This window comes from Scophthalmus maximus, chromosome 2, assembly GCF_022379125.1.
Source record: "Scophthalmus maximus strain ysfricsl-2021 chromosome 2, ASM2237912v1, whole genome shotgun sequence".
NCBI lineage: Eukaryota > Metazoa > Chordata > Actinopteri > Pleuronectiformes > Scophthalmidae > Scophthalmus > Scophthalmus maximus.
In genome coordinates, this window is record NC_061516.1 from 16,238,090 (window position 1) to 16,382,268 (window position 144,179).

General features: G+C 42.3%; 5 protein-coding genes and 1 long non-coding RNA gene across 11 annotated transcripts in view; 3 read left to right on the top strand and 3 right to left on the bottom strand.

Annotated features, from left to right (window-relative positions):
* Nucleotides 1-1,626: 1,626 nt before the first annotated feature.
* On the bottom strand, nt 1,627-10,782 carry puraa (purine-rich element binding protein Aa). Its single transcript, XM_035624867.2, has 2 exons — nt 10,399-10,782; nt 1,627-6,085 (listed from the first exon to the last, which is right to left on the bottom strand). Exon 2 carries the CDS (start codon nt 6,003-6,005, stop codon nt 5,148-5,150), a length of 858 nt encoding a protein of 285 aa, XP_035480760.2. The 5' UTR covers nt 6,006-6,085; nt 10,399-10,782; the 3' UTR covers nt 1,627-5,147.
* On the top strand, nt 5,881-10,407 carry LOC118300459. The gene is made up of 4 exons (XR_004790087.2): nt 5,881-6,445; nt 7,429-7,602; nt 9,747-9,769; nt 10,127-10,407. It is a non-coding gene; the product is annotated as an uncharacterized LOC118300459 (long non-coding RNA).
* A 1,968-nt stretch (nt 10,783-12,750) lies between the features above and the next one.
* LOC118300455 (pro-neuregulin-2, membrane-bound isoform) lies at nt 12,751-78,386 on the top strand. Of its 4 annotated transcripts, none has more exons than XM_035624862.2 (11): nt 12,751-13,360; nt 44,456-44,621; nt 45,701-45,819; nt 65,536-65,656; nt 69,408-69,466; nt 72,714-72,737; nt 74,151-74,253; nt 74,451-74,574; nt 74,701-74,828; nt 75,084-75,305; nt 77,463-78,386. In XM_035624862.2, the coding sequence occupies exons 1-11, from the start codon at nt 12,952-12,954 to the stop codon at nt 78,115-78,117; spliced, it is 2,130 nt and encodes a 709-aa protein (XP_035480755.1). In that variant the 5' UTR covers nt 12,751-12,951; the 3' UTR covers nt 78,118-78,386. The 4 variants fall into 4 exon arrangements, with proteins under 4 accessions (XP_035480755.1, XP_035480756.1, XP_035480751.1 ...); XM_035624860.2 differs by lacking the exon at nt 12,751-13,360 and adding an exon at nt 35,096-35,588; XM_035624863.2 differs by lacking the exon at nt 72,714-72,737.
* Nucleotides 78,387-83,158: 4,772 nt separating this feature from the next.
* Nucleotides 83,159-88,424, bottom strand: slc22a6l (solute carrier family 22 member 6, like). 2 transcript variants are annotated; one of them, XM_035624866.2, is made up of 11 exons: nt 88,115-88,424; nt 87,461-87,962; nt 87,265-87,368; nt 86,954-87,108; nt 86,576-86,744; nt 86,366-86,489; nt 86,150-86,265; nt 85,839-86,053; nt 84,936-85,044; nt 83,782-83,985; nt 83,159-83,651 (listed from the first exon to the last, which is right to left on the bottom strand). In XM_035624866.2, the coding sequence occupies exons 2-11, from the start codon at nt 87,863-87,865 to the stop codon at nt 83,564-83,566; spliced, it is 1,689 nt and encodes a 562-aa protein (XP_035480759.1). In that variant the 5' UTR covers nt 87,866-87,962; nt 88,115-88,424; the 3' UTR covers nt 83,159-83,563. The 2 variants fall into 2 exon arrangements, with proteins under 2 accessions (XP_035480759.1, XP_035480758.1); XM_035624865.2 differs by having other exon boundaries at nt 87,461-88,424.
* A 4,935-nt stretch (nt 88,425-93,359) lies between these two features.
* On the bottom strand, nt 93,360-103,763 carry pygma (phosphorylase, glycogen, muscle A). The gene is made up of 20 exons (XM_035625840.2): nt 103,421-103,763; nt 101,297-101,398; nt 100,757-100,835; nt 100,509-100,612; nt 100,172-100,303; nt 99,968-100,079; nt 99,752-99,834; nt 98,546-98,689; nt 98,225-98,317; nt 97,835-97,981; nt 97,048-97,211; nt 96,725-96,839; nt 96,513-96,614; nt 95,908-96,055; nt 95,708-95,766; nt 95,466-95,607; nt 95,088-95,295; nt 94,646-94,780; nt 94,312-94,378; nt 93,360-94,169 (listed from the first exon to the last, which is right to left on the bottom strand). The coding sequence occupies exons 1-20, from the start codon at nt 103,661-103,663 to the stop codon at nt 94,020-94,022; spliced, it is 2,529 nt and encodes an 842-aa protein (XP_035481733.1). The 5' UTR covers nt 103,664-103,763; the 3' UTR covers nt 93,360-94,019.
* The window catches only part of nrxn2a (neurexin 2a), a 120,344-nt gene continuing 73,352 nt past the window's right edge, over nt 97,188-144,179 (top strand). The window contains exons 1-6 of one of the 2 annotated variants that reach the window (XM_035625836.2): nt 97,188-98,290; nt 99,691-99,738; nt 133,734-134,883; nt 135,911-135,934; nt 141,460-141,489; nt 141,730-141,741. In XM_035625836.2, coding sequence (XP_035481729.1) covers nt 134,181-134,883; nt 135,911-135,934; nt 141,460-141,489; nt 141,730-141,741 — 769 coding nt within the window. In that variant the 5' untranslated portion in view covers nt 97,188-98,290; nt 99,691-99,738; nt 133,734-134,180. Of the gene's footprint in view, nt 98,291-99,690; nt 99,739-112,486; nt 113,117-133,733; nt 134,884-135,910; nt 135,935-141,459; nt 141,490-141,729; nt 141,742-144,179 lie in introns of those variants that run through there. The other variant, XM_035625837.2, reaches the window with a different exon arrangement.

Genomic DNA, 144,179 nt, shown 5'->3' on the forward strand with positions numbered 1-144,179 from the left:
GTAAAGAGACATGCAAAGGTTTTCCAGGCACTGTAAAGCGGGTCACTGTGTTGTTGCCATGCGGCCGAGTGAATCTGAGACCAGTCAGACACCACCCTGTTGGTGCTGCGTGATATCAATGAAAACATCTCAAGTACATACAACTCTTACACCTACTTAACCAGTGCTGAAATATCAAGAGTATGAAAAACTAGTGAGAATATATATATATATCTCCCTAACACATGCTGTGTTTTAATGATGAGTTTTTACTTGAGAAAACCGGCTGGTATCTTGATCAGGACCTTTCCAGCTACTAAGCTAATAATTCTGATTCCAAATCTCAGGTAGATAGATACATATAGATAGATAGATAGTTACCTTATTCATCACAAGCTGGGAAATTCCCGCGCAACAGCAGCATGTTTCACACCGCACACTTTAAAAAAAATATACACAATATATACACAAATTATTGTTAAATTTACGAATTGCCAAAAAAATGTAGAGAATAAGAATAATAAATATAAAGATTCTAGGCTCTGTTCAACCCGCCCGTGTGTCTTTTGGCATTTTTTTTCCTATGTAGCCGTGTCGACATTGTCTGTTGTCAATTCTACCACATTAAGGACAAAGCACATGCTCCTCCTCTGGGGCGCCTCTGTGCCTCGCTCTCTGCGCCTTGTCATCATTTCTAGACAAAGAGCTCCCTCTGGTGGCCGGAAACCAGAGCGGCCTGCGATCAATGACGTCACCGCCTCAACCTCCGCTCAGCTGCTTCAGGGTATAGCGCTAAATTACAAAGTTGAATAAAAAATGGAGGCAAGGTTAAAGCAAAGGCAGCATTTCTCAACATATTCTGCCACCTCCTGGATCTGTGCGGCGCAGCGACACCACAACACTAAAAAACATGCACCGAGACGCTTGTGAGCAAAAAAAAAAAAAAAGTGGCTGCATTTTGTACAAAGCAACAAGCTGTCAATCATATTCATTTCTGTCAGGTATGTGCTCGGGTGATGATCATTCCAGTGAGCAATAGATGCTTATTGTGCCTGTTACAAACTGCAATGATCAAAACTAAAAGCATTTTCATATCTTTACATTGATGGAATAACACGGTTATTATGCGAGGATCTTAACCAATCCTCGTTTCGAGTTTCTCAGGATGAGGAGTCAAGTTGGAGCCACAGTTGGCGTCTACTAGGATTTAATTCACAATAAAGTCCAAACATTTCCTTCACAAATGCCTTTGAGCGTGTCCAGACGCTGAACTCTGACTTCCCCTTGAGAGTCACCGTTATAACTCATACTGACATTTCTCAAATGTGGATTCTTGTGGTCGAGGAGAAGGTACGGGACAGTTTGAAATCAAACTACAAAATACAAACACTCTGAATGTAGGTGACAACAGAAGCAAGTCCAAGGCTGCTGGTGATCTGGTGAATGACAGCGTACCTGGCCTATTTTGAATATATACAATTATTTTGATCATACTGTCGGTTTAATGTCATGCTAACATCCACAGAACTTGTAGGACATTGAGGTTCTGTTAGGTCGTGATTGATTAACTCTCATTCCCTCAGCAGTAAAGCTCACAGAGGAGCAGTGGTGTCATACAGATGATCACAAATGGCATAGTCGGGATGATTAGAGATCAAAGTAATGCTTTATTTTACAGCCTGGTATTACACATACAGTACTAATGTAAAAATCATTAAGACATGAATCATCAGGTACTTGTCATTGCAGCTTTTGCATTTTAAAGGCTGTAAAATTAAGCTTTTGTAATTAGTTTCATTGCAAATGTAGAGTCAGACATTTTAGACACTACGAAAAAAAAAAAATGAACATACTCATCCATGAATTGTTGACATTTTGGGAAGTGTTGTTTTTTTCGTCTTCTTTCCAACAAGAAATGAAGCATGAAAAACACATACATTTTGAATGTAGATTTTTCCCTTATGGGTCAAATTAAATTTATTTTAAAATTTGTCAAATCTACATAAATTATATTTGATGCATCAAAAACCAAATGAGAAAATCAAATATACGCTCTTTTACAAAGAGGCAACATAAGAGAGAGAGAGAGAGAGAGAGAGAGAGAGAGAGAGACATTCTTTGTTGAGATCATTTTAAACAAGTATTGGTCAGGCGTTTCATCAACCTGGGAAAGCAAAGTGCTACACACAACAACCACTGAAGACAGTTCACCAGACACCTTAATGAGGAATTGGACTGAAGCACCTTTTCTTAGCTTTGAGCTAAAATGTCTTAAGTTTTCCTTTTTCACATAAACTTCATTGTGTTTAAAGTCTTCCTCCAACAATAGGCCAAGTCGACCCTTTTCCTAGGGAGAGGCATACTTGCAAGTGACATTGTTCTATTTCAAGTTAAAGTACTTATGTGAACTGCTCGACCCCACAGGCTGCTAAGACCTTGGTTTACTGTCTTTTCCTCCAGGATGGAGCTCTGAGTGCAAATAAAGGCATACAACTCCTTCATGTGAAATAAACATGGAATTCAGCCACATGCTTTCAAATAGTAATCATATATTTAATTGATATACATATATTGCCACCATTGGCACATACGATATTGCACACAGTGATGAAATGTTGCACAGAAAAAAAAATAGATTTTTTTTTTTTGTGGGCAAAAACATTCCAAATTTACAAATAATGTGGAATAATGCTGAAAAGGTAAAACTACATTTAAAAAAAACAAAACAAAAACAAAACAAGACATGCTTGCTACTCCCCATTAATTGAGCAACGTACAACTTACACATAACTACCCACGCGGGATAGCGAGCACTTCGTGGGAGGGGAGGGGCTCGCCAAGAACGACCGCTCCAAGCCCCGTTCGCATCAGCCCCTGCTCTCCCTGCGAATGCGCTCGGCTATTCAAGAGCCAACTCTTCTGCATCATCTTGCATCTTGGTGACCAACCCCTTCCATGTTTACATGTCGGCCGATACCTGGATGGCTGGGAAATGGGGATGGCGATGACATTGGGGAAGAAGGAAGGCAGCAGAAAAAAGTTAAGAATTCTGCTCCTGTTTTTTCTTAAAGGGTTCGTGACAGACCCTTATAGCACCACGAGTCGTGCGCTAGCACACAAGGGGGCTGAGAGGAGAGAAGAAGAAAAATGGAAGAAAGAGGAAACGATGACAAAAAGAAGCCAAACTGCGATCCAAAGCACCAGGCCAGCGTGTAAGCATGCGGAGTGTGTAAGGCACCAGGTTGTTTGTATGCTGAAGAGGATGCTCCCAATCGGGTTTCTTTTCGGCTATAACCAGAGGCTCCAAAAATAGGTGGTCAAGGACAGTCTAGTTTGCTGGTTTCCAGTCAATCTAAACACGGGAGCAGTCATTTAATTCAATGCTGAGGTAAATCTGACATTATCTGATTGTTGCCAGTTTCTCTGGAGTTTACTGACAGAGTTTATAAAACTGCTATCACACATCTATGAGATGCGACTGAACTGGTTCACAACCAGTTGTTTTCCGTGTGGCAGCCCAAATATTTACAATTAGACCAAAACAGAATCTCATCACCCCCAGGTAGATACTTGGGGCTTACAAATCCAAAAGGAGAGCTATGAGCATGTACCCAAAGGAGCCCCACTGAGCTTCACACCCCCCGGATTATAAACTCGCCGGGGTCGGGCACATCCGTCGACACGCGACCGGAGGTTTACCAACAGGCGAGTTGGACCCTCTTCACGATGGCTCATCCAGACGTGCCCTTCAACGTCCCTCAAAATGTGATGGTGGTATTGTAAATTACAGTCGGCGAGATCGCTCCTGCTACAATCGCGCCTTGAGACGACTACCACTTACGACCACAACGAGCCTTTGGATGGAATCACTCCGCACTCAAACTTGAGATTCGTACAATATAGGCAGATAAAGATACATTTAGGAGGGTCCTTGAGCCAATATTTTGGGAGACCAACGAAATCTATCTCAGTGCAGATTAACATGCAGCGACAGCACTCCGTGGCACGATTTAGACTTTTATGACTGGACTGGTTTCGGCAAACCGAAGAAACGTCACGCTGCGGAATTTCCGCCTCTGGTTTTTCCTCAGACCAAGAAAACCAATCAACGAGTGGTATTTTCGTCTTGTTATCTGCGACTCGGGCCGTTTGCTACATGTCGTCACTGCACTTCCCTCTGTCAAATACACATTTAGTACCTTTAAAATGAACACATTGCATTAACAACGAGACACAAAGGTATTCTATAATATATCCATCTGCATGGCAACAATTTCAACTGAAACAAAAGTTACAATATTAATATTTCTTTGAATGCCTCTGGCAAATGTCATCATGTCGAGATCCATTGGCCAGCTCAATATATATATATATATATATATATATATAATTTTTGATGCAATCCATATTGCACGACAAATAGAGCACTTGTTTCATTTCATGAAAATGCCTACGTATTCCTTTTTATAACTGCATGACATCTAACCAGTTTCCGAAGCAGGCCTAGCCCTCATGGGATTCGTGTGTAAACACATCTCTACTCACAGGTAAAAGGTAAATAGGATGGCAAAGTACGTGTGACAACCTTTTACAAAGATTTCTCGGTTATTTTTCTTCTTCGAATTTTGGTTTGTAAAAATTAAAATCTCTGATTTTGTGCTGAAGTCATTAGCTCACACGAGAAAGGAAACTCTTTTGTCTTCCATCGGAACTCGGCAATAATTCCATTTGAACATTGCAAACGCCTCTTCTTCTCTTCTTTTTTTTCCTTTTTTTTTACAATAGCTTTAACTGGTACAAAAGTTTTTTTTTCTGTTAATAAGGGAAATAAACACTCAGTTCAATGTGGTCTGTCGAGTAGGAAACAATGTTCAAATATAATGTTATTACTTTGTTTAGCAGCCTGTTAACTGTATTAATGGTGGATAAGTGGGGTAACATCCAGCGATGAGTGACAACATGTCATAACTGTCAGGTTGTGGAGGTTTCTAATATTGTGGGTGATGCTCCCGTGGAGTTAAACCATTAACAGTTAAATCTTTAGATTTCTTTCTTTATACAGTAGAGTTCTTAATTATATTTCTCTTGTTATTTTCATTACTCTTGCATCCTTCTTTCTTTCCTCTTCTTCTTCTCCTTCTCCTTCTTCTTCGTTGGCTCCCTCTACATCAATCCTCGTCCCCGTCGTCCGCCTGCATCTCCTCCTGCTGCTGCAGCTCGCATGCCCTCTTCTCCCGCTGCTTCTCCTGGATCTTCTTCATCTCCTCCGCATATTTACTGAACGTGTTCCCGAATCTGGACCAGACTTTGTAGGGCACCGTGATCGAGTTGCGGTACGTCGGCTTCACCTCGCTTACCCGCATGAACACCCCGTACTTGTTGGAGCCGACGTCGAAGAAGAAGCGCTTGTTGTCCACAGTCAATGACGACCCCTCGGGCAACTCCGCCGGCTCGTCCTCCACCCCGTAATCGTCAATAAGTTTAGCCAAAGCGTCGCGAAACTCGATAAGTCCCTGGGCGGGCAGGGCGATCGTCTGGCCCTGCGTGGACCCCAACCCGGGCCCCCGGTTGACCGTCTGCCGGATCCTCAGGAACCGTCCCCGCTGGTTCTCCTTCAGATCCATGTAGTATTTCCGATTCTCCCGGACCAAGAACTCGCTCTTGAGCGCGCGCCGGGGCTCGTCCTGCACCAGCCCCGGGTTGCTGGGGCCCAGCTGGGCGTAGTGTTCGATGAAGTCCCCCAAGTAGTCGCGGAACTCGACCGCCACGGACATGGACAGAGTGAGGCGGCTCTTGTTTCCACCGGCCCCGACTTCTGCTATCTTCAAGAAGCGGCCCTTCGCGTTCTGCTTGACGTCCAAATAGAAGCGCTTGTTCTGGATGTCAACCCGCTTCGACGCCAGCTCCTGCGTCTCGTGCTGGAGGCCGGAAGCCGAGCCCGCCCCTCCCGTCGCCAGGTGCATGGGACCGAAGCCTGGGCCCGGGGCTGCTCCTCCCTGCTCACTTCCACTGTCTCTGTCCGCCATGATGCTGCCTGCCTGCCTTCTCCCTCTGTCTGCTGCAAAGCCACGGCCAGCCACCGCGAGCGCCGGAACTCTCGCGAGATCTGCACAGAGTACATGTCAAAGGAGGAGGAGAAGAAGAAGAAGAAGAAGAAAAAAGGCGAGGGAAGCGTTAATGCAGGGCGACGGCGACGGTCAGTGTGCGTTGTTTCACACGGGGTCGCGTCGGGAGCCGACGAGACAATCGTGAAGTGAAGGGAAGTCGCTCGGAAGAATCGCACCCAGGTCGAGTTTCGACTCGTGGAAATAGCGTCTGGAGAATTGTGGCGGGTTTTGTTTGTTTTGTTTCACTTCCGGGAAAGACCCCCCGGCGAGCTCACCTGTACAAAGTGGCGGGGATCAACACTGCATGAGACCTGTTCACTTAACCTGCCATCGAGTTCACAAACCACGGCTCACTTGTGGTAACTTGACCTCTACGTGCTTGTTTTGACTTGTTTTAACATAATTGTGCCAAAGTCATTGATTTTTTTTTTTTTGCGGGTCATATGAAGAAAATCCCGTCATGGCAACCAAGCCCCTCGGGGACATAACAGCTCTTACACAAGCATTCATCCTCATCGCCATTTACAAAAATATGTTTATTTAACGGCACTGCTTTAGTAAGAGCAGGCCTGTTGTCCTCACGGGCCAATAAGACCGACACGAGAGACGGAGGTCTTCACCCCCTAACAGAGCCGATCCCTGAACTATGTAAAGTCCACCTTCACCTTGTGCTTAGTTTTAAACTGCAGCATACACTGAAATGACCCGCACCATTATTATTTATTTAGAAATGTGACATGTCTCCACTGAATTCTAGGCAACATCCCCCATCAAACATTTCACGCGTTGTTCTTTCACAGCTTCAATTCACGTGTGCGTTCCTCGCGCATGTTGATCGATTTAAGCACATCGTTTATTAGGGGTGCACAGATTATAGGGGCCACTTTCCAACGTTGTGAAACCAACTTCAGCGTCGTTTTATTGTGTCAACCGATGTCGCTTATACCTCTAGCTGGATCTAATGTTGTTTTTTTGTTTAATAAAAATAAAAAAAATCATTGTTACAGACACGGAAGTTTTGAAAGAGGACTGGTGGCTCTAAAAGTAAGTGGGCGGTGGTCTCCTCCTTTGGATTGTGGCTGCTGTGGTGCAAATATATGTAAATCAATATCTAAACTTTCAGAAGAAACTCGACGTCTTGCAGCTCAGTATAAACGGTCCAAAACACTCGCCTCCGCCGCATGATGCAACGCGTCCTCGGCCTAATGTTGTTCGTGCTGTGCCTGTATAGAATAGCTTTATCTTTTATTAGACTTTTGTCGAGTCAAGCTATGCATTTTTAGACTGTATTTAAAGTCACATATAGCCTGCTTAGTGACTCGAGTCCCCACGTGTGTTGTAGGAGCAGACCTCTGCAGGTGTCAGGCTGCTCACAGGCCTACACTGTCGAGGACCACCGACCTCTGCTCGGCCGTCCGGCGGGTCGCATGCAACGACGAGGGATCTCAGAGCTGCTTCCCCCTGAAAATAGGCCTGCGTGCAGAGGATAGGATACTCAGACCAAGCTTACAAGCAGGTGACGAGCTCCTCCCCTCTAAACATTTTAAGAAATGTAATTTTTTTTATTACAGTATTTTAGTTGTATTGCAGCTCAAAAAGGTTAAATGGTTAAAGAGGATGTACAGAGCATTAACCTGTTATTGGACAAAGTATGTCCCCATGCTGGCGATACTTTCTCAACAGTATTATATATATATATATATATATACACACATATTTTTTTCCCACGCCAGTATACAGTAAATCACCTGTAATATATATATATTTTTTTTCTTTTATTATTCCGTGTGTGCAAAATCTGCTGCTCCTCTCACAATGTTATTGCTATTCGAATTGGGAAAAAGTGGTTACCGTATGAAATGGTGTCTGGGAAGGATCTGGTCATGGATTCAATAATGTTAGGCTTGAATTTATATATATTAGACTGTATTCGTTTGTGCCAATTGGCTGAATGCCTTTCCATCAGTTCCGAGCGTTTGACATTTTCTTTCAAACGACGTTGACATTTATCTTTAGCCTCAATCATATGGTAAAAGAAAATGATAAATATAAGCCATTATTCTATTCTGGGTTTTTTTTCCAAACAGCACTAACCCAAAGTTTTATAAGAGTCAATAGGCAGCAGTGATGTTCTATCTGTATAATTAGATATAATCCAGCCAGGCGTTTACACGCTGAGGGCGGTAATAACTTTTCATAACTGTTCATGAGCGAATGCGATAAAGAAATTAATGTTTTTTAACGCCGCCTTCTGAAACAGCTCTGTGTTAGAGTGTAGGTCATTACACACACGCCATCTAACTTTTGTGGTCGGGACGTCTTGACGACGATCTCAATGTGTGTATGTGGTCAACGTTTCCATCTCTTTGCCGACATTCGTTAAATGCACTTCACAAATATTCATGAGGGCGAGCTGCCATCTTTAGAATTTCTAAACAGCTTAGAACAAGTCGATTGTTCTACTAATGGTAGATGGGCCATTCGATCTGTGATATTTAATTTCATTTTGTATTGTTTCAACGTGAACCTTATTTATTTAATTTATTTAAAATATTTTATTTCTTGACATCTTGACATTAGACTTATTATAAGTTATTTTTCAACATTTCCAAAATGTGGGCGTCTAAAAGGCTGTTTGGAGGCCTACAAATAGTCCCAGAAACTATATAAATGTTTTTTTTTATTTACAGATGGGCTGCTCATTTAAATATATTTACTTACATTATTAATGTTCAAAAATTAAATATCAAGACACGTATTGTTTAAAACATTAAATATTGCTGTGCATTCATAACACTGAATAACACTTTGTAGGTCAAGCTTTCCACAATGACTGGAACAAACTGGAATAATCCTAAAAGTAATGAGCATATAACATAATGAAATTATACCCACCCGACGAGTTTAGGCTGTGATATCAGAAATGCTGATGAAAGGCAGAGATTAACAGTTTTTCCCCCATCGTCTGCTTGAAATTATTAACCAAAGATAATAAAATAAATGTAAATTAATATCGTGTCAGAGGTCAAATGAAAAATAAAGTGATAACAAGAGGACTATTAAACCTTAAAATGTTTCAATAAGCAACATTCGAAATAGTTGAGGTCCATTTATTGAAAAAGTGCCGTTCAAAAAGGAAAAGTCTCTGCACCTGAGCTGCTCGGAGGCCTGAAGGCGCAGCAGAGCGGATTTCTCTATCTTTTGTATTTTTCTTTCTTAATTAAACTTCGAGCTGTGTACAGATGTGGAAGTCTATATAAAATATCCAAAAACAAAACAAATTAATTATTGGAAAAAAAAAATCTGATCTTATTCCCTGAAATGTCGCCGGGCCTCTGATCAGCTCCACAACCGTCCTGTCTTGCAATGATGCTTCTGTTGGTTTAGTAAACTGTCAGTGATGTCAATAAGACAAACCAACATTCACATCAGCCCAAAAATAATCCAAACAAAAATATATGTTAAAAAAAAAACCCAATTTATTTTCTTGTTCATGGATTGTATTTAGTATAGGCGTATGGCGGGTTCGTCTTCAACATGATAAACCCTCCTTGCTTTTTACATTGTCCGCCTTCTATAAGTCCAAACTTTTATCTTGTCTATTGAACTATTTGTCACTCTTTAGTGAAGCGCTCTTTCTCTTCTGTTCTCCCTCCCCAGGTGTAGGCGAGTCTGGACAATAAGTAGGTAAATCTCATAGAAAGTATTATTTTGAAAGTCTCTTGTTTTTTGCCCTGTAACTTGCGTGTAATAATGCATTTTGTATCTGGGCCGCAATTGCCTATACGATAAATACATAAATAAATAAATAATAATAAAAATATTAAAAAATATATATATTTCAATCCCACTTTCTTATTGAAAATCTCACCAACGGGCTCTGTTCCTATTTCTGTGATATAATGACTTATGGTTCAGTCAGCTGCTCCGACACAACACCACCTCATGTCTAATCATGTCCGAGAAAAAGAAGTTCTGTCCACATCAACCTCTAAAAGGGGTTTTGTCGCATTTTTTTTTTTTTTTTTTTTTTTTTTAAGGCCTCCGCTGTGATCGACTCTCAAAGTTTTGCGCCGCATCCATCCCGACACCGGAGCCCTGCCTCGGCTCCGCACCAGATGCAGCAGCACCTCCGGATCGGATCGGCCGCGTGATGCACGATCGCATGCTTCTGCAGACTCGATGCCAAGCGACGGCTCATTGAGGTTTGTGGGGGATTTAAATGCCGCGGCAGGACCAGCAGCACTAGTCCCGATTGCTGCCATGTAAATAAAGCGTCGTTCCCCTTGCCGAGCGAGCTCCCGCAACCTACCTCAGCCTGCTCGGTGTGCAGGCAGGCGCAGCGCCTCGCAGCCTCGCCGGAGTGGAGACGAGACGAGGCGAGGCGAGACTGAACGTGATTGGAGGCCTTTCTGTTTTTAAGGAGAGAGAGAGAGAGAGAGACACGATAGCGCAGAGGACCGCTTCTGCCTGCTGCACAAGATGGACAAGGGACGGCGAGTCGTGGCACGGACAGCAACACGCACGCAACAGTTCAACGGGCGCACGTTTCACCTCTGATGTCAACGCGCACTCACTCCCCCGGTGGAGGCGCGCCCCCTCTCGGTGACGTCGAGGAATTACAGCGTTGCCTCCTGGTGGTGTGAGGTAGGGCAACAGTTCGGGCCACTACACCATGGAGGGTAGTGTATAAACCGACACGTCACTTAGTCTCACTCACGGCGTGGCTGTATCTTTGACTGTTTAACATCTGCGCGTCTTCTCCGTGTTGGTGTCAAGAGTGATGTTGTTCGAAAACAACTTGCATTAGCAGCTATTGTCACAGGAAAGATGGTTTCGTTGCACACAGTAGTTTAGTACGTGATGTTGCGTCTGTGTCGGACATCAGCTCCCCAAAGGCCTTTAAAGGCCATGTAGAAGAAAAAAAGGGAGATTCAGCACCACGGAGAGCAGCCAGGACGGTGTCCGCGCTGCAGGACACCAGGCACACAAATGAAAACACGCGTCGCCTCATTATCTGGGTTCAGGCTCCTCTTTATAAATCTACAATACAAACGTGTTTGTTTTGTTGATGTTTTTTTCTCTCCCTGTTGCATCATCATTCATTGCATTCATTTATTAGCCTATAACCGATAGCAAAAAATAATTTCTGGCCACCACAACGACCATGTTCTGCTGTGTATAATTCACACGTCCTGAGTTGGTGTATGGCCACTGTACTTCTGTTGTTCGATTTACAGCAAGTGTGTGTGTGTGTGTGTGTGTGTGTGTGTGTGTGTGTGTGTGTGTGTGTGTGTGTGTGTGTGTGTGTGTGTGTGTGTGACACATTTCCCATGAGCACACTGTGGTCGGCAGATGTCGCTCTTTGTGAATACTGTCAGTACAACATCCTGTATCCGCATTCTATTTGCCAAACCAAACCCAATCACAACTGCCCCCTAAACATTGCCATCGATGATGATCAGACGTGCACCCCCCGTGTAAAACCATGTTCCTTCACCAAACAGCAACTCTCAAATGTACTTTATCATGTGAACATATACTGGAAACTAACTGGAACAACACCGAGAATCCCACTCTCACTGAATGTTCTCCTTCTTCTGCACTGAGTTAAATATGGGGGGGGGGGGTGTTCTCTGAGTTGGATAGACACTGTAGTTGTAGCAGTATGGATTGGATGCGGTGCTTCAACATCAGTTTTTTTCTTCCTAGAGGCAGAGCAGCGAATGTGACCTGAATACAGGGCACGACTTAATGGGACGAGACGCAAAACTCATTCAAAACAGTCTGCAGGAGAATCTGACAGGCTTTTCGCAGCCTTAGTCATCGCAGCCACACGAGTTCTCCGGGCCCTAGTGGAGCACACATGCGGCTGCATCTTCCCACGTGAACCTTATTGCCTTCCTCTTCTTTTCTTTCTTCTTCTTCTTTTCTTTTTTTTTTTCTTTTTTTAATTAGGAGCGATGTCTCGGCTGCAGTAAGATGCGACTCTGAGGAGGGGGACAGTCGTGGATTTCGATTTTCGCCTGTTTCATCGTAACGCCACGGAGTGACTGGCCCACGGCGGCTGGCTCCAGGGAGTGAGGAGGTCGACCTGCTGCTCCGCCGGTTGCCTTGTGTCTCTGCTCCCATCCCATCCTGCGTTGTCGTCGACGGAGCCCCCTCGGCGATCGGCATCGTTCCCTCTCCGTCCGTGGCCAGTGGGGGGGGAGCCGCGGCGGAGGGCGGCGCGTTCGCGTCACATAGCCGCCGATCAGGGCGAACGGAAGTGCTTCATTTTTTGGAATGAAAGCTGCTCTTTTATTGGTTTTTTGCGAGCGGGCTACCGAACCTGTAGTCCACTGCAGCATTTCTGCGCCTTTCCCCTCCGCTGCAGATGAGACGGCGGAGCCTCGGCGCGGTTCCCCACCACTGCGATTTTTGGGCAAAGATACGAGTGGCGTCGTCTTGCAGCTGAGGCGACCATGGCAGCATAGGGGGGGCATCTTCTTCTGGAGGGGAGCATCCGCCGATTCCTTTGGCCGCATGGCGTTTCTGCGACGCCTCATTGTTAGCGGGCGGCACTGACTGGATTTGAAACCCGGCACCATCCCGCGGGCCCCCCCCCCCCCCCCCCCCCCAACGCCCCCCCCCCCCCCCCCCCCCCCCCCCCCAGGTGCCAGAGCTGCTCTTCACCCATTGCAAGCCACCCAGAAACAGCAGCGGATCCCGATGGCATGGACACTTATGCAAGGTCTGCCGCGCTGCCGTGCCACTGGAGCCTCCCCGCCGTCTCTGCGTTCAACCCAGCTCCGTCGCCATCGCCCCGCAGCCGAGAGAGCCCTGCCGCAACGCGACCTGCGACCACCGAGCCAAAGCAGGCGGCATGAGGCTTGATCCAGTGCATTTATCCATGCTGGTCATCGGGGTCTCGTTCGCCTGCTACTCCCCGAGTTTGAATTCCCTGCAGGACCAGGCTTACAAATCCGCCGTGGTGATCGAGGGCAAGGTGCAGTCTGCGCCGGCGAACGTGTCCGCGGAGCCGCACCGGGTGCACGTCAGAGTGCTGGACGTGTGGCCCCTGAACAGCGGGGGTCTGCGGCGAGAGCAGCTCGTCACCGTGGGGGAATTCGGATCCGAGGCTCCGTGCACCAGAGTGAAGAGGAACCACAAGTACATCTTTTTCATGGACCCCACTGACGAGCCCTTGGTTTTCAAGGCATCGTTCGCGCCGCTGGACACGAGTGGGAAGAACCTCAAAAAGGATGTTGGGAAGATCTTGTGCGAGGACTGCGGTAAGTTCATGTGCGGCCGGGTCACCGGTGAAGTCCGAACCCGGAAGAATGAGCGGTCAGTTAACGCCCCCCCCCCCCCCCCCCCCCCCCCGGCGCGGGGCTCCTGGTAACAGGTGCCCGGGTGAATTGTGCGGACTGAGGCCGCGGCGCGGTCCGGGGGCCGCGGGCTCCAGGTCGGTGCCCGAGGGGCGTCGATGCAGCAATTTTCGACAACTCTCGCAGGCTCCCATAGCCCACATGATCAATCAAACTCTATTTCTCTCTTTCTCTCCCCCGAACTGCATCAGACATGCGCCTCGCACTGTTGCTTGTGAGGAATTGCACTTTGTGCGTATCGAACTATCTGCATCCTGCAAAGCCGCATCATACTTTGGCACAGGCACCAACAGTTCCCTGACTTAATACACAGATTCATGTTTTACAACATAGATCGCAGGCCTCTTCGTAGGGAACATGGAGCACACGCAGACCACGGAGCCGGTGCAGTTTCAGGACCAGGGACAGCGGCCTGGATCACCCATATCACGTGCGCCCTGAGCAAACTGGCGCCTAGGCTATATTTAGGTTCACGACCTGCTTTAATGCTTTAATACCCGACACCATAGCATAGCTTACTGTCCTGTCCTGTCCTGTCCTGTCCTGTCCTGTCTACACCCATGTGTTCTCCGGGGAGACAGTGGGCCAGCAGTCCGTTGTGCTCAAGTCCTATAACCTGCAGTCCACGTTGGGTGTTGTGGAGAATATCAAATAATCAACCTCACCTACCCAACATTTTATGGCTTGTCTTTTTTTTTTCTTTTCTTTTTTTTAAAACATTCATGCACAGCAAGTTCTTGGAATGGACTTTGGTCAGTTGATGTCGCCCTCAGGGAGTCATTTTAAAATCACACTAGGCACATTCTATTTGTAGTAACGTGCTATTTCATTGCCACTCATAATTTTCAGGCGTATTTATATTGTTTCAGTGGACAACTCTCTCTCTCTCTCTCTCTCTCTCTCTCTCTCTCTCCACATGGCTTGTTGTAAGATCTCACGATTGGAAACATGATGGGTGGTGATCATACAGGCTGTGGAACCTATTGACGAGGTACAATGCAGCACACTGTTGCTGCAGTACGCTGCACACCAATAGGTTACGTTCATTCAAACACAGAACAACTTATTGTTGAGTGAGCAGATCCGTGGGGCGTTGGCGTCTATACATTCATTCGAGGCCAAACAGGTCAAATGCCACAGAGTTTCATCTCGCTCTTCACAAGGGTAAAAATGTGTGTGTTCTACTATTTGAATTGTAAAGTAGTGTCAGCGTTTTGTAACTGGATCGCAAACACCTCTCAGTCCTCGTCACTGCTTTAGGCTGCTTGTGTCTAAAACGAATGTCCCAGGCTGGTCAGCCGACTTCAAAATAAGAGGCAGCTCGTCTTCCATACTTTGAATTTATTGAGGCAATTAAAGAATATGTAACTGTAAAAATACTGCTGCCTTCCTAAGTTCACTTGGCCTGTACTCATGAGACACAAATCCTCCCCTCTCCTCTTGTTTTTGCCACTCTCACTCTGGCTTTTAAACCCATCGTCTCATTAGATAGGGACCATAAAATGTACCTTGTTACCTCTTGAGTTTTCTTGAACAGTCCAAACTTCCCCCCGTGCCATGAATTGTTCTGCCACTTAGCAGAGCGCTTGTCGTGGATGTGATCGAACTGGCGGGGCCACCTCGCTGTGTTACCTGAGGGAGTTGCCACGCCCTCCTCCTGGGTCTCTGTAGATCTCTTTTGTCTCGTTCAAAGTAGCCAACGACAGAGCTAATGTCGATCTGGTGCGCCGTTGTAGTTGAGGGGGATTCTTACTCGGTGTCATCAATTTTCTTCTAAACTCCCGACCCCCCCTTCTCCCAATCATGCCACTTTCAAGATAGTCTTTCAAACGGACAGATGAACAGTCAGTGCCTTGACATCCTTCTCTTGTCCCTTTGAGCTCCCTCCTTCATTCAGCAACAACATCAAGGTTGCAATGTTGTGATGGCTGCTTCTTTCCCTCATATCCATTTCTCTAACATAAGTGCATCTATATCATAGTCCAGTGTGTCCTTGTCCTGAGCCTCAAACTGCTGCACGTGCAGACAGCCCCGGCCCACTTAGCACACATCCCAAACTTGCCTTAAATCCCTGTCGTGCAGAGGTACACGAGCTCCCCGGCGTGTGCATCAAGGGACTGAACGTACATACTGTACAGCTCTCAATGTGATAAAGTTGTTGTCCTCTGGCTCCTCAGCGCTGCCTGACAAACAGTGCTAACCACCTGCACCCTTTCATCAGGGCTCAGTCAGCTGGGACCTCTGACAAACTGTTTTTCTGACATTGATTACAACAAACATGCGGCATCCGAAACACACAGCAAACACTCACAGGCTCACTTCATCAAGTCCGTCCCTTTGTGATAATTGCACTTTTTTTACGAGCAGATTGCATCATATACCTGAGTCTGTGTAACAGACGGTAAACATCTCAGTCAGCGACTGTATCTCAGTGATATCTCACGAGAGCAAGTGTTTCCGCGAAGTCCAGTGCAGCGTTGTGCGTGTGTGTCACTGGTGGAGAACAAACACTGTCACAGTCAAGAGGAAGTCTGCCTGAACACGTGCAAATTTTGACATATATATGCTGCACAGTGGGCTTTATGTTGTCCATAAATGCAGCCACCTGAAATGACATTTAAAAACCCTGCGACCTGCTCCTCAGTGCACACAGTTTGTCACCAGCCACGGCTTTTTCACCTTATGGGTCTTTGTGTGTTTGTGCGCATCATCATGACAAAGTGTGGTCCTGGAGACACCTGTTGGAGCAGGAGTTGCCACCAAAGAGGATTTGACTACGTTGGCAGTTGTTTACATGTCTTTCTGTCTTCGGACAGATTTTGTCATAGGGTTAGGGTTAGTCGAAGTTCAAAAATGGTCTGGTCCCACTCAAGACTACTAAGTAATAATGTTGCACTGACTACCTAGTAGTCATTGGTTGGAACATCAACGTGTCGACGGGTGTCACGGATGGTGCCATCCCGTGGGCAAGATGGTTCCCTGGTTTCAGCTTGTTGAATGTGCACTCAACTTTCACTCTACGTTAGGAAAACCACACTAACACAGGGTACGGCCTCTCTTTGCTCTCACAAATGCCTCAGTTCTTCGAGACATGGATTCTGCAAGGTGTCGGAAAACACTCCTTTGAGATTCTGCTCCGTGCTGACACGATTGCGTCACATCGTGTCTGCATAATAATGAGCTTCACATTCATGCCGCAGATTTCCCGTTCATAGAACCAGTTTAAGGCCATTAAGTGATACACACGGCCACTAACAATACTCAGATAGACTGTGGCATTCAGGCAATGACTGATTGGTGGTAACGGGCCCAAAGTGTGCCAAAAAAGTTATCCCCATGCCGTCACACCACCAGCAGCAGCCTGTGTTGTTGCAGGGTAGGTCCATGTATTAGATCAGTTGATGACACGGTGAAAGCAGTCTTCTGCTGTTGTATCCCCCATCCACCTCAATGTTGGATGTGTTGCACTTTCTGAGACACGCTCACCACAGCTGTAAAGAGTGGTTACCTGAGTTACCATTACCGTTCTGTCAACTTTGTGGTCATTCTCCTCACAGCTGCAGAACTGTTGCTGAATGGATGTTTTTTTTTGTTTTTGGCACTAACAAGATGAATGTGTGAAAATGCCAGGACATCCAGGATATGAAAAACAATCATGTCACCAAGATCACATTTGTTCTCCCAACTGATGTTTGATGTGAACGTTCTTTGAAGCTCTTGACCTACAAGATTGTATGCATTGCACTGCTTCAACATACTTGGCTGAGTGGATAATTGCATGAGTCAGCAGGTGTAGAGCGGTTCCTTCGTGTGTGTGGTGCGTGTTTGTCGGTCGACTGAGTATGGATGTTTTGAACCACACGGCAGATTCTCTAACATGCACGCTTTCGTTCATTGGTCATAAGTGAAATACAATCCATTCAGACATATAATGATTTTTTTTAGTGACAGAAGAAGAGAGGGCTGCCGAAATTAACATATTCTGATTTTATCTTCTATTGCCGAACTTTGTTGATTGTGTGCTGGGTTTTATTACGCTTATTCCTTCTTCTTTTTTTTGATAAACTGAGGGTATGATATTTACTGACGTGATTGTAGTTCGAGCTGTTATGTCAAGTATGTCACATCTGCGTTCTATCTGAGCAATAGTGCTTTTGTCCCTCACGGCTAAATCCAAAGTATGCACAGTGAAAGGCATGTGGTAGAGGCCTCTGGCTTTTTTTGTTTTAGACTCGATGCAGTAGACCCACATAATTGCATTTTGTGTGTGCATGTGTGTGGGCGTATGCAGTCCGGGGGGATCGTTGAGTATAAGATTGGTGCAACAATGAACAACAAGAAAAGGACCACCTTCGTACTTGTGATTCACGAATGTGCAAATAATTCTCACTTGTGTGAGTGTTTCTGTGTTGCTAATTAAGGCCGTGTTTTTCTTGGAAGTAAATGAATGTTGCAAGACGTTATGAGCGCACACTCTATCACTAATCTGTCACTGTGAAGTCCCACTGACTGCAGGTCGCAGCTGCGGCGTCGAGGTGGTAGACGGGCGAACATTTTGCCCCGAGCTATGCATTTCTCCATGTATTGAGAGAGGGTTCCTTAGAAGAGCGAATATGGATCACAGCTGCTGATGGCTCCTGGGTTCACTGCATATACCCCACGAGTTTGCGTGGCGGCGGTGTGAATCAACATGTATCTACAAGCCTGCCTTTATATCCTAATAGCACCCTCAAGGGCAATTCAGCAAACAGTTGCTGATTGTGACAAAGGTGTTCATATGTTGCTTTCTCACCACTGACATAATTGCCATGTGCAGGATGTGTGTTTCTTTGGATAAGGAGGATTGAAGCGTTTTCAACCGTCAGTGCTGTAGCGTCTGGAGCTGGAACACACAGATTGTTCTGACTGACGTTATGCTGCATGCTCGCTGGGTCATTTATGTAGACGTTCCGCATCGCTCCAACGCCGCTCGGCTACTCCACTCTGACAAGATAACTTGATGTCATTTATAAGATGTATGAAAAAAGGGCATGGCCCTTTTTTCGTAATTGGCTGCTCGTTTTCCTGCCCTATCAGGCACTTTCTCACGATCACTCGGACCTGTACTCCACATTTTCCAAAGACGATGGGAGGAAAAAAAAGCCATTATTATGACAGAGTGGGCACACGGGGACGTTATCCTCTGAGAAAAAAGTCACACCTGTGCAGCAACAGACCAGGTTTCGTGGTAGAGTTGAGGTTTGCTGATTCAGGTCGAAGACGATGTCTGTCTGCCGAGCACAGCTGCTACAAAGCCGATGTGTGCCGAGAGTGAGCGGCGAGCTCGGAGCCTTTCAGTCGCTGGGCTGTAATGACGCAAAATCTATAAAACAGGTTGATGCCATCAGGTGGTGGTTGTGACTGTTGCCGCCCGTTGTTATGCCACACAGTGGTTACACCTGTCTGTGACTGAGGAAAAACGAAAGCAGCCTCTGTCTTTTCAAAGCCTTAAGTTGCGTGTGTTGTGTGGTGACAGTAGTTTTGCGAGCCAATGCTTTGTCTAATTTACCACAGGGTCAGCTGATTCATTTATTCTTTAAAGCACCGCGGAGCTCTTAAGGACAAAGGGTGTGTGTTGAGGTTAGATGACTAATACAGAGTTTGAATTCCTCTTCTGCTCCAACTTTGGCGCCCTCAGCGTTTTCTTTGAAGCGATTCACATTCAGCAGTACGGTCGACCTGCATCAGCCCAGTCCAAAAATCCTCCATCTAATAACAATACATTTAATCATTAATTTTTTTTATAGGTGTGATAATTTGTCTTAATATTTAATCTTTAAACAAAAACAATCCTCATTATACTATAATTGCTGTAGTGTGTTTGGAGTGTGTTTTGCCTACAGCTGTGCAGCAGCTACAGATTAAATTTATTCAATCCTGCAATAATCTGGGTAAAGACATGGTGTGTATTGTTAAGAGGATCTAGTCTACTGTAGAGCTACGCACTTAGTTAATCTGTCTGTCACTATCACAACACTAATCTGTATTTATATGTTTTCTTCATAGCATAGGCTCTTCAGTTACAACCACATATAAGAAGTGACATTTCTGTTCTGGTAGTTTCTGAAATTTATGTCTTCTGTATTGGAATTGTACATGCAAAGCTTTAACTAACAAATATGTTATGACAATGTGCTGGTGAATGGTAAATGTTGTCTGTTGTCGGAATAACTCATCTCCTGCGTTTTGATTCCGTGGGAATTTTTGAAGTGTGTCTCCTTTAAATTCATTTTTTTGCACCACTTGGTGCAGAGGAACATCACATCAAGCTATCAAACACATAGACCTTACCTGTTTCATTCTAGCAAACAGAATAACTGTGGACATTCTGTCATTTAGGTTCTGTCAGTTCCTTCAGAGGCCCAGCTGGCATTTAGTTGCCTTTGACACTTGCCTCACACATCCAGCTCACGCGTAGTAACAGTAGCTTTCATTCAGAGTGGTGTCTTTGACCACCTTATGGATGTAAGTCCAATGTTCATTCTTTCCGTGGATTTATGTTTGTTTTGCAAAAATGATGTCCCACTTTTTGGGTTTTTTCGGTGGGTGGTACTTTATAATCAAGGCAGTCGCTAACTGTGAGTCAGTTGGAGCTGGGAAGGTGACGAGTATTTGAATCAAATCCACCATACAGTCCTCAAGAAGGCAAGACAAGGAGATTGGGGCGAAAAGTCAGCTAATGTCAAAGAATCGCATGTTAGTCTGGTTCACAGTGGTTTAGAGAATTCACGGCATAATAGTTATTCATAAAAGCGCTTTATAAAAGTGGGCTGTAGTTGTACTTGACACAATGAACTGATGCGAGACAGATCCAGTTGTCAAACAGAACACTACATTGACCAGCTCTGGGAAGTATTTTTCCCCCCAAAAAGTGCCAATCAAATGCCTGCATCGCATGCATACCACTAGCATTAACTTCGTAACTCACTGGCATTCCACATTAAATTACGTAATATCCATTACAGCTTGTAATGGATATTACGTCGATAATACACGCAGGTGTGACAGTGGCTGCTCTGATGTTTCAGTTAGCCATAAGCCAGCGTGCACAGCATCAGGAGACGTGCTCACGTGAATGGAATGCAGCCATTATTAAGGCTATTAGTTACACAAAATGTCTGCCTCGAGAGAGCTCTAAGCAGCTTGTCTGGCATTTCACACCAGCTGAACTCTTACAAATAGATCCAGAATGTGATAATGTCACAGCAGAGATCATGAGAACAAGAGCCTGACCAGGTTCCTCAGTAATCCTGCCAATGTCCAAATTCCAGAAAATGAAGTGACAATTTAAAAAAGAAAAGAAAAATGAGACAGATTCATAACTCCCTTTTTGGTAGTTATTATATATTCTAATTTGATTATACTTGTTTTTTCTCGTTTCTTTGTCCATTTGTATTTATTTATTTGGCATACGTTAAACTAGTTGTATTGCTCCGAAGTTCATATTAAGCTAAGGATCATGAATTGTGTGTATGGAGATTTTCAGGATTATTCTCATGAATGACTAAATGAGAGTCAAAACAAAGTTGTGCTTTGATAGACTTCCGTTAGCAGAAAAAACAAAGAAACCCTTGGATTATACTGTACATATTCTCATCACCACTTCCCCACCACTACAGAGCTGTGTGTGGTGCAAGGGAATCTCTGAACATGACACAGAACCAGGTTGTTGTCACCCACTAATTCTGCTGTAATGGGCTGTACCACAAAACCCAAATACGAGCCGCATCAGTTTAGCCATTCGTGAGCGGTTTACCCACTCTGCTGTGACAAATACAGTATTTCCGCAGTTTTGCATGTCTGATTAACGTGCCCTTTGATTGCTCACACACCAAAGCAATGCTTTGGGTGATTATGAATTTGTAGGCTGAAGTACAGAATAGCAAATGGGCTCATGGAGAATAATGGGGGTTACTCTAAATTCTGAAGAATAAGAACTGTGAGACCAAGTGTGTAGTGTAATGCAGTTGAGGGCTTGTGGTTTCATATCATATTTATCATATGATCCACATGACAGCAAACTGTTTCAGTGAGATGTCTAGATAGTTGTAACTTCTTAAATGTTGAGACTCGGGGGAGAGTAGGCACCAGACAAACTGCATCTCATCAGAGGTGGCTTTTCTTGGTTAACATTTGACATAAATGCCCAAGAAAAAACCCACATTGTACAATATTTTGATTGCCATACAGTATTTGTCAATATTCAATATTAATATATATATATATTTTTTTATGTATGGTTGAAATATGTTTCTATTTTAAGTTTGTAATTCAGTATAGTAATTAGGGGACATAGGCGAAGATACAAATATGAATGAACATTTACAGTCAGTGAGTGTTGATGAGTTATCAGTTCATCTGCATGACAGCAAGGTTCTTTCTACCAACTTCTATGAACCAAAGTACATGCATTTGCATTGCATTGCATTTTATGATTACAGTGTTTTATAAACATATAAATACAACACGTTTACTGCTGCAAAACTGTGCAAACGAGCTGAAATCGGTCATTAGACAGAGGATCAGGTTTGGGTCGGCTTCTGCTGGTGGTGTGAATGGAGATTAGTTTTAAAGTTAGTACATAATGTCACAACCGATAATCTCCATGAATCTGTCTAGAACACAATAAAGGGGATGAAAGCTGCTTTTAGATCAGCGAAAAAATGTTGATACACACGTTCATGTCTGATGAGTTTGGCGGCGGAATTTTATTTGCATTTTCTTTTTTTCTTATGCTGTCATTAAGGCATATGATCAAAATTGGTTCTACCCATTTTGTTTGAGTGAAGAATATGCTTCATATTGAAGTATTGAATAGTAGGCCTACTGTATAATTTAAGACCGGTCAGGGGCTATTTTTATTTGGACTTGTATGATACGACCATAAGAGCACTTTGAAGAAGACAGCTTAAACATTAAAGATTATTATTTAGTGATTTAATGATACTAAGATAACAAATATTGCAAATATTGTGGTGTTTAGTTTCATTATTGGATGGTTGTTTGGACAATTGACTAATGCTAAGAATAAGGCTTTCTTCAAGTTTCATATTTTTCAGAATTTTTCAGAGTTTTATGAGATATTTCACATTAAACTTAATATCTTAACAATATATGCACATCCTACCTTATATAGTTTAGTGTTTTTGTGTCCTTTTGTATCACTAAAAGCTTCTTCTACTGCCGAGCAGCAAAACATCTGTTTGTTTTGGAACAAGCCAACTTAAGTATATATTTACTATATCTGTAGAATTAATCTGAGATGATAAAGAAAAACTTGTCTTACTTACCAGAACAGCAGTCTAACAAAACTTTTTACTGTTTCTTGGGTACAGCACAGTAACAACTTGCTATTCAGCCTTTCCAATAATTTGTGACTGAGTTTTTCACCCACTGAAGAATGTTGTCTTCACCACAATGAGGCAGTATATGATCAGGATCAGGAAGCAGGACAAACACTGAAAAGTTGAAAGGGATGAGTCCGTTGGGAATGTCACAGCAGTTGTTGGATTCCCTGCCCCTGTGGCTGGAGCTGTGTCAGAAATGCTCAAAAGCCCACAGTCAATGCACAGTCTTGGCGATATGTGCAGGGTAACAACTGTGAAAGTCACCGCCTTACGGATTTGACTTTGTTCAGAGTAATAGGCCATCTTTCTCCAGTTGGACCTGTGCTGTTAGTACTGCAGTCTGCTGAAAGGGGATGTGTTTGTGACTAAACTGACCATGAGGTTGTGCCCTCGGGGACAAATGGTCATGTACAGTTTGTGCCAATGGTCGGAAAGATGCACGGAAGGAACTCTAAGCAGGCGTGTAGATTAAAACAACCCTATTGGCCCCCAATACAAAAAAAACCCTGTAACGTCTAATAAGGCGTATAAGATAATATTGTCTAGAATGCAGTTTTCGTTATTTCTTTAAACAACACCTAACAATGAACACAAGGCACGTTCCAAGATTAAAATATCAAACATATGATGAAAGACAATCTCCAGTGAAATGAAACGTATAAAGTCAGGATAAGAACCTGTTTTATACAGTAATATGATTTATTCCTATATCCCACCTTCTACCACTGTTGTGTTTTTGAATGCATTTCTATTGGCCTTCATGACTCGGATTCTACATCTTAATGATGGCAGTTTAAGTTTACCCATGTCCTTTGAATCATTCAGTAATTTGCCGCTATCTTTGGCTGCAATTCTCTTCCTCTACAGGCCGCAGCCGGTGCATGTAATTAAATATTTAAAACATTTTTTTCCCTGTGCACAGCATGAAAGGTTGTCGACAAAAATAACCCTTTGAATGCACAAATACTATCAGCAGTAAAACCAGAAAACAGGAGACCGAGTGAGAAAGAAGAAATGCAGCAGTCGTCAAAACTAAACATGCACTGTGCACCGTACAGCACATGTCAATATACAGAAAAGAATATCGCTGTCTACTTTTGTATTTTAGCATGAACAAGTACACACAGATTTGAAGCTTTGCAACCAGAAAAAATGATTCGCCATCATTCATAAAACATTATGTTCTGCCTGTTTTGGCATTGATTCGTCTGTATTATGTTCAGAAGATAATGTAGTTTTTTGCCCTAAATTTATATTATATTTATATACAGTATGTGTGTCCAACAGATTGACTAACTCTTCAAAGAAAAAAAGCTGCCAGTTGCTTGTTTTGAGGGCTATTAACCTTGTTTGATATGCATTTGGCTTTGTTCACATCTCTTGACAGCCCCATTATTAACCCTGTTTAGTCCAGTAATCCAGCTCTGGATCAATGCATAACTCTGAGAAACCCAGGTAAGCTCATTTTTCAATGATCTGAAACCCAAATAAGCTGCTTGACTCCCTCCAATATTGAACTGGTAACTTGTGGCGTGTGAAATCTTATTTTTTTCTTTTTCCTACCCACTTTCTGTTGCTTGTTGTCTCTGCAAACTCACACTGACACAGGGGCTGGATTCACATTTAACAGATCTTTTTTTTTTATGAGCAGTATAATTGCATGTAACACCAGGCTTGTAGTCAGGAGTGTCAGGATCCCACAAATTACTGTTGAGATCAACATTGTTTTGGCATGTTGTTTTAGAAGGAACCTACTTGCTCAATCCAAGGAGGGAGTGTGAAGCTGGCGGGCACACATTTCGGTGTTCCTTCGCCTGTATATCTTCCTGGCTGTGGGCGTAGTGCCACAGACAACACATTCCATAATATTCCATAAGCAGGTTTATTGATGACAACAGGGATCCTCGATTGCAGGATATCAAAGGTTTGTGTAAACAGATAAAAGGTTGTTGTGTCAACCTCAGCTACAGTGCATTTATAGAACAGCGTTGCACCATAATTTAAACAAATATGTACATTGTACATTGTCTTACTCCCTGTGTCAAGTGATGACCTGATGAAGGATGCGAGTTAATTCCACAATGTCTTGTCATTCAAGGTGAAATGCCGTGTCCTGCTGATAAAACACAGCATGGGAGCAAAGCTTCTCACTTTTCTCTAGGGACTGAGGATTTTGTTCATTTTGTTCCAACATCAAGGCAACACACTTTGACTGGAAGTTGACAGGGAGTAAATGTACAACTCCAACAAAAGGTAGTGTTGAGCCACTTTATATTGAGGCTGTTTGAGTGTGATGCAAGTCAGTGCTGTCTGGAAAATCAGGCCTTAGATCATTGATTTTTTTCTCGGGCAGCAGTTGCTTGAAACTTGCAGCTCTTCATTTGCAGATCGGGGCGCTTTTTCGTTGCGGCATCGCCTCACCAAGGTGTAGGAAGTGCCACGGGCAGCGTCGTGACACTGGAGGACCGTGCAGGAGATGACTTTTCACTGCACACTGGCATTCATCTACCACTACGTCCACTCTCATCATGCACCCGTTTCTAGTCCTCTCCTGGTTTCATTTGTAGATCTAAACATTGTTGCAGAAACAATTGCTTTGTCAGTTTTTTTTTTTGAGGTCACATCATGCTGACATAGGGTCAGGGTTAGCTTGTTGTTCAAACCAAGGAGCCCGAGCATTAGGCCGAGACGAGCATGGCATTCACCTTCGGTTACAAAACTGTATTAAGCCACAGGTATTACCTTTTACAGCCTTTTTAAAAAAAACAAAAAAACCTGCATGAACCAGAAGTGAATCTGTGTGTACGCGTTCATGCTAAAATACAAAAGTAAATAGAGTGATATTCTTTTCTGTATATTGACATGTGCCGTACGGTGCACAGTGCATGCTTAGTTTTGACGACATGAACCTCTGATTCTGCCCAACTCCTGCATCACGTTAAGTTTTAGTGAGTTTCATAAGGAATACAGGCAATTTAAGTGAATTTCTTCCCGGCTTAGTGTAGATGCTCGCCAAAGTGTGGGCGCGTTGTTCTTTGGGTAATTGTCAGAATTTCGGTTCATTTACTATAATTCCGTGCTGGCAAGCATATGCATGTTTCCCTGCGTCAGTCGTAAGACGGCAAGTTTCAGAAACGTCTTGCATTCGTGCAGCGAATCGTGCGCGGGTAGTGCCATTTAGTCCTGAGGAAGAAAAAAAAATACACAAAGTGAGTGTATGTACAAAAGTGTAACATTACCGTCAGTTGTAAACATGCAGAGAAGGCTGACAGTGTCCACGACAGGAACTTCAACAAAAACGATAGGGAACAAAAGGACCATGGGAAGGGCAACTGTGTTTGTGTGCAGCGTGCCGAAGTGTTGAAAAGAGGGGCTGCCGGCACTCCCGCTGGGCGCTTCCCGGTGTGTTTAAGGGACGTGTCCGGCCATGTTCACCCCATACACACAGTGCATATCCTGAGCGAAGGTTTGTTTCCTCAGGTATGTTGTAGGTGTGGATTGATGTGTGTCTTAACATGAAAAGACTTTAAACAGAATGGAATGGCTTGTTAGCAGTGTTTGGATGTGGACCAAGACGAAATCGCGTTTCCTTCAACGGCGAAGGGGGTCTCCCGCTCTGAGGCAGAGGTTTGTTTCGGCAGAGTTGGAGAAAAACGCACATTAGTAGTGTGGGTGAATTTCCCAATTCTGCGGTTTGTGCGTGAGTGTTACCATCCTGAGTGTAACACAGAAGAGGAACTGATAAAAGACACCGCTGACTCACAGAAGAATGACTTGTAAACAACAAGTCAACACACTCATTCCTGAACATGTGACGGTGTATACGTGGATATTTAGACACGTCACTTATATCCCTACTCAGTTCCCGATCATCCCACTGCAACATGACCAGATACTTGACACTTACAGTGACTGTGTGAGTGTCAAGTGATTCCACAACCTGTGACGCCACCCAGCTGCAAAGTCCTTGAGCCTTTTCCGGAGTGAATGATTTGGTGAAAGATATAATTAATTCCCACAGGGGTTTCATTCATGTTCATTAGGGGTCTACTTTAACTTCATGACTACAGTAACACACCCTGGTGGTTAGATTCACGTGCAAAATGCAGTACAAAGGACACAGTGTTATGGCTAATTTAGACACTATGGAATATGAAGCTCTGATGATTTAAGATAAAGCCATGCGTGTCTGCCTGTGATTACTGCTGCATGTATGTGTGCGGGGGTGTGTGTTTTGGTAGTCGGCTGTTACTCTATCCTTTTCCCGTGCTTTCTTCTGACCTTCCACCAGAGCTCCTGCTCATTATTGTGTTGCTCTAATCTGGAGGGGACAGGACTGGGTGCAGAAGTGTATTTATCTTCCTGCACAAATAGGACCTCTTTCCGTCTGGTCCCTGCTCGGCTTGTTGTTGAAAGATAGTGAGCAGCGTAGAGCAAGCCTCGGTGTGTGCGTGCGTTTGTGTGCGTGGGTGCGCGTGTGTGCACGGGTGAACTGAGATGTGTCCCAGCTGGCCCACAGACCGGCACACTAACCATCACCTCACTGCAGCAAATGCAGACAAAAGAGGAATATATCTCCCTCGTGATATTGATACCCCTTAACTCCGGGGGTTGTTTTACCCTAAATGAGAAAGCAACATTCCTCACAGAGGTCTGTTGTACTTATGAAAGCCAGTCAGCGCAGTGTTACAGAAAGTCCCTGTAGCGCGAGCCCTGTAGCCCCCTTTTCCCGCGTTTTCCTCCATCACAGCCTTTTGCGACGCATTGTCGAGGCATGTTTCTTTTCGCTCCCTTGTTTTCTCCATGACATTAGGCCTGCAAGCAGACGGTGATCATACTACTAATGGGCCAGGATACCACTGTAGGCGAGCCAGCGTTACAAAACAACACAAAATGTACCTGAACAATTATACAAATGATGGTTCTCAATGAGAAAACGCCATTCTGATTAAACTTGTGGTCAAGCGTTTGACCTCAGTTTCGTCAACAAGTTGGCACCATCATGTGCTCGCCTATTCATCTTTATCCTCACAAATATGGTTTAGTATTATATTATAACTAAATGGCTTATTGAGCAACAATTAATACTCTGTCGGCTAAAACTCAACTATTTGTGGCTAAATATTTGGTACTGCTCCTCCATCAATAAGCTGCTCATGTTGGCAGTTGGTTGCCTATTTAGAATTATTACAGCTTTAGCTAGCTTTGACCTCCTTCTCAGTGCGGGGGATGTCAGTCGCTGCTTGGCGATGGATTCAGCTGCTCCTAGATGGGTGGAGAGGGTTTTTGCGGGGCCCCGTGCGCTCGTTTCGTCGCTCCGAGATGACCCTGCCACGGTCGGGGCTTCCTGTCAGCCACTCCTGGCCTGCCAGAGCACAGTGTGAGGCCGCCCTGGCACCGTCAGCTGGGGCCACTCTCTCGCCCACTTATCAAGTTCACTCGATTTGAGACGGCCTTGATGTGGGCTTATGCCGCCGAGGCATGATCCAAGCTTACACATGCGTAGTGGCCTGTTTTGCCGGAGAAGCCTACATTGGTGAAAAACAAACAAAAGAGATAAGAGAGACCCTCGATAAGCACGAGCTGAGCCACAAGAGGCACAAGCAGAAATGCAAATGACTGGACCAAGACGCTGGTTTCACTCGGTGTGAAACTCCTCGCAGTGTCCTCATTGTGACATGTTTGTGTTGCTCTGGAAGCACATTCTGGAGATAAAGGACAAGTGCAGGGCGCAAAAGGAATTTGATTTGATGCGAAGAATGCAAAGCAGAGGGCGGATGCACGCATGTTTTTGAAAGGAGGGGGGGCGGCGGTCGCTGATAAGAGCACCTTCCCATGATTTCCCTCATGTTAAATTTACATTTCTGCAGTTTAAAGTCATTTTTTTTATACCACGTGTGAAAAGTTGACTTATATATTTATTTACAATGAAGTGGCAAATATTTGAATCCACAAATTACATGTTCACGGACTAATGCAGTCATGGGTTTGCTCAAAAAGTCCCCCCAAAAAACCTGAGATTAACATGCAGCGTTATCTGGTTCATGTGTGCATGTACAGACAATAAACATGATAACACTGATGGTTATACTGTACTTATTTAAGGATTGTTATGTTAATGGAGGTTTCAGCATAATCATAATAATCATAATAATAGTACACACCAAGCCTGGCGTAACGGTGTGTTTCAGATGTGGCGTCCTAACATACAATTTCGTAAATGAAGTTTGCTATTATGCACGTAAATGGTTTGTCTTCGAGTGGAAAACATGTCCAGTTCCAACGCATCCCCGACCCATGTGCCTCTTCTATTTACATGTGATGCACCTGTGTGTTTGTATGCTTATGCGTATGTGCGTGTTTGAGGGGTTATGTTTGTGTTCGAGTGTGACAGTGTATACTTTGTTGGCCCGGGGACACTTAGATTGAGTGTGTGTTGTTCTCTCTGGTGAGAGCGCACATATGTGTTTGCGTGAAGACCTGGTTCTATGTGGGTGTGTGTTTGTTAAACTGTGAGAGCATGTGGGAGATTGTTTGTCTATTCATCTGGGTGAGAGCAGGAGAGAAAGAGCAGAATGAAGAGGTGGAAGAGATCTGCTTCCAGCCCCTATCTTCAAGTCAATCTGCTCACAGTCACACAAACCTCTTTATCCCACCCTTAGGAGAGAGGGAGGGAGACGGGCAGAGAGAGAGACAGACCGAGGCTACGGAAAAATAAATACGTTTTGAAAAGGGGAAAAATACAGAGCGGTTCAATCAGACGGCCTTAAGAAGATAGAGCGGATTCTTGTCTAAGAGGATCATCAAAGTCATGCTCAGACAACATCTGTCACATGAAATATTTGTGCTATTTCAGTATCACAGCAATGAGCTATTATCGTCCGGTTGAGAGGCTATTTGTTACCACCGCGAAAAGATACGTGGAAAGTGAAGACGTAGTATCACGGATGTCATCAGCGAGCACAAAATTATTTTACAGTGTTGGGTATCTTTAGCCCCGGTCGAAGTTGAGTGGCAATTGACATCCTCCACAGCTTCTTTTACAACTACACTGAATCCTCACACACAGACACACACGCACTTCATCACACCACCCTGACTGATGCCAAAGAGAAGGCAGGCATTTTCACTGTTTCAGGAAACAAGGAAAAGCACACAATAGTATCTCTGTGTGAGTGTGTCTGTAATGTTTGTCGGCAAAACAGGCGTAAAAGGGCAATGAAAACGGAAATAAGATAAATCAAGCTCAGCTCATACAAAGGTATGGCTGTCATCCTACAGTGCAGCTCTGGCAGCCGGCCAGCTAAGGAAGACTATCGGTAAGAGTTCGCAGGAGATCACATCTGGCAACAGGGATGAGTGTGTGTGAGTGTGCCGTGGGGCTGGCCTGTCATTGCAGTATCATGCCCCATTGGCTGATGAGTTGCTATGCTCATGTCTTGCTCCTCTCAGCCCCAATCAAATCTGTCACAATATGAGTCAGCGTGGCCACAAGTGGGGGAGATGCCCCTCACCAGCAGATCGATCCGTCATTAGACACATCAGTCGCGTTTTTCACCGGCTAGGGCCACGCCTGGTGGTGCGATGTGCTCATGAGAGTGGCTGCATCGTGGCACGCGGAGGCTGGGACCTGAGCCGGAGAACTCAACAAAGTGAGGGGCTAAAGAGCTGAAATCTCCTTTTCTCCGTGGCCTGGAGAGTGGAGCATGCTCAGTGCTGATGTTTGTCATCTCTCCCTCTCCGAGATGCTGCTGCAGTGCTCCCCAGCAGGCTTGGCACAGGCTAACTCGTGGACATCTCTGCAGCTGCTCAGCGGACACCTCTCTGTGTTCCTTTGCTTCACTCTGTCTCTCCTCAGTTTTGCTCTCTCTCTCTCTCTTTATTTGCTCTCCTGTCGTACCTTTTCTTCCATTGCTGCCTCTCCCACTTGTCCTCCCACTGTATTTCGTACACGTTACCTCCTACTTTCTCGCTCGCATCTTTTCCCCTTTTCCCTCTCGCCGTCTCTCATCCCCACTCCGCCCTTCCACATCTCTCTCGCACACTCTAGTTGCTACCCTTAAGACCGGTTGCCATGGTGACAGCTGTATGCTGCGGAAACGTCAAAGAGCCGAATCCACCCAGGATCACTTCCTTGTTTAACACCTGAATTCCTTCTCGCCGTTTCAACTTGATTTCCAGCAGCTCTCTGTCAATACCAGTCATGCTTGATTTAAATTCGTCAATCCCTTTACATATATATTGTGAAGGAGGCCTCTTTCTGTGATCCTGTGCTCAGCTGTTGCTGTGCAGTCATTAGTGACACTCAGATTTGGAATCTCAGTTGACCTTGGCTCAGCTGACCTTGAGAAAATAGCCCCTTTCCTCAGGCCTCCACGTGTCACTGATTTGTGTCGTGTCTCCCCTTCAGGGGCTTCACCAGCGTCGTGTCACATGCTTCCCATTTTTTGCCCGTCATTCACTCAGAGAGCCACTCGCACTGCGCACAGTACATATACACGTACACACTAATGGAAAGCAGCAAGACTGGCGGCATCAGACAGATTTTTTTTATGATCAGAAATGCATATTTTTTTTACGCAATCTCCTTGGATTCTTGTTACCACAGACACTGCGGCTGCGTGAGCTGGTTTTTATTTCAGTGATCAGACGAGCCTGCCCGTGTTGCTCCAAGAACTCCCCTCGGCGTGGTCAACTGAGGCAGATGCTGGTGGGGCTGTTCTTGTCATCTGACAAAGAGGACATTTTCTCTCCTAATCCCTCTTTCACACTTTTTTCTGTATATTGTCCTTCCCTCTCCTCCCTCGTTCCCTGCTCCATTCCTTGCCATTTGAGCTCTTCCCCTCCCTGTTTCTCTTGGCGGTCGCTTCCTTTCTGTCCTTCCCTGCCCGTGTCTCACCTCTGAGAGTAAAGATTACAGATGTGTGTTAAAAGCAGGCACTATACCCCTACGTTAAGCCCCCCTCCCCGCACCCATGTACACGTTGTTGGCAAAAAAGCAGACATATGTAAACAGCATGACCTAATGGCTGTTTAAAGCCATTATGTCTAAAAAGATAAACTCTTGTTCCTGCGAAAGGGCAGGACGGCTGTTGAGCTGTTGAGCAGTATCAACGTGATGATGTGCAGGTATGCTGTTGTTAGGAGAGAGCGGCTCAACTCCATCACACCGGAAAGCTGTCTCCCCTTTTCTGGGAGCAGTGGGGAGGGATTAGGGGGCAGGCAGAGATGGGGCCTGTGAAGCATTTATGAGCAGAGCATACAAAGGATCCATGTCAGAACATTTAGGGGTTGGCTTCTAATTTTTTTTATGTGCTCTTCAAGTCATGCTCCTCCCATGCTGGCCCACTGTGCCCCTCCACCTCCAGACCCTGATCCAAGGACGGCCCACGGCTGTTGAAAAACAGCAGATGCTTTCGAGGAGACTAGGAAAAAAAAAAAACAGTATGAGATTTAGATGCATATGTCCATGGCCATATTTGTGTCTGGGTGTGGAAAATGAAGTTCTTTTCAGACTCTTGTTGTACCCTACACAGTCACATACGGTGCAGTTGCCCAACCTTGTTCAGAGCTACACACACACAATCTTACGGACAAAAGAATATTACCTAATGTTATTGGTGTGCAGTCTAGTCTCTCTCCCCCTTTCATGTGTATGTGCATGCAAGTTTTCATGTTTTATGTCACTCTGGCAAGTTTGGCACAGTTGAGGCAAGAAGACATCAAAAAATAAAACAAACAGTAAAGCAAAAAGTAATTTTTTGAATTCATATTGACATACAGCAAAGGTCATAATTCACTGACTGTTCAGCCGTGAGTTTGCGAAAAACTCTGTTCAGACCAGAGCATCATATGTCCACCCGATTCCCAATGATGTGCTCTCAATGCTCCCTGTGCGCCGGATACACCCACAACTCAGGTCAGCTTGTGTTATATTTGCATCTTGTGTGGCCCCGCCTGAAGAAACCCTGTCTCGTAAAATCGACCTTTCTATGGAACTGAGCTGCAACAGCAGATGTGCTTAGTATGAAACATAATCACGACCGGATTATGTTTTCAATTAACATGGTGGGAAAATGTTGTTGATTGACGTATAAGATTCAAAAACGTTGACATACCAGTAAATATCAGTGTGATATCAGTCACATGGTATTTGGTTTTTGCTGAAATATCCAATCTTGCGGAACAAAATCCACTTGTAGTGGTGACTACACCATCATGTAACTTTTTAATGGTTATGTTCAGGCCCTCAAAGCCTTTGGTTAAGATTAGGAAAAAGACTGGTCTAGTGTGATTCAGAAAATATTCACAATGACAAGTCTATTTACACTGACCCAATACCATCATCTTTCTTTCTCTAACCTCAGCCAAATAAGTCGTGTTGCTTAAACCTAATGACACACAGGACTCACGAAAGGACTGCGCAACTCTGCTGCTGTTAACAAATGTATCGATCTTCATTCATCTGACAATTATTTTTGCATCTGGACATAATTCAGCCAGAGGTTGTGTTTCCGACAAAAACGTATTTGCTGTTGGAGTGGGGCGTGGTGATCTTGAAGAAGCCTTTTGAGAAATGTGTGAAGCACATTGACAACAGAAACCCGTTCCAAATCTGTATACGATCAACCAGAAAGTCACATTTCTTTTGTCCCTACGTCACAGATACTCGCCTCTCTGACACATACATAAACTACATGCCCACCCACAGACGCACAGGCCCGGGAGCGAGTCTCGTCTTGTTGAGTAGTAGAGGAGGAAGTGAGTGTTGAGATTGGGGGGAGATAGGGCTGTAGGGCAGCAGCTCTCAGACACACCGTAGCCCCTGCCAGTCCTCAGTTACTTCTGCTGACAGATTAGATCATCGAGAACAACCGCCGAGAGAGGAAAGAGAGATTCTTTATTTATTTTTTTGAAAAGCACTGCATTGGACCTGATTGAAGTGTCGGGGCTTGGCCTTGATTTGACCTCCCCAGACTTCTTGTCCACAGATGAGACTTATGCTATTGGGTGAGCTGACCTGTTAAGACATGACCCCTCTGCTGCCCCTTCCAATCCCTGCTGCTGACGCCTCCTCGCATGTAACGTCAAGAATCCTCCAAGGGCTGGAGCGCAAACGAACCCCGGGAGGGCCCCACATATATGACTCATCTGCAGATTTTTTTTTTTCTTTTTTAAACATACGAGTTTCATTGAGAGTCACTCTGCTGTTGTTTCCACGTATTTGATTTTCCTGCCACTTAGCAGGACAGTGGAGTTCAGCAAGCATGGAATCAGAAAACCTCACTCTGTTACGGCAGCTTAAAATGTGCTGCAATGATCATGTAGTCACAGATTCGGCTCTGTCAAAAAAGAAAAAGAAACAGATCAGCTGCAGCGTTGTTGTTGAAGTTATATGTGCAGTAGATATTGTGTCAAACAAACCTGAGTAAAACACCTTCTTGTATTATAAAAGTCAGGCAGGAAGGCGTCTGAACTATTTTTTTTTTTTTTGCAGCTGCACGCATGCCCCTGCTGGCAGTCCTGTCCTCCCTCTATCTCATGTCTCCCTTTGGCCTTTTTCTCTCTTTGCTTCGAGACTGTCAGAATACACTGAAAATACTAAGGGCAAGTTCAGATGCCCCCTCACCTTCAAGAAAGAAGATATTTGCATCTCATTGCACGCTCTGCAAGAATCACAAATCTAAAATAAAAGCTTGTTTCAATGGCTCTAAATTCCCAAATGACGCATGGACATCGCTGACACCTCGCTGACAGTGATAGTGCAAGAGAGGGATACAGCCGCAGACGGGCCGGGACTTGCCCGTAGTGCTGGGAGGGGGACTGACACACAAAACAGGTGAGGAAGGGGAGCTGCTGGGGAAGCCAAGGGAAGATTTTGTGCAATTTTGCAAAAAGCAGCGTGTCACAGACTGTAATCCGACATACGGCACCTCACACGCCGCTCCCCTACACATAGCCGCAGAATCTGTGCCCGGCAAATCTGAACCAGATGTGGAAGTGTTTTGGGACCCTCGACATCCACCTGGCAAAGGCACGTCTCCGCCTGACTCGGGTGGGGTCAGCGGTGCAGAGGGGACAACTTAACTGGTCTCGCTCTACTTTTGCATGGGTCATTACAAAAGACAAGATGCTCCCGCGGTAGAGGAAACAAGAGTTGGCTGCGAGCGGGGCCACGGAGCGTGAATGGGCCAAACCTCCGACTTTTGTTGGACTCCTTGGGACCGGCCTCGCTCTGTCCTCAGTGGTGGCTGCAGGGCCTGGAAGAGCCGCAGCTTATCTGATAGATCCAGTAAGGGAACAGTTGCTTGCCTTAAAGCAATGGGAAATGCCTAGCTGGCTCCCTCCCTCTTTCTTCCCTCCCTTCCTCCCTCTGAATTCTCTCACTTTTTCCCTCTTAGTTTCTTGAGCAGTGCCTCTCTACCTTTCTCTCCCTATTTTTCTCCTTGCTCCCTCCCTCTCCCTCTCTTCCTCTCCCGCTCTCTCTCCGTCTGCCCTGCTGTGAGTAGGTGGTTCCTCGCTGTACTTGATTGGAGTGAGTCTATATAGGAGGAGAGGCGCTCTAACAGGCTCACAGTCTGGTGGTGCCCACTTGCCACACGTTCCCAATAGGACTACCTGTGTTTTTTCTTGAGAGGATTTACTTTGTTCTGACAGCATGACGGAGAGCAAGAGGAAAGATAGGAAAGGGAGAAAGAAGGGGGGTAAGAAAGGACAAAAGGAGAAAGAGGCAGATCCCACAACAGGTAAAAAATATTTCCACTGGGTTTCTGTGTAATATTTTGTGTATACATATATATACTTATTTGTGTGTGTGTGTGTGTGAGTGTGTGTGTGTGTGTGTGTAAGTAAGAGAGAGAGAGAGAGAGAGAGGGAGAGAAAAAGAGAGAGACTTAGGGAAATACGTGAGATTACATTTGTGTGCCTGTGTTACGGAAGTGTGGGACCAAGTAAGTATCCCCGTGGCTTGTCAAAGCCTGCCGCCAGGTTGTCACACGGATCGGTCTCCTAATGTGGACAGGCTGTAGAGGCACATCTGGTTTTTGGCAGCAGATTTGGGAATTGCAGGGAAGTCCAATGACACGACTTTGTGCGTACAAAATCAACTAAAACCTTTCTGGCTGGCACATTGCAGAGCCAAAGTTGTATTATGAGCCCTCTGAACACAAGTGACTGGCTGTGACTTGTGCTTTTAAAGGGTTTCGTTAATTCATCGTATGATCGTGTCTTCGCAGACACTCTGCCACATATCGCAGGTTCGGAAAAAAAAGAGTCTCCTTTTTAATGGTTTTTAACATGCCATACCTCACTATGTACTTTTTGACAGGGTAAATAATCAACAGCTGCTACAGTGCTTATCTTAATTCAGTGTCTGCAGTAAGTCTGTCCAGCATATAAGGTCTGCGTGTATCTTTGCCGGGGTTTTACTTTTACACTGGGAACGCATGGGAGCTGCGAGTCTTTCAGTCACTTTCGTAGCAATGTGCTTGCTCAGTGGTGGATCCTACAAGCCACAGCATGTCACTGTAGTTTGACCTCGGGTCATGGGGAAGCCCAACCCCCCATTCAATGACACTCTGAAGACAATAGCGTGTTTATCACTGTAGCTACTGTGCTTCACTCTTGGTTTGGATCAGACACGGTATCTTAGACGGCATCCCTCCGTGTCGGGAGCCATTTTGTACCTGCTGATGTCACTGGTCAGCTTCCAACAGATAAGACTTGAGAAGGGGTTTAGCGAAAGATTCTTTGGGTTGAAGATGCTCTCCAGGCCTGGTGATTAACGACGTCTATTTCAAGTTCACATGTGCTGCTCTTGTTGACTTTGGCATATGTATTTGTGTTTTTTCTTTTCTTGTTTTATTACCCATGCAAAGTTGGATATATAAATAATTTCTGATCCTCATTCCATGTTTGATTGTGATCTATAAACACTTAGATAAACAGCTCCCCAAACTACACTGGGAAAAGAGCATTTGCAGATTTTTTTTTTTGGACATCTTTGTTAATCAACAAGCACATCTGCCGTAAACATAGGAAAGAAGTGTGTGTGTGTGTGTGTGTTTGTCCACTTTTCACAGAATGTAAATAAACTGCTAGTCTAGTATTATCAATATGCGTCAGTTTTAAAAGCACCAGAACGTGAGACTCAGATTTGTAATCATAATTTTTTTCTGTGAAAATGAGATCCATTATTGTTTTTCACAAAACTAGGTAACTAGGTAGCCTTTGTGGAACTGTGTGTTTGCCCGTTGTAAAACGGAGCTTTCAAAGTAGGTCAACTTGAAGACATGCTCAGGGGTGATGCTTGTTGTGTCTGGTACATGCACCACATCAGGTGTGTTCGGGGCCTAAGGCTCCAAAATGGGTCATCCAAGATCAAAATAGAGAATGAATCTTTTATGCACCATTTCACTCTAATCGGGCTCTTTATAACTGCTGCCAGCGTGTAATCAATAGTTGACATCACTTTTTATGCAGCTATGTGTGATCCATGTACTGTAAATTAAGAATTGTGTAAAGCATCAGAATGCAAGCTTCTTTGCTGTGTCTGCGCAGTTCAAAAGGTAATTAAAAGGTCCTTTAGCTGTAGCGAACTTGCTTTGCTTTATGCTACATAATCAGCACAGACGCCCAAATATAGTGACATATGTACTAAAGGATTGTCGCCTGTCTTGCTGTATGTTAGCATTTGTGTTATTACATGCATATACCGTTTATTCACCGAAATATGAGTTGGACATTTTTCCTGTGTGACCTGACAGTTACACAGACACGGGAAGGTCTAGGTAAAGGAAGCTACAAGGACCTTAACTTTAGTTTTGTTTTTAAAAAATGTGCTGGATGCACAGTCGGTTTCCTAGCTCCCATAACAGAACTGATTCTCTGCTGATTTTTTGAGTTTGACCTCCACACCCTGTTGGTCATCAGTGCAAGTGCTTTTGTTGGAACCTATAGTTACATTTGATTGTTACGTGACCTCTTGTGGCCAGAGTAATTATGACCAGGGAAGCAGGAAGTCAGGTGATGTAGTATATACAAAGGGAGACAGAGTCCACATCATGACAAGTTTTGGGTTAAGAAAATACAAGAATTTGATGCAGGACGCTGTTGGATTCCCATTTTTAAACTCCTAGTCAAAGTTCCATAACATGCTATGCATATCATTACTGTAACCATGACAACAGAGGTCCTCTAACCTTAACAAACTACTTATTGTAACCCAAACCTCGATCTTTTCCAAAAATCCTGCCTGAGCTGCTTTTCTGTAAACCAAACTAAACTTTTGTGTAAACCTAACTTTTCCATTAGCTTAACTGCATGTTTACTCTTGAAACCATGATGAAGCTTCTGTGCGCTTGCCGCAGTACGGGCGCTAATTCAGGAGACACGTCTACGGGTCGTATCAGGGGGTTGTCCAGATTGAAAGGTCTTGCTGGGTCTTTCTTTTGTGTGAGACTCGTTCATCTTTTTTCCCCCTTTATTCTGTTGTTGGTGTGGCTGTTAATATGGCTGTCATTTCACATTTATTTAATAAATCCTAGACTTGAAATGCATTTCCACTTCTTCAAGATGTTGTTTCAGTGCAACAGTATTGTGTATCGTGGATAATGCGTTATACGCGGTAGAAGGTGTGCGTGCACGTGTACATGTGCCTGTGTGGATGAGGTGGTTTAAAATATACTTGTATGAACAACCCGCTGAGGCTGACTGTCAATCGGACAGTCATCACCTACCATCACAGGAACAATACAGTGTTGTCTTGTCTTCCTTATGTTCCCAGAGGACATACTTCTGCAGATGTATTCATAGCGATTACCTCACAGCAGGTAATCCTCAGCTTTAATCGTTCCTTCACTGGCTGTGATGTCTTCAGTATTTGGACCTCAAAACATTTCAAAATTGTTGATTCAGGGTGTATCCTTTGCTGCAATGCTACATGATGATTTCCTGTCACATCCCTTTTTATGGAAAGCTATATGTACTGGGTCTGAAAGTTGACACTCTTTAAAGAGAGTTGCATGACTTTTCATGACATAGACCAGAGTTAGAAAAGGAGAACTTGTGCGGTCCCTAAAAAAGACTTCTGGGCCAAAACGTTGGTGCTCATTGGAAAGGAAAGACACTCAGTGGAGGGAAAAAACTGCGCGACTTTGCAATCTTGCTTGTGATAGAAGACGAGGCGAGTTACATGTTACAGGTCTTTCATCAAATCTGTCATCAGAACTATGCAATATGTAACAGGATGTATCTCGTTTCCCTAGTAGTATCTAGGCTCGCTGTAAAGTGTGCCTCACAGAATAGATTTGCTTTTGTTCTCACAATTCATAACCACTGAGACAAAACACAACAAGTCCCTTTCTGTTTGACTGGGTTTGCGTGCTCAGTGAGGTTGGTAATAATTAGTAACGGAAGTAAAGACTTGGCTCCTTCATTGTGTGCCAGATGTTTTTTTTATCATGACCTAACACCTACCACACCTTTGGGAATGAAACACAACTACTTAAATCATTCAGTAACAAAATGTTTCTCGAGACCAGTAGTCGGGGGCGGTGGTGTTGAAGCTTCAGTCAACCTCAGCTTCCAATTCAGGTGTGATCTTGCTTCATGGAATTGCTCTTACAAAATTGCTTTTTGGTTTGCTGCTGCTAGCAACAACTGGAAATGGGAAAACTAATCAGAGAGCCTGCTATTGGAACTTCACTCTTAATATCACTGACCTAAATACAGTTTCATAATACCAGTAGAACAACCCAGAAATGTGTGCATGGTCAAACAAATTTTTGTTTTAACTTCACAAACAGGTAAACAAACAAATGTTGTTTTTTTTATGGTGATTCTCAAAGAAATTATCCAGAGACCAAGTAGTATGTCAAGTATGACAAACTTTTAATTTGAAAGAAATCCGCAGATGAACCTTTTATAATTGTTGGTTTACCAAAGAGCTTTCACGCAGTGTAGTGTCTACTGAATGTTATTACTTTGTGGTGACAAAAGACTTGGTTATTTTCAGAGGCAACATTTTCCTTTGATTTAAAGCTCTGCATTTGTGAAGTTCGATGGAGTTAGTGGGAGTTGGTTGGAGTTGGGCAGCAGGTGTACGAACTGTCACTGGGGTCTGCATCCACAGTCCCATCTATAGTTCGATTAACTCAACTAAAGCGCTCTGGTTTAGTTTAGGGAAAGTACGTGGCTTTGGTTGAATGTAAATAAACATGCTGTGTCTGTGCTGTGACAGACATTACCATATATATATTTCAAATAGTGCTGTGGTCACTACAAGAGTGACCCCGTGAGTTTCTTCTGTGTAGGCTGCACTAAAGTAATCTTATTATACTTTTTTGGGGGTCGCATTTCAATATGACATTTTCTATTTAAAAATCTTTGAAAATGTATCTTATCGATTGACTTTCCATGTTGGTTTTAGTGCAGCAAGACATGGAAGCCATCATAAGGCAGACTGAGCAAACGTGTCCACATCCAGTTGTTAGCAAAGCAGCCATTTCACATACAGACTAAGCTGCTGAGTGACACTGTTGTTGAAACAGTTGTCAGTAATCCACTTTGAAATCTGGTTGATCTGAAACTTTGTGTCCACAACTCCAGTGTCCTTTGGCATAAATGCGCTGTGATGACATTTTTTTGCTTTTAGCGATGCAATGAAAATTAAAGATAAAACAAACTAAACAAAAAACTAACTAAACTAACTAAAGTAACCATTTCTTTACATTTCACATCTAGAAACAAACATCTAAAAATGTGTGCTGAAACCAATACCATAAAATTTGATGATGACGGTGATGGATTGCTGTTTGTTTCTAAGTGAAAAAAATGAATTGATTTACTAGAATTCTAATAAAATGTCAATTAAAGATCAGTCTTACATACCAAAACTAGTAGAAATGCATTGTTGGTTGTTATAGAGAAATAAAATGTTCTGAATTTAAAATCCCTATTATAGAACCCTGTTCGTTGAGATCAGTGGAGGGGAAGTGGAGCGTTTTGAGTCATATATAAACAATGCACCAGATAATTATTTGGTGAAAGTGTATTGGTTCTGGAGGGGGGCTGTTGAAATGATCTTTTCGAACAGATGTTGTGTTACAGTGACTAGTGTGTAGGGCCTTCAGACCATTCCCACATGCAAAACCCATTTCTCGAGCTGTCTCACCATGTAATTTGTCTTTTGACAACGTGCAGTGAAGTGACATAACACCAGAGTAATCAGGGATACTTTGTCTAGAAGGGAAACACAAAGGCATGCCTCAGATTCCTTTCCTAAGCTCCTGGAAGTAAAACAGAAAGGTTAACTCAATAATAGGAACAGTGGATTGTTAATTCATCAAATTACCTCGTTTTTGAAGCTCTTTCTGGGGCTGAGGTTTCCAACTGTTACCCAAGGCATGAGCTGTTGACACGCCGGATAGGCTTCTATTCTCAAATTTGTTTTTTATGGTCCATGTCTGCAGCTGCCCCTCCGCTTCAAACGAAGAGAATCAGGCTGTTGTTGAGGCAAGGGTTTATCATTGCCGCCTGACACTTTTTTCCACTGGTGCAGTGGAAAATGAGATAACCATTTGTCTCTGAGAAATTGCTTTTATTTCCAACGATAATGACTCTATTTCCTCATTGGAAAACATTAACTGCAAGTAAGTGTAATTTACACTCTTCATGTCAAGTGTAGTTGACATGATTGAACTCCCTGCTGCACGATGCTCATATGTCCTTTCAGACACAAGCAACTACTGTACATCACTGCCCAGGCTGTCAGAGTTTGTTCTGCTGTGATCATTTATTAAGAGGATTTTAATCTATCGTGCTTTAGCATGAATGTGAAGTCTATTTTCTGCGCAGTATGATGTTGGACATCTCTATCTCACAGTTTGATGGACACCTGCGTCTTCATTAGAACTGTATCCTGTAGATGGAGCAGACCACTGTGCACATCTGGCCTGCTCGGCTGATGAGAAGTCCAGACCTGTGTTTCTGTAACTTTTCCAGTCAAGGACAAAGCTTGTTTAATTTGCTTGGCAATTGACCGACCCATGTCCAGGCCAAGTACTAAACATTTTTCTTAATGGTGCAGCCTCATTCCTGCTGTTTTCTTGACTATGACCGACAAGGCTTTCTTTGGGCTGCGGAGTGTTTGGTACTGTAACCATGTACAGTAGTTCACTTGTACAGGCTCGGGACCTTGGACTCGTGGAGTCTGTTCTGTTCCGTGAGTCATTCGATACTGCAGCAGTAAAGAAAAAAAGAAAAAGAAAAGTTCCCTTGCCAGATTTTATGTTTATGAAGTTTATGAAAATGTGTGATGAAGCTAACATGACAGGTGTTCTTGTATTATGGAATTCATCAATGTGTCATGTAAACGGAGTCATTACTGACAGTACAACTGACAGCATTGCTAATTTTCTCTAAACCAGCGTAATGTGAAATATGGGGATCATATGACCGTCCGCCGTTGGGCATTGTGCCATCTGATCTCTATTTAATATACTACATTACATTTGTCAAACAACAGAACATTTTTAATGAAGAACATCTGGAACTAAGTACACACCACCCACTTGCAGAGTTTATTTAAAATATTATATAATTTTCTTCCAATATAATATTTTGACTTTATTGTTCCAGGTCAGTAAAATCTGTCTCTAACTGCTTAACCAATTGCAGCACAACGATCCATCTTGAGCAAAAAGCTCATCAAGTCCACAAAGTACCATGGAACCAGAGCACATCTGCCCCGTGTTGGACTCTTTGTCTTTATTTTCCAAATTCCATGAATATGATCACTCACATTTTCCAACAGGAAGCTGTTCGCAGATAAAAGTCCACTGTCTCACCAGCTACAAAATAATTTTAGAAACAAATGGCTGCTATTGAACTAAAAATAGTGGATTTTCCATTGATCTGCGTCTCCTTTGTGAGTTTTTTAAAATTGGACATTTTGCTATCTTTGATTCCACTGGAAATCATTACAAAGTGTACGTCAGTCAGGCAGACTCTCTTACTTTACTGCATGTGATAGTCAATATCCAGGAATGATCACGCCTGCTTTTATTGTGAATTGCCTTTGTATTTCAAAATTGTCATTGGTTGCCCTTTTAAATTTGGCAAATTGATGCTGCTTGAGTCACTGACTGTCATCACTTATGTGGGCAAAAAAATGTCAGTAAACACCAAAGGTCTTTAGTGCTGTGAATGATCATTATACTGTTACCAATTATATCAACAGTATATATTTCTAAAACAATTTTGACTGAAAATGGGATTAGATGGATGATGGTGGACTTTATGTACGCTGTATAATGTTCATCAACACCAACTGAGGGGGCCGTTCGGTACCAAAAAGATTCCGTGGTTGGAACTGGAGTGTTAGTGCAGAGTGACCAGAGGTGGCAGAGCAGAGCGGAGCTTCAGTGTCGGCATGGAGATATAGAGGATGCACTGTCAGACAGGGGGAATAACCCACAAGGACGGGGCTTTGACATGGGATGATTCCAAACCCCTGCAGAAAAGTATAAAAGTGATTATTTCACAATAGCTAATTTAGATATATATATTTTTTGTGTGTGTGAAAATGTTTTTTTTTATGCAAAACCTATTGCATCCCAAATAAATGACAACTGTCCACTTAAATATGCAAAAAAAACAACCTGTGAAAAGTGCTGCATCATTAGGGTTTTTCTGTCTGTGCAGACATGCCACCTTTACCAGGTCAGTGAAGTGGGACAGTCTTTAATAAAAATGGGGACAACGGGCGATCATTTTGGTGCGCCTGTATTTCAACGTCTGATGGAAGTCGTTACCTATGCACAGTGAGCCTCATTTTGCCTGTCATGATTTGTTTGTCTTAATCTGCTGTCGTGCTTTAGAGGTGATGCACGGCAAACAGCTGCAATTTGTAGGGTTGCACAGGTCCGCATACGCATGAAATTGTAAATGTTGAAGAGAGAGAGAGGGGGGGGGCATATTGGCCAGCCCCTGGTTGACCCTTGTTCACCCCTTCTCTCTTGCTCCTCCTTCCATGAGTCTTCTCCGAAACATGTGTGCAGCTGTCAGCTGCCAATAATTGGTGAGCGAGTGTGTTGTGTGTACATGTATGTGTGTGTGTGTGTGTGTGTGTGTGTGTATTTGGACAAAGATCCCTTTTTTTTCTTTTGCATTTCAGATTTTATTCCAGATTTTGTAATATAACATGAACAGGGTTCCCAGTTTAGCGACGTACTGTAGGAGATGACAGGAATGTGATCAAAGCTTGTTCTTATTAATCCCGTCATCACATCAGACTTGGTATTATGCTGTCACAGTGCTAAATATTGCCTCAGGTGCTTTTATAGCTGCAAAGTCACAGTGAAAGCCAGCCTGTTTATTAGTCTGAGGCAAAGTTGATAACGTCTCTAGTGACAACATCTGGTGGTCACATGAGAGAGTTGTTGGCTCCGTCCACAGAGATGATGACTGGCTCCGCTGCTTTTCTCACAGTTTCTCCTGAAGCACAAAATTACACGTGATCGTTGCGAACTGAACCATAATCAAGTGTGTGTGCCTATACTGATTAATAACGTGGAGTTTGATTTTTTTCCCCCCTCTCTCTTTCTCTTTTCAGCTGCGGCTCCAAAGTTAAAACCGATGAGGAATCCAATAATAGTGGACGAGGGGAAAAGGCTCACAGTTAAGTGTGAGGCCACAGGGAACCCTCTCCCCACCTACAGATGGTTCAAAGATGGCAACGAGCTGAAGAAAAACAAAAAAGTCAAAATAAAGAACAGCCAGTGAGTACAAATCACCCCTGTCCTGTGAACCTAACACGGGCAGTCTAACATGAAGAGAGAGGTCGGTGCGCCAAAGTCGATGCACGGTTGTTATTACCAGCAGACTGTGCTCATGTAGTTTGTCAGGAAACTGTCGTTTGAAAGTCATTTGAAAATCATCCTGCAGACAAAAAACATTTGTTTAATAAAAGGCTTATTCTTTCAATAAAATGTAGAGCAATGATGTTTCTAAAACAAGCCAATTCATCATATCTCCTTATGCTTATTCACAAATACATTTAAAAAATACATTTAGAGACAATAAAACACATCTGCTGTCAATTCAGTTCATTCAAAAAAATATCACTCGTCAGGTTTTACTTGACAACATATATAAAGTGGCAACTTACTACTGTAACATTACATTTAAGATTGTTGCAGTTACTTTCAAGAGTAAAACCCGATGTAAAGGTCCAGTAGCTCACTGATTCGGTCCCGTTCCATGGTTGTATTATCAGAACTGGATACAAGACTCCAAGATGGAGTCCATTCCTTCCAAGCATTTTCATACCTTAAAATCTCATAACAAAGACAGTTATTATGAACCTCGATTATAGTCTGAGGTGTTCTGTCATTTATGATAGTGGTATATTGGGGAAAAAAGCTTTTGGGGGCTGCAGGGGATGTTTTGTTGCAGTTCTGCAGTCGACCACAGGGGAATATTAGCAGCATGTTAAGCGGCACCACGGTATCAAGCTCACTTGATACGTCCATGTTCCTGTTCCATTCCCTCTTCATATATTTCAGGCAACTTTTCATCATGCTTTTAATGCTCATTACCACAGCGGCTGCCAGTGGAACCTCTTGTGCTAGGTAGCTACCACACGTACCGTCCTCTGCTTTCTTCCGTAACAAGTTTTTCCTGATCACATTTGGCATCAGAGTAGATTAATAGGTGATGTATGTATCAAAGCAGAGAGTCTGTGCCATGCTGCTCCTTGCCCTCTCTGTCCCCCATGTTCCCACTTGTTGCTTTTCCGTGCTATTTCCTCCCTGCCCCGAATCCCCTGACTCAGCTGTGTGAGTGTTGTGTCCCACAGGAAAAACTCCAAAGTCCAGATCAGCAAAGCAAAACTGGAGGATTCTGGGAATTACACATGTGTGGTGGAGAACCCGCTGGGAAAGGACAACTCCACTGGCACTGTTAACGTCCAAAGCAGTGAGTACTGACTCCTAAGCAACATGTGAAGTGGCACAGATGTACTTGGCATTGTTGTTGCTGTTAGGACTGTTCTCTTGCCAATTGAGAGATCCAGAGGAGCCATCGCAAACAGGCATGTAACTATGGTAACATGCATGAAGAACAACTGTCCACACGTGCCCCCGGCCCATTAATCAGCGGAGTAGTCCATTGCACTTTGAGTTGCATTGCATTTGAGTCGCATTGCATCATGCATTGCATTGAAATGTGCTGTATGATGTGATCTCTGAAGTTTTTCATTCACTTTACAGTCTGCTGGCAGCCTGAAATCCTACAAAAGCACACTGCACCGCGCCTTTGCCCGCCACGATCACACAACGAACGCAGCAGACTATAGACTGTAAAATCTAAAACGTGTGTGATAGAATCACGCTTGTTCAGTAGTAGTCGTGTGTGTGTGTGTGTGTGTATGTGTGTGTGTGTGTGTGTGTGTTGCTGCGTTTTTGCAAAGTACTGTAGCAGATGAAAGAGTTTTGATAACAGCTGTTTGCATTTGGTGAGGTGTTGAGTTTGTGTTTTTTCCCCAGCAGTGTGTGTGTGGCTGCTGTGGGTAGCTTGTTGTCTGGGTGGATGGAGCCACTGAAAAATATATATATAAATATATATAGGGGCCTTACACAGCTGATACATTCAGGGATGTACTGGGACAAAATTTGGCCCGGGACTTTGGGATGGAGCAGCATTTTATGAGAGCCGCCCATTTCTTTTTCATCTCCACCACCACCTTTTTTTTTGTTTCAACATTTTCGGTCTTCTCTGTTTCAGGAGGAAGTAAGTGACCCGGGCAGAGCGTCAGGCTGAGCCAATCAGATTTAACAAAAAGCAGAGCAGTCCAAGTTGGGAGGTGCCGTTCTAAATTGACAGTATTAAACTGACGCCCGGACCGGAGCTTCGTTTTTGCTCTTTCTGCGGATGCGAAAAGCCAGGCCAGGCAATGTCGCGGCTGAGGCCCGTACCGTCACCTGTTTTAATACGTCCATGACTGTAACTGACATCTGAAATTGTAATATGACCGGTTCGGTTCGGCCTGGGATGGACAGGGAAATCTCCCAAACCTCCCGATGGCTGGTCCGCCCCTGGATACATTTCATTTAGCTTTGCCTCTTTTACAAGGATGGACCTGATGTTATCTGGCGCTGGACTGTCAAAGAACTGTATGGCAACACATGAGTCAGAAAGTGCTTGAGAAATCGCAACTTCCTGCTGGCTCTCTGAGTCCACCTGCTGAATAATGTCTTGAGACTTTGAAACAGGGCAGACAAGAGGATGTGATGTTGAACAAAGTCAGTGGAGAGTTTGTGGTGTTATGGTGTTTTTTCATTGGACTTAACATGCCCGATGACACACAGTATTTGTATTCATGGTAATGAAGGTGAACCATATCTGAGTTGACGCCTCATAAGACACAACAGTGGAGATTCTCTCGTTCACGCTGCTGACCTTGAGTTTCTGTGTAGACATCTCAGTCTGGCATGAGAAGAAGAGGGAGGGACTGGAGTTCAGCCATCACTCAGTGTCCTTGTTTTCACATTCAGGCACAATAATCACTCCCCCTCCTCCCTTCACATTAGTCAGGGCCACCTTTTCAGTGTCATTGTTTACAGTTAACAGACATAAGCTGGGCTGCTTTATTAGAGCAGTGGCTCTTTTTCAAATAAAGAAAGGGCCCATTGTGTTTGGAAAACACAGGGATTCTCAGTAGTTCCAACTTGAAAGTCCAGCAAACAATGGTGCAGTGAAGAAGTCATCCATCTTACAATTCAAACGGGGCAGCGTATTTCCTCTGTTTTATTTTCTGACATGTAAAAAGCTTCAGTGGATTTTTATAGCCAGATCATGTGACTGTACGCTTGTTACGACACTTGGCTTTATTCCAGTGCAGTGATTTTTTTTTGTTTAAACATTAGCATGCAATATTGAAAGGGAAGTGACTCAAGATTACAAGTCATACACTCACATTTATGAAATGATTATTGGATAGACAGTCATCACTGACTAACAATCATGTTCAATGGCAATTAGATGAAATAGGTTAAATCGTGCTCGGCACTGCAAAAGTCGGGGGAATCCCTGGTGGTGGCACCTGTTTGTCTGAGTGTTTAATGAAGGCTTATGAACTGGTGGCCCATGAAACTCTATATGATGAGCACTATCAAAGAAAATCTAATATTACAAAGCGATGAACGAGTGGGCTGAGATGTACAGTAGCCACGATGGATAGAACCTCACCGTGCAATGATACAATGCACTGGTGTTTTCACTCACAGCACACAAGACAAGGAAAACATGATATGAGGGGTACCTTTGGTTATTAATCGTTAACGCCAACGTATGTCTTTGCCCATTGCATTGAATTGCAAACACACATTTGCACATTTTTGTATATTTGTAAATCCATCTCTGTGTGTTATTTGTGTGGCTGTCTGTCAGCACTGGCATTTGCTCAAATGACTCCTGGATATTCAAACAATGGCATCATTGTATGTCCTATCATGCTATCATAGGCCATGATCGCTAGATGTCTGTCTCAGTGTGTGTGTGTGTCTGTGTGTGTGTGTGTGTGTGTGTGTGTGTGTTTGTGTCTGTGTGTGTGTGTGTGTGTGTTTGTGTCTGCGTGTGTGTGTGTGTGTGTTTGTGTCTGCGTGTGTGTGCGTGCGTGCAAATGTATTTGTTCGCTTTTCAATAAAAAAGTCCCATTGTGTTACAAGAGCACGCCTAGTTCCATCATGCTTCAGGGGAGAAGACAAGACAGGGCGAATCAGGGGAGGTATGTCTATAGGCAGGGGGAGGGCTTCACTGAAACCACATACGTCAATAAAACGGAAATGGCAGCGGATGGTGCACGTTGCGGTGATTATCGTGTCGTGTTCAAAGTGGGCAGATGCTGGACAGTGAATGTTTGCGGCAGTAATGGGATTTCTCTGCCTTTGACACAGGTTGGATTCAGAAACAATGTGTTGCCGCGCTGGATTTTGATGCAGGGATCATGTGATGAGCTGCTTTCCATCCATAAAGTCATAAGAGAAATGGCTATTGTGTTAAAGGGCTGCAGTGGAGTACGCTTGCCTGCTGCAGTATGTTGCCAAAGCAGCATGTAGCCGCAGTATTATCTGTGTATGTGTGCCTTCTAGGGAAGGAGAGAGAGGGGAGGGGTGCAGATGTAGATGGACAGAGAGTGCAAAAGAAGAAGAAGAGAGCGTGCATGAAAGGGGGGGAAAGAATACATAATGGGGGGGGGGGTTCATGACAGAAAACAGACAAAGACACTTGGGCAGAGAGCAAGAAGGGGATGCAGACGGAGGAATGAGCGAGAGGCTGTAAAAGGAAAGAGGGAAAAGTATGAAGAGGAAAAAAGACGAGCCCGGCGCTGTGTTGCAGAGGAGACTTTCACACCCATTTTTAGAATGCAGGTGGTGCTCACTGGCTTTGTCGGAGGCACCTTTCTACTGTATCTGATGTCCACGGCCAGGTGCTGTAGGTAATAGTGTCGCCTTCTGCCTCTGTTGTAACCACTCACCATACGTGGCATGCGGGCACGCTAGCACAGCTCGACTGTGTCTTTATCAATGTGAGGAGAATGCAATCGCGAGAGCTATCGGCTCTCACCGAGACTTGCAGACAGAAGATGAAAACTACCGATCACAGATAATGAAGTCAAAAAAGCAGCTCGGCACACGGGAGCGCCATCCTGAGCCTCTGCACTGGTGAAGGCAGAGTTTGGGAAACCATCACTCAGCTCCACCACATGGTGAATACAGGCCACCACAACCTGGCTCAGCAGCTCACGCAGACTCCTGCGCTGCATTGATCTTGTTCTTTGCTATGTTGTGTTGATGTGTGCGTGTGTTTGTGGAGGGGTATCTCATAATTCATATATATATTATTCTTTTTTTTCTTACATTATGTATTCACTTGTTTATTTTTTCCTGAAGTTGCAAGGTAAATGTCCTATATTGCTTATCATAGTAAATGCAATATATACGTGCCTGTGTTTCTTTCTCCTTTGCATCTGATGTCGATTGTTGCTGAATCGAACACGGCGAAGCATTTCATCAACGAGTTTGAACATAGGCACCTTGAGCTGATCTCCATATCATGGAATACACAAGGAGTGCCAGACAGACCTGACACAGCCCCGAGGTGGGATTAAATGGGAGCTGCCTACACATTCTTTAAATAAAAAGTGATAATTCAATTTAGTGCAAAATGTGTCATATGCAGAGGAATGTGGAAGGGAAGAATCACTGCCACTTGCTGTAAGAACCAAAAAAAAAACACATTAACCCTTATTGTTGATTCTACATATAGGAGCTGGTCGTTACTCAGCCTGTATCAATATTTGTGTAGCGAGACAAATGGGGCATCCTTGTAACTCTTGAGCCGGAATTATGTCGTAGGTGTGCAAATTGCCTTGGGTGGGGAAAAAAATAACGAGTGTTCAAGGCTGAACCTTAAGACAAAGTTAACCCGTCGTGCCTTTAAAAGCATAAACAGCTCACTGTGGCTCACAATCGGGATTTCACTCATGTGTTTTTGTCTGACCAATAGAGGAGAAACACATTCTGTAAGATGTCAGTTTATATATATATATATATATATATATATTTTTTTAATTAGCACAAATGGTTTGATGTTCTGCTGAGTTGAATGTTTCAGCTGCTTGTCATCAGCGTTTCAGCCTTGAGACTCATCTGATACTCAGTTTGTAGTTCTGAAACACTGGACGGATCAATCAGTGGATCACTTTTACGTGCCTTTCTGAATCCACGAGACTTTACTCCATGTTTGCCACCTGCATCATCTTGACAGAAAGTACAGTGTAAATGTATTTGATCATGTTTCTCCTGGTGTTCTGCAATATCATATGTCCTTTTAGCAGTTTCCGTAACAATTGCTGCCTTTTTTTCGAGAGTGCAGTTCCAGCCTCATGCCCAACCCCCAGTGTAGAGGACCAGGGACCATTTGTTGTCCATGTGGTCTGACCTCTACCCTGTAATCAGTCTGGCATGGTAAGACCTGCTGGCCTTCTGCACAGCGGTGTAGTATATCATCAACTGTTTTCTATAAGGCCAGTGTGAAGGAGCAACACTCGTCAAAGTTTGCTCGGCTCCACGTGGCTTCAGATTAAGGCCTGCCATTATCCTACAGGCTGCTGTGTTGTGATAAGCGCTTGTGAGGCAGTCATGTGTCTGCAGGCTGCAGGTCACATCCTTGGGGGGTGCTGTGCACAGCTCCACTGAGAGAGTGTGTGAGCGTCCAGGAATGTGTTGATGGAAATCACAGCTGAACATATGATTGCTCCAACCTCAGCAGTCATGCTGGGGCCCACCAGCAACAATTTCGCGCATGCACGCACGCACACATGCAGGCCCACAGACACCCACACATGCATGCACACCCACGCGCTCATTGATACACATGCACATACCTTTACATGTTTTCACTCCCCATCCTGAAGCTGAACTCATTTTCCTTCACCCCATCACGAGACAAACAAAATGACATTTTAGCATCTAAACAAGTGCATTTGTTGAGATATAATCTCAACAGGGTCCCATAGACACCCGAGTCACTTTCAACTCCAGTCTTTAGTCTGATACCCCTTACATGCTGAATCATATACTGTCTCGTGTACAATTCTTTGGAAATCAGTCAGCTAGAGAGAATAAAAATATAACAATTAAAAATTCTGTGTTGATTATCCTTTAAAGAATTAAAGGATAATATTTTTTGCACTTTGAGTGAGTGAGTCGTAAATTTGTTAATGGGTTGTTAAAAAGAAAAATAATGTCATAAAACCGTGCTGAACATATTGTATATGCCTTTAGAGGACGAAGAGTCTACAACCTTCTCAAAATTACGCTCAGTTGCTGAAGCAGTTGTATTACACTCCAGGCCTCCTGTGCCCAAATCACGGGTAAAAAAAAATAATATTTATTTTCAAGATAAATCAAACTAGTAGGTTTTTTTTAGCACTTTGAGATTGTTTTAGAAATGAAATGTGCTCTATAAACGTAATTGATTATTTTTATTAGTAGCAGTAGTAGGTTTCTACTGCATTTAATTAGCAAATACAATTTCTAGTGAAAAGCTGTGCTACTAGAGGCCTACAATGCCCAGTTGGCGGCTTCATTTCACTTGCTGAAGATACTTTGAGTCACACAATTGAAAAAGTATGAAAATATGTCATAATACACTTCCGTCACCATTCTCTTAGCCATTATGTACACAAATAAACATTCACTAGCCAGAAGAAAACTCCCACAGCTGTTTTGTTGTCTTCCAGTAAGACTCTGTTCTGCGTAGGTGAAACATTACAGTAAGTACTACTTCGAACACGATAAACAACAACTTCCTTCTCTCCTTCTACGTCTCTCGTTAGTCCGCAATAAAACAAAACTCAGTCACCCCTGCTACGCAAGCGACAAGATAAACTCCTCTCCGATGACGCTAAAGGATGTTAGTTGTGGCCGTGGCTGAATGTGGAGCATCTGTAAGCCAGTCGATTGTATTGATTGCTGTGGATAAGCAGCAGCAGCCATGTCTTAGAGGAACAGGCCTTCACATCTGCCAAGCGTTCTGTATTTACAGGCCACTGGAGAAAAGCTTGTCAGGTTCTGTGGATCAAGCCTCGGTGCTATTAGTCATGCCCACTTTTTCAAAATTATGCTCAGTGTGCTGGGGTCTGGACAGACGTTTCCTCCGGGGTCGCCGGCTGATTGCTCCAGAATCTCAGGTCTTGTCAGTTGGCGGGTTTGATCACAAAATCGGGATCCAGTTCAGGCTCGATGAAGCAAATGGGATGCTGTGTTCTTAAGTCACTCACAGCATGTAATGAAATTCTGCTCAATGTGTGTATTTTCAAGTTAACAACTACGTAAGGGAGGGCTCGTATTTTTTGTCTTATAAACAGAAATAAACAACATCAACTATCTTAAACATATTATTTTTTTAAAACAGGAGACAGAAAAACACCAGGAGCTATGTTGCTCCATCTTAAAAGTGTAGAAAAGAAACTACAGAAACAAGTGAAGAAGTTGAAAATAACCTGAATGTAAAGATACAATCTCTGAACAACTGCTCAACAAACCAACAGTTTAAAACTCAGGCAATTCATTATTTCCAGTGTTTTGATGAGACTTTATTATTCTATCTGACATCACATCTTACCTCATGGCAGCTGGCGTGCGTCAGAGAGTTTAGGCCTTGTTTTGAAGTTCACCCACAATAATGTTTAGTTCTCGGCACAGTCATAAAATCCTCACTTCACCCACACTCGCGTCTTGTTTTTGTTTATTGTTCGGGCCTTTCTGTGTTCGTGGGCAGCATCCGGTACATTGGGAAGATCCAGAGTAAATGGAAGAGTTGATGTCACGAGCGGATGAACACCCACAGCATCGTAAGCACACATCATGCGATCATGGAGCATCACTTAGCCATCATGTCACAAATAGGTCTAGGTGTGTATACATACGCCACTGCACTGAGGAGGGCTTGAATCATGCTCTTGTTGGTGATGAATGTTCTGCAACTTGCGGGACATTTCAACAGAAATGTTTCAATGAGGCTCAGAAAAAAAGACTGCAACTAGGCTCGTAATGCCTGCAAAGAGAGAAACACTCTATTGTGGAATCCAGGTGTACGTGTTCATTAGAATTGAAGCCTTGTCATGTGCGTTTTGATTGTGCGTGGAATCACTATAATTGATGAAACTACATGTGCACTTGAGCAAAACTTCTGTTACTACGATGAGCCTCTTTCAAAAGTACTGATTCTCAGTTTTCAGATGTATTTATGCGTTTCCTGATGTAGCCATGGGACCAAGGTTTACCGAGCAGTCCCTCCAATCCAGCAAAACCCCCCATTAATCTCACGAAGACAAGTAAAATTAGGGGTCTGGGACATAAAACATAAATCAGCTGTCTAATAGGTCAGTAAGTCATTGGTTTTAGGAAACGGCTATACATGGTATGAGTTACTGGCTTTGATATGTACTGTATATGCTTTCGTGTTAGAGAAGAGGCAGCTGTTGAATCCTATCATTTTGTAAGAATCAGAGAGAAATGAGTCAACAAAAAGGAAAGAAATAAAAGGACTAAGGAAAGTTTCTCAAAGCGTGCTTGCTCTCTTAATTCACCCTAATCCCGTCGAGCCGATGCGATAAGTGGGCGCTCTCAATCAAATCTTTGCAAGAACAACTAGGTTATTGAAAATCAAAACACATCTAACTTCTTAGGATATCCAGTAATCTCACTGCGTTATGTGGGACACTTAAGCCCTCAGTGTGAATGAGTGAGGATATTGCAATGTGTGTGTGGACGGAAGCAGCTGTTACACTTGAAAAGCTGAGTGATGTGAGCAGGAGGTGACATGAGGTTTTGCTGTGTGCACGGCTTTGTTAACTCTTCCAGGGCTCGGGACGAGACCTATCGGAGACTTCATTTAATAGCATAATAAAAGATTTCCATTCAGCCCCCCTCAGCTGTCCTGGTGGTCTACTTCCTGTTGGTGACCCCATCTGTGGGTGACTGTGCAGGATTCAGTTCCAAACAACGAACAGACACTGTGGTGTTTGTGGATTCAAAGAGGAACCAAATATTGCCCCAAAAATTATTAGGCATCACGTGTCATAGAAGCTCAGAGTCAGTAATAATTTGCAGTTGCTTGGGAGTCCAGTGAGCAGAGGCAGCCCACTGGGGTCTGTGAGTAAACTATTGTTCTCCCACATCAAACAAAATCCCTGTTCCTGTTCCTTGTGCTCAAGTTTTCTTTGAGCACAAGGGAAACATATACTTACCATTCCAGTGCTTGAAGCTCATGAGGAGCGCAGTACTATAGTTTGGTCGTCACAGCTGTGTTTCATCCTAAACCTCCCATTACTCCATCATGCGTCTTCCTTTTGTTGGTGATTTTGCAAGTACGCTCATCACATCGTGACGGTTGGGGTGAGTAAGTTCTTGGATCCTCGTTGGATGAGTAGCGGGCACGGTCAACAGCCGTTTGCAGGCGTGATCCGTGGATGGAACAGGTCTCACTTTAATTACCGATACACTCACGGTGAACTCATCCTTCAGTATACAGAGAGCTGGCAGCCGAACAGAACAGCAGTGCTCCATTACCTGTTTTCAGGACGTACAGCGAGTGTGGGTGGTGTGTGTATATAAGAGTGAAGGAGGGCTCTAGCACACACAAGCAGACTCGTGTGCTTTCTGGCTTTTGGGGGGAATAGCAGTGGGAAAACCTTTAGTCCCGGCAGCTGGCCACTACTGTAGCTGTGAGCACAAGACCCAAATAAGGACCTGTGGAATATGTATTCTGTATCTGGTACAAGGTTGCAAAGTCTGCCCTTTCTCAGAAATGAGGGCCGGCTGTTGAAGATGGAGGACAATAAAAACACGTGGTCACTTCACATTTTGTTCCTTTTAAAGTGAGTTAATTATCTATATTGTTTACTTTTATTGGAATATATGGTTATTGATCAAATATATATTTTTTATACACACACACACACACACACACACATACAATATTCACTGTCACTAGATGTCGCACGAGCAGCATCTCGGGCCGATTTACAGGAAAGTCACATTCACCCATATTGACTCACATTCATACAGCGCTGCTATTTACTGCGCATTTTTCTGTCACATTCTTTCACTGTCGGAGCGCCGTCAGAGGCAAGTTAGGATCAAGTGCCTCGCGGACTGGCGAAAGCTCGGATCGAACGTTGGTGGACGAACGACTCTACGTCCTTGGCCACAGCCGCCCATAAAAGTCTGACCAAAATTGATCCGCTGTATCTTATCCGGGGGTCGGCGCTCCTGTCAGTGTTGGAGCCTCCGTGTGAGATGCTTCGGTTGGTAAATGTGTTTCCAGAGTGCAGCACACTCTCATTGGGCCTGCATGGCGGCTAGCAGCTAGCTCGCACGCAGCGCAGCCATACTGCGCGGTTCGTAGCCCACGGGCTACATAAAAATAAGGAGCAGTGTTTCTGGTTGAACTGCACCGCGGTAAGAAGGACGACAGAGTTTACGGTGTTTGTGCCGTGAGAGACGTCACACAGTGTGGAAAAAATTGTCGTGTTCACATCAATGCTGATCAGAGTCGGAGCCATCTCGCAAGACGAGACGGGCCGAGAGTTTCACAGGGAGGGACTCGCATGCGCTAACACGATCGTATACCCAGACCGGCTACCAAAACAAACAACAGACAGAGGGAGTGTGACTGCATCTCCTGCTCAGGACACCAGTACTCCACTATATCTTTAAAATACTGTGAGCTTTTATATTATATTTATTTTCAAAATCTTATATCTTATATATAACCCTTACCTCTCTGTACGTAGCCAGCCTCTTATTGGTCCCCCCCTACCCTATTGGCTCTTACTGGTCACCGACTGTTTTTTTAAATTTTAAATCCTATACATACTTTCTCCCCTGCTGTGATGTTTGATTAGATTGATTGCTTTTTCCAAGTAAGTCCACATTAAAAGCAAACAAAGCTACATGAAAATAAATCCATGTCATCTGCTCACAATATACATTCGGTCACTTCATCAAGGGTTTACCGGACTCACCTCCCTGTACAGTGGCAACACGTGAACAAAAAGAGCGGGACTGACATGGCTCAAGCAGTGACATCGTTCCAGATTAGTGAACTGGCACATGGTTCATTTACCTTTTTACCACAGCACTTCCGTGATTTGAATCTTTGGCAACTGACTGTTACTTGTGATTTATTTCAAACATTCATCCCTGCAGGCTGAAATTTCACAGTATCACTGAAGGTTTTCTCGCCACCTTTTGCTGTTCATATGTATCTGTGACTGTAGTAGTAATGCATACTAGTTAGTAAAGGATGCCAGCTCAAGTGCATTACCAATAGTTTCTCAGGTCAGGGAAAATGAATGCAACGTGCATCTTTAGACTCAAAACAAGAATGCAACAGCAGCTGAAACGCCACGCTGAGCCAGAGCTGCTTCTGAAAAGACAGAGATCGGGGAGCAACCCTGTCTGGAACTTGGCCACAGAAAACACCATGTGTCACTTGCCAACTGCACACATACTGGTGGCCACCAGTAGCCATATCGGCACCAGTTCCTGCACCCGCACCGTACCCTGCCCTTCCTAAGTGCACTTCTTTGCAGTGCATGAGCAGCTGTTGTGCAATCGAAACACTGGGCTGCTCTTTGATTTCACTTCAGTGCTGAGATGATTGAGGCAGACAAGACCAGGCATATCAGCTATGTGACTGAAAAATGGTAAGAGGAGACAAGAATATAAAAGAAGACACACTGGTTGTGGCGGTGGCAGTCTTGCTAAAGAGAGTGGGTGGTAGATTACTGCTCCTGGCAGGATCCATTTTGTTCATTTCTAAACATTCCTGTTTCATACGGAAGTTGTTTGATTTGTGATAATTTTCCTATTGAAAAAATGAAGCGCACTCTCATTCATAGTGGGTTCTTTTGTGTGTCCTACCTACAATAAATAGTAATTCTTCTTTGGTTGTTTGACATGAAGTCTCTTTTGCTCATTTTGAACTCTATACAAAATGCCTGAAGACACAGATGCTGGATCTTGCCATTGATTGGTTGTGCCAATGTGTGGAAAATAGGCCTATGCGTTCTATCAGCTTTGGCAAGCTGGAATATTTTACAACTGAGGATATCAGAACTTGAGCTCCTGTCAAAAATTGGCTTGGTGTCTAAATCCAAAATTTAAAACACGTATTGCACATAATTTATCATCTAATCAACCGAATTCCAGTCATTCGTGAATATAAAAACATAACACTATTCCTTATAGTAAATGTAATGTCTGCAAGCGAGGTCCCAACACTTATCTTGTCAAAAGCTCAAAGCAGGACTACAGTTGTTGTTTTTTTTCCTGACATGCATGGATCATCTAAACCCTCATCTCACACCCTCTTTCACCACTTTAGAACAAGCTATTGACCAAAACCGCACATCCCAATTTGGTCTTTTGTACTTCTTCCCTTATCTGTACATCTCATTTATTCATTCCATCTACGGTAGAATACACAGTGTAATCAAAATTACAGAAAAGAGGCATTGCACATAATAGTCCACACAAGCGTAGTAAGAGTGCATGCAATATGAATTGGCCCCTAGTGTAGAGATAAAAGATCTCGGTTCCAGCAGTAACAGGAGACATGTCAGACATTCCCTGCCAAGAGTCGGGAGGTGAGGGGAGGGGAGCGCGCAGGGCTTTTCTCTGGTACATAAAACTGGCTTGTGGAAAAGCAGGTCTGGGTGGCAGAGCTATTACAGATACCAACCTTTTTATGAGACGACTGAAGGGTCTGTACTTAAGACATTTCTCACTTATCCATCTGATTTTTATGGCCCAACTTAAATTTTTCTCCTTGTTTGAATTGTGCCGATGATTTTCATGATCTGATAAAACAAAGAGTTAAAGCCCCTGCAGTGTGGTGCCACCTGTTGGCACACTGCTGCCCAACTGCTATTTTCCTTTAGTTTATGTATTGATTATTATTTTGCAAGTAACACAGATTATGGAACGTTACTGTACAAATGTTACATTGCTATTTACAAGGCTGATAACTGTTGGATGAGGATTTTAATTCCTGGACCCTCACATCCATTTATCCACTATGATTCCCTGCAGAAATGTATTACTGTCAGAGATGGACCAGATCTGTGCACTGTTCATGCTCACTGACACTCCCAAATAGGCTACATAATTTATACTTTTTATCTTGATAACATTGCTTTTAAGAGTGAACACACAAAGCCATAACAAAGTCCAGATGGATCCACCACTAGTTGAATAACTGCCTTGGCTTTCACCCTGCACAGAATCAGATTCTGTCATGTTTTGAAATGGCTTTCTGTTCAATTGCAGTTTTTTTTTTTTTTACTGCATATGCACAGGGTGCCTCGAGAGGAAAAAAAACTGTGCAATGGGGACCTCTCTTTTCATTTTTACGATTTTCCTAGAATCCTTCGGAGAGCGTGGAAAGACAGACATGTTTATGAAGGTTTCCAGATGGTCCTGCTTGCACCCCCAGCTTTTCTTTTCAGTTCTTGGGCCATGAAGGATTAATCAAAGTCTGTGGCGAGGGCTGATGGCTAAACACTGTGGCTCTCACTAACCCAAAGGGAACCTCTCTGGAAGTCCAACTCAGATTCAGCCCCTGGGCTACAGGACCAAGGAAAGTTGAAACCTGGGCTTAGAAAAAAAACCAAGCAAACTTAACTAAACCACACAAGTGCAGATAAATGAACTCTGCCCCTTAACTCTGTTTAGCTGAGCAGCAGAGTCAACCTTGACGAATACACCTGAACTCTGGTCCGCTTTGTGAGGTGGGGGATTGTGCTGCGTGACTGTAGACAGACATCACCATATGGCATGGTGAAGAAATCCACCGGAACAAATCAACGGAAGTTGAGTCACTGAGGCTCAGGTATTTGAACATACTCCGTAACGTGATGATTTTAATTAATGAGAGTTGGTGTCATGTTGGACCTCACTTGAATCTCTCCTTTGATCAGGGGAGTTGGAACAAAAGGGTTCATTTCCAAATAACACAAAGTTATTTTTGGTGATAGCTGCTGCCGAACGTTGTCCTTTCATTCATTTTAAATTTCAAACAGTGAAAAGAATCCTTCAGTTGACAGCAGTAACCAGAGCAGGTGAAACAGAGGCGGTCTCAAGTGACAGAATTCTGTCTTGATTGGTTTGTAGGATTTATAGATCAAAATCTTACAATGTAGCTGTTGTTACGACTGCCATATGAAGTGAAACTTCTGTATATTACTGATGCAATGCAACTATTATCTTGTATATAGCCGGTACATGACAGTGCAATGTACTTTCTTCATAGGACACGTGCAAAAAAAACAACACTCACTCCAACCCTGCCGAGCAGCTGCTCTACGCAGCAATGTTGCACGCGCACGCCATTCACTACACATGTTATTACACCAACTGTCAACAGACACTGCTGTGGTCTGTTCACAGCAGCCTCACTGGACGATTACAGATGAGTCCACTTCAGATCAGCCATACAGAGTCAACACAATATTCACATACAATAACTTGCTTGGATAAAGCAATGCAACACAGTATATAGTGATACAAAAAGCAGAGTAACATACAAAATCCCTTACTGTATTTATTTACACAATATTGTGTGGAGGTTTTAGTCCACACAAACAGAATCCCCCCTTAGCAACGGACACTGACGTCAGTGGCGTCGGGAGGATCTCAATGCTAATTGGCTAATAAGACTGCGTCACACGCATATTTCAAATTTTTCAACTTGGAGCAGTCTCTCGCCTTTTTTGCGTTATTGCCGTTGCGTAATTTACAAAATTCACATTCACTCGTGCGTTTGCATTGACTTCGTTTGTAATCTCATCGCCTGAAATATTTGCTTCTGATGTAAACGCACCATTAGGCTTCATCCACACTACTATGCGTTCATTCTTATGTCATAAAATCTGCTCTTAGCAAAGAAAAAATTTACTGGCGTACTTTTGGTTGTCAGTGTATCACCATAGGTCTACACCCATTTACAGACAAGATGTATCAAGTCTTTTTGAATCATATCTTTCAACATGTGTTACGTCCACACCAGGACAATATAATTGAAATATAATTTTGTATCCACACCATACACCCCTAAATGAGATGCTTCTCTGTTGTTTGTGCGCGAATCTCTGACCATGTCAATACATTTTTCGGCCTTGTCATTAGTTTTAATCTCGAGTAAACATGTGGCGCAGCCTGAGTAAACACGGTGTTGGCTGAACCACATCACCTCAGAAAGAGAACTGTTCTTGTTTCATCACAGGGACAGGGTCTGTATCTACCTCTCCTTGTATGGGTTTTCCAATAAGTGAGAAAACCAGCAGCGGTACCTGTGGCGGCCCCGTCATTAATCTAATGTTCTTGTATGTCATGTTAAAGTGGTGGTGTAGTATATGTGATAAACAGGTATTCACCATATACCCACTTAGAAAGCACCAGGATTCCAGGATGACCACTTGCAGATGCGTAAGGCTACGTAATGGTTCTGTGAAAGAACTTTCACTCTTTGTCTCGGTTTGCGAAGCGCGGAACATTGTTGCTTTTCCCTGAGATGGAATTAATGTAGCGATGCTCTGGGATGGGTGTGCACCCGGCTGGGAGGAAATAATCATAGTAAAGCCGATGTAGCAACCATCAGGAATACTGGGACCAATCCATAAAGTTAGCTTCTTTACTGTGTGCCTGTCTTTGTAAAGTAGAGACATAATGAGAAAACATGCGTTTAATTGCTTTACCGAATGAAAACATGTACATGTTTATAATCCAGTCATCATCCTCGTGCATGCTGCAATCCCGCCCTGTCTGCTAATAATTTGTGTTGTATACAACAAAATAATGTTGACAATTTTTTTTGCAACACAATTCTATTGAAGCCAGGATTAGGTTCACACAGTACACACTGTAGTACTGAATTTTGGAAAAAACAATATGTTAAAATAATCTTTAGAAAACATGTTCCAGATGTCATATATATTTCCTGATAATACTGACTGTAGTAGGGTATATATATATGTGATTTCTGGAAGATGGGGTTGAACAATAATGACTAAAAGCATAATTATCTAATGATGGAAATGCTTTCAAGGAGACACATTCCTACTCATACATGTACCTCAGTAGATTTTGACCCATAGGTTGTATGCAACAACTGATTCAGTGTCGAGTTACAGTATTTATCAGGAGCACATGGGCTCAGCTGGACACTAGCACTGGCTGCAGATGAGAAGATGAGAAGCAGCGACGTTACAATACGTCCTGCCAGGATATTTTACTGCTGCACTGCAGGTTTTTACATACTTTAGTCAAGGTTTACAAGTTTATTATAAAACCTGAAGTGGGTCCACATGTGTGATTTATAGATGCAGTTCGGTTGCCGTTCCCTTGCTTCGACCTCCAACTGTTTGAATCAAATTAGCCATACTTTAAACGTTAAACCGGACATAATAATTTAAGTCGTTGAATCTCTACTTGCTGATACTGTAGTTCCTGATGCCTCCAAGTTTTTCAGTGACTCTAATATGTACTAAAGGTTTTCTTGTGTTGGCTGGTCCACACTAGCCATACTCCAGTACTCCAGCCATGACAATTAAAAGTATAATTAGTATTTCATATGTATATAATTCTGTGTACAGATCACAGTTTTACTTTGACAAGGCTCTGTACGCTGCCACGTCCAGTAAGAGGTATTAAGAGGTTTTTTTTATCCAATGTATAAATGTTTTATAGTTAAGTATTTCTGAGCTTGGGACATGAACTGAAGATAAGTTTGTACAATATGTTCTGAAACCAGAACTTTCTGTGTAACAACAGTGTATTGTGTTTGGGGGGAGTAATTGGAAGACAGAAGAATGGAGGGAGGACAGCAGAGAAAAGGAGGAGAGGAGAATAGAATTGGGACACTTAACTGTGCAGTGTCATAGATTGGATGTCGTTTGATGACTGCAGGCCAATAAATGTTCCTGAGTGGGATACATGTCGTCGTTGAAACCACGGAGAGCTAGTTTCTTGAATGTTGCTTCAAGCGGATTTTTTTGGGGGGAGGGGGGTTTCTGTTGTTCTGAAAGGTTTGTGGTAACTCCATACCTTTGTGACACCTGGCATAAAAAATGACTAATGATCATAGTACACATGTAATATATAAGAATGTATACATATTTCATAGCCAAGTACTTTTGGCATTTGACTGATGTTATGTCAGATAGAGACTGAATCTGGGGGCTCTTTGCCTTTCTGACCTTATTGTTTTTTTTCATGTTGTTGCTGAATTTTTTTCTGAAAATTACCAATGAATGTGTACAGATACTTACAGTACAATACATGCTGTCTCACAAAGACGGATAGTTTAAGAGTGTCTCACGTTGTTTTACTTCAATGAGGGTGAAATAATGTCCACAGTAAAGTCTTTATTCTCCTTTTATGAGCTTTGCAATGAAGGCAGGTGGTGTTTGTTGTGTAGGCAAATGGACCTTGTCAGCTGAGGGAGAGTGTGTGGGCCGTCCACCTGCGACCGTTCAGCTGGATGGCAACGCAAACACGGGCTTAAAACCGAGTCGGCAGCTTCAAGGTTCTTCCCAAACTGTGGTTGACCAACATCTTATCACCCAGATAAGGATTGAAGTCCTTCTGCACTGTGACAGTCACAGAGACATCATTAATCTGTCCTGAAAATAGTTGGTTGAAATTGGTCTAACAAGGACTTGGTACATTTGAGGAGTACTACTGAGAAAATATCGTGGCAAAATCATTTTAAAATGTCTTGATTTTTTTCTCTCATCGAACTAATTGTACTTCAATGTGGTTCCAGATTATTTTTAAACACACATTTCCTTTAAATCTGGTCAAGAGAGGGCAGTTGGCGACCTAAACATAGATAAAAGTAGATTGCGTTAATTCCAAAATATATTTGGAGTTCAAAGAGAGTAAGTTTCATGGGATAGGCATATCTTTGCGATAAGCTTATTTGGGGCAATGATCACCTAAACTAAGCTGTATTTCCCCCAAAAAAAGACGACACATCTTTTTAAGAGAAAAATCAGAAGAATGAGGGAAAATAAAGTGAGCGCAGTGAAGTGGATTTGCTGCGACCAGCAGTAGCCTTATAAACTCTGACAGCAGAACCGGCCCAGGGTTCAAATATCAGCCTTGATCCTTTCTGTGTGAAGTTTACATGTTCTCCGCCTCCTTGTGTGGGTTTTCTGCGGGTCATCTGTTTTCCACCCACATGTAGGCCAGGTGGACTGGAGATTATGTGCGAGTGTGATCGTCTGCGTGTTAGCCCGCCCTGCAGAGGACTGATGAGCTGTCCAGGACGTTACCTCCCTTCCACCCATGCATTTTGGGATAGGCCGCTGCCCCAGATAGAGATTCGTGCTGCTTGTTTTTGCCGCCCTTTGCTTCGCACGTCTCTCAGCTAAAGACTGCACAAGGTTTCTATTTTGAGGCACAGGAGGGTTTTACAATGTTTTCAGGCTGCGTCTCCCTGACAGCTTTGTCTGATCTTTTTACGTGGTGTTTTACATGCCAGCGCTCCAAAGTGAGAGGTCAGGTGTGACGGTGAGGTATTTCTGATGAACTGGTAAACTGACCTTGGAGGTGGTAGTGGATAGGTGCTGTATTATGTTGGAAACAATGGATTGCTTTTGACGAACTCTGACAGAACAATGTGGACAGTTTAGGCTTAAAATGCAACATGGTGTTTAACACCAACATGCCAGTTAGAAATATTCCTCATATCAACTCATGAGCTGTAGTTTTATTCTTTGCTTTGTTGTCGTGGATGGATGGATGTTCGACATCCTATTTTGTGAATATTTGCAAAACGAGACACAACATTTCGAGTTGTAGCCTACTTGTGATAGGCTACTGTGTTTGAAATATGAAAATTGCCAACAATATTCATGTTTCTTTACAGAATCAAAGTGGAAAGTGTTAACACTTCATTAAATACTAGTTTCACCACGTCATTGCTCCAAGAAAAGAAATCCCTCGCATTACTTTGCACCATTGTCGTTTCGTCTTTGTAATATTTTCTGCAACCACCTGTTGAGTAGATCTGAATAAATCTGTTTCCTGCTTTAACTGGTACACGCATGCCCAGTGTGTGAATGGTCACGTGATATGTTTTTTCAGGTGTGTAAGTATGGACGGGGATTTCTTCTGTTTCTTCAGCTAAAAGGTTTTAAATCGAAAATGTATTTGTGTGGATGTAGCATTAGCTGAACCCAACTGTGCTCCTCTGAATGAAGCAGAGCTCACTCCTCCAATTAGATGACAGTCGACGAGCTGACGTTTTTAACAATGAACAAGAGTTATGAAAATCTTGTTGTGGTGGCAAACGGCCTACTATATGTCAGAGCCAGCGGCCCCGCTGATGAAAACTCCTAATGCATTTTCTTGTCACAACATTCTGCATGACACGAGCATCAGGCTGCAAACGGCTTCCGACTGGAAACTTCTGTATCCCGACCAACTAACTGTCAAATTCGACGAAGGTGCAAATGGCCTCTGACAGCATGTGTACAGTCACAATCACGTGTCAGCGTTTGACATGCGGAGCGCCCTCCTCCCTGCTCAAGCCCCGTCCTGCCACAGTGCACCTCTCTCAGCACTCCCCTTCCCTCCTTTCGTCCTGATAAGCAGACTTCATCCCAAACATATTATATCTATTCAGTCGGGGGGATTAAGTGCAGATACATGACATTTTGGGCCATTCCAAGGACCTGAGTCAATGCATATACAACTCCTACGCTATGTCAGGGAAATGTTTATCTTTACTCATAGAACTTCTTGAGATAGTGTCAACACTGCTTAGAGAAACAATTACATTTGTGGATGGAAAACTAAGGGTCCTCGTGGAAATATAAGTGTATAATATGAGTACAGTTGAGAATACTTCCAAAAAAACCTGTCCGACTGATAAAAATCTCAATCAAGTTAATATTAAATGAAAGCCCGGTGCGTGATCATGTGTCAGGATGTCGAATTATAGTTTATTCAACTTACTGCGGGGCTATTAAGAGGATCATATTTACACAAAAGACCAATTCAGATAAAGATGATTAAGCTTTTTCTCTCTCTTGTCTTTTTTTTTTTTGTTCAGTAACCACAACGCTATCTCCAGGCTCAGGCCACACCAGAAGATGCAACGACACAGAGAAGGCCTACTGTGTGAATGGCGGCGACTGTTACTTCATAGACGGTGTAAATCGGCTCTCCTGCAAGTGAGTTGTCATTTCTTGGGTTTTTTCTGGGATTTACCGCGAATGCTGAAATGTCTTTGTCCACATTTCCTCTTTGAAGATTCTTTGTCCTTTCATGAAGTCTTTTCCTATGCATGTTCAGTTCATTTTTCGTCAACATCTACCCATCATTTTTTCTCCCCCCTGCTGTTTAGTTTTCCTGATTGCACTTGATTCCCACTCTTCTTTCTTGCAGCAGCAGCAGCAACACATCACAGGAAAATGCTGCCAGTCTGCCTAACTACCCACCGGTTGTGTATTTTAACACTAATAGTGGAGTGAGGCGGGGGTGCGCTCATCCTTTTAAGTCATGTTTAGTGTACAGGAGGGCTGCACATTAAAAGCCCTTTCAAAATGTCATGAGTCACTGGTTTAGTAGTGCGCAAATATTTATGCCTGTTAGAGGCCCCCAATGAGGTAAATAGAATCATTGCTTACATTTGAGGTCCTTGGCGGAGGACATCAAGACCCATGTGTAAAGTGCGCAGAGGGGACCGTGTATCTCTGCCTTTCAGCAAGAGAATGGTTTGACATTATCACAGAAACAACCGTCTTTTTATCTTTGACATTTACATTTTGGTTTGTGTTAGACTTGAGGTCAAGAAACATTATTTGGAAAGAGGTTCAGGAGACGTTAACATTTTAAACTGTTTTCTGTCTTGTGTTTTTTTTGGGGGGGGTCAGAACACTCACACATTTTTACATTTAGAGCTGCAACGATTAGTTCAACGATTAGTTAGGTTATTGAAAGAAAATTAACCAGAAAAAAAATTGATGCAAGCAAAAAAAGAAAAACATTTAGTGGTTCCTGCTTCTCTAATGTCAATATTGGCCTGTGATCAACTATCAAATTAATATCTTTGGCTCAGGACACAACAGGCAATTTTTAACTTGTCAACGTTTGCCTTTGGACATTTAATGGAGCTTTAATGATTTATCATTCAATCAAGAAAATAATAATCAGTCTAATTCCCAATCATGTTTTATTCAGTATGACACCATTCCAAGAGACTGTAACCTAAACTGTTATAACCGGTAAAACAGCATTTCATAATTCAAAATGTGCCCATTATCTCTCGTCATGGTTGTCAAATATTATGTTGCATGGTCTGTTGGACCATATGTCAGCGCAGCATAAGGCCTTTGGCTGGTTTGACACAGAGCCGGAGCGTTGGCCGGGGCTTCTGTGCTCAGTTGGCCCAAGGAAGAATGCCTGACAAGCAATGAGGACATGGCTGCAACAGCCGTTCAATGCGCTGTGTACAAATTGGAGGCAGCAATAACTCAATTGCTGCAGCTAATTCACTCACGACTGGGGCATGGGTCCAGAAAAGTTGGATAATGCAGTGAAGGCCTGCAGGGATTTGTTGCCCCACAGCCATCTTATTCAATATAGGCCAGGCTTCAGTGGGTATTACTCACTGACTAAACAAGTCCTGGAGACAGCTAGGCCTACTTTTGTGCCCTGCTCCCTCACTTTGAGGTTTTAACTTTGTTTGGGGGGAAGGTTACATTAATAAATGACCCAGAGTAAAGTAGCCCACCAAAGTCAAAATGTTTTTTGCAATGATTTCGGATGAATAAATAGTTTTTTTAAAAATAGGATTAAATAAATATATAGATTATTGTTTGTATTGTATCAAATGTCCTTTTCATGTACAGCATGAATATAACATTTCTGTTTGAAAAATGACAAACATGATTGGATGATTAGTAGATTAGAAGGTGCCGATTGACTAACTGATTAATCAACACATTTATTTTTGTTTCTATAAAAGCGTAGCAGTCTTCATTGAAAGGAAAAAAATGAGTAGATAGATGACTTTTTCTTTACTTATAAATTTTTTCTTTATCCTAAATGTTAAACGTTCATTTTCGGTCAAACAATACCGAGTGATGGAAGTGATTTATACCCCCCCCTTTTTTTTTCTAAACACAAGATAAAAGAGTGATAATAGAGTTTGCAGCTGCACCACGGTGCACGTTTGCACGCCCATCTGATTTTCAAATTATGCAGTGACAGTTTATTTCTTTCATCTTTGGGGCCAAGTTTCCGTGGTCTGCGTGGTGCTCTCCCCCAGTTAAGCACCATCACTCAGGATGAGTAATTTAAGGCTGAATGTTAGGGTGCTCCTGGGAGGCATTGTGGGAAACCAGTAAATCAAGAGCAATGACCTTTGTTGGATTGGTGGTCTAGTTGTGACTGTGAGTGGAATGTTGGTGCCCCTGAAAGACCAACCACTCTTCCTAATGGGATTATAATGAGGAGGTATAGTTGGGCCCAACACGCCTGATGGTGATAATACAGTAGTATGTCTTCAGTTAGAAAAACAGGAAGCTACATGTTATAAAACATGCCTCAACTCAGACTTATGTTTCAATGCACAAGTAAACACAGTTGTCCAGTACTGTTCTCCCATTGAAAAATACTGAACCTACATATTTCTCTTTCAGAAATTCAGGACTTTTTCATTTCCTCCTGATTTAACTATTTCTTGAATCTTGAATCTTCTGATTTGACTTTTTCACCTCACTGTGCAATGGTATCTGTCGTAAAACTGTTTCATTTGCAGGTTATGATCACAGCTACCGGGCTCCCAACAGGCACCAAGAAAAGAAACTACATTGCCCCATTATCCGCTTTGCGGCAAAAGCTCCCGGAGATTAATTTATTGATCACCCGCAAAGCAGTGCATGGTTTATCCCCACCTCCCCTCCCCTCTCTGTCCATATACTCATGAACTTTGCTCTTCTGTCATCTGCCAAAGAGCAGACAGGAGTCAGAGACAGAGTTGGCACCATCTGAGCCCCTGAAGCTTATAATGTGTATTACTTCCCTTACATATATATAATATGAACCCTGTTTGTGTAAACTTGCCTTTTACTGACTCATTGATTTTATTGTCTTTCTATTGATTTTCTATTCCTTGACAAAGTTATTTAATAAGTGTCCTAACTTATACTCAATATTTTAGTCAAGTATTGTTATCATGAATAGTGTTATTCCAATGGTAATAGACAGATGTCCACAGTCATCATTGATGATGTACCATATTTGGTGTGTTAATGAACATGTGATCACTTTGGTGACACTTTGCTTTGTTTTCATTATATATATATTTTGTTTTTGCCTTATCAATATGGCTCCATTGTGCCCTGTACCAATATGTGTGGAGGGGTGTAAATCCATAATATTTACACTGCCCCTCACTCCGTGTGATTCTCCTCATAACACTTGTCCGCTCCTTCCCAGATGTCCGGCTGGATACTCTGGCCCTCGATGCTTACTGACCGAGCCACGGCGGTTGTCCATGCCCAATCCAAGTATGTTCCCTTGATATGCGCAGCTGAGAACAGGGACACAGTTGTCCCTGGATTCTGTGGACTCCTGCTGCCCCGCCCCCCCCCCAGTTCTCTTTCTCCTTCTCCTCCTCTCTCTCTCCTTCTCAGGTCAACACGCAATGAGCTGTGCACGACACCATGTTCACGGTGGTGTCATCCATGGGAACACTCTGCTTCTGCTGTCCGTAGTTGTGCTGTTGTTCTAATCTCTGCCTCTCTCTCCCTCCCTCCCTACCCCCCCCCCCCCACCCGCCCTCCTCACTTTTCCTTACGCATACTCTCCTTTTCACTCCACCTTTCCCCTCTCTCTCTTCCTCTTTTCTTCCTCTTCCTCACTCATCCACCACCCATCTCCTCCCTCTCTTCCTGTGGCTTTGTTTCTTTCCACTAGGTGTCCAAATGACTTTACTGGTGATCGCTGTCAAACCTACGTTATGGCCAGTTTCTACCGTATGTCAATTTCCTCTTCTGTCACTCTGTCAGACTGTCCTCGTGTCAGACGTGCATGCTGGATGTAGAGAGGTTGCGTTTGATTCCTGTTATTACAATAGTTGTGTCTGTGCCTGATGACTCATTCACAGGCTGGCAGAGTTAAGTAGGGCCTGTTATTGTGTTGCTGCATGTGACGTTTGTATGTCCCTTTAACCTACAGTGTATTGCACGTGCACTACCAGAATACAAGCTGATAGTAAAATTGATAACAACAGATAGTGGGTGGATTAAGTTGCTTTGTGGAAGTTGATTTGCACACAGTCAGCTGCATGTAACAACACAGTCTAACGGCAAAACAGTTACCAGTGCTCTACCTTTGACTCACTTATTAAGGATGCTTGTTAAATGCAATCAGCGGCAGACATGAGCATGTACGATTTACTTGGAGCTGATCCATGGATGGAGAGGCAGGCCTGAACGATTAGCATTAACTAATAGGCACGATGAATGATTCACTGGGAAAGACCACTTGAAGCGATCTAATTAGCTGGAACTCACATTTCTTCTTTTTGATGTTGGCCTCACGTTACGTATTCCAGACAAACGTGGGATTTCTCCATACTATTTTGATAGTTATTTATGTACAGTAGGTCATATGAGAGCCAACCTAACAAAATTCCACTGGAGGGACAGTTCTAAAATATACATATACAAGATAGATGTGTAATCATTTCATAGTTCTTAGCTGTTTAATCGGCGCCAAAATTCTTTTCACTTTTAGAACAGTCAGTAATATCGACTTTAAGACCTCAGTTACAGACGGATTCTAATCAACACTGAACGTTGTTCCCACAAGAGCACTCGGTGAACTACATGTGTTACCAGCACACATGACTTCAGAAGTTGCAACGACATGGTGCTCTCACAGCAGATGTCTTCAGAGTGGAGTTTACACGCGATGTTAGTGTGCTGTGTCAAACCGCTCTGCTCGCCTCGGGTGAGAGAAGTCAACCTGGTGCCACCTTAAACTGCAACATCAGCAAACACATCTGTCAACTGCGGATTTCTACTCTGACTAGACAAAGGTTTGAGGGATACTGCGTCTTGATTGATCGTACCCCCAAGGCTTTTCACTTTGAAAAGCAGCCACATGATGTGGAATCATGCTCCTTCAGATAATTGACCTGTCTTCATTGTTTCCACCTCAGTATTTTACCTGTTGGTTGATTAATTCTGACGCACATCCAGTGCTATTGAAGGTAGTCAGTGACCTGACATTAATGTTACGCACCCAACTGAGATTTCTTGAAGCTTGAACTTAGTTCTCTGAGGACAACGTAAACAGGGGCAAAGACACTCTATTATAATAATATACAATTCAATTCAAAGTCTATAATTTATGTCAATGAATAGCAAAGAATTTCCTGCCATCTTACTGCGTATTTGTTAGGGTCAAGTCCTTGAAAACTCATGGGGTTACAATTCAGCATAACTATACAGTTAGAAAATCTGCTTTTGGACTTAAATCTCATCCTGTTGTTGGACTTGCAGAGCTTACACACTCTGTTTGTTGTATGTTGGCTCCGGGTAAAATGCGAAAAACCCCTTCTCAACTACAAGTAATTCATCTGGCATTCGGTCGTAATGCACTGTGCTGAAATTACTTGTTTTCTTGGCAGAGGAGACAGTGGTGTGTGGGAGCTCCTTTTCCTACACTCAATCACTTTTTTCTACATTCTGTTTAACTTCGGCGCAGCTGTGCGACTGCATCAACGGCAGCGTTTATTTCCCAGTTCCCATTCAGCCACAGGAACATGGACCAGGCTCTGATTGCTCGGTTTACATGCTAAAACAATGACTTGACTATTTATAGGCTTACATGAAGATCAATTTAAAAGGAGAGAGTGAAAACAATGCCATTTAATGATCACCATCATGAAAAGTCTATGTATGCACCACTTCTATATTGAAATCAAAAAGATGTAGTGTAGGACTTTGTGTTAGTTTTTTTTCTAAATTTGGCTATTAACCTGTCATAATTTCAAAAATGTAGATGCACAAAAGAAATCAGGTCTATGAGAGCCAGCATGGTGATGTGACGTGAGGGATGTAGACTTTAAAGTGAGCATTTCAACTCCACCATCAGTTTTTCTCTTTCCTTTTTTTGGGGAGGAAAGCTGCCTGACAACTATTAATGGCCTCTCACATACTTCACATTTTATACTCGCAATTGAGGAGAATACATCAAATTTCAAAGAGCAGACGTGTGTGCACACATCCATTCCATATTCAAAGGCCCCGCCTCCTGGAGGGGCACCTCCCATCCTCAGGAGACTCCAAAGAGTAGGATGGCTTCTGCTCCTCAGCCATAAGGCTTTGGCTTAACAAGAGCATGTTGTCATAAGAACAGCTGGGACTCGCTTGGACCGAGCGAGTGAGCTGCCAGAGATATGGAGTCAGCTGATTGGTTGCAGCCTCCCCATGGCCTCATTGGGTTGTATAACGTGAAGTCCAACTCTAATTGTTCTTATTCAGAATGATTAGTCCGATACTGTACAGACGCAAATATCTTTTAAACATGCCTGTTCATGTGATGGGTGTGTTCGAGAACCGACAGCGGAGGAGTTTTACAAAGCAGAAAACTCAAAGCGACGGTAATCTCAGGAAATGACACATATTTTCCTCATACAGTAGTTATAAGAGTTAAACCTAATTCCCATTAGGAGATTTAATACATAAATACAATAATTAACTTTAGTCATATATCACTTTTCTTAACAAAGTTACAAAGTGCTCAATGAAAAAGGGAAAAAATGAAATGAAACCTCTTTGAAGAGTCACTTGTAGAACTGAGGCGCCTCCTCCAAAAGCAGCACTGACGCTGGACTGTGTTGACTCATACAGCAGACAGAAGAAATTTAACACAAAAGCAAGAACATGTTGCAAGAAATGTTTGTGTGATTTGAATTTATTAGTCATACAATTCAAGTAATTAAACTCTCGCTGTGTAGTTGTCTAGGTCTGTGTAGGGTGGTTTGACGTGTGTGTGTGTTGCATGCCGTGTGCGCTGGTGTCTCGTGTCTGACGTTACTGACCCCGTTGTTCTGACAATAACTGACAATTGTTTGTTGTCTCAGTTGCTGTTGTCCTATTTTTTGTATTTGCTCCACTATATGCTAGAAGGTGCCACTCTCTTAATCTGGTCCTGAATTTTATTTTTTTGGTTTTCTCTTTTCTTCCAACTGTCAACCCTCTGCACTGGCAGAGCATCTTGGGATTGAATTTATGGGTATGGAACAAACCATTTTGATTCTCCGTCCTAGCGTAGCTACTAAGTAGACTCCTTCTTTTTGACATGCTCCGTTTTTTGTCTTTGGTGTGAACTGCAAATCATATTGTCCCTTGATTAACCAATCGACATCTTGATCAATCATGCCATAACTCCTCCGAATGACAAACCCTCAGTTACTGCAACCGATTCTCCATTAAACGTCATTAACATGGATGCAATCACCCGCACCTCTCATGACATTGAAAAGTAGAACTATTAACTGAACATATCTTTTATTCTTCTTCCATCTTTAACAAGCATGGTATATCATGTTTGTAGCTACCAGATATCTGTCTTCTGTCTTCAACTCTATCTATCCAATCCTTTTAGTCTCATGCCTTTAGTGTTTGTCTTTTCTTTTGATATGCCATCTCTTTTTTTTATTTGATCTATTTCTTGCATCAACCCCATTGTTTGTGTAGCTGAACAGTAACATTGAACTGTGAAATATAATATCTGTGTTACCGCTTTGAATTATCCTTCGAGGAGTAGATGCTGTGATGTGAGCATGCAATGCTATATTTAGAAACTACAGTTTCTATCTGCCACTATTTCCCTCCTCGTTTATTGTTAGCTCCTGTTTTCTGCTCTCTTTTCCAGAAAAGTTCTTTAGTGGTTGAGAGTATACAAATGGCTAGAGGGATCTTTACAGCTGCTATATCAACGCTACTATAATTTCATTATCAGTAGCTAACCAGCAATATTGGGGAAAAATATTACATTTACTGCTATAAATAAACTAACCTCGCTGATTTATTTATCGCTGATTTATTTATGACATCAGGAGCAATGCAAATAGATATGTTGATGTAAAAATGGCTGCTTGTGAATAATGATATAATAATTACATTATGACCTCTAAGCTCCATCATTTACCCCTTGGAAACAAAGAGTCTACCTCAGCTTCACATAAGCTCTTTTCTGGAAAAGCAAAAAGCATCAGTCAAGATTTCTCCAGATATTTAATTTCAAAATGAACTCATTTCACAAATTACTGTAACATGAATCATTGTGCTTTCTAAATGCCTGAGTAGATGAAGACATCTGCACCCATGTGCATTGGTACAATATTGCAGGTTCTGGTTGTAGATTATTAACCTGAACCATGATAGCATTATATTTCAATTGAAATGACTCCAATTTGTAGATAAATGAGTTGCTGAATAGATCAGTCTCAACTATTGCTGCTTACTGTAGCACAGTGAAGATGAAGCTTCATACTGCTCAGGATTTAGTCAAAAAAAGAAAAAGAACGGTAGATGTACAATGGAAAGTAGGAATGTGCATCTTCAAGAGACTGATTTTTTTTCTCCTTTGCCTTCTGTGGTTGTGTGTGGGTGCGTCTGTGTCTCTGTGGGTGTGATTTGACAGAGGCAGAGGAACTCTACCAGAAAAGAGTCCTGACAATCACGGGTATTTGTGTGGCTCTGTTGGTCGTGGGCATCGTGTGTGTGGTTGCCTACTGTAAAACTAAGTAAGTCCTACTGATGATTATACATGTAGCCTTTCCCTTTTACACTGATAACATTGTGATGGCACTGCCTGTAATGTGAAGCACATGTGGAACGAATATGTTTACTGTCTTAAAATGTAGCGTTTCATATTATTAGACACATTTACAAGCAAAACTGTTAATCTAGTTGTTACAGCAAATGATATTTGTTTAAACAGGAAACAAAGAAAGAAGATGCACAATCATCTGCGACAAAACATGTGTCCAGAATATCCCAATCGTAACCTTGCAAACGGACCCAATCACCCAGGACCAGGCCCAGAGGAAATTCCGATGGTGGATGTGAGCTCCGAAAGGATTTTGAACTTTAATAAAGCACGTGCGCACAGATGTACACCAAATAGTCTTGTCCTTAGTTGTATAATCAAACCACGTCCCCTGTGCCCCATCCATTTCTCCCTGAAACAGTACATATCAAAGAATGTTCCTGCAACTGAACGAGTCATACGACCTGCAACAGAGGGATCGTTCCCTGCCAGCCATGCCTCTTCAAGATCTCACAACTCTTCCACACGAGCCCATTCATCCACTCACAGGTAAGCATGCACCATATGTTACGGATGTGTTTCCCAACATATGTTTCTTAGGGGACTATTCAGCACTATTGTATTTCATACAAATACTGAAACACACACAGCCACACATAGCAAATGATTAATTTGGTTCATTGGTGAAATCATTTAATTGTCAAGTGTATTTTTCAAAAGGTATACTTCTTTTACAAAAGTGATATATTAAAAAAATCACATAGGGATAGACTGAGGTGTGTTAACACCTTTTGTATTTGTCAGACACGAGGAACGGACATGGAGCCTGGAACACTCCGACAGTATCCTGTCTGACTCGCCGGGAATGATGTCATCATCCGTGGGGACGAGTAAATGCAGCAGTCCTGCATGCATGGAGGCGCGGGCACGGCGCGCTGCACACTGTGGTTACTCCGACCCCCATAGGCCGGGCCTACAGTACGGGGAATCCTTTGACTCGCTGGGAGACTCTCCGCACAGTGACAGGTGGGAAACACGCCTGTGTGGCCGATAAGGCACTGGGCTTGTCATGAACATTTTTAAAAGTTTCCTCTCTCTGCTGGTTCTCTCTCAGCCTTGAGAGACTCAGTGGAAACTGACACTGCAGGCAATGATGATGACATACGCTAAGGTAGGCAAGAGTGAGAAACAGTGCATATTGCGTTTGGAACTCTGTGCCTACAGCTACTGTCACGTCATTCCCCTGCCAGTGTGTAATTCTGATTGTCAGACGTGTTCCCTTTAGTTATCTTTGAGGAACAATGGGACATTTTGGGAAATACCCTTGTTTGCCATCTTGCCCAGAGTCACCAACTGCAGAGTAGACAATCTGCTTCCTGTTTACAACAGCACGCACATGCTCAGTGTAGAAAAAAAACGTAGAAGCATGGAGTGAGCCAAAATTACAATAATGAAGCAAAGAGGTTCCTAAAGCCTTCATTGTGTTATTGGTTGTATATGTATTTTAGAAATTGTAGAACTGACTCAAACATCTCAACTCAATTATGATATAAAGCATAAGAACCTGAAAAAGAGTTTGCTAAGCATTGCTGCTAATAGTCCCTTTAAATAGATAGTAGTTACAGAAATAGACCAGTGACTAATAAACTATGAGATATTCATAATATATGCATATATTAAGCATGCATATAGGGCCTTAGATGCTGAGATGTCATGCAGATGCAGATTGCTAAACTAACATCTGCTCCCTCCCATTGCAGGTAACAAACATATCTTCGATCATGGCAACAGCTTCTTTATAAGCTAAATCCGCAGTGTTGTAGGAATATCTCAGGTTTGCGTCTCACATGGTCCGTTGTGGTTTAGTTGTAGTCTGCTGTAGTTTTTTGCATGGTGCAAGTGTATTAAGGGCATGTCCAAACCCACTTGTGCTAGTCTATTAGCAGAAAAGAAAAGGTTGCTGCTCCAGATGTCGTGGTTCAAAAGGGTTTCACTGACTGGCTTAGTTAATTACGGGTGTGTTCTGGGTGCAATAAACCAATCAAAGTGCAATCTCCCATTCACGTTGAAAGCCCAGTGTTCTTGCACCTTGGAGGCTTTTCCAGGTACTAAGAGAAAACACTTCTCCGCAGAGAAATCTCATCTGCTCGTGTGCAATGATCGCTATCTGATCAACATGGGGGCTGGACAGGAAAACTGCTTTAATCTGAAACTAGCACAGAATCTATACACTGACATGCCGTAAAAGATACAGTGGCCAGTGTGCCAATTTAAGTCTTAGTTCGCGGAAGAGCCAGATTGTCATAAATTAGAATATTGGGTTTGCTGGGTGCTGTTGTTCAGCAGGCTGGTCCAAAGTTCCAGATCTTAGTCAGAACCATTCTTCATCAAAGACTGAAGGGCAGCTGAAACAGATGCTCCTGGCTCCTGCCCACTCTGGAGAGCTCAGATGTATCCAGTTGAATGTAAAAGAACTGATACAAATGACATTACATTATTAACATTTGAAATTCTGATTAGCTTCGTATAACATTTTTAGCACTAATATTAGTCTGCGCAACAATAATAATTAGCTTTTGTACACCTTTAGCATCAACCAATATTATGTTTGTATACTTAAAGACCCAATGATATCAGCAAAGCAAGTGGAGCTAGGATAGATCCTTGTAGGACACCACAGAAATCGTTTCTCTTGTTGATAATAAGTTTCCATTAGGGATATTTCAGTCATGCAGACCGAAAGGGAACAGCCGTTTTCTTCCTTGAGCAGTATCAAGGTATGAAATATAGTTACACAAAATGTTCAACTGCAGTATATTAGATTCTGTATTGCAATGTATTGCATATTTTGAAACAAAAACCTACTCTTTGTCTTTTTTTATTTCAGTTTAGGAAAAACTAAATTGAAAAATATTGATAGAACTTACTAAAGATATCTAGTTTACAGCAGTTCAGCTCAAGTGACAATCTCTTAAATCTATGTATAGAAAATACTTTGCATTAATACTTTGCATTTAGGGTTAAATGTCTATTTGCAGCTTTCTAGTAACTTGGCGCTGAAGGCGCAACGTTCGTTCAGTTTACAGTATACACTCAAACTTCTTTTTGTACACTCCTCTTTCTTCTCCTCTGTTCTTTGCTTTTCTCTACATAACTCCTTCCTCCCCTCTGTTTTTACCACAGATACGTGTCAGCCCTGACAACACCAGCTCGACTCTCGCCAGTGGATTTCCATTATTCATTGCCCCCACAGGTGCCTACCTTCCAGATCACATCCCCCAATGCCAGCCATGCCATGTCTCTCCCTCCTGCTGTCCACAACCCTTACCCTCTGGAGGATGACCAGCCTCTGCTGCGCCGCTACCAGGTGCCCCTACATGATGCCCAGTGCCAGGAGCCCTACCGGCAGCAGCGTCGTACCTATCTTAATGACAGCAGGGGGAGTCTGCCCTCCAGCCCCTATCGGCGGGCTGAGGACGAAGACTATGAGACCACCCAGGAGTATCTCTCCTCTCGGGAGCAACCAAAGAGAAGTGGGTCCAGTGAAGCTGGTAGCCGGCGCTGGAGGAGATCCAGACTGAATGGCCACGTGGCCCCACGTGGATATGAGGCATCTCGGGACTATGGGTCTCGAAGCTGCCTAACAGATAGTGAGTCAGAGGAAGACGGTGAGAGCACGCCCTTCCTCAGTATGCAGAATATGAATGCTGAGCCCTCCACCATCTACAGGCCGGCGGACAGTCGGACTTCTCACCCATCGGGGCGGCACAGTGGGCATGGGAACATGCATACAAGACTTACACACTCACGCTCTAAACCGGACAATACACCCCATTAAAGAGTGAAAATGAACCAACAAAAATAAATATAGTATAGACCTGCATCTATAAGAAATATTTTTATTTTATATAACTGACAGATATTCTAAACAAATGAAATATTTATTTTCATTTTAGCAAAAGTTGTCTACTAGTTAACAGCAAAGACTTTTTTATAGGGAAAACTCTATTTATATGTACATTTTGATTTACAGCATAAAAAGATGTGCCAGTTTTTTCACAACGTAAAAAAAAAAAATAGAGTAATATTGTGGTGCCTTTTGCTGTATGCCGATGCCAGAGGGCCAGTGGAGGTTTTTGTAGCCTTTCTTATATGGACGCCTCATTTTTTATACACGTTTATGTTGTGTTTTGTTTTGTTTTTCTCTCTGGTTTCCGTTTTACTTTCTTTCCAAGTTGCATTCTTTGAGGAGTCTAGCCCCACTGGAACATAACCCCTTCCATATCACGCAATATAAACCACTTCAACATAAAGTGTATGTTTACATTAATATGATTAACCTGTAGGGATTATTATTTGTGATTTAATAGAACGCCTGATTAATATAATGTAAATCCTTATTTGCCCTCTGACTAATGTCTACCAAGAGAAAGAGTGAGCGAAACAGGGTGAGAGAATTTGTGGTTGGTGTGTGCGTGTGCGTGTCCAGTGTGTGTGTGTTTGTGTGTGCGCGGCGCGCATGTCAGTTTGCTTGCATGTATTTGTGATTGTCAGATGAATTTCATTGTTGTGGTAACATCAAATATGTGGGTCTACTGTTGTCTCAGCGGAGGAGACCGTGGAGTGTCTCACAGAGTAGTGCTGGATCAGATCAGTGACCTCCAGCGCAGGTGGACAGATGAGACTGCTGTAGGGTTGTATGTTATGCAGGTCCTTGCTTGATGTGTTTACAGCTATTCTGCCCCTTTCCCAGTCTGCCCCAGTTAGATTTTTCCTCATGTTAGCCTGTTATGAGGGCAACAAACACTGAGCCACTTGGCACAGGGTGACCCCTGCCACCAGAGGTGGTGGCAAAACAAAACGATTGCATCTGTTTTCACTCAACTTCGACTCTAATCCCATGCCTCATCATCCTTCTGTGTCCAATCTGTTTTTGTGGCTTGTGTTAAAAGGCCACAAAGTGTCTCAGGATTTCCACATGACCCCCCCCCCCCCCCCCCCCCCCCCCCACCACACTCACACACACACACACACACACACACACACACACACACACACACACACATGCACACAAGCACGCACACACACCGCCACTGTTCCTCCACCCTCCACCTAGCCCCCAGTTCACCCTCTTCCTCTAGGTCTACCTAAGACTAAGGTTCTCAGATGTCGAGGGCCTAAACGTTAACATACAGTCTACCAGTTCCCTGAACACTCCCATAGACAGAGAAGGAAGAGCCGAGTGGAAGCAGCTCTGTGGAGAGCAGTACAGAACACGCTCGACAACATGAGCGAAATAGCTGTGAAACGTTGGAGGATCATACAATGCAAAAATATGCAAACTTTCTATTTTGCTGTTTGATTACATCATTTTCTAAGAGGTGACTGTAGTGTGCTGTGTGTGATGAAGCTATGTGATGCCTATAGTGCAGAATGAAATCACATGATATAAATGCATATTTACATGAGATATTTTTTTAAAGCCATTATGCAGCCATCTATCAAGTTGTCAGCCTTTCTTGTTCAAATACTCATGTCCATTGAATGACTGTGTCCATGAATTCTTTTGTCACTAGGTTTAGACCGCTCCGATTTACATGCACACTCCTCCAATAGTACTTTGTACTGCTTTGTCTCGTTGGCGGATCTAGTCATTTCAAATTTGCTCCGTAAATGATGACGATTTTAAAAGTAAACCAAATCATTTAAGCCCTCTGTCCTCCACTGAAGGAAAAGTAAATATTTAAAAGATGATTCAAGAAATGTCAAACCCATTACAAGTGACTCAGTGAGAGAGGACAGTTGATGATGTTTCACCTTCTACTCCTCGTAAAAAGAAAAAAAAAACAGCTGAATGCTGAATTATCACATGGTTATTGGTTAAAAAAAACTCTTTAAAAGATTGATCTGCAATTATATCTGCTCTATGGTAAATGCACAGTGGTATTGTTATAGAGAATGGTCTTTGGTCACACCTCACTTGCAGATATCAGAGTTTCTGACCTCCGGTTCTAATTTTGTATGTCTGAAAAAATGCTGAAGAAGACAGTGCTCCTCTAGTTTCAGTGTGATACTCCCTTCACTTTGCCAGTCCTCTCACCCAATTGAGATGCTACCAGGCACGTCCTGCCAGTCTCTATTGTTTAATTTTATGACCCCCCCAACCCCACCCACTCCCACCCCAACCCCCCACCTGACCCCACCCTCGCTTGAAATGTTTGAACACCTCTCCTCTGCATGTCCTTGTGGTCAAGGTTAGATGGGTGCATGGTAAAAAAGCAGCAGACAATTATTTTTTTCCAGTCAGTGAAAGTGTATTTCATTTAACATTCAGCAATAAAAAAGAACCTTTCCCCCATGTCATTCCTGAAATATGCTAGAAAAAAAGAAAAAAAATGCGAGATTGTCATAGATTGTATAATAAAATGAAAAATGAATCCACCTGTTCATATGAGAAAATAAATCTTTATTCATATCATTTTACGATGTAGTTATTTCTGTAGAAAGCTTTGCTCTGCATAGAGATTCGCCTTTTTATCTGGGATTAAGGTCGGACTCATCTGGCACAATGCGCACAGTACACAGTGTGTCTGAGGATCACACACATAAAATCTGAACATTGCTAAATGATATAACTGTGCATATCAATAATCATACAGGAAGTAAAACAAAAACCAAAGCAGAACTGTTAATATTTTTAAAATGCCTAATCCATTGTGAAGTTATATGGGAGTCGTCACCAATACATGAAAAGCAACTAACTTAACATTTCCAGCAGACTTTGAAACCTTTGGCAGCAAGAATATTTATCTTGTGAGAAATACAGGTCAAGATGTCAAGATATGCTTTAGCTCAGAGCTTTTACATTTTAACCTTTGTATCGTATTACAATGATTCTGCATTTTCTTCGGATAAAGCATTAGCAACATTACACCACTAGATGGTGACACAACAGCAAGATTCACAAAGTCACACAAAAAAAAGAAGAGTTCAGCTTTTGCAGAGTGTGATTGGTTTTCATATCCAGTTGTATTTCCCCCATTTACTAAACACGAACCATGCCGATGTGATGGGGTGTTTATGAGAAGGCCTGGCAGTCCCACCACATTAAAAGGCTGAACATTTTAATTTACTTCTGAAGTGACCATCGTAGCAAATATGGAATGATAATATTGGCAAAATCCCTCCAGTTTGAAATATAGTTCATAAGTTTTGTGCAACTTTCATAACTCCTGTAGAAACATAATGTTTTCATATTAAATATTACATCAACTATAAGCTGTTATTTTCAAATGTTTATTCATTGACTTGCTGCACTGGCCGCCAGCAGTATATCGACTGCTGTGTGTTTGAGTTGTTATGTATTTCACACAAGTCTGGTTTCCACATGTAAAAAATACGTTTGGGCCCAAATTGGTATTTCTCTGTCAAAATCAAAGTAGTCTTTCTCGTCACAGATATAATCAGAGGACTGATTCAAAAGAAAGTCAAATTCAGTGGCAAATCCAAACCTCTCCTTTTATTTTGCTTCACTGTGAAAAACATCCTTTTCTGTGAAAGTTGCTCTCCATTTATGGATATGTATGGATTGAGTTTGTCCATTTAAACTCCTGTAGACATTAGCTAGAGTGACCGTTGGAGTCAAGTTTAATGGACAGAGTGACTGTCAGTTTGACCTTAGATCTGGGCCACAGCAGCGCTCGTAGTTAATATCTAAGTGAAACAACACTTTATGCCCATTTGCTCTCACGGTGGTTTACTCGCTGATTTATGTATTTACTTCAGACGCAAGATCAGGAATTTCCTTCTTCTTCTTTTTATTTGTATTTCTATCTCCCACCGGGTGGTGCTGTTTTCTCTGTCTTTAAACTTCAATTCTTGATTTTGGCTTCAGTCAATTGACCGGACAGTGACTCAGCCCATTTAAATGGAATCTCAACAACACACCATGCTGTGTATTTGAGTTCAACAGACCACGAGGAAAGAACAACACAGGAGAGATCAATGAATAGCTGTTGATTCTAATCCACTATTTTTTATATAATTTTTGCAGATTTGGTATTCCTAAATGAAAAAGGTTATTTCAGAAGAAAGGTAAGCCCAGCACACATAATTAGGAAATCATTTTAAAGGTAACATATTGTAGTTTTTGAAAATACCTAAGTTACATTTGTATATACATGGCTGAAATTGTAACCCCCCCCCCCCCCCGTATGAAAAATATCATGTTCATAACAGTTAAATCAGATATACTTTATGCAAGAAGTTGGAAATCAACCTATACCTGCTACATCTTGTCAAAAACACCTGTAATTACAGGCCTCCAGGTTTAACATATTTTTTTGTCACTGATGTCCTTGAACGTTTCAAGTGTCTCCAAAAGACTGAATTGTGCTTTTTTTTTGGGGGGGGGGGGGCTTTTTCCGCCTTTAATTAGACAGGACAGCTAGGTGAGAAAGGGGAGAGAGAGGGGGGGAAGACATACAGATATCAGGTCAGGTCAGATTCGCACCCTGAACCTCTGCGTCGAGGCATAAACCTCGCAGTACATGTGTGCCTGCTCTATCCACTGAGCTACCCCGGCCACTGAAACACTGTAATTTTGAACAGGGTAACTGCCTTCATGTCTTCGAGCTAGAATGATTGACAAAGGCAATATCCGTTCTACGACTCGCATAATATCATCATGAGCCTTTGAATTTTAGCAATCCTCACCTGAGCCTCCTGGGGAACAGGGTTACTTTCATTTGCTAGGCACCAAACTGATGAAAACGAGCATGCCCAAAGCCATAAAGGAGAGAAAATGGCAGAAATGTGGAGAAAAGGGCTGCGTATGGATTGCAGAAGAGTTGTGGAGAGAAAAACTGTTTTGTGTAGGGTTGTATGTATATACATCATTTTTATTACATTCAATTTGCCTACGCTTTTGTCCAAAACGACTTACAATAATCAGTTACATATCAGAGGTATAGGCAGGTAGCAGGTCCACACTGGATTTTTTAGCCATGCCCTGACCGAAAATAGTAATCATAAATTTTTTTTACACATTTATCAAAAATATAAAACAGAGTTGGTCAAAAATGAGACTAAGGACCTCAAAGCTTCTTTACAACAAATACATATAGGTTTGATTGTTTGCAGCTTTTCATTTCACTGGATTGACCTGTTCAAAAATAATATCGCAACTACATTTGTCCAGCAGTCGTAGGACACAATATTCTCTTCATAGAAATCAAAAAAGTTAAACAGGCCGGAGAGCAGAAATGTGTACCCCACAGATGCCCTCAGGCAGCCTGCTTTAGTAGATCCGCCTGGGTGTCTTGCAAGATTATCGTTTCCTTTGGTGACATTTTGGAACTTCTCCCAGATCCCCTGTGATGAAAATTCCAAATATAATATTTGTAATAATATAATATAAATCCTCATGTGTACTGTTACCAAAATGGATGTTTTCATTTCTGGACATGCAGCGATAAAAGAGTAGGACCAGATCTGTTCTCACCTGTCCTCCACATCTTGTATTGTGTCAGGAAGGGGTGAGCCAAGTGTCTCTGGGAGAAATAATGCAGCAATCCCACTGAGGATTGGAGCTCCTCCGTAGATCAAACCTGGGAGCCAAGGTATGTAATCCCTGGTGAGGACCACCATAGGGGCCACCATGGCTCCTACACGAGCCATCATGGATGACCAGCCCATGCCATTCTGGCTAAGAGAAAAAGAACAACTATTAAAATGCCACATACAGGTGTAAGTACCATGGTCCTTTAAAATGAGTAATTTTGGTGTTTAAAATAGTGAAAGATGGATATTCAGTTGATTCACTTTATAAAACACATGGGTTAGGGTCAGAGGGTTTTAAGTTTCTTCTAACTGCTAAACATTTGAATGTGAAAGATGTCTGAACACGATACATTTGTTGGTGTCACAATTCCAAAAGAGGTGCCCTCTAGGAACTTTACTGCACCAAGGAGTTTCCAGAGATCAAGTTTTGTCAGGAAAAGAGGACAGAGAATGATGCTTAGACTCAAACATATAGTCAGTGTGCAAATAACAATATTGCAACATTGATGTCAGTCAAAAAAAGGTTATTGCAGAATACAGTTTGTTAGACCTTGCTGAGCTGTTGCTGATTAAGAGTCTGAACAAATGCACAAACATTAACAAAAACCTCAAAGTGGTTTCCAATACCTTGTCGTGATGAAGAGTTTGAGCTGCTTTTAACAGGCAAGTGTAATGAAACTGTCACTGAGTTTATAATTGTTCGTTATTGTTTAGCCATGTGGTAATCTTGGTAGAAGGTAGGTGTTTGACATTGTTAATCTTTATCTGCTCCCCTGCCAATGTGTCTGTAAAAGAAACTGCGGACTAACAGCATGAACACCACACAGCACTGAATTTAAACTGTGGCTCTCCTGTAGTTATGGTCTAATTGATCACCTATTCTATATTATGAAAGAGTTTCTAGACCTCGTAAGTGTTGCCCATATTTGAAAAATATGAGTTCCATCTATTTATGAGGCTAATGCAGGTCCAGTGGGGAAAAACTCATCTGGCTCATTTATTAATACAGATAACCTCAATAGACAAACAAATTGTTACATTAGCTGAAATTCCTCAGTAAAACAAATAATTGAGAAAAATCTAAATTAGACTTACCGAATGATGGTTGGGTAAAGTTCTCCGGCGTAAAGGTAACAGCAGTTGAACGATGCAGCAAGGCAACCTTTACCCAGGACAGCCAGACAGGTGCGTATAGTCTGTTTGTCTGCACAGAGGTGAAACATGCATCTGATCAGTGTCTGCTTTTTCTCTTGCCCTTACTTGTAAGTGAGTAAAGTTTATTTAGTATCGTACCTTTCACAGAGCAACGTCACAAAGTACTTCACAAAAGTATATTATTTAACGCTATAAAAGTGGTGAAACATATGCAACAGAAAGACATAAAAGCGTGCACTGTTGCCCCTTTTTGTTTTTAGTCAAGCATGAGGAACAAGTAATCCCCAACCAGATGACCTGAGTGACCCACAGGTGATATAAGGACAGAGCAGTTCAGAGTTGTACACAGGTGCTTAGCCATTTGCGCTCTATACGTGAACTAATCCTAATCCATAACATACATATTAGTCTCTACAGCTAAAGAAACAAACCCAATGGATTGAGCAACCTGGGAATTTATGCTCTCTGAAGCAATGATAAGGACCTCAGTCATATCAGCATTAAGCTGTAAAACGTACTAGCCATTCAGGGCTCTATGATAGTCAGACAAATGTGCAAAACAGGCAATTTATCATTCTCATAATGCTCAAAGTATACATGCAGCTCAACATCACCAGCATGATGGTGGTATGAGATCGCTTTAAATGTGCCAATGACATGACTTCAGGAAGGCATATAGTAAAGGACCCAAGGTAGAACCCTGGGGCACACCAGAGCAGAGGTCAGCAGTTTCAGACATAAACGGACCAAGCAACACAGAAAACACAGATTGGAAATGATCAATTGTGTTGCGTGCAATGACAGTGCAAGACAGCGTGAGATGTATTCATATTACTAACCTACCATAAGGTACCAATACATTGATCAGAATAGTGATTCCAGCGATGATGAGGACAGCACTTTGCGATGGACGCCTTCCAAAATAACTCATAGACACGGTGACGACAACTTTAGCGGGGATGTCAACAGCACCGAAGATCACTTGGATTAAGTAGATGTCCACCCCAAACTTTTGCAGATCCATAGCAAGACCGTAGTAGGCAAAGCTGGTTGATAACCTAAGTATAGAAAACATGCATGGTATCATTGCAGTTGCATAGACGATGCTCAGAAATGTTTTTTGAGTTTTTCTACAATTTGAGCAGGACATGTACCAGACAGCACTCATGCAGAGTGTCATTGCCCTCATTGTGGGTGTTTGAAACAGATCGAGGACAGAGTAGGAGCCCTGAGTACTGGACAGCTCTTTCTTCATGGACTCCTGCAGCATCTATCCATGAAAACAAAGTTTCTCTCAATTAAAATGTATTTAAAATACAATTATTAACAGATAGGGTTGGCAATAACACAAACACACCATGTTCCCATACTTTATTGTCAATTATTTCTCCGTCTTCACCGCGGCCATTAAATTTGGCCACACTTTGGAGGTTCTTGATGGCCTGGTCAGACTTATTATTCAGGGCTAACCATCTTGATGATTCGTGAAACCACCTGTATGAGATATTTTTTTATTGATCAGTAATTGTAGCGGCAAAACATTTATTTTTTTCTCTGCACGTCAATACTTGGCAACTCACCATGAGATGAGGAAGAAGATATAGAAGGGCAGAGATACAGCCAGGGTTAAAAACCTCCAGTCCCTGATGAAGTAGGCTATTAATACCAGGATCAACTGTCCTATCGTGTAACAGTAACCGGTTAATGTCCCCACGACAGTCCGTACTCGAGTGGGGATCCACTCCACAACTTTAAATGAAATGACCAAAGAAGAAGACATATTTTATAGAATTTAGAATGATTACTACCTCATTAGTAACACAATATATTGTGATAAGTGACAGGCCAGATGACTTCATTCTGCAAACTCCAAATAGCCCACATCAAATTATTTATTCTGGATTTACTGAAGATTATCACATATTTTTGATTAAACCCCATCCAGCTTAATAACTCACTGAGCGAGAAGGTGTTGAGTCCTAGGCCAGACAGAGCCATGCCACAAACAAACCGGAACAGGCAGAAGAGGGAGAAGGAGGTTGAGAATGCAACACATGTTCCTGACACTGCCATCAGCAGGTTAGAAAGTAGCAGGAGGATGCGTCGACCATATCTTGGAGCCAGGAAGATTTGTAAAGAGTATGTTCAGTCAGGTCAGACTACTGTGTAGCACATCATCTAAACTGTTTGCTAAACATTCAGAATATGTATACGTAGAATATATAGAATAAGTTACATCGATAATCAAGTGTCTATAGTAAAATGTTACCTGTCTGAAAGACCTCCGAAGAGAAGAGCTCCCACAAGCACACCTCCCATGTAGACGGTTTGTCCCATTTGGTTTAAAGAGCGCGTATCACACACCAAATGCCACTGACAAAAAACATGGCACAAGATAAACCCAATGCAAGACAACATAGTAATATTCATACTGTGAATGAAAACAAAGATGACTAAAAAAAAACCTCTGAGATGATTGTGGAACTCATCGCAGTCATGTTATAGGTCCATCCATCTGTGCATCCCTGCAGGTCAGCATCCAAACCATCCTCAAGGTCTCCCAGATCCCCTGAACCGGAGCTCCCATTCTTACCCAGGAGGTGCCACTGTGGAGCAACGTATCTCCGGCACCTCTGTGGCTTCCCCGCGTCGTCTAATGGCACCGTGATCTGCAACGTCTCCTCTGGGCTCAGCTGCAACTGCGAGAGGTTTGTGTGCGCGCTGCAGTAGTGAGATGGCACTGCAGCCACAAAGTTCTGCAGCAGGTTATGACTGGCCATCATCAGGACAGGTATGCTGAGGAGGGTCACATGCAGGACCTGGAAGCGTCCTGTGCTGCCCACCTGCTCTAGGAGGTCACTAAATGCCATAGTTTTGTAACGAAGGCCTCTCAATTATTGGATCCTGCAGGATCCTGCTGTTGGTAGGTTCCTTTAAAACGCTTGGATGTGTAATAGAAAAATGAGCCTGAAAAAGAAATGTTCTTGCACCTGTGAAAATAGGCTTCTTACCGAATTAGCCTTCTCTAACCAGGCTACATGAAGTATATTAAAAAATGCAATTTTTATAATGGCTTACACAGTGTTGCACTTTCATTAAAAATAATTAAGGCACTGTACCGTCAATTGATGAAAAGTATCCTGACAAAGAGTCCCAGAGAAAGCCAAAAAATGAAGAAGATGTAAAAATTGCCATGTAACAACAGGTTGTTAAAGTATGTAATCGCCTCGGAAATTCCAGCAGCTTTTCTGAACTATGGATTATTGGCAGTGCAGTGTAACCTCCTGAGGTATTAGCTGCACATTCGCAGAACATTCAAGCAGAGTGCCGAGTCCTTGCTGTGTGTGAACAATGTTTGGTTGGAGTGCCAGTAAGCTCCAGCATCAGGCGTGGGCATGGAACTATGCTCTTTGCACTGAGACGCACTCCCTGCCTTTTATTGGTTACTTAATCTAAAGTACAATGACAGTGTCTGTGCATTTGTATGTGTAACTGAGCAAGTGTATTCATGGTCACATCTGTGTTTACACACGTGAACACAAATTTGTGTTGGACAAACAGAATTTGGAGTCAATAAGTGACGACTATTCAATCAACAACAGTTAAAGTTTGGTCAGAATCAAGTTAAAGAACTGCAGAACTGCATCCCCACATTTTTTTTTATATCCACTTGATAATCAAAATTTTACATTTGCATTGTCTTTGTAAAAGCACTATACATGTTGCTAAAATCTGACAGGTTTTTTTGTGTTTGTGCCTGGTTTGTGTCCTGATGACTAGCTTTGAGGAATGTGAACACTTGTGTAAAGCTCAGCATGATGTCCAGCTGGATGAAGCTGCAGATGCACTAAGGCAAAACAATAAACTCTTAGTTTTCTCAGCTGAGAGTCTGATAAGGTTAACAATCTATCCAAATTCCTACCCATTTTTTTCTGTATCACTCATTCAGAGCTCTTTGGTAAATTGGTGTGCAGAAAAAAACTCACACGATCAAAAAGGAAGAGATGCTGAATGGGGTCAACATTTTGAACAAAAAAGGTTGAAATATCAGAGAAGGTAGTTTTATCTGCCGTCTCTCTGGCGGAAAGTTTTACCTCTTACCACACCCAACAGTGAGGGTTGTACTCACATCAGCATCACCAAACAAGGATAAAAGCATCACCTGACTTGCAGTCTTTGGAGATACGAGTAAAGGACATGTCATTCCTCACTTTAGAAAGTTTGGAGTTTTTGTGAAAGTTATTCTCATCCACTAAAATAGCTCCAGGAGAAGTTGGAGATAGTACAGAATATTCTGAGGTCGCTAAGACCTGGGTTGGTATGTGTAAAGCCAAGAATGACATTTTCTCCTGAAACTGGAACTATGCCTCAGAGGGTCACTCGGGTGCATTTTCTTGGCTGTTTCTTTTATTTCCTGAATTTGAAGGTGGCGAAGTGGTGCATTGGTTTGCACTTTCACCTGTGCACGTCTTCAAGACATGCAGCACAGGTTAATTGGTGACTCTAAATTATGTACCCTGTCTCTTGCCACTGTCAACTGGGCCTGGCTCCAGCCTCTCCCCGCGGTCCTTAAAGGCTATAGCTAATGGATGGATGTTATATGTTACATTGCTGTGTTTACAAGGTGTCAGCCCCGCCGTGAGCCTCTGAGGCCCACCGCGAGGACGTTTACACATCTCTTTACGCATAATAACAGATTCAGTTTGCTTCAAAATTCCCAAAAAGTTTGTTTTAGTGATAATCCCAAAATGTTGGATGATGTTCATTTGAGTTTAGACTTTAAACTATTCAAAGACAGTGATAGACCCTGGAGAATGGGAGTTATCTCCCATTTTATTACTCCACTAAACACGTGTCAAACAATGCAATCACATTGACAGTGACACATTACGTGTGTGCATACTTTGTGTTTCTTGCTTTGTTAATCGTTACAAACAAATCCAAGTTAACAAATAGCACTTTGACCTTTTTTCCAAGTACTAAGTCAAGAAACATGTTGAAAGGCCCCCGTAGATCAGTAAGCAGTCCAAAAGCAGTATTTGCAATCATTTACTTTAATACATGTTTTATTTAATCAAACACATTTTATATGGTGAAGCCTAAAAGGCAGCTTATTCAATTTTATTTTATATATATTCTCGACACTTTTCACTCTTACTCTTCCTCTTCTACATTCCTTTGCCAATGCTGTTTACTGCTGCAGCTCACGAAACAAACCCAACCCCCTCCTTCTCTGGTATGTCAAATTTTTGATTTAACTAATGGTTCATTAACATGTATGTTAATTCCACGGTTCAATCTCTCTGCAGAATACTCAGTGATGCTTGGATTATTGAGAGCTCCTTTAAAGAGCAGAACGATTAACGAAATAAGTTGTATTATAAGTAATATCCACACATCACACAAAAATAAGAATAAAGAGTATACAATAATAATAAAGAGTATAAAACAGGAATACAAAACTATATTAAACTATTTATATAAATATAAATATATGTTATATATTGCACATTGCAGAGTTGAGAGACTAAATATAAAAAATATAGAAATATATAATATGTTTATGTACAGAAGGTGCATAGAATTGTAAACATAGTGCAGAAGGTAATCAGTAATAGTTTGTTAACAGTGAGTGGTTGTGTGTTGAGTTCCCGGATGGCTCAGGGGGTAATAATTTGAGGCAGGGGGAGAATTTTGATTTCAAAAGAAGGACGGGCACATTAAGTTCTGCTACAAATCCCCAAAAGTAGCTTTAGTTTTTCAGATTCCCCTTTAAGGACACTGTAGAGTGAAAACTTGTTCTTTTGTTTGTTTGTTTGTTGATTTGATTTTTATTTGTGTCCTTCAATAAATGGATGGTCATAACAGAGAGTCCAGGAAAACTACTGTTGTTCTGTTAACTTATTCATTAATAGACTAGTGCACATACGCACATGGTCAACACAAGGTTAAAAAAGTTTTACAGGCCATATATGTTTGATAACTGTGGCATGTTCTTAAGATAGACATCGAAACTATAGTGAAAGCTGCCTGTTATGTAACCCAACATATAGGCTATAATCATGTTAATAAGTTAGCATATAATCAGGTGGAGTGCAGTAGAACTAAGGTAATATTCTGTTACTCTCTCTCTCTCTCTCTCTCCCAGTAAAAATTCCTGAAAATGTCTGAGTTAGCCAATGTGAGGATACAGCAGGAAAATCTCATTTTTCTGGACATTTATCTGAGATCAAATCTGAAAACAGCTGTAGATTTGTATTAATCTGTTTCCTTTGGAAATCGTGGTATCCATTCTGTGGGCTTTTGCCAACCTAACCAAGTTGTTGTTGCCTGAAACCGCAGCAGAGGGGGAAGACATCAAGGAAAACAGCAGAAGATCCAACACAGACAAAGGGAACAGAGACTTAATACTGACAAGGAAGGCAGACAATCACAGGGGCAGGAGACAGGAAAAACACGACACCAGAAACTAGACACAGGACAGGAAGTGAAGCAACACAAGGAAAGGGACTTCAAAATAAAACAGGAAACCAGGAAAACAAACAAAACAGGAACTATGAGCGGGAACTGGATGTGACAGAAATCTGTGTAATAAGATTGTGACAGCAGTAATGGGTTTTTCTCTTTCTTCAGTTGGAAATACGATAAGTGTTCCTCGCGTTAATCACTTGTCTGTCACATATCCGTCGCGGCTGTTAAATGTAAATGATGGTAAGAATAAAGGTTGGACAGTGACATGGGTCAAAGGGTATAGTTTTTAACGAAAGGCAATATAGGTGTGAGGGAAATTGTAACAATTGTATTGCCATCAAAAAAGTTACAAAGTCAAGGTGGCCAAATACCAATTAATCTCCATGAGGAGTTACTCTATCACAAACATATCTAAACCTTGTCTTGTCTTGCCAAACCATTGTTGTAACTTCTCTATCTGTCTCCAGAGTGCACTCTTGCAGAGATATTTCGCACCTTCCCCGAGTTGCAATTTATTTGGCTTCAACTTTGAGTCCTATGATTATTAAAAAATTGAAAACCTTCCTCTGTGTGCTGTTATCCTGGGGTAAGAGAGGACCCACAAATAAGACATACTAAGTGAGCCCAGGACTTAACCCAGTGGAGATGCTCTGCATGACCTGAGGAGAGCTGTTCACACCAGACATCCTCAGAATGTGTTTGAGGTTATTGCTGCTAAATGAGGGTTTGATCAGTTATTTTATCCAGCACTGTGAATGTTTAAGGGATGATTTCAGTAAAGACACTGACAATTAGAATCGAATGTGTGTTATTTCCTTGAGATCATTGTGACTGTCAGTAAAGACAGAGATATGTAATGACCAATTAATGCACAATTAATACACGATGCACACCAGTTTTAAGGTGACTGTTGTGTTGAGTTGTAATTCTTCTTTTTTCAGATGACGCACTGGCTCCCACATCCGATTCTAGGATCTTATCATCTGCAAAAACAATATGCAGTTATGACCCCCAGTTGACGGTAACTATCATCCTTAGTCGTGTGATGCTTAAACATGCAAATACAATGCAACACTCAATTGTTCTTTGCAAAACAAAATATGCAGCTTTAATTTGTACTCACCTTGATGCATGACCTTAAAATACCTGGCTTTGCCTGAATTGATTGATAACAGTAGAAAAAGGGCGGTTGTGAGACAAACTTTATATAGAATGGGTGAGTGGCGATTTTTGAGTTTATATGTATATAGTGCCCTACTTATTTTTTGTACAGAAAAAACAACGTTTACAGAAGTTACAGAAAAAAGGTTGTTTTTTCTGTAACTTCTGTAAATGTGTTTTTTGGTAATGTCCCATGTTTGTGTAAGACCTTGAACTCATCGGGTCCGTTTTGTGTTTTGGTAAAGATCTAAAGAAAACGATGAGAGAGACAGTGAGATATGTCGCGCATTATCTTAGTTTATTAAACCCTCGTTAGTTCACGTTGTTCCAACCAAAGTCAAGAGCCGGGGAATTCACAAGAGTGTGTACTCTATTAAAACGGGAGTGTGCGCCGTGGTTGGAGCGTTTCCGGTGGTGAATGTGGCTAACATACATAGCCACGTGCGGGTTTGTGTTAGCTAGCTAGCTGCGGTGGCTATCGCGGGACCGGAAGAGAACGGACTGCTGCCGCGGTACAGGTGCTCGTATCACTCAGGACTTGCCGCGGCCACAGAATCTGTTTCCTGCCTCAGGACCGGTTCGTCTTCGTCCCTCAGCGAACCGCGGGACAGAGGGTTTCACCTGAACTGTCCAGGGGACCGTGAGTACTGACAGTTCTCTCCACACGAGGTTCACCGATGGGCGCGCCAACGTGCATGGTTCCACAGACCGGGTCACAAAAAAAAACGGGGGTTATTATTTTCACATTTTTTTTATTTTAAACAAGTTGGGTTTGTAAAATAAACGTTCTGTGATTGTATTCAATCCTTGTGTTTGGATAGTTTGTTAGTGTTAGAATATAGTCATGTCATAACGAGACAAATGATTTAAGATAAGAGACATAGTTTGGTGTGATGCAGTCATGCACCTGATATTGTAACTGTAGACAAATTCTAATTTCATATTTTTGTAGCTCTCACTGATTCACCTCCATTCTAAAAAGTTGGGATTGAGTATATATATATATATATATATATATATATATATATATATATATAGAGAGAGAGAGAGAGAGAGAGAGAGAGAGAGAGAGAGTGAGTTTTTATAAAAACATGATCACCAGTAAATTCACAAAGCCCACCACAAAGCTCTTTTATCCACTTCACAAGCAGCTTAAAAAAGCAGTTAAGGAATGAAAATTACTAGACTGATGTCCATGGCTGGATACTGTGAACAGGCAGCTGTGAAATATAGAAACGTTGAAAGTCCAAGAGTAGTGATGCGGGAAGCACTTAATGTTGACGTTAATGCACGTGGATATACGGGTTTGTGGGGGCTTTAACCGGACAAATGGCGCCCGTGTCTCGATACAAGTGGGCGAGAGTTGGTGTGTCCGCCGTCCAGGTGGAAGGTTTAGAGCGTGTCATCGGGGGCGGGGAGTTTCTCCAGCGTGGGCTCCATGCCCCAGATCTCACGAGCGTACTGGGCAATGGTGCGGTCGCTGGAGAACTTGCCACATCCGGCGATGTTGTGGATCACCTTCTTGGTCCATTCCTTGGGGTTCTGGTGTGAGGATGAAGATGGTTTTGACAGGGTATAAGTAAAATCAGCAATTGGTCAGATTATTTTCTCTCCCTGTTATTGTGATTTTTATAATATAGCCATGCAAATTAAACACCTTTTTGAACCTTTTTAATGAACAAACCTTGTAAAGAGCATTGACTTTCTCCTGGCATTTCATGTAATCTTCATAGTCAGCGAAAACTTTGAATCTGTGAAAGAAAATTATGCGATCATTTAATGTTAAAGGTTAGACAATATACAACATGTATATTATACAGTGTGAATGTAACTCTGTTTAACACAAATATCAATCTATTTATCTATCTGTGAGTATGTATGTGTAGTGATGAATTCTTGTGTGAATGCAGAAGACTATGAGTTTTTGTCTTTGTCGTTTCCTTTTTTATACACATTCTTATTTGTATGTGTGCGTGCACGTGTGCGCCTCAGGCTGCTAATGTTAGATGTGCCTTTACCTGTCATGATGCATCAGCATGTTGACAATTTCTTTAAACATGTCAGGCTGCTTTGGGCTAAAGAAGCCTCCGGCGATCTGGTCAATAGCCTGTTTCAGCTCGGGAAGGCGCTTGTAGTACTCTTCAGCGTGGTATCTAAGCAGGAACAAAAAAAAAATAGTAATTTCATGAACTCATTCCGAAAAACAGAAGCACAGGCGTGTTGTTTGCTGTAGTAACCAGCCGATTCATGAAAGAGTAGTCAGGAGTTATCGGCAGCTTCCCCAAGGCCACACCTTTTAGCATAAAAACGTCAGCTCGTTTGTATGCGACACTAAAGTCCAGAAGCACCGACAAGTGATATCACAAGGTGAACCAATTTTTATTGACAACAGAAAAGAATATGCCTGAGTTAGACAAAATATAAATATTATATTTGGAGGAATTGGGATTCATTCCTTACCCTCTCATGTCAAGTGCATCAACGTCATCCACTCTCATGCCAAAGATGAAAATGTTGTCCTCGCCGGCCTCCTCGGCCATCTCAACGTTGGCTCCGTCCATGGTACCGATGGTTAGCGCGCCATTCAGCATGAACTTCATGTTGCCAGTGCCAGAGGCCTCAGTGCCAGCTGTAGAGATCTGCTGTGACAGGTCCGCCGCGGGGATGGCTGGAAAATGACAGTAATAGAGAGGGTTGATGACACAAATACGAATTTTAGGTTTGTGTTTGATGCTGTTTTTCAAACAATCCTGACTGCAGAGGAGTTAATGAACAGGGTGATAAGCATGAGAAAAGATAGAAATATATGAAGAAAAGCATCAGAGTTTTTATGATTACCTCTCTCTGCCAGTGTGACTCTGTAGTTCTCCAAAAAGATGACCTTCAGGCGATCTCCAACCACAGGATCATTGTTGACCACCTCACCGATAGCTGTGATCATACGGATAATCATCTTTGCGGTGTGGTACCCAGGAGCAGCCTGCAAGAAGGGGACAGTTAGAGATGTAACGTCGGATGAATATGTTTGAAGGGTTTCTTCTTTTTTTTAAAGTCCAGTTTCATAGCGTTAAACTACAAACCTTGCCTCCAATCATGACAGTTCTTGGAGTCCACTGCTTGTTAGGCTCCTTTTTGATGCCTGGCAGAGATATGATATGAGAATAAAGGACAGATGTCTGAGTTTGTGAGTGAAAATGACCCTGGAATCATTTGCATAACTAAATGAACTGAGTGAATTTGAGAAGACGTGCGGGGGTGAGGATTTCAAACGCGTGCTCACGGTTGTAAAACGTGATGATGTGCAGACAGTTGAGCAGCTGTCTCTTGTATTCGTGGATTCTCTTGACTTGAATGTCGAACATGGAGTTGGGATTGATCTTCACCTTGTAATGCTCCTCCAGGTGCACAGAAAACTTCAACTTGTTTTCCTGCACGATCAAACAAATAGACCATATTACATAAAATGCAATAAATTCAGCTTCAGCCTACACTGTAAAGAGATGAAGACTATTTTCTAAAATATCACAATGAAATAAATACATTTTACGTTTTAACATTCAATATTTTGATAATGAAAAAAAAAACACACTTGTGACATTTCATATATGCTGACCACACTGAGGTTGCAGTAAAAATCAACACAGTTCTGCAGATTGGCTCATTGAAAAGAGTTGATGTGTACCACAGGCTGTGGAATATCTGCATTTTCTTTACAGGACATTTTGCGGTTTAGCAGTAGCTGGATTTACATATAAAGAATGTGTATACTGTATGTACACCTATAATGTATATTTCCAAATATTGTCTTAGCTCTAAGCATAGTAGTGCTAATTCCAAACTCACTAACTGTATAATTAGGGTAAAATAATATCTTTGCTATTTCACCTGTTTCACTTTGGCAACATCACGAATGAAAGCCTCGTCGTTGACGTACTTGCGGAGACCCTGCAGCTGGTCCAGGTCACGGATGAAGTCCTCGCCAATTCTCTGATCAACAAAAATCAAGACAGCTTGAATAAAAGATATTTCAGTTTCCATTGTAAGGCATAACTAGAATATTACATTTGTGTCGTGTGTGTCTTTAAAACACAGCTAACCTCTGCGATGACCTCTGCCAGCCCGGGGTTGCACATCACCAGCCAACGGCGAGGAGTGATGCCATTGGTCTTGTTTTGGAACTTATGAGGCTCCATTTCATAGAAGTCCTTGAAACTGCAGGCAGAGTGAAGCATTACATACATCAGAGCACACAGAGGCTGCATCTGCACATGAAACCACAGCAGCTGGGGATTTTGTAAAATAGATAGCGTGACATAAACTACACATGCATGCACTGTGGGTTTTTTTTGGTGTTAATTATGATTCACTACCATGTATGTGAGTATTACAGGCACATGCCTGTGTTCATTTGAGGACATACATTGTAGCTGTGAGGATGTCGGAGTGTATCTGGGCCACACCATTCACAGCATGGGATCCCACAATGCACAAGTGGGCCATGTTGATCCTCTTCTGTCCACCCTCCTCAATGAGAGACATGCGGCACATGCGATCATGATCACCAGGGAACTTGGCAGCAACGTTCTGCAAAATTAAAAAAAAACATGGGACAAATTAATAAAAAGGTCAATAGTTTGCCTGCTGGAACTTCATACATTAAAGTAGGTCATCACAGCTGTTCTTAAATAATATCAAACCAGCATGGAAAACAATTTCCATTAGTATGTAAGTAGATGAATGAAATTCACTGTGTTGCGCTTGTCTGGTCGAGCCACAGCTCATAAAACCTTCCCACCACTTCAGTTAGAAATATGTATCTTCCATTTAACGGGAGGGTGGGAATCTATGTGAAACGATTTTGACAGATGTGAGAACAAAAAGCCAATAAACTCCACTTTGTTCTTTGACTCATTCACTGTACATTGCAGCATTTACAGTGGGTGCTCATGCCATTCTTTTCTGTCATATTTTTCCTCATTGACGATCAGATTATAAATTCTAATTATCATTTTTTTTTTTTCTTTCAATCAGAAAAAAAAAATACAGAAAATAGGCAGATGTATTCTACAGCAATAATTCATTAGGGTTTACCACAGAGAGCAGTGACAGTGTGTGCTTCTTCTTGCTATATACTGTATAGTTGGGAGGACATAAAAACAATCAACATAGCATGGAGAGTATAACATTTTGCAATGAGCAGTACTAACCTCCAGGTGGCGACGGTTGATCTCATAAACAATTTCCAGGTGACGGGGAAGCAGATGTGCAAACAGGTCGACTGGCCAGCGCTCCAGAGCCTCAGGAAGGACGGTGTGATTGGTGTAGGCGCAGGTACGCACACAGATGTCCCAGGCCTGGACACCATCAAAAAATTAATACATATATATATTCTATATGTTATTATTCACAACATTATGAAAATGATACTAGAGCTTGAATAACTCTATTAACTACATTATAATGCTGATCTCCCAATCATGAGGCATCACGCAATGGTTGTAAGTACTGAAAATTGTGTACGTTTTAAATATGAGACACAAAACTTCATGTGGAAAAACTGTGTTTGTGTCAGGGTCTATCGGGTTGGTCTTCCTCACCTGATCCCATGTGAGCTTCTCTTCATCCAGCAGAACCCTCATCAGCTCAGGAATGGCCATGGCTGGGTGAGTGTCATTCAGCTGGATGGCGACCTGAATATGCAGAACATTATCAAATGTCAATACAGATTTTGAACACACCAGCCAGTGCGGTGTAGATACCGTTCGTCTCAAATACTGTGATAAGATACAATAAAAAACCAAACTACAATTTGTTCTACACACTGACAGAAGTAATTTAACGAAGGCACAGGCTGAACACGAGGCGGGAAATCTATCCACTTTTGACAGAAACCATTTTGTTGAGTTTTTTCACTTCACCTTGTCAGGCAGTTTGTTGAAGTCTGTGCGAACAACCTCCCTGGAGCCAAACTTAGAGACCTTGAAGCGGCGGATGATGTCTTGCAGGGTGGCAGACACCACAAAGTATTCCTGCTTCAGACGGAGCTCCTTGCCTTCAAAGAACTGAGAATAAAGACACATATTTGTCTGATTCTCCTCTGCAGGCAAACAAAGTTTTTTAATTCATTAAACATAACCTTTTGCATATTTGTGACTGATACTCACTCATGAACAACTCAGGGAAAAGTGTTAACACAGCTGCAGTAGTGCTAGAGCAAAGATCTGTACTATAAGCATCATGCAATTATAATCATTTTAGCATAAGCTCAAACATTTATTTATAATGTACAGTTGTAGACTAATGCAAATGTTTACATGTGTATGTGCATTGTTTAAATGTGGATTTCTTTTTATATTTACAGAGGCAGAATTTCATTTCGAGTGTTTCAACCAGAGCATCCTTAAAGATTCTAAATTATTTATTTAAAAGAATCTATTAGATTTTTTTCTTCCTCTGAAAAGTCTTTTATGTTTAATTTCACATTTTCAAGTCACAAAAAAAAGGTTTTCAGTTTACTAACTGAGAGAAGCACTCCTACTGGAGAAATTTGAGCCTTCTTGATATTTAATGGGTGAAATTCAAATGTTTAATTTAGACTAATTTAGTAATTCATCAGCTAATTGCTGCAGTGCTTCTACGTTGTTTACACACGGCGTGATAGAAGAGCAGTTTGGACTACACTGACTTCAAACAAAGCATGAGTATCAGGTCCACCACTGACTGCTCTCACTTGCACAGACATAAATTACTAGACCTGACACGAGTAATATCTCAAGCTAGATGGTTATCTCCTAAATCCTCCTCCTTGAGCCTTCAGGGCGTCAGCGTGTGGTGGTCAGGTCTTATTGCAGGTATAAAGGACAGACACAGTGACTCTATCTGAAGACAAAGGAATCGAGTTGGAGTCCAAATTATGGAAATCCTTCTCTCATTGCAGTTAAGATGAACACCATACAGTCATACAGGACCTATACAGTCCACAGCACCTTAACCTATATGTCGTTACCTAACCTATATGTACCTATATGTAGTTATCAACATTTATCTGTTTCCTCTAATCCAGGCTAACATGTGCCCGGCCCTCCTGAGTGCTTCTCTGGTGGATTAAAAGGTAAATTTCTTACATTGTCGTTTGGATACAGCACACGGGAGATATTCTCAGCCAGGTTTCTGTCCAAAACAGCCTGAATGTAGCCACCAACATTGACTGTAAGGGAATAAAAAAAATATTTTTATATACACACACACACACACACACACACACAGAGGAACACATTTATTTTAAGCTCATTCTCTTTGGGCAGCTGTTGCATAATGGAAAACATTCATCGGACACCTACAGTCTTTAAGGTTGAAGTCGCAAGGCGCCTTTGCAGACCACAGTCTCATGGTGTTGACTACGTTGTTTCTGTAGCCAGGGATGGGGGTGTCGTATGGCAGAGCCAGCACTACCTGCCAACACCATCACAGCAGAGGCAGGTTTTTAGCCGACTACACTGTATAATCGGGAAACATTTTCCATTTGCTTTTAACCATATTTTCACCTGTGTGTCAACCCATTTGACGCCATCGGAGTGATGCTCGGTCCTGCCATAGAATTGCACAGGACGCATGTACTCAGGACGAGCCTTCTCCCAGGGGTTGCCATAGCGCAGCCAATCATCAGCCTCTTCAACCTGGATAATGACGTAAATTTATTGAAAGGGAAAAATAACACTGATTAGGTGCGAGGCTTACTGAGCAGAGGCAGACACAGCAAATAGAAAGTAATATCAGGTCATGATAACAATAAAGGAAACATATGAGTGAAAAGGAAAGACTAGCAGCTGTTCTTGCCCACTGAAACCACAACAAGAAGCATGAAAAATGAACATTTCTCACCTGCCAACCATTGACAATTTTCTGATTGAAGATACCGAATTCATAGCGGATACCGTAGCCATAGGCAGCCAGACCCAGTGAAGCCATGGAGTCCAGGAAACAGGCTGAAAACCAGAGATAGCACATGGACAAAAGAAACCATTTACCTTTAGCTGGGTGTTTCACAAGTGTATTTTCTAACTTGAGTAAGTGGACAGCAGTAAAGATTTTGGGAATTCAACAAATATGAACGGTTAAAATTTGCTCACCAGCAAGACGACCCAGGCCACCGTTACCCAAACCGGCATCTTCCTCCAAGTCCTCCAGCTCTTCCATATCCAGACCCAACTGTAGAGGACAGCAGCACACAACATGAGTTCATTAAGGTTGTGAAGTCATAAGTAGAGCCTGACAAATATGGATTTTTGGGAGGCCGATACTGATGCTAGGGAGTAAAAAAATGTATGATACCAAAATATCATCCGATATGATATGCAAAGAAAAAATGGCAATGATTCCAAAGATGTCGTTATCAAAGCGTTTGATAACTTAATGTAATTGAGGCTCGATATTTGACAGATAACCGTAGACGTTATTATAAATAACTATGAAGAAAAAGAAAACTTTGAACTTGAATTAAGAAAATAAACATGAATGCACATCTTTCCTGCAGTGTTTACTTTTTTAATATTTCTTTTCATATATCGCATATCGGCAGACATAAACACCGATACTGGCTGATATTGCCGTGCACAGATGATATGTTATGATTTATTATAAGAGCAATAAATGAGGTGAGGTTTGTTTACCTGGTACGTGGCCTCATCGCAGGCGTTCTCCAGTGCGAGGTTTACCATGGTGTTTTGGAGCGTGCGGCCCATGTAGAACTCGAGGGAGATGTAGTACACACGCTAAAGTTTGGTAAGAAATGGAGAGATAATCAATGTCAAACTGAATGAGCAGCCAGAAACTGTAATGTGAATACTAACAAAGATATCTCTCTCATATAATTAGGGTGGTAAAAAGCTCCCCACAGTGGCATGATGGCCACACATTTTGCTCTGAAACCAAAAACCTGAGACGTCATATGCCAAATTTCACAGTAACATCCACCTCCGACTGTCAAAGAAAGCTTTGGATTTCATAGTTTGGCTTCAAGGTTGACAGCACAGAGAAATGTGCCACCTGAGCCTGTGTTTAGCCTTTGCCATTTGGTACCCTTTTTTCCTCCTCTGACATGGACGAGCAGACACAGGCTGAGGAAAGGGAGAAGGGGGTGGGGGGACATTTTGCTTTGGGTATTGCGTAACACATACACATTTCGTCCCAGACGAAAATAGCACCTATAGAGGTCGACGTAAAGGTCATCCTGAGCCTGATCCCTTTCATTGAGGAGTTTTGAGTCTGGGATGATAAGGGAAGTGGTTCAGATAGATGGTGTCAAATAAAAATTAATTCAACTGACAGAGCCATATGACTGAGTAGTTAACAGGATCCCCTGAATTATAAATGACTGCATGTTCTATCTGACTTCAATCCTTGCTCCAGCTCATTATGCTGATGAGCTTCTTTTTTTAGAATAGAATAATGCATATCAGCAATGTTAAGTAAAAAAAGGAAGCTTGTCGTAACAGTAACTTTGTTTTGATCAGCATGTGATCTTTGTACAAAAATCGAGACTGAGCATGAATGTCCTCCTCAATGTTTCTGTTCAGACCTATGAGGAACTCACCTTTCACCTTTGACCTTTTAGTCTAGGTGGTACAGTTCGGTGGTCAAATGGTTTCTGCTTTAAACATCTGATCAAACAGTTTCTGAAAACCGGTTAAATGTGAGAAGTAAATGTCTCGCCACGGGGATTAATGCACAAGGGCATTGACAGATAAATTCCTTTGCTGTAAGCCCATATCTGAAGGGAAGTTTTCAAAGCTGAGAAAAGAAAATTGATCCTCGTATTTTGCAGAGCTGTTAATGATCTTGCACATTTACACAGGAACATTTAAAAAAAAAAAAAAAGTGAATGCAATTGAAGCTGAGTTTCCCTACTGCCTCTAAGCCCCTCTATTGAAATTACATGGTCTTGTGTGACTTTTTTGAGCAATAATATGGTGCGGTTTGCAAATTTGCTGCTTGATGTTAGTGGCGCCAGCTTCTTATTGTTCTTTTAAGGTTCATTCCGCAGCTGTTTATACCACTGCTGTTGCTGAGATGAACTCAGACACCCTTCGAGGCATGAGCTCATGTGACACAAGTAAAGGCTGTGTGCTTTATGGTCAGAGAGGATGGGACCAGAGGGTCATGTTTCAACACACTGTAAGAACTGCAGCATACCAGCACAGAGCCCGGGTGAAGTTTAAATGTCATGACTTGGCATTACACTGACATTAGGCCGTTGAAAGTACAGATGGAGGATATAAAACCTGCCTCCTCAGTGGTGGAAGAAGTATTCACATCCCTCACTTACAATGCAATTGTAAAAGTGGCCCATCACAAAAGTAAACGTTCTGTACACAAATGTATGACGGAATTCATATCATGTGTTACACTAGATCAGTTATATTCATTGTGTATCCATGTATAAGCAGCATAACTATTGTACCTGTTTGACGTGCACGTTAATTATTTTTAATCTGGATTACTAGTTCTCCTTACAAATGTATATTCACTTCATTATGTTGACATTGCATTGAAGTCCATACGCTGACCATGTGGAGCAATTCTAAGATCAAATATTAATGTTAGTATTCACCCTATACTTGGTTAAACACTCTTAACTCTATAATTTTCCTTTAATTACAAATATAAGATAGTGTGAAATAGTTCATAGTCATTAAAATAATAGCAGTCTTTCAATTATTTAATAAAAATACATTCATAGAATTTCTCATTTCTGTACAGATTGTCTCTTTGGTGCAGTTGTATCTCAAACTTACTTTGGGATCTTTTTCATAGTAGTGCTGCTGGGTTCTGATCCACCTGCCAATCAAGTGGTCCCGCACAGTGTTGGCAAGAGCAAAATAATAATCCCTCCTGGTTGCTACATTTCTGTCCTTGACCAGCGTAAAGTGGAGATGCCTGTTGAAGTTTAGCTTCAGGTCTGCAACGTTTTCAACGCCGGCGAGGCCTCGCACCGAAATCTGTTTCTTTCGGTCATGGTCGGACAAGGGTTTAGACATGGTGGGTACGAGTAGAAGCAGCTCAGGGCTCTGACTCAGTAGACAGCGGGTACACACCAGCAGGCCCAGACACGGCAAGAGAGGCACCCACAGCACAGGCGCAGCGTCAGCGTTTTAAAGGCACAACTATGAATATTAAGTAGAGGGTGGAGTAGACTGTATATATAAGGCAAAGGGTGGAGCATCTGTTGTGGATGGAGGTTGTCATTTTTTTTTAACAATGTCACAGGAATTAATAAGAGGCTATTATTGGATCTATGATATAAGACTGGCAGCAATAACAAAGGGAGTTTACAGTAAAGTTGAATTGGATTCCATTTAACGGGAAATATTTGTCATTTCTCTTCTCTGTCATTGTTGGATAAAGGATGAATGTCTGTCCATTAGAGGGCAGTTACAGGTCCGATTTTGTTTGGCAATCCACATTATAGAAACTTGATCGGCTCTGAAACCCAAAATCGACGCAACTGCAATGCTAAACAATTCCACGCTGTTGTCACTGTCCGAGGACTGTAGGGAGCTGCACTGTAAGTAACCAGTCATCCAGAGTCGGTGCGTGAATCACATCTGTTCAAGAGCCTGGAGCAGCAACACACACAAACTCAGCTGCAGCAGAGCTACTTCAACACACTCTATTTTCAGTTATCACTCTAGTGAGCCAAACTATCACCAAGTCCTGACCTCCTATAAATAGTAACTCTGACCCAGTCCCAAAGGCCATGATATTTGAAAGGCATATCTTGTTAATGTCAGCAAGAGCCGGCAGACAACACTAGTATATTACTATGAGTCGGGCCACAGCATTAGGAGGAAGGCAGTGTTTGCTATGTTGCTCTCAGTGGGATGCAGTACTGCATGATTATTATCGTCTTGTTACAGTAAAAGGGGGATTCTTCTGCCTTTGGACTGAAATTGGTTAAAAGTTGGATGAAAGAGTGGCTGTCACTTTAGTGTAAAGATTACTGAGTTGCTCTGTACTTTGAAAAATGTTAACAGGAAGAGTATTGGGGTCAAATTAGCACGTCTCTCTAACCATTTGTCACTTTGTTGGATGAGAGGATGCAAAAAGATGCTGCTGTGAAACACCATAACAGTTGGACGAATGGCAGGTGCTGTAGTGGTTGGCAGTGTTTCGTGGCCATGTCTGCATCCTTGGAAGAATATTTATAACTTGCACAGTACTGTATGTTAATGCTGCTGTCTGTACCCTTTCCTGTTATGTTCTTTTTAATGGTTCTGCAATGCCAAATGACCCCCAGAACTGAGGAACCATCACACAAGGGATGACAGAGATTGAAGCTGGCGTGCCCCTGATTTGTCCATTATGATGAGCAAATTATGTTCTTACATGTCTACTGGCCGTTCTGTCAAATGGTACATCAAGCATTCCAAGACCGCAGTGACTGAATGAACTGTCTGAGGGACTCTATGGGAAGAAAAAAAACCTTGACGCGAGGGGCAGATTTTACACAACTGATGTAATTGTTATAACGCTCAAGCCACTGAACCAGTGAGCACAGCGTAATCGGGTCGTATTCTCTGGTCATTTATGATCGCTCGATCATATAATCAGGAAGACACATCAAGAGTTTAATTAATTTCTATTTCAATTTTATTCCCAAGAGAACATTAGGTCAATCAACTATGGTGTTAAATGAAGGACCTGATTGGCCCACAGTAACCACAGTTACTAAGGCGCCTGTATTGTCTGACAGACATTAGAGAATGGCACAGCAGCAACAAGGCAATGTAGGCAAGTGCAACTGGCAATATAGATTACAACCTTTTTCTTTTCTCCATTCAGTCGGACTACAACTACAATTAATGAGTGGACAAGATGGGGCCAGAAAGGAGGACTACAGTATATATAATGTATGTAAGAAAATGGGATAGAAGAAATACATTATAACTTGTGTTGATAACTCTGTAATTTAGCTTGCATGTCCAAATAAAATAAAATAATCCCTAATCAGTTCCACTATGTGGAAGGCAGAGCAGCAGAGGGCATAGTAGAAATAGAAACGTCAGTTTTAAAAAAGTAATAAATAAGTAAACATGCAGTATAAACACAAGGACATTTAAAACATACAATAATACAGTATATAAATGATAAAAATTAATGAACAGGATATATTTAGTGTGAACAGCATTGCACACATTGACACTGTGAGTATTGCAAATTAAATGAAGACCAACCTGAGTGAGTTTACAGAGCAGAATGTGGATCACATGGTCGACCGGGAGCAGAGCTGGTTGTACAGTGTAACAGCTGCAAGAACCACAATGAAACAGCTTCTTTTTTTTTTTTGAGCATATAGAGGGTCGTCAAAGCAAACACTACAATGTAAACATCAAAATTAAAAATGTGTCGTGGTAAGGTTATCTCAATCTCAAAAACACATTGTAAATAATGTTTACTCAGTTGGAGGTCTGGCAGTGAACAACAAATTCTCTTTGGAGATTTTGGTTCTTCCAATACTCGATATTATTTTAGTATCCAATACTAAAATATGAAGCTGATGTTATAATAACCCCCCCCCCCTTCATACCGAATAGTGTGTAACATCTGCAGGTGTAAGCTCTCCATGTCCTAAAACACCATGTTGCTCTGCATCATTTGCCGAGATTCTTTTTTTGTATAGCTTCTTTCCTTCATCTTTTTTTCTTATCCATCAGTTCCTTGGTTTTCTCATATGTGTCCTCGTATCCAGAGAACTCAGCTCTTTTCAGGTGAAGGAAAGAATTCATTTTTATTTCCACAATGTCAGCATTCAGGAGTCAAGGGATTGGATCCAGAGGAAGCAAAGCATGAAAACATAGAAATGAGACTTGTCAAAATGTTGTAGGGGGAAGAAAAAAAAAAGTCGATGTGGGTGAATTCACTCGTGGTTTCATTGGTTCAATACACTGACATCAGATACACTAATAACCCAATATGTAGCACAGGGCATGTGATTCAGGCTAAACTTGCTTGCAACACACTGAGTGAGGCCAGAATAATATTCAATCTACTACCGAACAGTTACTCTAAGTGTAAATGAAAAGGTTTTTTTTTACTTTTTTAATGGCTTTTGAGTTGTCTACATTCAGTGAACAGACTCATAATAACATTTTATTCACTCTCTCTCCTCATCCATACATTAACTCGCAGACTTTCACATTGTTTCACAGTCTGCTGGGGAAGTCGTTTCCTCGTCTTTGCCTGAAATGAGCATCTTTGTTTGTATCTCATCAAAAATGATGGACTCAAGGTATTACACCTACTACTTTGGCACACATGAGGCTGCAGGAAACACTAAGCTTTAGCTTTTTGGGGGATTTTTAATGTAATAGATTTTATTAGGTTACATTGTAAAAAAGTACATTCAGCTAAACTGTTAAACCCTGAAGTTTTTCAATTAATCTTCAAACGCTGTAAACAACATTTGTCTCCAGTGTCCCTGCAACTTTTTTTCTAATATTGAAAGACAAGATAAGCTTTGTAATTTCTGTGTGTGTGTGCGTGCGTGTGTGCGTGTATGTAGCAATTTTTATCTTTGATGGAGTAAAAAGGCAATTAATTGCAGCCCCACTGGACATTTCTGTTGTGTTGAGTTAATATGACGTTGTGTTGTGTTCGCAGAATACCAATCATCTGACGTGCATTGCAGGGAGAGGTGGTTAATGGGGACGATGCCAGGTGGCAGTGTTTTACTCAAAAGCGTGTTTTCTGAGTTCTGTTGTGTTCTGTGACCCTTTCAACAGACGGCCAACACAGGAGGAACACTGGCACCTGGTGGTTAATCTGGAAATCTGGTGACGTCACATTGAAAAAAAACATCATGCTCCTTCTGCATTAATAGTGTGGGGACAAAGGAACAGCACTGGTTACCATAAGTAGTGAGCATTTACCAATTCAAACAAGAAGATAACATTACCTAATTAAAGGGACACTCCATCAGTTTACCCGTCAGGAAGAGCACTTCTCAGCCTGTGGAAACAGATGTCTCATGGTTTTTGCGGCTCTAGAGGATCTTAAGGATCTTGATGATGTCTAATGAAAGACTCAACTGAATAGCATAAGAGAGCCTTGATCTCAACACTATGGAGTAAGTCTAGGAGACGGCAAACACTGCGACATCCTCAATCCACAGAAGAACTGTGGCAAGTTCTCCAAGATGTTGGCAACAACCTTCTGTACCTGTCAAATGAATAAAAAATGATTAATTCGATCCTGACTTTACTTTCAGTGCATAATAATTTATGGTTGTGATATAGTTATGGTATGCGTGACACAGTAAATTTGCATTTATTCAAACTAATTCTGCTAAAACAATGCAAAATTGACATAAATAACTGATCATTAATCTAGCACTTGTTTACCCATTAGTCAACGTCACACGGAATTGCAAAGCAATTCAGATAGTTTAGGTTTTAGTCAGGTGTCTACTCTCAGATTTGCCATAAGACTGTGTTTATTTGCACTTCTGTTGAAGGATTTTTTTTTCCTGACACCTGGCCAATGGAACTGCTTAATTGTACGAAGTGAACCACTAACTGCATTAGAGGCTGCAAAAACTGCACCAGCCGCAGGAATGTTTTGTAGCTGAAGAGAATAACCTGCCGTTTGCTGACGAATCCTACAAAGCAGATTCAGTAACATGCATTCTTTACTTGAGTCCTGGGGGCTTTCTCATAATACCGATGTTACTCAATATTTTATTGCAATTGTGGATATCTCTGTGCACAACAGAAGAGAACCTTTATTTCCTCATCCATTCCGCAGAGCTTTCCTCTGCCTTACACCAGAACAAAAATCAATAATTGCCTCAGACAGGTCACTAACGCACACATACAGCTCTTTGGTGTGGTGTTTGGAGGTCAGAAGTACCACAGATGTTCATAATAAAAGTATGGTTCAGAGTATGATTGTGCCCTTAAGGTCGGACCAAAAAAAGGCAGATGGCTGACGTAACATAATTATGTTTCAGTGCATTCAAGTACTGTGAAACACACTCTTCTTTTCTATTTGTATTTCTATTTATATTAGTTGATGCCTCACACAGCCACATGAACGGCTCTGTGAGGCTGCGCAGAAGACTGACGTCTGCATGCTAAGAAATCCTTACCATGACAATGCTCCCATACTGATATTAAGCTGTTCAATACTGTAGCTTAAAGAGGAAATAGACAACTGTTTGGCCTAAACTTGTCGTTATGATGCTAAAACCTTTTTGCACAGTGTAATATATATATATATATATATATATATATATATACACACATATATATATATATATATATACACACACACACATATATATACATATATATATATATAATGCACAGAAAAATAACTCACTCAATTTACAGCAACTCAAGAGAAAAAGATTCCCATCGGCCGAGGAACAAAAGCAAAGCCTTCTTTCTACTAGATCAGTCAGGGACACAACCACATCTTTACCGGCATCTTGCTACTGCAGCGTCTTAACAACAGCGACAGAACATTAATACCACCTGGAACACGAATAGGGGCACGAAAGTTGCCTGTTGCCTCTTCGACATAACAACAATGAATGTCTTCCCCAAATTCCATGGAAATCCCTCCAATCGCCGCTGAGATATTTTGCCCTAAACCAAATTGTGTGATCCTGCTGGTGGCACAGACAAAGAAGACAGTGGAAGTCAATCACTTCCGCCCTCTGGGAGGATGAGTTCCTGGTCGAAGAGGAGTGGACCAGGAGACAGGCACATTGACATTGCCACCACACCGCAAGCACGGCTAAAAACGAGGTGACAGATGGCGAGAACTGCCTCGCTTTAAAATGAAGAGACGTCCTTGCAAAGACATATCACTGTTCCCCTCTGTGCATTGTTTTGCATTTGCTTAGCAAATTGACAAAAAAAAACAAAAAACCCACAGCAGAGACTGTAAGTGTATGCAAAGTCACATGTGCTTCTGACCTACACCGACAAGAGCACAAGATGTCAGCTGTTTTCTGACACATTAGTGCCCGTGGCATGCCGAACGTGTGAGCACGCTTCACTTTTTCTATCTCCCAAAACACTTGAAATCAGGATAACTTAAGTCAAACTCAAATGTATAATCATACGCTAACTGCAAAGTCTCTGCCAGTACCACCATGTGCTACACTGACGGATGAAGCTTAGCGAAAGTTCGGTCATGGGCACAGACTTTCTTCTTGCTCACGCCTCCAAAGTCACAAACCCAATTCCTCCTATCTCTGAGCTCCACCAGCTCTTTCTTGCTACGGTCCAATCACAGCCTGACACGCTCGCCTTAAGCCGATCACCTGTGTGCTGTCATACTTTAGAAATGCGCCCTCTCTCCTGTCTGTCAGCTGTCACTTCAGCACCGTGATCACTGCATGACTCAACTCCGCCCCTGCACCGCCTCAACTCCGGATGTCTGGTCGTCTCCCATCAAACCGTCCAACCAGAAGCCTGCGTGCTCCGTTTCTCATCACCACCACCGGTGTCTTGGCTCTGGGGGACTTCTCCTTCATATCTGAAGCACCTTATACATAAGGTCGCTTCCACAGTGTCCTTCTTCCCGTAGCCAAGTCTATTCCTTCTGTGCACGATAAATTTAATTTTTAATTCTAATTTCCTCATTCTCATTTGTTTCTCCTGATTGTAATAGTCATACAGAGCAGATAGTCCCAGCTGAACCACTGCACGGATATATTTAAATGGGAAAGGCTGAGGAGAGAGGCTGAAGGTAAGATAAGAGGACAACATGAGAGGAAATTCATGACCACTTGACCCGTGTCGTACGCAGCAGAGGAAAATCATCAATGGACATTTAATCTCTAAAACGTGTGCGAGAAACAGCATCTCCGCTACAGTATGTGACTGGGAGACGTATTCGAGACGTGTTTTCTCTTCAGAAATGATCCCCTTGGTTTGTTTGTGTTTCTTTTATGATCACTATAAAAGAACTTTTAAAAAACAGATGTGCATGCAGTAATATACTGCACGCACATTTAATGTTTATTACAACATTTTGAGGCCCATAAAAGCCGTTTTCCTGCGACTGTTATCCATTTTGCTTGTACATATCTGTCCTAAAAAATTTTTTTTTAATATTTGTATTTGGTACATTTATATAAAAATCTACACACAATTGTGTTTTATATGATAATTGAATGAACACACGTTTCTAAAATTCCCTTGGAATGGTATTGCAATTTAGCAGTCGGTATTTTTAAAATGTAGCTGCAAAAGTATTCAACCCCATTTACTCACTCAGGCTGAATTGTTTTGCACGCAAAAACATTTCAGGACATTCATTATTCATCCGTCGCCCTCAGATTCTAGATTACTTTGATTTGTATGTGTCTCGCAAGGAAGGCTTAGGCCCGAACCGACTCAGGCTTTCAGGCATTTACGGGTGAGTCAACTGTCAATGATAAGTCAAATATTCTACACTGACTTCACAGAATATCTCACACCGCAGCATACTTCCTAGTTAAGGACTGTAAATGCAAAAATCCAGGCATGTAAAAGATAATATGTTTGACATGTTTCTGGACGGTGGTCGAAGGTTATCTTGTAACAGCTGGTTAAGAAAGTACACACATATGGAAGGATCATTCATAAAATGAACACTTTGCTCCAACATTGATACAATAATAATGTTTTAAAGCCCTGGACTTGTGTCCATCTTGTGTTTATAACCTGATCAATCCGATTTATTTCTGAATTTTGGTCTAGTCAATTTCTTTTTTGTGTTTTAACTGTCTTATTTGTCATTGTATCAATTGATTTGCTTTTGTAAATGAAATGTACAATATACAGTAAATAACTTTAGCTTGTTTATGTTCAACTTATATTATAAGCATAAATTACAGTAATAGTACATGTGAAGCATGACAGATGGTCTGCCCACTAGATCTTTCACTCCACTGGACAAAATACTTTTTGGTATAATTTCATCCAAAAGTCCAAGACATAAATTTATGTTTTAACTGCATCACTTTGAAATCGCAGCATCCCTGTGTTCCCTCTTTCCCTTACTGTTATTGTGAGCACATGGGGAGGTGGGTGGCTGCAGCATTTACGCTTTTCCAGCTCTTTTGGCGATTACAAACGAATTTTACAGTTGATATGATAAATACCAAATGCAGATTGACTTATACGACCTATGATCAAATGGCACCGGCGGCAGCTGGAGGAGAACCACATGTAAATTCATTGCTCAAGTTGTTATGCAACTTTTAATAAATTATAGTCTCAATACAACAAAACATTTTCAGATTTAGTTCACCTTCAAGCAACATATGGTTAATATGTTCAGGCGGTTACTGTCATTGAAGTTTGTGCGGTGTCACAAAGATGGCTCGGTGTCAAGTGTGACACATCTTGTGGACCAGGTTTAAATTTGAACTTTTAACCTGTTTGCATTCAGTTAGTCATTTAAGAGTGAATGGATTCGACTTCTAAAAGGTGGAAGCATCCCAGCTGCTGATGAACTTTGCCTCGTGCCTTGCTCGAGGACACTTACACATAATGGATGAAGACAGGGTGGGGTTGATGATGATGGTGATGATGATGATGGTGATGATGATGGTGATGGTGATGATGGTGATGATGATGGTGATGGTGATGATGGTGATGATGATGATGATGGTGATGATGGTGATGATGATGATGGTGATGATGATGGTGATGATGATGATGATGGTGATGATGATGGTGATGATGATGATGATGGTGATGATAATGATGATGGTGATGGTGATGGTTTTGATGGTGATGATGGTGGTGATGATGATGATGGTGATGATGATGATGATGATGATGAGTGTTTGAAACAGTGTCCCGCCACTAGATCACCCGCCAGCTGCCTGTAGAATAGGATGCCACTCCTATGTTTTTCAAAGCCTCGTGTCCAATGTGACACATGGCCACGAGAAGCCCACCTGCCCGACCACCACCACATGGTCCACGCGTCCGGCGGTTAAACGCCGTTTAATCCTCCATGGCAACGCCGCGGTTGGTCCGACGGGGCGCGGGATTGGTCAGCAGCGGCTGACCGCGCCCGCAACCCACGCGAGCCACCTACCAAACTATCACCCGCAAGTGTCGGGGGGGGATGACGGCTCTGCTGCTGCCGCTGCCGCTGCGCTCGGTGCGGCCGAGGAGAGAGAGAGAGAGAGAGAGAGAGAGAGAGAGAGAGAGAGAGAGAGAGCATCTTTGTCTGCGCGGAGGAGCTCTGGGCTTCTCCCCGCCTCCACTGAGGGACGAGAGGAGACCGTTCTCTCCGAAGGCAGAGGTCGCACCTAGCGCATTCGTCTGAGCTACACGTTTGGGTTGTTTTTGTAGGATTCCTCTTTCCTCCCCTCCTCCTCCTCCTCCTCCTCCTCCCCTCCTCTCTCTGTCTCGTGTGCTTTGCCCCGACTGGAATAAGCAAAAGCTGGTCCATGTGTCGGATGGCTGGATGCTGCACAGGTAAATGACAGCGCGCACCTCCTACACTGAGACGACCTTATGGATGGAGGTAATCATCATTACAGCGCGCTGCAGCAGAAGGCTACGAGAGGAGCCGTGGTGTGTGTGTGTGTGTGTGTGTGTGTGTTTTTCAATGTCAGTGGTGCGGGCTTGTTGTCTCCTCCAATTCGGGGACGTTTGAGCAGCCGCTCGCCACATCACTGACACTTCCTCTGGAGGTGCCTTTTGTGGAGATCTCTCTCGCAGGCAAGGATCGGATTCCGATGCGACCTTTTCCCTTTGTGATCAGTGTTTGCAGTCAGCTGAAGGTGGGTGGAGGAGAGGCGTACGCTGGATGAGGTCGCTTGATTGCTTGCCGGAAGACATGCCCCGTGGTCGGGCTACAGCAGCCACACTGGTGGCGTTGCCTGGGAATAAAAAGGGCTGCGTCCCTGGCAGGGACATGGAGACACACAAGCCATTGTTTGATTTGCCACATGCCTGGTGGGCTATTGGTATTAATAAGGCACATATATATTTATGGAAAAGTGAAGTTGAGGTGGTCTTTGAGTCATGCGGCATCCAGGGCCCTTGTCTCTGAGATGCTCGAGGTAGCATATTCATAATTGAGAGGGATTTCTTGTTCCGTGCCAGAGGATTGGCCAGTTTAAAGATAGGAAGGAGAGAGAGAGAGAGAGACAGACAAGACGGGGGGAAGCAGTAGTTGAGTGGAGAAGCTGCCCCACCATCTGCGACAAAAGGCAGCGACCCCCAGACCAGACTGCTCTATTTATCATCCGTTAAATCAGGGGAAAGTTATGGGCTGGAAATAAAAATGTACCTCGACTGTGCGAGACGATAATGTTTCTGAAAACATGCAGGTCAAAACCCACGCCCCCGTAGGAAGTGGCTGCCTCCGTACAGCAGATTACACGGCAGCAGTTCAGGAGGTGATGTGCTTCAAATTGCATCCATGCATCTTGGGCTCCAAAAAATATAAAATGTTTAAAAAAAAATGAAGACACAAACAACAGTCAGTCTACAGAGCTGCAGACTGCAAGAGGATGGGTGTGAATGATCAGAGAGGATGTTCAGTGTGGAATGTGAATATTACAGGTTTATTTTCTGACTGAGTTCAGTGCCATCGCCTGACCCGGTGAACGACAAGGTCTAGGGGCTCTCAGCCTCACATTCTCCAAAATAATTAGATCCATCTATCACACACACACAAAAAGAGGCGAGCTAGCCAAGATTCCGAGTGGGTCTCGTATTCTCGCTGCTGCCGCTGCTGCCGCTGCTGCCGCTGCTGCAAACCCATTTGCTTTGCAAATCTTACTCCCAACAGTAACACAATACAATTTGTTCCCGCTGTAAGTTGTCCGAGTTGGGGAAACTGCAATCTGTATTCAAACTACAGGTGCACGGGCGCCAACAGCTCAGATTTCCAGTTCACCTAAATTAGGTGCCCACCTCTGCTGGGCTGTTGCATGCCGTGCTTCAGCACCTCACTTTGCGGACAGCACACTCGAGTGTTGAGTCCCAGATCCGTTGCACGTTCCCTCATTAACACTTGCTTTTTGGCTGCTTGGCTCTTAAATCCCCGCTGATCCAGCTGACACACGCATTTAAAGGCTATTGCATTCTTGAGTGAGCCTCTTGGTTCCCTAAACGAGAGCCGCGTTGACAGTATGGAAATCTTGGCCTGCAGTGTTCCGAACACCAACCATGTACTTTTTCCCCATTGCTGGGTATGGCGACTTTTTTTCATGTGCATATAGTGTTGTTGTGGTGATATTTTTAGACAGCATTGCATCGGCAGGGTGTGTCACAGTCTTGGCTTTTTTGTTTTCTTTTTGTTATACTGCATTATATTTCCCCTCAGTCATGCTTCATTTATACGTGCAGCTCGGTGAAACTTCCATGTTTATTTTTGTCTCTTATCAGCTCTATTCTGACACAGGATATGCTGTTGCCAAGATTGTGCTCACCACTCAGTATTATTTGGTGCCTTCAGTGCCATCTTCACCACACTCGTGTTGCTATGATCTGACTCATAAGACATCTGTCTCTACGGCTGCGTCCAATGAGATTTAAGGGTTTCGGAAGCGTTGGCAATGTAAAAAAAGAAAATGGTGTCACTGCTGCTACAACAGGATCTAGCTGAATACTAGGCATATTAGTAATATGACTTAAAAAATAAGATTTTGGCCCCTAATGGAATTATGCTGCAGGCCACATCATGTGACTCCACAATCAGCTTAATATTTGAACTTCTTTAAGTAATTATCTCTTAAAGCTGCACTTTTACATTGACATGGCAGCTGATGAGTATGAAGAGGAGCTAATATTTGGGACGAAGACATCTCACACAAAGGACCAGTAAATAAGGAAAGAGAGATGGATGAGTGGGTGACATGAAGGAGGAGACTGCATGAAACAACGAGTTGACATGTAGTGTGTGTGCACGTGCGTGCGTGCGTGCGTGTCACAGCTCAATAGCTCCAGCATGCGTTCCGTGGAAGTGGAAGGTTACAGATATTGTGTGGCATTGCGAATCGTGTCGCTTCCTCTCTATCATACCACATCAAGGTCATATCCACAGACTGAAAGTGGTGGCCCTGGCCTTTTCCACTCCTGGCTCTGGCAGAGGAATGGGGCCCGCGGACCACTGCTGCTTCTAATCAGGGCTGACGCGTGACTCAGTTGCATGCCAGCTGCACAGCCAAACAAGGATTATGTCCCTGGATGGTGAAGACAAAAAAAAAAAGACAGAAAGAAAGGTCATTGTTGAGATATTTTTCTCGCTACACCTTCGGCGAGTTTGGGTTTATTTATTTGTGTTTCATTTCTAATGAACTTTGCTCAAGTGACAGAGACAAAGTACTACAAGTAATTCGTGAAATCCTGCACACAATATCAGGCATATAGCTGCGAGGCCTTGGAGTCATAGTGTCACGATACGATCTAGGTCATTGTACCACTTGTTTTTTTAAGAGTAGCTAGAAGGTTGTGCAGTAGGAAAAAAAAAACTGTGGCTGTGATATTGGAAAGCTTGATTGATATTGGTATCCAGTCAGTGAACTGCCGGTTATTTTCACCACAGGTGGTTAGCGGGAGAATGGAACGGAAGGTAGTCTATAATTAAAAGTATGAGTCTTCTCAGGACTCGGCAGAGGTTGGTGCATTAGAGTCTGCCACACTGCGTGAGGCAGTAACAGCTGTGATTCATTAAATATGTGCATGACAAAAACGTACCAGATACAAAATTTAGCTTAAGACAATGCAGCCATTTTGAAGAATGAAAGCAGTTTTTTTCTCATTCGCGGATGAAATGCTGTGAGCTGCTTTGCATTATTAAGGAACCATACCGCTCGCCCAAAAGTATCGTTCAGCTCAAGGGTGGCTCAGGAAGTAGAATGAGGCGAAAATGGAGGAAATCAAACCTTATGATATGATATTTTCAGTTACAAAAGTCAATACCTGTCTCACGTAACTTGGGGAGCAGAAACTAACAGTTTTATTATTTTGGTAAAGCAGAAACGAGTGTTTCCTCTCTCCATGTAGAGCCACACAACTTTTATGACTGACGGTTGACATCACAGTCTCCAATAAGCCTCTGGTCTTGATTAGGAGTCTTTTGTAGACCAGTAATACCAAAAGAGAATAAAAAAAAATGAACTAATATAAGTGTTCAAACCCACACAGTTTCTCTTTGCACAGTTCTGTTTACTCTACAAAAATAGCGTACACAATAATGAGCTTTTATAGAGTGTAGATAAAAGCCTCTGAAGGTGATATTTATAATAAGCATTCACCATAAAAGTAAGATACGTGACCCGGTAGCTAAGGAGAGCAGGTTTGTCTTTCGGTTCCAATCAGGTGTCTTTTGCGGATGTGGAGGTGTTGCGTTACATCGCAAATGTACACATTTGAACTCATCGATCTTTGTTGCTGGGTGACTGCATGGGAAAGTTGAGGAAGTTGAAACTGCACTGTTAACCAAAATGTGCCCAGGCAGCATAAGCAGTGCCCTTAGAGGTATAAAAAACAATATCACCCTGTCAGGATATACATAATGCAGTTACAGTGCTCAGAGGAAAGCAACGCAATAAAAGCCAGAATATACACAGAGCTGATATGGAAATTCTAAAGGTGGTAAAAAAAAACATGCTCTAGTTTTGAACCTACTTTTTATACAAGCAGAGCTCGGTGATGTGATAGATTCCGTCTGGAGTTTCTGTCGTCCGACGGTGATGGCATGATATGCTTCGTGTGCCTTTTCCTCATCCCAAAAGCTAAATTACAGTTAAGTGGTCCTAATTGGAGAGCTGAATTGACTATGGAAGAACCAGTCTTTTCCTAAAATACCATCACATTAAGAATTGAAGGTGGTGTTCGATCGACAATACTGTGATATTCGGGTTTGTCAAGTTTCATATTTGTTTTGCCATGCCTGAAGCTAAAAAAAAACCCAAAACGATAGTAATAAATGTCACCAGCCCAACAACAGACGGGATCAATACAGCACTACTCAGGGCAGCTCCACATTCGACTTCCTTCACAGGACAACAGTGTCGCCCCTAAAGAATTACGTGCATGAGGCAATTTATTTAGCTAAAACACCTGTGACATGAGAAGAGGTACTAACTATTCAACTCCAGCTAATACAGCTCATGTACGTCACCTCGGCAGTGGGGAACATTGAGAAGTTGAACGCAATGATGTTGAGAAACAAACATTTGAAACATTTTGATTGGACTTGCATCAGATGTTCCAACCTCTGATGGGACTGCGGAGGTCTTACACTATCTGAGCTGCAGATCGCTCAATGAATCTCTCTCTTTCATTCCAGGCATAACTCTCAATGACACAAGTGTTCATCGTTTGTTTCTTTTTTTTCTTATAACCGCAGGACCCTTGCATGGGAGGCGTGCACGAGTTTCTCACTGAAGGGAGGCTTGTGTGGCGGAAAGTAAGAATGGAGAAGGTTTGCCAGCCATTGTAAATTACATTATAAGAGCTGAGGTGAAAAGAGCAGAGCCCGGCGAGCTTTTCTTCTCTCCTTCCTTGTCGTGTCAGATTGCGGTGGGAGGCAGAATTATGTGAATGCAATTGATCAGTGAGTGGCACATCAGGCTGCGCGTGAATCAGGAGATTTTTTAGCACCTGGCCGGCTGTCCATCCATCACGCTGAACTCTGCCGTGCCTGGACCGGGCCTGTCACACTTAGATGGCCAACTGACTGCTGCCCTGTGGGACGGTGTGGTAAACACCGGGACAGTCGTTTATTTCAATTCACTCTGTGTCTGCAGGCGTCCCTCATGGGGAACAGAGCCATGTTAATTTGCTATAGCATGCATCGGAAATCTTGTCTAATGCTGCATCGCTAAATCAATCTTATCCTTGCCCGAGGCGGTTTCATCTATAAAGGCGTTTGTCTCCAATGTCCTACCTGTGTGAGGAGGCTCCATGCTGTATCAGTGTCAGCACTCATTGGGTCTTAGTGGAGCTTTCTGCTCCCGTCCAAGAGGCTGTTACCCAAGATTAACCCGGGCTTTTCTGTTGCAAAGCTGCCGAAGAGCAGATGTGTGTGTGTGTGTGTGTTTGCGTGCGTGTGAAAAGAATCCGAGAGTAGGACGCTTGCTTGCTCCCGCGCTCCTTTTGTCCGTTGGCATCCTCCTCTGGATGAGATGTGACAGGACTGGGTGATGGATGTCATGGCATAATCATGGATGTCGTGGCATAGCTGCTTATTAAGTGAGATTTCAAGGGCAAACATTAACAGTATAATGTTTAAATGGTTGAGCTCCGCGGACGGAATGACGGCTCCTGGTGATGTCACTGAAGCACAAGAGGGACTGGTTGTCTTTACTTTTCTGTGCATATATTTGCATTTATGAGGAGTTAATTTATAGAACACACCACGTTGCGTTGATTTCTACCAGAAGTTTGAAATCTCTACGGCAAATCAAGTTTTCCTTTAGATTCAAGAGGCAGGGAATTGTCATTTATCGTAAAAAGCACATGGTTTGCTTTCATTATTGTTTATGTTCAGGGTATTTGCATATTCAGAGTGAACAGGCAGTCTGAAAGATGTGCACATTTCTGAAGTTTCACAGTAACAGAAGGACTCCACTGATCGTTGATATCTGTACAGTAAATGTTAAGTCCCTGACAGTCATTGCATTTGGTTCTTTGTATGTTTTGACAGTTTGAAGAAAAAAAAACCTACATCTTACAGGGCTGTTTGAGTGTGTGTGTGTGTGTGTGTGTGTGTGTGGTTGCTTGGGTTTTTCTCTTAGAAGTTCCAGGGATTTCCCAGCAGTGAGCTACCACACACGCTGGCATGAGCTGACTGACTGTCAAGATTTAGATTTGATTTTTGTGAACTTTGCTGTTTTGTTTGTGCATCGCAACCTATTCTCAGCATACTAGTAGTAATAAGAAACAAAATCTTTAAACAAGGAAGTCATGACTCATGTCAATTGACGTATCCCTACCTCTGTGACTAAAATTTGACTAACACTAATACACATTTTTCGTCAGAATGCTAAATTGTTAGGTTTCAGAGTAATGACTGTTCTCCAACAACAGAATATGGAGAATACGTTTTGCAAAATTTGCAACAGGAATTAGAGTGAACATGAACAGGTTTGCTGAATGTCAGGTTCCAGGTTCCAGGACAAATGGAGGGTTCAAACGATCAATAATGCAAACAAAGGGAATCCAGCAGACTGAGGCGGACTGTTAGCAGGTGGAGACTGGTCAAGGCAGCCGTAACTTGAGAGCTTAAAACAATCTGACAGCATCTTTGTGGCAACTTATATACTGATTTAAACATGTTAAGCTGATTAGCCAATCAGGTGCACAGGAGAACCGGCGGGAGAACAAGAACCAGAGCTACACGCCCTGTCAGCCCCACACACAAAAGGACCAGATCCTCTGGTCTGGTCCACGGTCGATTTCCTATTCGCTGTCACCAGCGTATTCCGCCCCTAACGCTGTCGTCTGGGAACTGAGCTGCAGTTGCCCTAGGTAAGAGAAAGTTTGTCAGGAGCGCGCAATAATTCCTGGGATAGGTTGGGCTGCGAAGGATCCACCCGTTGATCCTCCGCTGCTCAGGGAATGGAAGGACGCAGGTGTCGGGCCGCCTTTGAGGGAGCCTCCGAAATGGGACAGCCGCGTCGCGCCTCTGTGACGAAACAGGTCTTCAGATGTAGCCTCTCTTTGACACGTAAGCACGGAGTGGTATTACTCTGTATCATCAGAATATCAAACGCATTCATGAGGCCAAAACATTTTTTTTTCCCCCACTCTTTCCTACTTTGGCCCACAGAAATTGACGTCGTCTGACGAAAGTGCGCTCCACACCACCCTCTGCTCGTCCACAAACATCCCTCCAGTCATTATGTGTGGAAACCGGGGTAGAGTGGGTGGCAAGCGGAGAGTGTCTTTTCAGTCAGTGTTTTCAAAAAATATAGGCATTTAGTTGTGTTCAGTGGCGTTCTTGTCGTAGTGAGTGAATACATCAGATGTTGACGGTCGATATGCCACGGCCACGTTCTGTGTAATGATGTCGGCCACCACAACCCGGCCTCCACCTCTGAGCGCGGTGCTCCGGTCCTGCTGGATCGGACAGACATGATGATTATAGCAGGATCATTTTGCAGCGTGTGAACCCATGAGCTGGGTGATTCCTGCTGTCTCTGCTTGTTAATTATACCTTTTGCTGTGGGAGCCAAACCAAATTGAATCTCCATAAGGAGAGCATTTGTAATGCTATTACAGATATAGCTATGTAGCAAGCAGCTATGCATGCATTGTATCCTTTCTCACGCCTACAGTACATTTACATTTACTTAATGAGGGCACTGTGCTCAGTAGCATGTTAATGCTTGTAGCTAGTGTTGTGTAGCTTGCGATCTAATTACCTGGCTTGCTGGTTTGTGAAAATGTCAGCTGTTACAGCACCCTGTGCCACTGAGAGAATAGATACTCATGTTCTTTTTACATGCACACACTCTATGGCCTCTATACTGTTTCAGCAAGTAGACAGAGACTTTAAATTGGTGTTTCAGGCCGAGTGTGGTTCAAGCCACAGCCCCATATCTGCTCATATTTGTCACACTTAAGTGTACAGGTGCAGTGAGAAGAGATGCTTTGAGAGCCTGTATCTGTTAGACCTTTCCCAGCAAGACAAATTGGCAGTTTTTGAAGAAAAGCAACAACCACCACACACCATTAGTGGCATCATAAGAAATCATTTTTTAACATGATTATTATTGCCGTGTGCAATCGTGAATAATTTACATTTAAAATCCATATTTTTTAAACAGCTTCTTCCGTGCGACTGATATACTGTAAACAACAACGTGTGAAGACAGCACAAGTATGAACATTTCATTTTTAGCACCACAGATATAGGCTTGTACATCGTTTAAGCAACTTGTAAATCATCAGGATCAATGTTTGATGGAGAGATATGAGTTAACGGTCAAGGAGAGGATCAAGTGGATGATGAGGGCGAGGATAATGACGTTGATGATGAAGACTTGGTATACGCCTGATGGCGAAGGTCATGATTCTGCTGATGTTGGTGAGGATGATGATTATATCTCTTAAGCTTGCAGCTAAAGCAAAGAGCCTTCCACGGATGCAGAAAATCTGTGAAAAGAATATGCAGAGATAATCACAACTAAAGCAAATGTTTATAGCCGGGTGTGCTGTTCCAGTATTATACATTCATGTTTGTTGTGTGTATATATAAATATATATATAAATATATTTATATATACACGTTACTAACAATGCAAACACAGACAGACATATTAATCAAACTGGTAGTTATACAGTAAAATACAAATGCTAGTACCAATAGACATGACAGTAGTAATGAAACAAACGCACAACCAGCCAGAGTTTACACATGATAACTTCATCTGTTTACTCCCTCAATTTGGACATTAAAGCACACAGGAAAGGACGAAGAAGACACATGCCAGATTAGCGAAGGGAAGGCACTGGCTCCCATCAGGTTCTTGCTCGGGTGCGAACATGCATTCACCTTAAATGGAAGAAGTCCATCTAATCAATCGTGGACTTATGGCTTATGATATTTTGGAAAATAAGATGGAAACAGTTACAACTGCTCTTTCCAAAGCTAACAAAATTCACTGACCAGCACCTCCAAACCACCCTGACATTTTGTTGAAGTGTACAGTGATAACAACAAGCCACCATTTTCCAGGGGGTTATGTGCCTGACTGTTGCTTGTTCTCAAGTTGCCTGGCAACCACTGAAGACTGCAAGTCCTGACAAAGAATTTGTCAATGCCCCCCCTGTTTCCAGTCTTTATCATAACTCAAGTTATTCAGCAACAGGTTATGCTTCATATATACCATACAGGAGGGAGAGTGGTGTCAGCCTCCTCATCTTAATCACAGCAAGAAAACAATCTGTGACTTTTCGTCCCCTTTTTTTGGTCCAAAGATAAGAACCAGAGCCGTCCGCCAATAAGATATCCACTGAAATGAAAAACAGTTTAGGGGTTGGCTTGCTCTGTTTATAGGAGCGCTGTACTGTATATGTGCACGAATCGGTGAATGTGACTTGGGTGGTCGATAGGAATAGATAAGTGCTATATAAATACACTCCATCTACCATTGCTTCAGTCCAACCGCCAAAATGAATACATTGTTGTTGTGTTCAAAGAAAAATCATCATTCAATAGTACCAGTCTGGGGGGAAAGGGTAATTTGATGGTAAATAAATGATAGATGGATGGATTTATTTTCTACAAAAACTCATGCTGTAATACTGACATCGCTGAAGAGTAAGACACACAAAAGTAGACTCCATCATCCCTGATGGAACAACAATTCAGCGAGTTCCCTCACCCTAAAAAAATACTAAATGTCAACTGTGAGTAATTAAAGTTTCAGGTCTCACTTTTGCCACTATAGTTGTGCATTCCAGTCATGAAAAATTGAGTTCTTCCAAGGAAGTTGCCACCAAAAAAAGGAACGAGGAAAAAGAAGAAGGAAAGAAATGTAAGATTCATTGGGGGGGGGAGAAGAGAGAGTGTTGTTTGCAGCGTGACATACATTTGGAGTCAAGACACTGACATGCACTGTAGAAAATACAGATCTTACTACAAGCACTGAGAGCCTGGAACCACAGTGCAGATGCCCATAGGAAGCATGAAACAACATCAGTATGTTCCAATTATGACATCTCCCAAATAATCATGCCTCCCTGCACGACAGGGGGAGGGGGTAGTGTTTAGGGAGTGAAAAACAGCATACAACAGAAGCTAAGAGACAAAAGCCAAGGTGACACGTGTGAAAAGAAAAAAGCATCACCTCTGTGTTTCATGTGTGAACTGCTGGGAGGAAAAATATCACCAGGGCTCCTAACTCAATTTAAAAACTGCCGCTTTCGAGCTTCACTTCAGCGTGCAACCTTCAAATACACGTATAAATAAGCTAATTAGATGTCCTGTTGATCGATGAGAGAAATTGATACCAATCATTTTCCAGACTAAAAGGTTTTCATTTGACATTTTAACAGATTCAAAAACACAAAATGTCTCCGTCCAAAAGAGCATTCACCTTATCAGATAGCCTCACACCTGAAAAAAGCATATACTGTATGAGGACCATTCACATACACTGGGCATGTATGTGCCACTCTTAGTTTCTTAGTTGCAGTAAATGTTATGAACAAGAAACAGCAACGGGGGAAAGTAAGATGAGGGATTTCTTTTCTTGGACCAACGGCGAGGTGGAACTGTCAGTAAAAGTGTTGGCAACGCTTCTAATTTGTTATCCATGGTTGTTGAGCTGTGACTTACGACACCCAGTCATGAAGCAAATGTGGGTGTCTGCATCACTGTCTTCCAAAACTCTCAGATTCATGGCCATTCCATACTCAGATGTAACACTCTAGAGTTTTCAATCTAAAATGCGGCATCCAGCAGCGTTTCCAGAAGCCTCCATTTTAGTGGCTTGAAAGCTCCGGAGTGGTGTGGATGCCGGGCGTAAATGAAGCAAATGCAAAAAGCTCTTAGCAATAAAGACTGGAAGCAAGGGAAAACAGTTGGCCTTGCACTGTCCACTACCATGGACAATGAAAATAACCTGTAGGGTCCTCTGATTCAGGAGGGTGAGAGGGGTAAAGACAATGGAAAAAAATGCCTTTGAATGTAAACCATGAATCCCAATTAGACAAAAAGTGATAGATGGAAGTCCTTTACATGACAAATGTCATGCGGTAGATACTGTTGTCTAACAATACCGCAAATTACTGTCATCTCACATTACTTTCCATTCAATGCAGTGTCATCATGCTCTTATTCACCCTTAAAGTAAACACTTTCTAAAATGTTGAGGATTCAAGCTGTGCTTCAAAGAAATTGCCAAATGATTATACAAATATTTTCAGACGCCTGATGTTTACTGTAAAAAGGTGTGGACTTCTCTAGAGACCTCCTTGAGCTTAAATGTGGGCCAACAAACAGCATCCTTGTCAAATTACCTGGCCTAAATTAAAGGGGCGGCTGCACGGTGATGTAGTGGTTAGCACCTTCGCCTCACAGCAAGAAAGTTCTGGGTTCGAATCCCGGTTCAACCAGGGCCTTTCTGTGTGGAGTTTGCATGTTCTCCCCGTGTATGCGTGGGTTCTCTCCGGGTTCTCCGGCTTCCTCCCACAGTCCAAAGACATGCAGAATGGGGTTAGGTTCATTGGAGACTCTAAATTGACCGTAGGTGTGAATGTGAGAGTGAATGGTTGTCCGTCTCTGTATGTGGCCCTGTGATAGGCTGGCGACCTGTCCAGGGTGTACCCCGCCTCTCGCCCAAAGTTAGCTGGGATTGGCTCCAGCGACCCCCCGCGACCCTTAAATGGATAAAGCGGTAGACGATGAATGAATGAATGAAATAAAAGGGGCTGTAATTATTATTTTTAATATATAGCTTTATTTCAGCCTCATTAGCAGCATGGCTCTGTAGTGGTGTCAATCTGCCTGTTGTTGGTTGTAAGCATTGGTCTTACTGGTTTTGGATTATTGCTGCTTTTTTTTTTTTTTTTTGCGGCTTTAGAAGTTGCGTTGTGACATTTGTTATCCTATCTGCTCTTTGGGATTTATATAATATGTGAAAACCCTGACGTAAGTGACTTTACCTTTGCCCTGTTAGCAACTCCAACCTGAACTATATAGGTTGTTTGTTCCCACCTTCTGATGTGACACATGGGAACATCTCCTGAAATAGCACCCCTATGGCGGCATCAGTACTGGATCTTCATCGTGGATTGTCCTATCGGCGGCAAACATGACCTACACTTTCGTCATTACCATGATGAGCATGCAGTTAAGCTTGGGGAATGGTGTTGGTTTAGGTTTCCTTGAAAAAAAAAAGCTTATTTGTTTCAAATGGGAAGCAAACGGTGGTCTCCAATGTCAAATGTATGTGTTTTATGGACCCATCCCTCCACCCAACTTCCTCCTTCTAGTGCGGGCCCGTCCTAAATCCTAGGAGTCCACTAGGGGTTGCCCAGCAAAAAACATGACTATGGGTCTTAAGTGCTACAAGAATTAAACTTAAAACCCAGAAATAAGTTCTCATTTTTGCATTTTTACTCCAAGCTCTCTTGTCTCAAAGATTGTTTGTGTCTTCAAACAGGTGACTGCTCACAACTGATAATAAATGGACATTTAACGTCATCACACAGAAAACTAAAAAAAGCCTTAACACCTTTTTCACCTTTGCATCCTTTTTGTGTTAAAACTCCAAACATTTACTCACTTTCAAGGAGGAAAGACTTTATAAAAGAGGTCAGCTTCCCAAATCAAATAGGTCGGAAGACATGAAGTCATGCAACCTTGGTGTTGTTCATTTATTGCCCAACATTAGCTGTTTACATCTGCTGATTGTATTCAGGCTTTAAAATTCATAAAGGCGGTTTTAGTTAGGTGGAAGTTAGTTTGATGCTATATCTTTCAGGTTAGTCTACAAAATGTGTCATCCCTGCAGCACTCGGTCAGCTGTTTGCTCAGATGACCCATGGGCTAATTATTTTACAGGACAGTCTCAATTCCCTACAGCTTCATGACTTCTCAATCTTTAGACCTACTTTCAATGCAAATCTGTTAAATCTTTAGTATCAAACAAGGACAGTAGTTCAACAGAATTATCTGCAGAGTAACTTGCAATCGATGTTGTGTCCTCCAAATTCAGTTGAAAGTTTTCTGTTTGAAGAAATCATCAGATTGAGACAGCCTAGTGGATCTATTATGATGTATTCAGCCATGAAAAATCTGCCTCCGAAAGAGATTTGACACAGCTTGGAATATTGTATCAGACAGATCAGTCAAATGAATAAAATTTGCATTGTGTGACTGAGATTACTGGATTTAATTAACACAAAACAAACCACAGCTTCTTGCACGTGTGCAAAAAACCCCTGCATTATAACACATTAGACACGATAACGCATTATAATTTTTGAAGAGATTTACATGGTGTGATGCCTCAGTGGATTGCAGTTCACAGCATTTAATGTTCTACGTTTATATTGCATAACTCTGCCATATTGTAACCCATTGAAAGTGAAAAACATTAATATTTTCATGGAGCTAGAGAGCTCAGATATTTACCCAGCCCAATGATCATGACATAACTTCAGCTCTAACTCGGGTACCTTTGCATTCCTCGTAAAATCTTTTTGGGTTAAAAGGAAGTTGAATGTCTTTAATTCCAGCATTAAGTTCAAGAAAAACTCCTCTTTCAGACTGGTACAAATTCACAGAGGCGTCGCTTGCATGGCAAATTTATTCCAACTCTAAACCCAGCGACAGCAGCTCACCGAGGCAGCTTTTATAGGCGTCCAGCAAACAGTGTAAGGCGCTTCAGCTGGGCCAGACTGAGGTAGCAGCTTGTTCGAGTGATCCCACACAGCTGAGCAGCCGTCTGTGTCTGCTTTGTCCTGGATGCTGCAGGGTGGAGGGCGGGTGCTGTCCTTGTAACTGCGCCGTAGGTCCCCAGGCAGTATCAGTGCCTGAGTGACAACCCCCTGCCGCCATTCGCTCGCTCATATTTGCATGCATATTCTATTTATGTGATATATTTTCAATGCAGCAGAATCCATGCTTAAAACTTTTTTTTGTCAACTGACCAGAATCTCTCATACGGTTTATGTTATGTGGATTTATTAGTGTTCGCAATGCTTTCAGCTTGCATTTTCTTTGTGCATATTGACTTTATGTTATTCAGTATCCTTATAAGATTTACTGTAGATAACGTTTAATAATTGCTGTAATCATCAGTACATCGGGTAATTATTTTCTAGATTGGCCATTGTGTGTATAAAATGTGAAAACAGTTGACTTACTTTTGACTCAACTCAGCTACTCTATGTGATCTTATTCACTAATAAACGGATGATAAATTCATATGCACACTCCTGCTGGATGTGTGACACGGTGTGATGACTGAATACGGTGTTGTGGGAGGAACAATAAGGTGGAGGAGATGGGAAGGTATATTGGCCAGATCCCCTGAGGCAAATACACTGTGACCTGCAGTGAGATACTTAATGATTCAGACCACATTCATGGCCTCAAGCTGCTTCCCACTGATTTTATCTCTCTACAGTAGTTAGCTTGGGTTTTTATTACTTACTGTAAATTGTATATCCATAAGATATACATGTACAATCAAGCATACTATTTAAAAAAAAATACTTTGTCACTTTTAAAAGTGGTTTGAAAGATTATTACCATTCCCTTGCAAAGTCTAAACTATGCAAATCTTTAATAAAACTGTAAGACTGACACTTTTCCTTTTGGAAGAAGAAATGCTGACATGCAGGAGACTTAAGATTTGGTGGAGCATTGAAAATCTCCTGGTCACTCTCTTTGTCTGCTATGCATCAGTACTTCTTGCTGTGCTGACCCAGACTGTCTCCTGTTGTCCCCCTGGAAGAGAACAACCTTAAAAATGAAAAAAATCATTACAGAGTTCCTCCGCTATGTTCATAAAACAAACATCAGGTCTGTTTTTTTGAATGATTCATAACCAACAACCATAGATTTGTACTCAATGTTTGTCCGCTAAGGACAATGGATAATCTACTTTTTTTCAACTGTACTTCGGTGGGAGGATGACATTTTGTATCCAACAGCCGATCTGTCTATTCCTTGTTGTCAGCGAACTGTGAATTGTACTTGTCCCTATAATTTGTCCTCTGTTAAAAGCTTGTATGTTAAACTGCAATATAGTGTTTAAGTCATTCGAAGAAACCATGTCCCAGTTACTCCGTTATTACTAAAAAGCAATTAGAGAGATACATACATGATTAGTAACAGAACAAGAACAAAAATGTTTGTCTTTCATCAGCTCCACCATTATGGAGGGCCTGTGCTAAAAAAAAGTGTTACTGCAGCAAAAAGTGCAATTAGCAGGAATTTGATTTGTTCCAAGGCAGCAGCTATTGTGTGTGGCATCTTTAATCTCTAATCCACAGCTTCCACAAAAGAAAATGAACTATTGTATATGGGCCAAGCCCGTCTTTGTTCCCTATCAGGCCAAATTAGCATGTATCATTAATGCCGTCATTATTTCCGTCTAGTAACAACTGTTGCAGCTCTTCTCCTGTTTGACGTGAAATGCTTTGGTGATTCAGCAGACAAACATCACAGACAGACAACTGTCTGTGATGTTTCATTCAGAAGATACTTGTGACCTGTATCTTAATTTAAATCATTCAAAGGGCTGTGGACTTCAGAAGCAAAAGAACAGACAGAATGATATGACAGCAACTGTTTTTCTTTTGTCCCACTAAACTAAAAAGACATTCAACAACATTTTCTCCTGCACTAGGCAATATGGAATCAAATGATTCTCTTTAAATGTTATTCTTTTATTGCCTATTTGCTTTTAACTCTGTTTTTAAGGACTGAGTGAAAACTGCAGTTTTTACCTGTTGGAGAGATCAGACAAACATTTTATTTAGTCTTATCTTTGAAGAAGAATTAGAAATATCATTTCATGTCTGCAGATGAAAAAAAAATTTTAATGAAAGGTTTAAATGAGTACAACCCTACTAAAATGAAATTTGCAATATTGTTTTCCAAAAGTCTTGGTATAAAATTGACTAATCTGTGTCTTAATAATGCTGAAGACAGCAAATTAAACGCCAGAGTATTCCAATGTTCAGTTCCCCTGATAGCAGAGTATAAGTGAATCAAGCCTTTGTATGAGTTCAAAGATCAGACAAATACAACAATGAAAAATCCAACAGGAAAAGGAAATGAACCAGTGTTTATTCTTCCGTTGTCTGGAAAGAAACGGAAGAAAAATAATATTTACGTAATTTACCTAATCTCTGTTTGATGCATTTCAATTCAGCTCAGTCTGAGAGTCGCTGCAGCGCTTTGCTTCATTTAGAGTTGAGTTTCTCCCCACTCTGAAGACACAGGTTGACAACTCGCTCTGTCAAGTGGAGACGCCGACTCCCAACGTCTGAGAGGCAGGAGGACAAAATATCGGTGCTTGTTCAACAGTGGTTGGCGACAGTAGATGCTGGCAGTTGCTAGTCATGGCCGGAGCACTAGCAGCTCTCGTGATGTCACTGCATGTCGAACCTTCCGCCATTTTTTTTACTACACATAAAAAATCCACGTTGCTTGCTGTGCCTGCGTGTTCGAGACTTGCTAACCTTGTTTGATGCGGGACAGTGTCAACCAAATCCCCATGGTAATCACGGTAAATAAAGACTCTCTTCCTGCCTTTGTGTTTCCTGCTCCTGCGCCTGTTTGCCAGTTTGTCTTCATCTCCGGTGTCAAGCAAATCCAGCAATTCCAGAAGGTTTTTTTTCCCTTGCTTTTGTCTGCTTTGGCTAATGTTTGCCTATCAAACCAACTTCGTAGTTAAATCCATAATTTTTTAAAAACTGAACTGTTCTTTTGAGACGTGCTTTCGACTCCTCTTTCCTTCGTTTTGATAAAATTCAACTAATTTACCTCAGAGTTGGTATGATAATATATAAACGTAGGCGGACGTTTAAATCATTCACAGCAACAACTGAGCTGCTCTGCGTCAATAGAAGGCTTATTATGAAATCTCAGTTCTCTTGTGGGGAAAGCTGACAGAATTCTCTCAGAAACACCAACTTGAGAATTACTCAGGAGTCGTGTCTCACCATATCAAAGAATAGAGGTTATTTCTGTAACTTTCTGCTTTTCTTGGAATTGCTTTGGCACAGCCAAAGGGAATCTCAGGCAAACTCAAATGGGCTGCCAAAATGCTCTGGATAATTCATTAGATATTTCCACCTTACCTTGGGAAGTAATATCCCTAAACATGCCCCGTTTTGCTTCTCGCATCACTCTCACTATAAAGCCAACGGCTGAGGGAAGGTAAAAGATTATAGAGGTGTGGTGAGAAGTCGTTACTTGTAGCACAACTGTTACTCAATGCACAGACCCATGACGGACCCATACCTCTAGTAGATTGGCCGTGCATATTGAGTGTCGATTTCCTCACATTTGCTCCTATAGGTCTTATTGGAATTGCTTTAATAGTTGTGCAGGCTCCATTTAGAGAATGACGGGGTGTTCAACCTCCACCGGTCCTCTAATTGGAAAACTGATGAGTGAAAAGAATGGAGCTAACCAGCTGGGGAACAATAGCCATGTGGTACATTGGGGACAAATTCAGCATTCTTCTGCACTGTAACCCCCCGAACCAGCTCAGGTAAAATGTATAAAAGAATGACAACAGCTCAAAGAGTCACTGGTGTGTGCAGTCGAGGCATACAGACTTGAAAAGCATATTGTAACATGTCTTTTCAACAAGAAATGAAACACACCCAGGTGTATTCAACATTGACAACATAAGAAACTGCCACATGGAAACATTTGTACTGTAAATCTGTTAAACCGGGATCTGACAAAAGGGATTGTCTCACCCAAAGCAGAGCAAAGTGCACACAGTACAATTGCAGTTTCGGATTTGTTATCCATTATTGTGGCAGGTGTTTGTCATTTTGTTCACGGCAAACCTCCTGATGTACTCCTCCACCTGTTAATTCAACTGATTTTTCAGAGAAATACTTTCAGATGACCACCATGTTCACTGAAACGTTAGTGTCACAGAACTATCCCTGTTGTACGACGTCGGCCGTGGATTTATACATTCCCTGCAACGTTGAGTTTGTGTAATATCTGCACACGCACAGTTTTTGTTGAAAACTTGGCCATCGGCCAGTGCCTCTTTCCCTCTTCAGTGGAGCATTTTGACCTTTAGTAGCTGCAGCTTCTTGCCGAGTCTGTCTTCACTTTTCTTGTATTACGATATATATATATATATATTATAAACATAATGGTGTGAAAATTGGAAATGGCAATATCAGACTGGCATCACAAAGCCCCAAGGGGAAATAGACCTTTGTATGTTTCACCTGCCCTAAGTGTGTCAGCATCATAATAAACCCTAAGATGTTTGGAGGTGGTTGTGAAACCGATGTGAGCAAAGGGAGTTGGTAATCACTGCAGTATACACGGAGAATGTCAACGATACTGATGGACCAGCAGCACACTTCCATTAGGCAGCATAGCCCATGGTCGCATGATATTGTCCCCGTTTAAAAAAAGAAATAAACATTATTCATGTATCATTTTAACAAATCTGCTGCTACAGTATATGGATGTTGCAGAAAGCAGGTTACGTGATTGGCTGATGTTGTGTATTACCAAATTAGCCCCAATTTGGCATGTGGGTATTAAAAACATGAATGTTTGTATACAATATTTCACAGGTTGAAATGGGCGCTGGCTTCTACTAGTTAACTGTAACAGGCTCTAAGAAGCATTTCACACCCAACGTCTGGCTCTGGCAAATTGCAATTCATCCTGTGAGGAGGGTGTCAGATTTTATGACCTTCCAGGATACACCTATACGGATTTTCTCCCAGCCTGGAGCTTTTTGATACTTTGGGGAGGAACTGTGATGAGAACTGTGAATTTGATGTGAGGCACTCTTTCATGCAATGTCTACCTTCAGCGAATAAACTCAACTGTGGCAGTCCCTCATCAGCGAGGAGACCCAATGCAGGCTTTAGAGACTCCAACACATATTCTATCTCTCTCTGTCAGAAATGAAATTGGGCTGCACTTGCATGAAATGCCTTCGCCTTTGGTCGAGAAATGTCTGCGAATGCAAAAAGGACCCTTTTACATAACAAAGATTATTTCCTGCTTTCAGAGAAATTATCTCTTTCTATGGTTTATGACAAACCGGAGATCTTTAACCAGACACATTCTTTATAGTATTCAGTAATATATTGCAGACAAATTGAAAAGAGTCTGAATGGATCAACACTGAGAGACGTTAACTGCTACAGGAGCTGTATTCCTTTCTCTTTCTGAGGAGACAGGGTGACTTTGGTACATTTTTTGAATTTTAAGAGAAGAAAGCTCAACATTCACTGTATAACCCCGCTACATCAAACATATTGTGAGTTTGATCAGATGTGTGATGTTTGATATGCAGTATATACAGTAGGCATCCTTGAAATCTACAGTGCTGTACCACTCTATTATGTAAATTAGGTGCAATTGAATGTAGTCGCTGATTTTTGTTTTGATCACTTAATTGGATCACACAAATGTATTACTCTCTTATGTGGTTTTAATGGCTTTTGGACAGCAGTGAGTTCTTTGGCACAGAGGCACAGAGGCACAATCTACAACCATGCTGTGGTTATGCAGACAATACTTCTCTGTAGGATAGTTTCAATATGGGCTTTGCTCTCTGTAGGGAAATGGTTTCGAATAATGAAAAGATGAATAAACTCTCCTCTCCTTTGTATATTGTTTAAGTACAAATTGTGTCATCTAGATAGAATATGTGCACTTTCCCCAGACGAAATGCCACGCGATGATTGGACAACAGTTGTTGCTTTTGGACTGGTATGAGTCAGGGGAAGCTCCCAGTTCAGCTGGTTAACATTTTCTGTCCTTCGGCCTGGGAGGCACATACCCCTCTTTTGTTACCACAAAGTATTGACTTATTTTCTTTATTTGTTTGTTGGTTTCTAAGATAGACCCCTTCCTTCCCTTCCCTCCCAGCCTCTGGCCTGCACGTGTTGTTTAGCTGTAGCGTCTTAGCTCGAGTCTAGGGAGTGCAGAGGGCTTAAGGGGCTCAACATCACTGAAGTTAGTGAGGCCATGCATTGCAGCAAAACATCTGTGGGGGTGCTTATGAAACAGATTTTCCCCCCAACAGCTACTTGGAAATCAGCAGCAGATTGAGATGCATCTTGGCCTTGGCATTGTGGTGATGGCCTGTTGTTGGAATCTCTGTAGCCATATATAACCAGCAGTAAACAACCAGTTGTTGGAAATGACCTATAAAAATATAACCCACTCATGAATGCTGATTACTGAATTCGTCATAGCAATTAAACTTCTCTGTAACTCTCATCTTCCATGTTTACCACCCTGCTATTGAATTGCTGTGTTGTTTTGTATTTGATTTATTTGCCAAGTATTTCACTGTCAATCATTTACCCTTGTCGAACAATATATTCTTATGAATCTCTCCAGCTGTTCATTAAATGTTCTTCTTTTGTGTCTTAGGATGTTGAGAGGCTGAGGAGTGTTGGCGGCTGCACTTGGGCTGCATGCCTTGCTAACGCATGGAGAACTGACAGGAACAGCACTGGATGGAGGCCAAGACACTGGATGGCGAAGACGAGGAAAGCACACAGTATTGTGGATCACTTGTGTTGTCTGTTCTCTTTCCTAGCTGGTCCAAAGTAGATGCAAAGTGTTCTGCAATGTGCCTCATTTGTTCACTCCGTCACGTGTCACGCACGGAGAGATGGCAGAAAGAATCAGGATAGTCATTCAAGGCTAAAGAAACACTTTTGCTGCATATGGGATTTGCAGTAGTATCCCCGCAATTTTTAAGGTGATAACAAAAGGAAGCATAAACACTAGAAAACATTTTCGTCCTCACCGCAGTGTTGGATACGTATGGATTAGAGATCACAAGGGAGCCGGTAGTTATAGACAGTATTCATCATGGGCTGGTGTGAGGGCAAGGCTTCTAGGTTACTGTTGTTAGCTGGGTTGGTGCTAACAGGAATAGCATTGGAATATGAGGGGGTTCCTGGTCAGTGGACACGGTACGGCCAGTGGGATGCCAAGACAACAGGTGAGCTCAGCTTTATTCTGAAAAGCAACAGCAGCACAGCCCTGGTGCTCTATCTGGATGATGGAGGGAACTGCGACTTCCTGGAGCTCCTCATTGCAGACGGGAGGGTCCAGATGCGCTTCACCATCCATTGTGCCGAACCAGCCTCCCTGCACACGGAGACACGTATCAACGACCAGCGGTGGCACAGAATCCTCCTCGCTCGTAATTTCAGAGAGACCAGGCTAGTGGTGGACAACGAGGAGAAAGTGGCTGAGGTGAAGTCCAAGAGAAAAGAGATGGTAGTGGCCAGTGACCTCTACGTGGGGGGGATCCCACCTGACGTGCGTCTGTCTGCCCTGACGTCAAGCACGGTGAAATATGAGCCGCCGTTCCAGGGCCTTATAACCAATTTGAAACTTGGAGAGGCACTACCGCTGTTGTTGGATGGTCAAGCTGTTCAAAGTGATTTGGAGTACATATGTGCCGCACACTCTCCCTGCAGCAACCAAGGCCTGTGCTCCGTCAGCCAAGGGGAGGTGCTCTGTGATTGTCTCAATACCAGCTACAGGGGGAGGTACTGCCATGAAGGTGAGAAAAATACCGTCCCTTGAAATGTAATTTTAGCATTTTATGTTTGTTTTTTGTTTTTTTACATCAGTTTCTAACGTCAGCCTTTACAAGCAAACATTTGGCCCAGACCACTTACAGGCTGCTCGGTTGTGTGTGTCCAGCTCTCAGCAAATGATCTTCACAAGTCACAGAGGATAACCGATTCATAAAGTGACGGCTGTTTGTATGTTTTTCATTTTCTTGTTTTGGAAAGTCAACAACACAAAAAAGGCTTGAACTTGGCATTTGGATGTGAGCTAAAAGTCTTATCGCCGGCAAGCCAAACCAATCAGCGAGCTCATGTTTATTTGCTCTCGTTCAGACCGATTTCCATCCGTCCTGCAATAATAATAACCATTTATCTAAAATGAGGTGGGTGCAGAAAACATACTGTCCCGTGTGTTATGCTGGTTGGTTGTAGGTTTGTTCTTGTCTTGGAAATTGAAAATAAACTAAGGTGATGCATACAGTAAATGTTAGTAAGGTCTTCTTCCTCAAGGTCAGGGGTCATAGGTGGGGACCTTACCGGCTAAAAAGGCAAAGCAGAATCCTGGAAGGGGTTCCATCATTTTAACAGTGGACTCACAACCTGCAAGCCAATAGTACATTTTTTTTGCTTTCATTATAACCACTTTCACCATTTTATTAGCCACTATACCTTTTTTAATGACAACCTGCATTTTTTGTAAATATGTCTTATTGTGTAGTGATGACATAATACTGGAGTGAATTGTGAATACAGGTTTTAAACATCACAGTACCTGAAATTAATTCGAGGAACATCTGTCTCATTCACTTTTGCTGTGAACTCCTTACGTTACTAAGACAACAAATGACCCGACTCACATTTATGTTGTTACCTTTAAAGGAATCAGAACGTCTAACAGAACATGATCCAGCGTTTCTGTTGATTTTGATGTAGACTCTGGGTTTGTGGTAAATTGATACAAAAATATCCTGCTGTGAACAATAAATACACGTACGTCTGTTTTTCTTTACTCTCCAGCAGCTGTCCAGAAAGAAGTTGAAGGTAAGACAATGCATTATATTATGAGGATAATGAGGAGCATAATTTGTTTTCTGTGATATTCTTGTTTGCAAAAGCGCAATTACCACAGCCTCGGTGTGTGAGACTGTGCTCGGTCATTATCAGGTTGTTATTGTCAGTTTGGACTGCAGTTCTGACATCCAACAAATTAAGCTAAAGGGAGATCAGTGGTCACAAGGTCACCAAGGAAGTGCTTAACGTGCTGAATGCTCATTGTGTGTATAATCAGTGTGCCCAAGGTGACTCGAGAGGTCTGCAGAGCAGGATGTCTCTGAATATGGGGAACATTCATATCCAGAGAAACGGACTGCACAGAAATACTTTGTTCAATTATTTATAACTTCTGTATTTTTCCTCTCTCTACAGTGCATATTTATTTCATGTAAACTACTGTTTGCTGTTAAGATTTGCAAAGTCTTATATGACATTATATGGTCTAAGGTTAGTATGTGGACACGGCGCCATAAAACCTCAGGTGTAACAACTGAATACCGAGGCCTTGACATTCACAAAACTGTTATAATATTTGCATTATATATCTTTTGTATATATATGGTGCATCTAAAATTATTTTGTTAAGAAGAACAAATCTCCTTTGGCAGTAGAAAGAGACATTTCTCTCATTACTGGCGACGTTTTAACTGACCATAGTTACACAGGAGTGGTTTCTAATGAGGTGCACACACTGAAAGTGAAATGAAGATTGAAGGTGAGGAGGGAGATTTGTTTAGTTGGCATCAGGGTGAGACATCCATCTCCCTTGTAAGGACTGCTGGTTCCTGTGAAAGGGCGGCCAACAGGCTCAGGAGACGAGCACGAGGTGCACTGAACCACTACACATTATAAATCACTGTTACTGACACAAAATGCACAGACCTATGCACACCTGCTCTCCGAAATCCTACTTCGGACATGTAGTGGGTGTGTAACAGCAAACTAGACTGAAGATCTCATATGGTTAATATCTTCATGTAAGTGCATGAGTGTAGGATGGATGTAATGACAGCGCACACAGACATATTCTCTTAAGACAGCATATAAGTGAGACTTGTGATATGTGGCTGTATGCTTCATTAATAGAAACAAGCGTTAATCATTCTTAAATATGAGCAAAGATGCTATGAATCTGCTCACAGCAAAAAGGCAGGCATTATTAAATGACATGCTGCAAAGAGAGCCCATCAGAATGTTTATTGGATTAAAGCTTGACATGGAGACAATTCCCAGTGCAGAATGCATGAAAACAATAATGACAACAGCAAAATCACACTCGCCAGATGCCTCTTTTTCTGTCCTTCAAACCACTCCATGTGCTATTCAGCAGCAAGGCTCTACAATGCATACATAGACACATGTATGCATTAGCAAAAATCGCCTACCCCCTTCAGAGATGGCGAAGATGGTAACCCATTTGCTATATTTGGTCTTGGTTGTGGGTTTTTAAGTGGTGCAGGAATTATCTGTATCCGTCTGAGGAATTGCTTTGAGGCAGTGAAAACCTTTGGCACAGCAGGTGAGTCTTCCGAGTTGTTCATCTACAGTATGCAGCACGCGGGTTCTCGTCGATCTGAGTGGACAAAGATGGTGGGGGCATTCTCTAATGCCACAAGAGTGCAAAAACCTCTGGTGTTTAGTGAGCTAAAAAAAACACAGGTCTGTGAACAAGAGATAAGGACAGCCACCACACATTGCAGATACAACAGAGAGAAATCTCGTAAACGTATAGGACAACCTTACACAACAAAGACATGCCTAGTGCACATTTTCATTTTTGTGCGTGTGAGAGCTCAGCAGTAACACACTAAGAACTATAGGGATGACTAAGAAAGCATAGAAATCTTTGAAAAAAGGAAAAGCTGGTCCTGGTGGGCTTGCTTCTTTCAGCAGGAGTGACCTTGGTCTAATCCCTCATTACGGCAGCCTCCATAATACTGTACTTTTCTCGGAAAAAACAAATATGACACATTTTAATCCTCCCGCGACGGCTCTTTCTTCTTCGATGTCTGCTAATTAATGTCACAATAATAACTGAGAGGTCCTTCAACATCTCCATTTGTTTTCTCACTAAATTTATTAAACCTACTAAAATCACAGCGCTGTTCATGTTAGAAGGGTTTCTAAAAGTTCATGCTGTTATTAGAAATTAGAAGAAGAAAAAATAAAAACTATAAGATTTATTTTGCTTTTAAACAGCCACACTGGCATTAATTCTTGACCTCATTTCATTTGTTAAAAATGTCATACTCTTTTTTTTTTAATAAACTTCACACTTTATACATTGTAGATAATTGTAGGTGAGAACAAAAGAGGTTTGAACAAAAAGAAACAAGGATAAAATCAGTTAATCGTTTCAACCTCCAAAATTCTGGATTTTTGGAGGTTGAAACGTCAAGAAAATACAGAGAGCAAAATACATGCCTGTTAATACATGTATACAATTTTTGAATTGTTGTGGCTCACCTTGATATATAACATGTCACTCTTTCCAGAGAAATATTTATTAACAGGGTGTGTGGCAAGAGGTCAACCCACCGGCCGGTTTGAAAATGGCTTCAGTAGCCTTTGGTGTTGTTAAAATTAATTATGGATTTACTCAAGGTCAACATATGTGTATGAGTAAAGGCAACGCAAACACATTATTAAAAGAGGGTTGCTAATCATGATCCCATATAGGGCGTAATGATTTTGAAAATGTCACAACCAAGCTAAATCAGCCAGTTCACAGATTCAAACGGACTACAGGAGTGGACTTTTCACAAAGACTTTGTTTTTTTTATTTATTAAAAAAACATATACTAAAGTACTGCTATGTAGCGAGACCAAGTCAAAAGGATCCTAAAAGCCTCATGTTAACGTGCTGATAAAATATTCTCCCATCAAGACATCATAAATTATATGTTTAACCCTGATATTCATCCCTTAACGTGAAAGTTACTAGAATTAAAAAAATCTAGTAGATTGCTGGTGGGAGAGGTAGTTTCTTTTCAAGCAGGCTTTCCTCTCTAATGGGATTCTACAGGCATCTCTGCGTTTCCTCACAGTGTGCTTTAGATGTAAGGCTCAACCGGATGAGCTTATTCAGTTAGCGGCTGCTCCAATACAATGGCACAACTCCTCACCCACCTTTCTTCGACTCCTCGAAGGATATGTGCATATATGGTCAAAGCCAAAGATTACGTTGATGGCTGAGGATCTTTTTACATGTTTCCTTTATTGACCTGTTTCGGCCACTAGCATCAGCGTCCATTAGTCGTGGATGCAGGTCGTTTTTCTCACCTAAATGTTTGACATAATCAGTGTTAGGGGTCTCTTCAGCTACAAATTCTTCAGTTTCAGTACAAAGAAACTTCCAGTGTGAATGATTAGACTGGTTCATTCTCCACTTGACAAAGCAACGGCCTCTGGCTTTGTGACTTGTTCAGCTTATTAGTTGGATAAAGAACAACCTAACCATCAGCCTTCCATTTAAAAAAATGGTTTTTTTTTACAAAAGGCAAAAAGATGGAAGAAGATGTTCCCTTATCCCTTCTGCTGTCATGGTCAGTGGTGGGAAAAATCCTGAGCCGCCCTTTTAGTGTATATTTTTTAATTATTTAGCTATCGTAGCACAAGAGTGAGTAAAGGATACAGACACCAGAGGACGATAATGCATGAGCTCAAGTCCAGTCTGGGAAAATGACATCATTGTGACATGTCGAGGGGAAGAGGAGGCTGCATAATTTATACCCTGTGTATACTGTACATAAGTCGGCTTTTCATTTAGAAAGTACAGCCACAGTGAGGCCGCAGACACTGGCTCTTTATTACCTCCGCTAAGGGGGTGATGTTTTCACCCTTTATTTAATATTTTGAGACAGGGCATTTGTTGACATTTTCACCAAATTCCCAGGGAAAAATGCATGGATCTTGATGGGGGAAAAAGCAGGCATAATCAGGGGACTGGTATCTATGAGTTTGCAGCTTGATTGAATTTAAAGGGACTGTTCGGCCTTGGCGGAGGTATGCGCTCTAATTGGTGCCATTCCACTCCGGGATGTCGACAGAGTAGTGGGCTCAGTCACTGACTGACTTTGCTATGGGACTATATCAAAAGCCTGTGGCAGTCAAGGACCTTCCCAGGGGTAATCATGTCCATACCACATCAAGAGTTGCAGCCTGAACCGCCTTGTTCAGAAGTGTGAAGGAGATTTGTGCAATAGCGACTTGCCCCTCCATAAAGTTTTAGCTGATGACTGAACTGGGACTGGCTGTATGAGAATCTTCGAGTGCTAATACACTGATGAGAGCTGTTTGTGTTGGCTGGCATTGTGTGGCTCGCGCTCAACAGAGGTGTGGCATGGTGTCATCCCCATCTCCCCTTTGGCAGCAGCAGCAGGTGAGGTGTGCCTTATGATTTTTGGCTGATCTATTGAGGTTTTTGTCTGCGCTTCGCCCAGGAAGTGTGTGAGAAACCGGGGCCGGTGGTGCGCAGAGGCAGACCCACTGCTTAGCAATATCATGTGATCGGTAGACTTCACTGCATGTTCAGTTTACTTCCCTAGATTTGTGGTAGTTTTACTGTAGCTGTGTAAAGTGCCGTACTGCATTTTAGTTTGGATTATAATGTCTATCTTACTGCTCTCAAACATTAGACCTTTAAGCCCTGTATGTGTTGGCCATTGCAGTCAGCTCAACTGCAGCCTCTGCACTGGGCTAACCTTGACAGAATATGGTGTCAGGATTTTGCTTTTCTTTTTTTCTGGCTGAATCGCTTTATGATGATTAATAGCCTACGCAGCTTTTTGTCTCTGTTAGCTTCTGTTATTTTGTTTTCTTCCAAAATTAAAAGGTCAGGTGTGGCAGGTCATTGCTGGCTGACCTGTTACATGATGTCTGTTGTGTCATTCTATAGCAGGGCCTCAGTCCTCATGTTCCACTCCCAAAACCTATTGAGCTCTAAGTGAAATAGTCGATAGGGGCTAAAGAGTTGGTGGATAAAGAGTGGCGTCACTTCTGCCCTTTCATAAAATGCTGTCGTGTAGAAGCTTAAATAGGCTCATCTGGATTGGCTGAGCACTTACATGCAAAATATCTGTGTAGAGAAGTGGAGATGAGGGACTAAGCCTGTAGAGCCCCATTAGGGACCACAGATCTCTATAACTTCTTAAAACATTAGGTCCAAAGCAGGTTTAATGTATATCTTGATACATCTCAAACGCTGTCTGCATCAAATAAACATACAGTACGTGTTCCATTTAGAAAAAAGCATCTGTGTGAGCAACTACCTTTCAGGGTTGCACCGATCAAGATGTTTTTTTCTTTCCTTGCCTTCCCTCTCCTCCCTTGAGATGTTTGTCTGTTTTTAGTTTGATTTCCCCTTTATGTTTTAGTTTGAACTTTGACATCCGTACCTTCCCCAGGATGTCTGTCACAAACTGCAGTCCAACATTGTGACAATGCTTTGGTTATCCCAATCCTCTTTATGAACTTCCTGTTTTCGTATCCTTTTTTCTGTTCTTTCCCTCAAGGTCTGGCGCACCTGATGTTAAACCGCCAAGGTATGGGGTCTATTGGTTTGCTTTTCCTTCCCAGCCACCTGATCACAACATTTTCCCTCCCCTGAAATCATTTTAGTTAAATGTGCTGCACTAATATTTCCTCTCCTCTTTTCTCATATACTTGCCTATTCGTTTCTGCTTCCTGTCATGTTATGCTCACTACTCACTCAATTTTTGTCCATCAAACCCTTGTCCTGACCACTGACTGAGCTACTGGAACATCACCTTTGACCTCTGCAGTTTTTCGCCAAGGTAATTCACCTATGCTCATAGCATCTCTTCGGTTTGGTTTCATGGTGTTTTCAAAGGAAGTAAACAGGTGTCAGTGATAAAGAACAAAGGGTCTGTCTCCCATGTCCACACAAAAATCTATTTATTGACTTTTCCTGTAAAAATAATCAAAAGTACAAAGATGCACTTATAGTTCTTGGGGCTGTTGTATACATATTTTTTAATACGATGACCAGATTTTTTTTCAAATGTGTGATCATTGGGTTGTCCATAATGATTGATCAATGTAAATAACATTCATAAGACTGCAGAAGTGCTCATATACTGAACATTTATATAATCACAGATTCCACCACTGCTGGTGGTAGAGATGTTTGGACACAGCAGGAGTTTACCTGTGCACAGACTCTAAACTGATGATTAACTCAAGTGCTGAATAATATCTGAATTATAGTAAAGCTACAGTTCCGCATTTTAGAACCTCAAAACAAAAACTTTAATCCGGTGCAACATAGGTAAAACATTTTGACAAGTCATTCTGACTGCGTAATATTAGTGGCACTGACCTACATTGAGTCTACACATTCATGCTTTGTGTTTTCTACCACATGTTGTGAGGTCAAGATAAAAGTCTCCATCCTGTCTCCATGGTAATCCTTTTTTTCTCCAAACAAAGAGAACTGGTTTTAATGACCCACTGACAATATATATTACTCTGCATAAGTCCTCATTTTCTTCGTCGTTGCTGATATGTTCTTTCTCATCTTCGATGAATTTTGATAAAATAAAAATCTTTTTCAAGGTTTGTTTTTCTTTCAGGTACATAGAAACTACAATTATTCATTGACAGATTCTGTATTTGTTTCCCTTAAGATGTCATTATACATACTCTGTGGATGTAAGTTATAGCTTTATATGTCATCTTTGAATATATTGTTCCCACTACCGTGGAACACAAATACATGAAGAGGAAAAAAAACGAGGGTGGCAGTACCCTGGGTGTTCCCATGTACATTTTCTTGTGTAGGACTGATTAACACTAATATTGAGGTCATTTACAGTATGAAAAGGAGTAAGCGAACACTTAACAGTATGATAACACTAGTTTTTCACCAACTATAAATGGTGCAGCTTCAGGCTGTTCTTTACTGTGAAATTACAGATTAGGGTTTGGATTCTCTGGGACAAACTCGTTTGTGTTCAGAAAAAGTGATGTGTCTTTGTAAGGCCGAAAGATAATGTTTGAGTTAAGCTCCTACTTTAATTGATGGGTGTGCTGAGAGGACAATGCAGTCGAATTTACCAAATGCTACTACCGCCTCTACTGTTCAATGTTCAATATTGTCTGCTGAATTAGAATGACGTGGCAAAAGCTAATATTTAGTAAGTTGTCCAGCAACTGTGTCCTAAAGGCCACGACAATATGGTCTGTTGTGAAATGAGGCCTGAATGTAATTGCTCCATTTCATGCATCAATGATAAGAAGAAGTTAGTTATTGACTGTGGAATGAAGACTTATAGAAATACCACGCAATACTCAGGCATTGCTTTGGTGACAGAGTGCTGTACATCAGACTTCTTTGCATATGACACATCAAAGTTTTATTCAGCCATCTAATGCTATCGTAAACATTTGTTATGAACCTTGACTATGTTCCACCACTAGCCTGAGGGCATATTCAAGAGAATGGTTTGTATTTATTTGGCCATAAATAATTTTCAAATCAAATATTCAACACCGTGGTCCCTCTCTAGGAAGTGCCCTACATTTTCTTGATGAATTAAAGCGTATAAATGAATTATGGCAGACGCCAGGGAATCCAAAAGAGTACCGCAGAATTTGAGATCATTCAGACTCAGGTGTACAGTAGCTTATTGAGCAACAACAGAAGTTCTGCACATCCACATCCCTGCCTCCAGACCAGAAGGGTTAACTGCTGCCCGGCCACTCCACATGCCCGTACTGGCCGACTTTGGCTTGGTTGCAACCAGCCGATAATCGACTCCCCGTCCCTGAGCAGGGGACAAAGTCAACAACTGCCATCTGTGCCCCGGGCTTTTGGGCCGCTTTGAAATTAATCAGCCGTAAAACTTAATATTAATGAGCAATCCACATGTTGGCCTTTTTTTATGTGGCAAGGCCACTGCAGCATAGTATAACAGTAATAGAGGCAGGAGCAGGTGGGCTAATAGGAAATGGTTGTAAATAATGTCTACCCACCTGATGGCAACACATTTTCTTTACAGCTTCTGCTGAGCCTCGTGCTGTGACAGCTAGCAGCCGATGTTTAGCTCTGGGCAGCACCTTCGGGGATGTGGGCATAGAGGCAACACCGGCTGCATCTAACCCTCTAAGAAGTTAACTTGTCCAATGTTCAAATGGCACACAAGATGCCTTATCTCCTCCTCATATTTTGTAGCTGTGCACATTAAATTGGCTGTTAACATGGCCCAAAGGA

Bases quoted from the DNA above. Each gene is read 5' to 3' on its own strand.
- LOC118300455 (XM_035624862.2), top strand. From the start codon at position 12,952: ATGAGGCTTGATCCAGTGCATTTATCCATGCTGGTCATCGGGGTCTCG. The intron at 13,361-44,455 runs GTAAGTTCATGT...TTCTCTTTTCAG, and splicing joins GATCTTGTGCGAGGACTGCG to CTGCGGCTCCAAAGTTAAAA. The intron at 65,657-69,407 runs GTGAGTTGTCAT...TCTTTCCACTAG, and splicing joins GTAAATCGGCTCTCCTGCAA to GTGTCCAAATGACTTTACTG.
- slc22a6l (XM_035624866.2), bottom strand. From the start codon at position 87,865: ATGGCATTTAGTGACCTCCTAGAGCAGGTGGGCAGCACAGGACGCTTC. The intron at 86,490-86,575 runs GTGAGTTGCCAA...TATCTCATACAG, and splicing joins ATCTTCTTCCTCATCTCATG to GTGGTTTCACGAATCATCAA. The intron at 85,045-85,838 runs GTAGGTTAGTAA...ACCTCTGTGCAG, and splicing joins CAATGTATTGGTACCTTATG to ACAAACAGACTATACGCACC.
- puraa (XM_035624867.2), bottom strand. From the start codon at position 6,005: ATGGCGGACAGAGACAGTGGAAGTGAGCAGGGAGGAGCAGCCCCGGGC.
- pygma (XM_035625840.2), bottom strand. From the start codon at position 103,663: ATGTCTAAACCCTTGTCCGACCATGACCGAAAGAAACAGATTTCGGTG. The intron at 96,615-96,724 runs GTTAGCTGTGTT...TTTGTTGATCAG, and splicing joins TGGCAGAGGTCATCGCAGAG to AGAATTGGCGAGGACTTCAT. The intron at 96,056-96,512 runs GTGAAATAGCAA...TTGATCGTGCAG, and splicing joins ATGTTGCCAAAGTGAAACAG to GAAAACAAGTTGAAGTTTTC.